Source organism: Podarcis erhardii, assembly GCF_964252035.2.
Source record: "Podarcis erhardii genome assembly, chromosome: 14".
Classification (NCBI taxonomy): domain Eukaryota; kingdom Metazoa; phylum Chordata; class Lepidosauria; order Squamata; family Lacertidae; genus Podarcis; species Podarcis erhardii.
Genome location: NC_138503.1, coordinates 51,836,948 through 51,970,065, shown reverse-complemented (window position 1 = coordinate 51,970,065; position 133,118 = coordinate 51,836,948). Strand labels below are relative to the sequence as shown.

The window sequence follows — 133,118 nt, the reverse complement described above, 5'->3', positions numbered from 1 at the left end:
TCCTCCTCCTCCTCCTCCTCTTCTTCTTCTTCTTTCTTCTTCTTCTTCTTCTTCTTCCCTCCTCCTCCTCCTCCCTCCTCCTCTCCTCCTCTCTTCTTCTTCTTCTTCTTCTTCTTCTTCTTCCTCCTCCTTCCTCCTCTCCTCCTCCTCTTCTTCTTCTTCTTCTTCTTCTTCCTCCTCCTCCTCCTCCTCTTCTTCTTCTTCTCTTCTTCTTCTTCTTCCTCCTCCTCCTCCCTCCTCCTCTTCTTCTTCTTCTTCTTCTTCTTCTTCTTCTTCCTCCTCCTCCTCCTCCTCCTCCTCCTCCTCCTCCTCTTCTTCTTCTTCTTCTTCTTCTTCTTCTTTCCTCCTCCTCCTCCTCCTCTTCTTCTTCTTCTTTCTTCTTCTTCTTCTTCTTCTTCTTCTTCCTCCTCCTCCTCCTCCTCCTCCTCCTCCTCTTCTTCTTCTTCTTCTTCTTCTTTCTTCTTCTTCTTCTTCCTCCTCCTCCTCCTCCTCCTCCTCCTCCTCCTCCTCCTCTTCTTCTTCTTCTTCTTCTTCTTCTTCTTCTTCTTCCTCTTCCTCCTCTCCTCCTCCTCCTCCTCCTCCTCCTCCTCTTCTTCTTCTTCTTCCTCCTCCTCCTCCTCTTCTTCTTCTTCTTCTTCCTCCTCCTCCTCCTCCTCCTCCTCTTCTTCTTTGGTGATCACTTAACAGTGAGTCCGTAAGTGACTGTGGAGGCCAATTCTGGATCCACATGGCCTTCCACAGTGGGGACATAGGTTTCCGGGTGGGAGTTGATCACGGTGAGGGTTTGCCAAGCATGCCTTCCTCTTAGCATGTTTTCTCCCTTTCATCCTGAGTTTGAGCATCTTCAAAGCCCATGACACTTTTGGTAAAGGCTGTTCTCCAATTGGAGCGCTCGCAGGCCAGGGTTTCCCAGTTGTCGGTTCTCACTCGCTGGATCATCACCTCGTCATGATGAGTGGGCTTGCACGTCCCTATGACCCTTGTGAGTGAAGCTGTCGGGAGCCTTGTACTCCCAGCGGGGTCACCCAAGGCAGTAAGGTCAAAGGGAAGGAGCTAGACAAAGAATGACCCAACAGCAGAACAGGCAGAAGATAACAAGCAGTATATTATAACGGGTGTGAAGGCAGATGAAGGCTGCAGCAGATATGGATCTACCAGTCATCATGACCACTCATGCCATCGGAACAGAGACTTACTGCAAAGACTGTGTGTGGGTCAGTGTGCACTGATCTACACACATAAAACCAATTCACGCACAGGCATAGAGCTTTCTTCTCCTACAGTGGCCAACCAGGTCCACCTAGAGTTGAAACCCATTTTAAGCCCTCAGCTGGGGACTGAAAGTGGGATGTTCTGGCCCCAAAGTAGCTCTGCCAGGGAGCGACAGGCTCTCGCCTATACATACCTGAGGGCAAAATGGCAGGGGAGGGCAAAGTCAAGAGGAGCTTGGAAAGATGCTTGTGTTGGCATCCATGGTTTTATTTTGCTTTGGTGCTTGCTACTTGGACATGATTTTTCCCCCTTCCTTTTCTTTTTCCTGCACCTCCTTTTCCAGACGACTTCCAGGACAGGCATTCTCACGGACCTTCCTCGCTGCCTTCCTCTTCGTCTTCCCACCACTCTGAGGGGCTGGATCTTGAGCAAGTCAACTCCATCTTCAGGAAATTCTCTCTGGAGAGGTACTTGGGAGAATGTGGGATTTCTGCACCAGTTCATGCAATCAGCAAAACGAAAGGCTTATCCACATTTCTTCGTGTCTCACTTCTTTCCCCCTGGGGGAAAACTGCTCTTTAGCGCTCAATTGGAGCAGGTAGCAATTCAGGGGGTTTCCAGATTGATGTTTGCTCTGATTTAGAGCTTAAGAGTGGGTTTTCCCTGGGAAAGTGAGGAAAGGGGGGAACTGCTCAGTCCCGTATCTAGCAAGTGTGGCTCAAGAGGAAAACCACACTGGGTTAAAGAGGTAGCATTATTATCAATTTACGATGGGGTGGAAGGTTTGTGGGCTAGGAGGGGCTTGCTCACACATTTACTGACAGCTGCACAAGTTATTATAGCTAGGAAGTGGAAGGGGCAAGCAGATTATAAAATGGAAGAATGGTATAAAGAGGTGTGGGATATAGCTGGTAATGATAAATTAACATGTGCCATTAAGGTAAGACGGTGAATATGGAGGAGAAATGATTTTGAGGAGATATGGAGGGTGTTTGTAGAATTTGTGCTGTTAAAAATGGAAAGGGGGTCAAACGATCGCAAGAGGTGTTGAAATTTTGGGAGGCTGGAATGGTCTCGGTGGTGGGGTCACATTTTTATTCTTATTTATTTATTATTATTACTTTGTCAAAAAAAATGATAGATGATTGATAGATAGAAAGATGATAGATGATAGATAGATAACACAAACTATAAACAAGAGGAAAACCAAACAGACCTGTGCTTGCACAGGATGAGTAGGAGTGTGGGTGAGCCCTGAGTGACGAAACGTCCTCCATGGATAAACCCAGCTGTACAGCCTAACTTGCAGGGTTCAGCCTCGCCTTCTGCCTGTCATGCTAGATCTCTCAATGCAGGGAGAATTCTTTTATGCAGGGAGGGTGTTGCATTTTTGTTCTGCAAGGAAGCATTCAGATATGCAATACCTTTCTGATCCTTCATAATACCACCCCAGATCTGCATTTCTGGATGGCTCTGCTGATCCCGCTCAGTGTGCATTGAAGAGGGAGTATGAATGAGCATTTATGGACAGACACATTTGCAGAAATATTGCAAATGTTTAATCCTGAAATTCAGGCACCACAATTCGCACTATTAAATATATGGGACGCTACTCTAAAACGATTCTCCTCAAAGGAAATGTTAATTTGGTTTCTAGTGGCTGCCAGACTTCCTATTGCACAGAAATGGAAGAACTTAAACGGTCTGTTTCTTGAATTGTGGCATAAGAATTATGGAACCTCGCAATTGCTGAAAGGATAACCCACAAGATTTGTGCAATGAAAGGCAAAGAGCCAGTAGAACAATTTTATGTAATTTTGTGGGACTTTGTCTTACATTTCAAATGATGACCTATGTGACTCCTACAAGACCTGCACCTGAAAAAGAAATATGGTCCTCCTAAATTATATTATTCTATTTAATATACCTAAGCAGAATTGTACTTACCATTGTTGTATAAGCATCTCTCTGATGACTTTCCGCATTCTTGTGTTGAAAAGTTAAAATATATATATATAGCACCTGCCTTTCACCAGCAGGTCCAAGGGTGGGTTGCAATGATTTAAATTTAAGAATTAAAAACAGTTAAAATGTATTAGGTTCTGTGAACTATTTCAATTCCAGCTGGTTCTAATAAGAACTGCAACTTTTAAGAACTGGTGCCTAAGCTTGCATTTTTCCTTCTCCTTCCCCATCCCTTTTTCCTTATGTGACATTTCTTTTGGGGACCGTCTGACTGCAGTTGCATGTGTGATCTTGTGTTTGCATGTATGTATGGGGGGGAGCCTGCCCCCTACTAGCTCAGGGCCTGGTGATGCTTTCATTTTGGACCCCCACGCCTGGCTTTAACCTGATTTCACTGCAAACGAAACCAGCCATCGCCTCCTTGCCCCTTGCCCCTCTGTCACGGGTGCCATGTCCCCACTTTGAAATCCCAGGTGACTAGGGAGAAGTCAAGGAGAGTGTTGCCTGTGTCTCCATTCCTTCCTTAGGCCCTTCCGCCCCTCGGTGACATCTGTCGGACGCCTGCACACCACCTACCATGCCGTCCAGCAATTCATGTTGAACGGAGACAGCCTGAGCTCGGAGATTACTCTGCTGGGGGGCAACGTCAAAGGAAACTTCGTCAACTCTGTCAAGCTGGATTCCCCGGCGGAGAAAGCCGGCCTTCGCGAGGGGCTGCAGCTGCTTCTGGTGAGGGTTTGGCATCAGGGAACAGGCTTGAGCATCTATTTTCTTCCTGACTTCCTTGTTTGTCCATCTAGTCCAGCGTTCTTCCCTCCTAACGCTCCAGGGTGTTGAGCAGAGAAGGGTCTTTCTGGACCCTTTCTTTCAACTGGACTTGGTTATGCTAGTACTAATTACAAATTACCTAAAGGTAAAGGGACCCCTGACCGTTAGGTCCAGTCGTGCCCGACTCTGGGGTTGCGGTGCTCATCTCGCTTTATTGGCCGAGGGAGCCGGCGTACAACTTCCGGGTCATGTGGCCAGCATGACTAAGCTGCTTCTGGCGAACCAGAGCAGCGCATGGAAACGCCATTTACCTTCCCACCGGAGCGGTACCTATTTATCTACTTGCACTTTGACATGCTTTCGAACTGCTAGGTGGGCAGGAGCAGGGACCAAGTAACAGGAGCTCACCCCGTCGCGGGGATTCAAACCGCAACCTTCTGATCAGCAAGCCCTAGGCTCAGTGGTTTAGACCACAGCGCCACCCGTGTCCCTAATTACTAATTATGCTGTACTAATTGCTTCAAATCATTAGATGTCCATAGCGCACTGGGTTACTGCAATGTGCTCTGTGTGCTCTCTGTGGGCTTTTACCCGCTGAGAGTGCAGATTCCTGCAGCGTGAATTGCTGAACAGGACTGAGACCCCATCAGCACATCACACCTGTCCCCAAACACCTGCACAGGTTGCTGACTTGCCAAAGCCCCTAACAACTTGGGGCCAGTATACCCGCAAGTTTGGCTTTCCCCCCATATATGCCCACTCAACCATTTTGATCTGCAGAACTGGCATTGTGGTTGTTAAAAAAAGTTATATTTTATTAAATTTTCAAAATTTTCACATACACATTCCAACGCAGTGGTACCTCGGTTTAAGAACAGTCCTGTTTACGAGCTATTCGGTTTACGAACTCCGCAAAACTGGAAGTAGTGTTCCGGTTTGCGAACTTTACCTCAGTCTACAAATGGAATCCGAACTGTGGAAGGGCACTATTGGTGGGAGGCCTCATTAGGGAAAACGAGCCTCGGTTTAAGAACAGATTAGGTTTAAGAACGGACTTCAGGAACGGATTAAGTTTGTAAACTGAGGTACCACTGTACGTAGATTTTTCTTTTGTTTTGTCATCTTCCCATCTCATTTTCCACGGTGCTTTTTTATTTTTTCCTCTTGCTGCATCCTATCTTTTCTCTCTTGTACCATGACAATAGTACAATAATCTCTATTTCCTTCTGTTGCTCATCGTTCAAATCCTGCTTGCAAATTCAACATACTGTAATATTTCTTTAGATAGTCCAAAAAGAGCTTCAATTTTCCCACAAATCAATCATCATTAGGTTCTCTTATTTTAGCTGTTAGCTTTGCTGATTCGGCATAGTCCATCACTTACCCGTTCTAGAACTGGCATTGTTATGGGTGCTACATAATATTCAATCCGCGCTTGAAAGAAGACTGTGGAGGCAGAGGATAGCCATCGATAGCCGTCTTCTCCATTAATTTGTCCAATCTTTTAAAGCCATCCAAGTTGGTTGCCAGCACTGTATCCAGTGGGAAGGAGTTCCATAGTTTAACTATATGCTGTACTTTATTTTAACTCTCTGGAATCCTTGCCAGAAGCAAAAATGGGAGCATAGGACTTGTCTCATTTCCTTGAAGGTAGGCGTCCCTCACAGCCCTCCAGCTGCATTTATAGAACAGTCACGGATGTCCAAACCGAGTTATCCATCCATCTAGCAATTGCTGCTATTTTATAATCATGGGGTTGCAGGCAGCAGAGGAGGGAGAGAGAGAGAAATGATTATCATGGCAACTGCTGAATAAGACAGGCTGCGTGTTCCAAATTGATGTTGGCTACATAATTTAATAGGTGAAATAATTGCCTCCGAGGAGCGAATAATGCTGTTCGCGTTTTTCCAGGTGGAAGGGTGCATCAAAGGGGAAAACACAAGCGCTCCCTTAGATACCTGCACAAAGGAAGAAGTTCATTGGACGATACAGAGATGTAGTGGGCCAGTTGTGCTGCACTGCAAATCAAACCACGAAGGTAAGAGATGTCATGTTGCTCAATGCAAACTTTCAGACAAGTGAGTATATTTATAGACAGCATACAGGGCCAGTACAATAGGCAGTCAAGGAAAAATCCCCAGCAACTGGGATGGTCTACAATTCTTTCATCCACCCCTGCCAGTTCCCTCAATTGACAGTAAATGCTGGCAAAGCGGGTGTGTTAATGGAGACAAATATATTTTATGTCTTTGCCCTGAGAGCAAGGATTTGTGGCTGAGGGTTTTGAGAAACCAAATTAGGAGTCTCTTTGTTCCCACGGTGCCAGTGAAAATCTAAATTTGGTTTTTGGAGAGCTCAAGGTTTTTGAAGGGTTTGCTTTGCCGGCTGCCTTTGGCCAAGCTGGTGATCGCTAAAACAACAGACAGGGCGACAGACCAGGCTTTGTGAGGGTGGCGTCCTCTCCAACTGTTCCGGGGCTCATTTCACCCCCCTCAATCCTTCCTTCGCTTTGCTCCCAATTGAGTCGAGCTTTGTTTTTCATTTTGTCTGAGATATAAATACATAGAATAGAGCGGTGCTATGACTTCCCTCGATCTGGGCATTATACTTCTGTTGATGCAGCCTAGAATAGCATGAGCTGTTTTTGCTGCTGCAGCACGTGATAGACTCATTGGTTAGAGCGTGGTGCAGATAACACACATGCAGAAGCATTCTGCGCACTTTCACATGTGCAGGAGCACTCTATTGCATCACACTCATACGCAGAAGCGGCACTCTACTTATGGACTTGTCGGGGTGCAAACGGCACCCCGGAACAAATCACGTCCATAAGTAGAGACACCACTGTAGTTACAGAACATAGTGTGAGTACATCCCTTATGGGGATTGAGCCCGTGTGCTGCTGGCTAAGAGCCAGCAGACAGCAAAATGCATTAAGAGAACAGCATCAAGAGAAGAAAATGCCATCAAGAGAAAGATGGCTGCGTGACTTGGCTCTTCTATGGAGTCAGCCAGGGCCACGCCCATCTCTCTGGTCACATGCAGGGGGAGGACGCTCCAGACCAGTGGAACAGGAAGTTATACTGGCTGGAGTAACATCCCCCTGCCTGTGTCCACTCTAGGGAAACAAGGAATGTTGTATTTGACTGCTCCAATGGATTACATCCCACATCCATGGGTCTTGAGCTCCTTGATGCTCATATGCAAAAGCACCTGAGTCTGGATTCTATGCTGTGACCCCACTGAGTCAACAATCATTTGGGCCGGGACTTCAATGGGTGGCTTATACGCACAGACACCACAATTTGTGTGATCACAACCATCCTCTTTTCTTCTTTTCCCCTTTTGACCCACTGCCATTTAAACAAGATATTTTGAAGAGTTACAGAAATACCACACAGCTGTCACCCAAAGAATCGGAACATCGCAGCAGTGGGCATATTGCAGAAAACGCTTTAAAATAGCTCGAAAATCAATTTTTTAAACTCCGCGGAAGATGTACTTGGCCTCTGCCAGTGCAGGGGGTCAGGGGAATTCAGAAAGTGGAATTTCTCCCCGGGAAAGTATCCTCCCTCTTTCTCTCCCCTCCCCTCCCAAACTCTCCCACTCCTCTCCTTTCATGTTTTCAAACATAAAAATGAATGTTAGACTTGGCAGGAGCAAAAAGCAAGAATCAGATTGTGCGAGGTGCCAATTAGAGTTAATTATGAAATGATTGAGCTGCACTTTACACCATGCACGTGCGCACAAAGAAGAAATCACAGCGCACTTTCAAAGATGTAAACCTTCCGTTTTGTTTTATTTTTTACTTCCACTGACAGCACTCACATGAATAGCTACCAGAAAACGGGGTCACGGTACCTGTTCTTTATGAGAGGTTCTCTTTATATAAATGCTGCCTGCCAGCTGGAAAGATTTCTCAGTGCCTTCTAGCTGCTAGGTTCAAAGTGGGCCGCCTAATGAACGAGCCCGGAGCTCATTTGTGGAGTGACTGTTTTGCATGCAGCAGGTCTCGGGTTCAGTTCCCTCATCTCCGGGCGTCAGGTGGCGGGGGGGTTAAGATATTTGTTTGCCTGAGACGCTAGAGAGCTGCTCCACTGTCAGGGACGAGCAGGATGCTTGCGAGTGCGCGCCGGGGGAAGCCGGGCTGGAGTCTGACTGGGAAGAAGGGGCCAGGGAGTGGTGAGGAACTGTGCCAGCCAGGAGGCAAGCAGAGGAAGATTCAGAGCTGGAGGGGGGCACAGGAGGGGTCAAAAAAGAAGAGGAGGAAGAGGCTGGTCAGGCAAATGAAGGGCCAGGGGCTTCCCCACCCTCTCAACCAGAGTAGCTCAGTTGGTTAGAACATGGCGCTGATAACGCCAGGGTTGCAGGTTTAATCTCTATGGGAATGTTGTGGATACTACGAGAGGATATATTGATTAAATATTACCCTTCCTCACGCACGCTCGTGAGTCAGTAGCAGAGTACATTCCCCAGTATATAGCAGGAAGCTAGGTGGTAGGTTCGTTTGAATCTCTTTACTTAAGCAATCCAATCTGGCTTTGTCCAGATTGGGTTATTCCTGGTAATTTCCCCTTCTTTAAAAATAATAAGACGTTTACTCACATTCAGTTCACAGTTGGTTCCTTGAAGGCAGGCTTAAGCTTGGAGTTACAGGACAGAGTTTGAGTTCATCCCATATGGGAATGAGCCCATGTGCTGCTGGCTGAGATTCTCGGGGGAGCCATTTTCTAATTTGCATATATATATATATAGTTTTTCAAATTACACTTTTACAATCACATATCCAACATACAACATAAAAACAAGATTCCAAGGAATCTCCTGGACTTCCCTCCTCCCCTTTGTGGGTCCTATTGTCAGTCATTTCCTCCTGCATCTTTTTTAATAATCCAAATCTTTTACATCTCCATTAAATCCAAAATTCACCGTTAAACTACAAGTGTTATTCTTCCGGTCATTTTTGCCGTTTCGGCATAATCCATCAACTTAATCTGCCATTCTTCTCTGGTCGGGACTTTATCATCTTTCCATCTCTGGGCCAATAAAATCCCAGCAGCCTTGGTCACAAACATAAATAGTCTTTACTGCTCCATTTTCTGATTCGCTTCAGGCGGCAAAATGCCTTGGGCCAGCCTTGCTTGCAAGCGAGACAGTCAGCATCAGGTGTAGCCGAGCCATTTGACTAGGCTGAACCCAACTGGCAACTCCCCGCTGGGCCCACATGGTCAGCTGAGCCCAGATCCTTCCTGCTGCAGGTTACCGGAAGCTGGTGTCCGAAATTGAGGAAGGCCTGGTCACTTCCGGAGACTCCTTCTACATCCGCCTCAACCTCAGCATCACCAGCCAGCTGGACTGCTGCTCCCTGTCTGTGAAATGTGACGAGATCCTGCACGTCCTGGACACCATGTATTATGGCAAGTGCGAGTGGCTTTGTGCCAGAGTTGACCCCTTCACAGACAAGGATTTAGAATCGGGGACCATCCCCAATTACAGCAGGTGAGCACAAATCCCAATTTTTGCACTCGGGGCCAGCTCTGGGTTTGAGGTAGGGATGTGGGCAAAGTGTCCTCTGGTGGGGGTCTGGTTGATCTGGGGCAGAGAAGAGGAGGGGCAGATAGATGACCCCAGGATCTTGTGGGCTGGAAAGGCGTCTGCCTGGACTGGGAGAGCCTGAGGAAAGGGATGCTGGAGAGGGTTCCCTCTCATAAGAAAATAAGAATAGGCTGCTGGATCAGGCCAAGGGCTCATCCAGCATCCTCTTCTCACCGTGGTCAACTAGATAGATGCCTGTGGGAAACCCACAAGTGTCAGGCTTCGGGGAATCAGCTTCCTCCCCCGTGGCAGTAGATAAGCAGAACAATGGAAAAGGAGTCATCTTACCAGTTAGAAACTTTAATAATCACGGCAAGAGAACAAAGAACACATCTCATAGTCATGGGGGTGCTCCCAATTAAGAATTCCATCCCCTTTGGTCCCTATCAATCTATGTCACTTCTGCGTCTCATAATCTGAGTTTGTACTCCCTGTGCTTTCTATTCTACCACTTTCTGAGCCCTTCTCGACTTTGGGGAGGGCAGTGGAAGAAGGGTGTCTAGAGACTGTGAATCTGTTAACCCTCTCCCTTCCAGTGTCTCTTCTCCTAGCTGTCCCCCATCCAGTATTTCCCAGCTTCTGCCTTCTGAACTATGTCCCTCTGTAAACCGCTGTTCCAAATCTATACTGTCCTCCTGCTCCTGGGAAGATTCAGGAGCAGGGGGAGGGGGAGGCTCCCACCATTCCTCCTCAGTGCAGCCCTCCTCAGCACGGCCCTGACACAAGCAGGATTCAAACACAATAACACTTCCCCTTCCTGTGGCTTCCAGCAACTGGCCGTGAAAGCAGAGCAGAGCTGTCATTCCCAGCAGCCACCAATCGCTCTCTCCTCCATTAAATCTGCCCAATCCTCTTTGAAAGCCATCCAGGCCGGTGACCATCACTGCCTCCTGTGGAAGTGAGTTCCATAGTTCAACTATGCACTGTGTGTTCTCTTCCCTCCACCCCTGTTTCATCCCTCCCTGCTGCACAAGCCATGGGCTCCCCTCCCATTCCTGGAGCTCTAGGGGCCCGGTTCCTCCTCAATCACTTTGTCCATTGCCCCACCAACTCCGCCTTGAGTTTTCAAAATCCACATCCAGTCCCACCAATCCAGGGGATGTTGTTGCCCTGCTATGTCTGTCCATGGTGACAACCCCTCTACCACCTGGCTTGCAGAGATGCCAACACAGACGGAGCAGATCCTGCCTTCCTGGAGAACTCTCAGGTGGCTTTGCCAGTCTAAGGACCAGAACTGCTTGCCACGCCAAGTTGTGCCAACCCCATTCGTTGCAAGGGTTGCAAGGGGCGTGTCGTTGCTGGATCAATATATTTGCTTGTGTAGCATCTGCTGGGCCTTTTAACTGCATTCTGGCTGTGTGAGCCAGTATGGTGTAGTGGTTAGGAGCAGTGGACTTGTAATCTGGTGAACTGGGTTCACTTCCCTGCTCCTCCACATGCAGCTGCTGGGAGACCTTGGGCTAGTCACACTCCTCTGAAGTCTCTCAGCCCCACTCACCTCACAAAGTGTTTGCTGTGGGGGAGGAAGGGAAAGAAGATTGTTAGCTACTTTGAGACTCCTTAGGGTGGTGATAAAGCGGGATATCAAATCCAAACAACTACTACTACTACTCATAGGCGCCGACTCCATGGGGCCTGAGGGGGCCCGAGCCCCCTCAAAAATTCGTTTGGGGGGCTCCGCCCCCCCCCAATAATTTAAGAAAATTATTAGTTATATTATGCTTTGTAAAATCACAAAATTATGTTGGTATTTTTTATTTTCCTTGTTTGACGATAGTTACCTTTTAAAATACATTCAGTAATGAGTTAAAACAAAGCCACTCCCGATCTAGAGAGGGGGTGGGGTTGCGGGCTCTCGGCCCATCAACAATCTCGCGGGGCTGGCGTCAGCCCCGCGAGAAGTGGGGATTCCCCCTAGCTCATTAATATTTGCCGCCCACGGCGGCAGCCAATCGGCTGCCGCAAAGGGCGGGCCCTCACAGGTTCACTTAAGGTCGGGGCAGCCCGGGGCTCGCCCTTTTCGTTCCCCCAGCAGCAGCGGTTTGGAGGTCTTGGGCCCCCCCAATATTTTTTATAAGTCGGTATGGGCCCCCGCCCCCCCAATATTTTTTATAAGTCGGCGCCCCTGCTACTACTGCTGCTACTCTTCTTCTTCTTCTTCTTTCTAAACAAGCATTCCCACAGAAGCTACAACTTTGAGTTCTGCACTGAGTGGTTGCTGGGACAGCCCCCGTCTGATGTTGATGGCCCCACCCTGTCTTACCTGTCGGTGCTCACTGCATGCCAAAGGGGGCTGGGAATGGGGCAATTTGATTTCCCACAATGCTCTGGAACACCCAACATGGTGTCACTCTGGGGCACTGGGAGAAGTGAAGTGAAGGGCTTGGGGCAAGTTCCAAAGCTGGTGGGTCATAGGAAGCCAGGTGCTGCTAAGAGGGCTGTCCGCACTAGAGCAAGTGGAAGCAACACAGTGAAAATGGCTTGGCTGCCCCGATGGTGCAGTGGGTTAAGGGAGCTGTTCTGTGCAGTAGCTGCTTCGAAGATTCCTGCAAAATTGCTTCCAGAGACAGCTATACATTGTCATGGTGATGCCCTGATTTAAGGGTGATTTTTATTATTGATTCCTTTGCCTCTGTGCGTGCACGCATTTAAAAAAAAAAATACCTCTGCTTTCATTGCCTGCTTTTTATCCTCGATTCTGGCTTTTATTTACTGTGTTTTATAGACATGGTGTTTTCGGTATTTGTATTTGCAATTGCGGTTTGCTTAATATATCTTCGAGCTCGTTTGAGTTTTGCAAAAGGCTTTGCCTGCGAGCAATAAAAATCTTCTGAGAGGCCGGAGTCGTAGATCGCATTGTTTTCTTGCACAAGGTCCATTGTGCAACCCGTGATCACTCAAGTCTCTGCTGCCAGTCAGAGTGGCCAATGGAATGGGACTTGGAATGAGACAACTCTGTGTGTTTGCATTTGAAAATGCCATAAACAAGGAGTTAGGGATGGGATAAACATTTGACCTGGTTCGCATTTTAATGCAAAACCTACCTAATTCATGCTTCCCAAAGCAATACACAAACAGATACTTAGTTACCCTTTAAAATTTATGCACTTCTCTAAATTTTACAATACGGTTATCCTGCCAGTTAATGAGTACAGTCTGTATATTATGTGAAAGTGAACACAAAAATATATCTATTAGTAAGAATTGACCATCCTGTTTCATTTTTGCCCTGTTTTGTCCATTCCTTCCACCTTTTCATGGATTTTTTGAAATAACGCATGAAAAGTTTGCATTTAGCTTGCATGTGTTATTTTATGCATGCATAATTTTCAATGCACCTTTTCGCAAAATTTGCATTCTGTGCACATTTTAACAGTAAAAGAATGTGTTTTCATGTGCACTTTCTGCTCGGCAAAACAGCATTGTGAAATCTGGGAAAGCACATAATTCCATCAGGAGTTGCTTTCCAACCTGCCAACGAGTTCCAGACTGTCAATTTGGGTAAGCCCACTGCAAAAAGCAGACCGGCCGAATCCCTCCTCAATCCCTCTATGTTAGTGACAATAATCTCAATGGTTTGCAGAGCGCAGCAGCTCCTCCTAGTGAAACTTCAGCGCCTGATGAATAGAGGTAACAAGGATGAGATTGACAGTTCGTACGGTACACTCCGAACCCCTCGGGTGAGTAGCCAATTCCACATCCACTTCAGCTTTAGAGTCTGAGCTGCCCTCTGCCACAGCCTCTTCCAGTTCACTAAACCCTGTTCCCTCTCCTTCTGCTGACACGTCCTCCTCACAATCTGCTCCTTCTCCTCCTGACTGCTCATCGTCACCCAACCACCAGTCCCCTGGCTCAGAGTCTTCTTCCTCTGGGGGTTCCCTAGAGGGGTTCCCCGGCTGCTGCCTCCCACCACTCCTGAACATCCAGCCAGTCAGCAGTTGCCATCCTCGAAATTCTTCAGATCAAGGGGATCTCATCATGATGACAGAAATTTTGAACCCTGGGAGGGAGGGAGGAGAAGACCACTCTAGAACAGGGCCTCCAATCTGCAGCGTTCAATTCAGAACGGTACTATCAGTGCTTTCCCCCCCCCCCTAAAAAATGTTTAGGGGTACTCTCATTTTCCTACTCATATTGAAATACTGCCCCTCAGTGAGGCCAAACGTAGATTCACAAAATGTTTAGGGGTATGCGTACCCCCGTGTCCCCCCATAAAAAAGCACTGGGTACTATGGTCAATGGTATCGAAAACTGATTCCTGGTCCTCAGCTATGCTGGCTTGGACTGATAGGGTTTGGAGTCCAGCAATACCCTGAGGGCCACAAGTTCCCCACACTTGACCTGCATTCCAGGGGGGGTTGGCCTAGATGAGCCTCAGGGTCCCTTCCCACTCTACAGTTCTACTATTCTAGGGCCTAGAACTGCCAACAAAGGTGCATCAAACAGGCTTGATGATTCTTTCTCCAATGTTTTTCTTTTCTACCAGAATACACTGCAGCCGGAAGAGATTATGCCGCCAAGTGACCCCAAAGCCAGCCCTCGCCTCTCTCGGGCCAGTTTCCTTTTGGGTCAAATCTTACAGGTAGAAAAGTAACTCTCCAAAAATCCCTTTTGTGCCTTTTGGCACAAAAACATATTTATGTTTTTAGCTGGCAAATGAAATAATAATAATAATAATAATAATAATAATAATAATAATAATAATAATAATTTTTAAAAAACAGGGCTGCCTTCAGATGTCTTTTAAAAGTAGGATAGTTGCTTATTTCCTTGACATCTGGTGGGAGGGCATTCTACAGGGCAGGCACCACCACCGAGAAGGCCCTCTGCCTGGTTCCCTGTAATCTCACTTCTCACAGGGAGGGAACCGCCAGAAGGCCCTCGGAGCTGGACCTCAGTGTCCGGGCTGAACAAGGGGGGTGGAGACGCTCCTTCAGGTATACAGGACCGAGGCCGTTTAGGGCTTTAAAGGTCAGCACCAACACTTTGAATTGTTCTCGGAAACGTACTGGGAGCCGATGCAGGTCTCTCGGGACCAGTGTTATGTGTCCCGGCGGCCACTCCCAGTCACCAGTCTAGCTGCCGCATTCTGGATTAATTGCAGTTTCCGGGTCAACTTCAAAGGTAGCCCCACGTAGAGGGCATTGCAGTAGTCCAAGCGGGAGATAACCATAGCATGCACCACTCTGGCGAGACAGTCCACAGGCAGGTAGGGTCTCAGCCTGTGTACCAGATGGAGCTGGTAGACAGCTGCCCTGGACACAGAATTGACCTGCACCTCCATGGACAGCTGTGAGTCCAAAATGACTCCCGGGCTGCGCACCTGGTCCTTTAGAGGCACAGTTGCCCTATTCAGGACCAAAGCCTGCCTTTTTCACCGCAGCTCCCTTGGCTTATGGCTCATTTTCTGCAAGTCCCGTTTCCCCATTGTTGCCTACCAGAGAAATTCATGAGGCTGAGTTATGGGTGGGGGGTACCTCTTTTTAAATGGGAACAGAGGGTACTGTGCTCCCAAACCAATGACTCTGTCATGACGATGCAAATGTTTCCACTCCGTGCTTCCATCCTGGTTGTTCGACAAGCAACAAGTGGCCTGCCTTGGTGTCAGGAACAGAAATGCCAACAACCCTTGACAAGGGCCTCTCCTCTGCTCTCAGTTTGTCAGCAGGTCGGAGAACAAATATAAGCGCATGAACAGCAACGAGCGAGTCCGCATCGTCACTTCGAAAGACACGCGGGTCAGGACAGAGGGGCACCCGGTGACAAAGGCCCTGCTGGACAGATTTGAAGGTACCAAGTTATGCAGCAGAGGGGCTGGCATTCAATGGTGTACCTGGGAGCTTGGCAGGAAGAGAACTCTAAGGAGAGCAAAGTTGGTTTGGAGTGGTCAGGACAATGGCAACCAGGAAATCCTTATTGCATCCCTGCTGGCTAGTGAACACAGTGTTGCACCCGCCCCAGTTTCCAGGGGATCCTGTGCTTACCCAGGGTTTGGTTTCCTAGGAATGATGGGTATTGGAGACTGTGGAGCCTTTAGGATATTTGGTTTTATTTGCACATGAATAAGAGGGATGTGGGTGGAGCTGTGGTCTAAACCACAGAGCCTAGGGCTTGCTGATCAGAAGGTTGCGTTTCAAATCCCCGCGACGGGGTGAGCTCCCGTTGCTCGGTCCCTGCTCCTGCCAACCTAGCAATTCAAAAGCATGTCAAAGTGCAAGTAGATAAATAGGTACCACTCCGGCGGGAAGGTAAATGGCGTTTCTGTGCACTACTCTGGTTCTCCAGAAGCGGTTTAGTCATGCTGGCCACATGACCAGGAAGCTGTACGCCGGCTCCCTCAGCCAATAAAGCGAGATGAGCGCCGCAACCCCAGAGTCGGCCACGACTGGACCTAATGGTCAGGGGTCCCTTTACCTTTACCTTTTACCACCTAAGTATAGGATAGCGCAGGGTTTCCTAAACTTGGGTTTCCAGCTGTTTTTGGAGTACAACTCCCATCATCCCTAGCTGGCAGGACCAGCGGTAGGGATGCTGGGAACTGTAATCCTAAAACAGCTGGACACCCAAGTTTGGGAAACCCTGGGATAGAGGGGCTCACAGCATCAACTCTCCAGAAAATCTTGCTCTCCTATTAGGATTCCAGCAAAGCCCAAACTTTGGGTCCAGCACAGAGCAGACATGTCTCTTTCTCTCCAGCTTCCAGCATACCAAGGCAGTGAAATCTAAAAGCACAGAAAACTACAGGGGCATTGGAGAAGTTTTATTATTGAACCCACATTCAAGATTTTCAGTAGCAAGGTGATAAGTGCTCTGTGGTGCACTTATCTGTGGTGCTGAAACTTAGGGGTCTGGCTTTGGTTTCATTAACTGCTTAGAAACTGTGCAGAATATAGGTAATAACCAACACACTTTAATGTAACAAACTGTAATTTGAGCAAGATTTTAATTTTTTGCACCATATTTAACAAGCCGGGACTGTGCAAATCCATTATTTGACCTCTTCTGACACCCTGTTGCACATCTTGCACATTACACACTTCTTTTCTAGCCAGACTGGTAGGTTCTGTTGCACCCGTCACCACCAAGCCTTTTGTCTGGTGGATGCATTTCTCTGTGTTCTGACACCACCCTTCCCACTCTAGGACTTTTCATAGTGGTCCCCTGAGTGCGTTTCTGGAGTTTAAATGCTCCCCTCTCTCCCCAGAATTTGACTCGGTGAGCGAGATCAACAAGAGCTTCAGCCTGATCCCGTACAGCTCGGTGAGACCCATCCATTGTGACCGTCGGCGCCCTGTCCTCTTCACACCCACAATGCTCTCCAAGACCTTCATCCAGAAGCTTCTCAACTCAGGAGGGGCACTGGAGTTCAATCTATGCAAGCCAGGTAATCTCACCAGGGAGAGCATCTGCTGGGTGTGATAAATGCCTACCTGTCAGGTGACAGAGGAAACAACCCCCACGGCAGGTTGCCAGGAATGGATAAGACAAGGAAAGTCCTTACCATCTGCTTTTTATTCAATATTTACAGAGAGGGGCTTGGAATGCAGACTCTTGGAATAATGACATTGTCCCGAGTGACTCTCCACTCCCTTTTTCTCCCACTTCCTCATTCGTCATCTCTTCTATGGGTGGCCCTTTGCTTCTGAGCCTTCTGCTCTACTACTTTCAAGGCTCTCCAGATTCTGGGAGAGGGGGGGTCTGGAAGGCTTTCTAAAGACACGGTGTCCATCAGCTGTTGCCCTCCTGGTGGTTCCTCTTCCTCCTCCTCTTCTCCTATTATTTTCCAGCTTTCCCCCTCATCTGCCTCTGAGCTGTGACCTCCCTCAAACCCCTGTTGTAATTCTGAACTGTCTTCTTCTCTGGAAGGGTCAGGCTGGGGAGGTGGTCTCCACCATTCCTCCTCTGCCCAGTGCCTTGCACTACCTAACCCAGGCATAGGCAAACTCCGCCCTCCAGATGTTTTGGGACTACAACTCCCATCATCCCTGATCACTGGTCCTGTTAGCTAGGGATGATGGGAGCTGTAGTTCCAAAACATCTGGAGGGCCAAGTTTCCCTATGCCTGACCTAACCTGTCAATACAGATCCACAACTTCCTTGCTTCAAACCAAACAAATACAACATATTCTTTAGGCCATACTGAACAGAGTAGGGATTTCTTTCCAAGTAAATGTGCATAGGATCATGCCCTAATCATGATTAAGGGACGCACACTGGCACCAGTGGCCTCGAATAAAGATTGGACAAATTCATGGCGGGCGGCCATTACAGCTAAAGAGGGTACCCCACTCTAAGAAGCAAGACACCTCTAGATCTGTTTTCACCCAACTGGTGCCCTCCAGAGTTTTGGGACCTCAACTCCATCAGCTCTATGGCTGTGCTGCCTGGAGCTGATGGGAGTTGTAGTCCGATACATAGATATCACACAGAAGCTGGGAATATATAGTAGAAGTCAGCCATTGTCTGAAAGCAGTCTTTGTATAATTCCCAGAAGAATTTATTTGGCTGCTGCTGAGTTCTGGATTAGATTCACCTCCTAGGTATGCTCCAACAAGCAACACGATCCTTGGGTTGTCAGACCCTTTCCATGCATATCCATTTGTTATATCTGTTGCAGATATTGCACACATTGTCAAAATACGGCCTTTCAAAGGTGTCTGACACTGCAAGGTGGGCTGGCAATCACACAAGCGCCAGCTATTCTCCTGTCCTGGCAGTCCCTGTGCATTTTCTTGAAACAGATCATGCTCAGGTTCAGCAGATTTAACTAGCTGGTGGATAAACACACAGCCAACTATGTCCTCTGCCAGCTAAAGCCCTGGAGTTGTAAATCTGAGGATAATAACAAGAGCAAATCATTATCCTGTACCTTTTATATGCTGTGTCCTATTCATCTCAGTACTTTAGGGTTTCTCAAGCATTGACTGTGGCTCAGTTTGGATTAAAGTCAAGTTTCAGACATAGGAATGAGGCAAGTTGGATGTCCAAAGCCTCCATCTCATCATAAGGGCTTGTGTGGTGCACCAGATGAAATGGTGGTCTTAGATGTGGGGATCTTTGATCTACATCCCCCCGACTCAGCTGTGAAGTCAACTGATGACTTTTAAAAGCCACTCAACCTAACCTACCTGAAAGGGTTTTTAAGAAGCTGAATTTACTATGAATGGCCTCCTCTTGTGGGGAAACAAACCACAATTCCTGTCCTTGTTATCATTCTCTTCTCTTTCCTACTAAAACAAGTTCTGAAAAAGTGTGGCAAGGGTCTGCCCCTTCTGAGTATTCCCTCCAGTTTATCAAGGAGTAGGGGAAGTGTTTTGAGGTCTTACGAAAGCAAAACGCTCTTTATTTGCCAAGGTGGCATCTGAAAGTGACCTGGTTTTGGTGATGTCTGTCCATTAGCCACCATTGTTTGATGATGGCGCGGATCCTCCAAACCGTGATTGGAGATCTTTCTTCCTTACTACAAAGCTTGTCTTCGTCTGCCTTCTTTTCCAGATATCATAACAAAAGAAGAATTCTGTAGGAGGCAAAAGACAGAAACAATCATCTATTCCCGCGAGAAGAATCCTCACACCCATGAATGCATTTTTACTGCAAATATTGAAGCGGTCGCTGCCAAGGTAATTGGGGTAGTCCTGGGTCACCCTTCCCCAATGTACTTTGGCCTGACCCTGGAGCGAGGAACCCTTTTTTTTTAATGCCAAGGTCCACGTCCCTTGGGGGGGGGCATCCTGTGAAATTGAATGTTGCAAGATTCAACTGAGATTTTAAAAAGTATTTTTCCATGCAGCACAGAGTTAAACTTTGGAACTCCCTGCCACCAACTTGGGTGGCATTAAAAGAGGATTGGACAAATTCATGGAGGAGAGGGCTGTCAATGGCTACTAACCCTGTTGGCTCAAGGCGGACTTGGTGGGGCGATGGACAAAGTGATTGAGCTGGAACTGGGTCCCCAGAGCTCCAGGAATGGAAGGGGGAGCCCATGGCTTGTGCAGCAGGGACGGGTGGAGGGATGAAACATGGGTGGAGGGAAGGGAACATGCAGTGCATAGTCGAACTATGGAACTCACTTCCACAGGAGGCAGTGATGGTCACCAGTCTGGATGGCTTTCAAAGAGGATTGGGCAGATGAATGGAAGAGAGAGCAATTGATGGCTGCTAGGAATGATGGCTCTGCTCTGCTTCCATAGTCAGAGGCAGTGATGTTTCTGAATACCAGTTGCTGGAAACCATGGGAAGGGAGAGTGTTGCTCTTATGTTCGGGTCCTGCTTGTGTGTTTCCCATAATGGGCAAATGGGCATCTGGTTGGCCCCTGTGAGAACAAGATGCTGGGCTGATCTCGCAGGCTCTTCTTTTGTTCTCCCCAGCTGTTTTTTAACTCCCATTAGCATCAGCATAGGAGTTACCATCCAAAACAGCTGGAGGGACCCTACACCGGAGAAGGCAGGCCTACGTTGTTGGGCAATGCAGAGCATATGCCTTTTCTGTAATGCTGAAGGTCTTGTGGTGGGCTCTCCCAAACCGTGAGCCATTCCCAGCGCAGTGCTATTGGGTTCTGTTTCATTTGGGAAAGGAAGGACAGGAGCACTTAAGGTATCTTTGTAAGGGTGTGTGTGTGTGTGTGTGTGTGTGTGTGTGTGTGTGTGTGTGTGTGTTTAGCACAGAATACAAGCAATCCTGCAAAGCAGGAGAACGTTGAGTAGCTTCTCTCTCCAAGCAGCCTCACCCTCCTCCCCAATTTCACCCATCTCTGGTTACAAATGTGCAGGTCTTTATCACATACACAGCCCAACAAGACAGTGACAAAAATCCACCAACAGCAATGCAAATCAATATGGCTGACCTAATCCAAAACACCCACCCACCCCACTCACACATGGAAACAAAGACCACCACAGCCAACCACAAATGAATAACCACACCCTAAGCCAACCCCAACCTCTCTCACCACCAAAGGAACACAAGCGAACAGCAAAGAACCTGCACAAGCAACGCTGACACAAAACCCCACATATAGTAAGTAAAATAGAAACATCGCCACCCGACCCCACCCCCACCCATCTTTCCCTCCTCCACCTCTATCCCACTATTCTTCCTAATGTCTCAACAAATGAAACCAATTTGTAAAAAAAAAAAATGTTACATGGGGAAAAAATACGAGAGAGAGACATTGCACATGCCTTTGTAAATCGAGAAAATCTTTAATAAAAATACATTAGAAAAAGAGAAAGAAATGTGCAGGGGCCCCAGTCTCTCTGCGTTTTCTGAATCTGCCAAACGCCTTTTGCACATACACACACATTTTCCACCCTCCCACCAACTAGAGGTTTTCACCTTTCCCAAACTCTCTAATAGAAGGGTCACCAACTTGTGAGCACATGGAGCATGGCAGTGAGCACATGGAGCTGTGAGCACATGGCCTGTGAGCACATGGAGCATGGCAGGGGCGCTACCCACTCTGATCCCGTCTCACTCCCCCAGATCACCCCTGCCCAAGAAGAAAGTGCGTGCGCACACTCACAGTTCATTTTCCCAAGGGATCTGTGCATAAGCCAGGTCCAATAGAATTCATCTGAGCACTGGGAAGAATACAGAGCTGAAAGAGGAAGGGGGAACTTCCTCCTTTACACTGTATGCCAGGGGTAGGCAACCTAAGGCCCGCGGGCCAGATCTGGCCCAATCACTTTCTGAATCCAGCCCACGGATTCAGCATGTTTTTACACAAGTAGAATGTGTCCTTTTATTTAAAGTGCATCTCTGGGTTATTTGTAGGACATAGGAATTGGTTCATTTCCCCCCCAAAATATAATCTGGCCCACCACATGGTCTCAGGGACAAGGGACCAGCCCACGGCAGAAAAAGGTTGCTGACCCCTGCTATATGCTTTTCAAGGAGGGGAGAGAGTAACCACATCATAACCAAGGAGGGGGACTCAGAGACATTGGGGGCACCAGCGGAAGACCTCAAGGGCACCATGGTGCCCACGGGCACCACATTGGTGAGCCCCCACTGTAATAGGTGTCCCAAGAGAGGGAGAGGGAGAGATAACAGAGGAGCTGTCCAACAGAGAGTAGAGGTGTTGCTTCAGCACTGCTTAGACTTCAAGGGAGCTGCTTATAATAGTTGGTAATGCTGTCTCACCCCTTCCTGGCCTGTCCTCGGGGCCGCGATCCAGAGAACTTGAGGAATCAGGCACCTCCCTTGTGTGTAGGGCTCCGGAGACTTGTCCTCACGCTGCCGGAGGAACATTGTGCCTGCCTACTCTGAGTTTTCATTTGGACACCCCAACACCTCTGCCCCAGGAGGCAACCCTGGTTTACTGGGAGAGAGTCACAAGCAGGGGGAGGAGCCCAGTTAGGGGGTCATGTTTCCTCCAAGCCTTACTCCATCCTCCCTCTGAGGAAGCTGGGTGGAATGGCTACTGAGAATTTTAGGCATATATTTTTCCAGGGCAATACTGGGCATGCTTAGCGGGACTGCTCCCCAACTGGGGTGGGAGTGGAAGAACGCTTACCAGCTGTCACTTTCGTATAAAAGTCAGCTGTCATCGTTTTCTCCCTCAGTTTCAGCTGCTGAACAGGTTGTAACTATTCTCCAGAGACAAAGAAGAGCATCAGGTTTAAAAAAACAAAAACCCAAAAAATAAATAAAAGAGGAATAATTACTGAAAATATGCATGACAGCAGACATTGCCATATGACTAAATAAACCACATGCAGTGCTAATTACAAATCAGGATAAACTCTTAGACCATGAAACAATTTATCAGGCCCTGTGCTCTCTCGCTCCCTTCCCAACCACCTCAAACTCCCACAGAATTTTGGGCACTGTCTCTTTTCAGAATCTCACAGACTAGATAACCCTATTCTTGTTTAAAACTGTTTTTCATATTTTATTTTTTAATTGCCGTAACCCACCTTAAAGTGAAGGGCAGGTAAGAAATAATAATAATAATAATAATAATAATAATAATAATAATAATAATAATAATAATAATAGAAGAATTGGGGCCTGCAACAGAATGTTGCAGCATGGCACTCCTGTGCAACGTTCCAGCCAGTTAGCCACACCACCTTCCAGAATACTCCATTCCACTCCCACCCCAGTTGGGGAGCATGCTCACTAAGCATGCCCAGTTCCTGTTGGATCCTCCCCCTTAGGGGAAGAATGTTGTACTTCTGCCAATCTTGAGTTTCCTCCAAACCTGCTGCTTCTCTCTTCTTTTGCCTTGGTGGTGCCCTTTTGTCCACATAAATACATGCTCATAGTTCACTATTTGCAGATACATATACTAGACTAGAAGCTTCACCCCACCGCATTAACCTCCTAGTGCTTAATATTCTATTGTATGAAGGTACTTGACACAAAACTCGGACATTGTTCCCTGTCAGTTTCCCCCGTCCCTGCTTTACCCAACCTTCTGCAGCTGTTTTAAACCACCACTTTCCGCCAGTCGGTCTCCCTCCCCTCCCACACCCATGCCATCACCAATGGTGTTGTGCAACCTGCCTTCTCTTTTGCTCTTCTACCTCACCCTGATGTTGCTCTAGAAATCTTCCAGTGGGGTTTGCGCTCTGACTTCTTGCACATCTAGGACTGTGATGCATCAATACAAATCTTTCAATGGAGGCTGTGTGATGACAGCCTTACGTTTTTATGTATATAAGAAGATACATAGAATGGTGTGGGATCCTTCTCTTATTCTCCTTTCTGTCACTCTTCCTAGTTTGATAATGTACTTTTCTTCACAATTAATCTTTTCTCTTTCCATTCTTTGTCTTTCCCCCCCATTATCAGCTCTCCCTTCTCTCTTTCACTCTTCCTCCACTTTTTTTTTCAGTCCTTTGTTTCGTGATCCGCCTTGACACAGCCAAGCACCCTTCAGTTCTCAAATTCACTTTTAGGTTTCATTCACTGGGTTCATGCACCAATATGGAAAGGATGGGAACCTGTTAAAGAGAGAGAGGGCTACACACAAACAAACACACACACACACACACACACACACACACACGGAGGGTCTGAGCTGCAGAAAGAGACAATGATGTGTAGAACAAAGATTATAATGTCAAACCCAAACAGATGGCATGAAATGCCGGATGCTTGTTACGCAGCAGGGAACAAACAGCCAGACGAGAGTAGTGGAGGGTTTTTCTCTTTCTTTTGAGAAGTAATTACAGAACATGTTGCAACTGAGCAAACAAAGTTCAATTATGTCGGTACGTTTGGTACATGCTACCTTCATTTTGACATAATCCCCGCCTTCAGATCAGTTAATTCTCTTTTGGAAAGGGGGCCTTTGCAGCAAGTTATCCCGTGGTGAGAGAAAGGATGGGTTTTGTCGATGGACTGCCAAAATCTTTAGTGGTGCAGCATCATCCAAGTTACATGGTGCTTTATGGAGGGTTGGGGCCAGGGGTTGGGGTGAGCCACAGAACTGGCACCAGCCATAGATTGAGAACTTCAGAACAGCCTGCTAGATCAGTCCAGTGGTCCATCTCGTTCTCGGAGTGGCTGAACAGTCAGCTATTGTGAGAAACCAACACACAGGATTTGTGGTTTCCTGGGTCCCCACAATGGCCTTGTAGTAAAGTTGAGTTTGGCAAGATGTGGCTGCGTGAGGGTGGTGGGGGTACCAGGCCTAAGGAGACGCAAAGGAAGATGGGCAGAGTCATTTAAGAGAGCAGAGCTGGAAGAGTGAACGTTGTAGGCAGAAATATCCGGGCTAAAGGACAAGAGGGGCAAGTCCTTGGACAACTGCAAAGGGAAGGTTGACGCACAAAGCCATTTGATCAGAAGGACGATCAGTGGGACATGATTGGCCTGACCAGTTGGAGATTGTGTGCTTACAAGCCCCAAGATGTGCATATCAAAGTCTTTTTCCTGACTTCCTGTTTACAGAACAAACATTGCCTGCTTGAAGCTGGGATCGGCTGCACAAAGGATTTAATCAAAGCCAGGATATATCCTATTGTTCTCTTTATTAAAGTCTCGGAAAAAAATATCAAGAAGTTCAGGTATGGCGCAATTCAATACCACATTCACAACACACATGGCTCCACTTTCACGCCACCTGTTTAAAGCAATATCCTATCACTTGAAACTGTCGTGGGTTCCCCCAGAGGCTTCTGGGAGCACTTTGATAAAGGCGCCGAGAGCTGTTTGGATAACCCACAAGTTCCCTCCCAGAGCTACAAGTCTCAGAGTGGTTTAACAGTCAATCCTTCTTCACAGAGAACTCTGGGAAGTGTGCCCAAAACTGAGTGTAAAAAAAAAAAAATGCATGATACAAACCGCATTGCATTCAGGGAAGTTGGATTGCAGAATTGTGTCATGCAAAATTCACATGAAAGTACTGGCGAATTTTCATGAGGATTTCTTTTTTTAATTGAAACTGTGGGGAACAGAACTTAAACTTGGAAAAATGAGAAGCTAAAAGGAACCAAAACTGACATATTTTCCCACTCTTAAGTGTCATACAGGTGCATTCATGAAAGAATCAGGCCTATACGCATCCTAGTACTTTGCTTTTTTTGTGGGGGAGGGGGTTGGCTCAGGAGTGCGAAAATAAGTTGGGGGATTTGTTCGAATGGAAGGAAAAAGAGGCTGTGTGTGCATAGATACGTATTAAATGGATATCCCCTTTGGTTTCCTTGCATGAAACAGGAAGCTGCTCCCAAACCCATTGGTGGAGGACGAATTATTACGGACATGCCGCCAGAATGAAAAAGAACTGGAGGGTTTGCCGTGCCTTTACTCCTCTTTGGAGGCTGATGCCTGGAGCAGCATTGAGGACCTCCTGCGGATCATCAAGGAGAAGGTTTGGGAAGAACAGCAGAAGACCATCTGGATCGACGAGGATCAGTTGTGAAGCCCAACAGGGGGTGCGGACAACGAGGAACTAGCTGGTCGTTTCAAAGAGCTGTGCTGGAGACTCTGAGATACCTCTGATGTAGAGCCCTGGTTCCATCCATAGCAGTGGCAGGGACTCTCGACAACTGGCAGAAGGTGGAGCATGAGAGAGGAATCAAAGGCTCTGAGCGCACAGCAACGGGCATCCCAGATGCCTCTTTAGGATTTCGACCAGGATTGTGTCACTCAGAGGAGTTGACACTTGCCTCTTCCAGAACAGCCGTGAGTGAAGGATGGAGATCTCAAAGAGAAGCTCAAAGCTTCTTGCTGCAGTTCTCAACATGGGAGACACACTAAGAGGGCTTCCGCAGTTGCTGGGAAGAACTGGCCGCACCCTGCGCCACCTCCCTGCACTGACATAGTCTCTTTGGAGAGACCCCACATGCCGACCACGAATGAATGTATTCCACAGAAGAGGTTTCAGGCTGCTCAGCGCTTCTATTTCACTACAAAATGCATAACCAGTTTCATGCCAGGTTGCCACAACTTCCACCAAAGAACTTAAAATTCTTAGATCCCTAACTTCCTACGCCTTCCCTCCTGCTCCCCATGGCATCACAACGTCCAGAGTTTGCCCAGGTTTGGGAAAGGCTGTTTTGTGCTACTGCGTGGAATACAGTGGTACCTCAGGTTACAGATGCTTCAGGTTACAGACTCCGCTAACCCAGAAATAGTACCTCTGGTTAAAAACTTTGCTTCAGGATGAGAACAGAAATTGTGCGGCGGCAGCGGGAGGCCCCCTTAGCTAAAGTGGTACCTCAGGTTAAAAACAGTTTCGGGTTAAGAACGGACGTCCAGAACGAATTAAGTTCTTAACCCGAGGTACCACTGTACTCTGCATTTTTCAGTTTCCAGATAGAAGAGTCATCAATCTTGGAAAAGCAGAAATATTTCATATACTTCATCTCTGCAAACATTCACATTTTTCCCCCCAACCCTGTTCTGCATCATGGCTCCCCACAGCAGGGGCTATTGCAGCTTTGGCAGAGTTTTCCCGCCCACCCCCCAGCTCCGACGATGACTGCCGCCTCCTCTATAGATTAATAATATGTGTGATGCCACCCAGTGAGCATTCCACCCCCGTGATCCCACCCAGTGAGGGATCACGAAGTCCAAGATGGCTACATCTCGGCATAGCCAATCAGCTGCGACTGTGTGATGACATCGCCAAGGTCCACAGAGAGCAGGGCAACGCAAATGAATAGATGGGTGTATCCCCAAGGAGCGTCGCAAGCTTGCTGCAAAGGGGAAGGCCTTTCTCAGCACTGCCAAAAACGTTGACGTGAATTAGCCGGAGCTCTCCTGTTTAAACCAGCTGAAGTCCATAGTGCAGATATGCCAGGCACAGGCAGACTCGGCCCTCCAGGTGTTTTGGGACTACAACTCCCATCATCCCTGACCACTGGTCCTGGCGTGCCCCAAGGAATTCTGGGAGCTGTAATTCGTGAAGGATGCTGAGAGTTGATGGGAGATCGCCTATTCCCCTAAAAGAACTACATTTCTCAGAGCAGTGTAACAGGAAAGTCTGGGAATTGTGGTTCCGGGAGGAGAAGAGGGGTCTCCTACTAACTCTCAGCACCCGTAGCAAATGACAGCTCCCAGGATTCTTTGGTGGGAGCCATGAATGCTTAAAGTGATATCACAGTGCTTTGGCCTTAGAAACCTTGGCTGTCTGTAGTATAAACAGAACGGTCCGCCAGGCCCTCCAGCCATGTGCTTCTATGTGCCTGTGCACCTCAATGGGCTAAAATAAATTAAGGTTGCACAGCTGCGCCTGGCAGATTGTGCCCTCCGCGTTCAGTCACCGTGCACTCTCCCCGTCCAGTCCTTTGAAGAATACAGATTGCCACGGGCTTTGGAGCTGGCAGCTAGAACAATTCCCCCACTTTAAAAAATCTTAAATTAAGCAGTGAGTTTTTCCACATGCCCATAGCAAGCTGCCTTGTCACTTGACATATTTTCTTCTATATAAACATTTATGAGCACATAAAAATAACAGGCTCTTTCGTTCTTTCTGTCTCTGTCTCTCTCTTTTAATAAATTGCACCATTGGAAATGCTGCAGTTTTTAGTCCTTTCGCTGATTGCAACAGGCTGTGAGCTGAGAGGGAAGGATGCAAGGAACTCCAAAATAACTCAAATGTGGTTTTGGTAAAGTTGGTACCTGCACTGAAGAGGAAGGAAACCTCGAAGGTTATTTATAAATGTATAACTCGTTAGAGCATAGTGCTGGTTAGAGCGTGATAATGCCAAGGTTGCAGGTTTGAGCCCCGTATGGGACAGCTGCGTATTCCTTCATTGCAAGAGGTTGGACTAGATCAGTGTTTCCCAACCTTGGGTCTCCAGCTGCTGTTGGACTACAATTCCCATCATCCCTGACCATTGGTCTTGCTAGCAAGAGATGATGGGAGTTGTAGTCCAAAAACAGCTGGAGACCCAAGGTTGGGAAACACTGGAGTAGATGATCCTCAAGGTGTTTCGCTGCTCACGCATGAACAGACACTCAAAATGATGTCACACGAAAGCGCAGAAACGGCAAATCATGACCCACAGACAAGGGGTTGCGTTCTGCTCATGTTGCGAATGGGGTTGGATCCTGTTCACAACCAGAGGTACCACTGTAGATAGATAGATAGATGATAGGTAGATAGATGATAGATAGATGATAGATAGATAGATATAGATAGATAGATGAGAGAGAGAGAGAGAGAGAGAGAGAGAGAGAGAGATGATAGATAGATAGATAGATAGATGATAGATAGATAGATGATAGATAGATAGATAGATAGATAGATAGATAGATAGATAGATAGAGATAGATGATAGATAGATAGATAGAGGATAGATAGATAGATAGATAGATAGATAGATAGATAGATAGATAGATAGATATGGTCACAAGGTCATCAGTTTGAATCTACACAATGGGGTGAGCTCCCGTTGCTCTGTCCCAGCTCAGTGTTAATAGATAAATAGGTACTGCTGTGGCGGGAAGGTAAACGGCATTTCCGTGCGCTCTGGTTTCCGTCATGGTGTCCCGTTGTGCCAGAAGCGATTTAGTCATGCTGGCCCCATGACCCGGAAAGCTGTCTGTGGACAAACGCCGGCTCCCTTGGCCTGAAAGCGAGATGAGTGCTGCAATCCCATAGTCACCTTTGACTGGACTTTACTGTCCAGGGGTCCTTTACCTTTACACACACACACACACACACACACACACACACACACACACACACACAAAAATAAAAGTGAAAGGTAAATGATGCTTTGTGCTGGCAAAGTGGGATTCAGCATCTGCAGTGATAAAAACAAACAAATTGGACAGCTGATCTTTACCAATCTGCTTTGGCCAGCTAATCAAATGATTTTGTATTATATAAAGCCAGGATTGTGCAGTTCAGCACATAAGGGATTTGTCGCTTGTAAGAATTCCCCACAAACTTTATATTACGGTATTTGATTTTCCTTTGGTGCCAGCATGCTGGCTGGAGGCTAGCCCCTCAATCTTTCTCTTCCTTTCTCTCTCTCCTTCTGTATTTGCTACAGCAGAGAGCATAATTTGGGGAGGAGGAAAGTGAGACTGTTTCTTCTCCCTCCTACCAAGTTAAAATGGAGATTAGCCCCAGCGAATGTAAATGCATCAACAGCCGACTTAGATATTTCTCTGAGCAGATCCTGCTGATCTGTATTCATGGCCTTGGGTTGCCATCGTGGGCCACATGATCAATCTACCTTGCACACATCGAGTAGACTAATCATGGAGCTGCAGGAATGCAGAATGTTTGTATCATGCGGCCCAGCAGACCAGGCCAAGCTGCTGCTGGAAAATAAGGATTCTTAAGCAGCGCAATTTATTATTCCGTTCCGTGGAAGCTCAAGAGAGAGCAGATGAAGCTAACTGTGGGAGTGGAAGCACTGACTTCAGCTGCTGGGGTCTAAAGATCATCTGGGACAAGGTAGCCCAGTATATAGTCCAGTATCCCTGAAGGAGCTTCTCCACCCCCATCGTTCTACCCGGACACTGAGGTCCAGCACCGAGGGCCTTCTGGCGGTTCCCTCCCTGCGAGAAGCCAGATTACAGGGAAGCAGGCAGAGGGCCGTCTCGGTAGTGGTGCCCTCCCTGTGGAACGCCCTCCCACCAGATGTCAAAGAGAAGAACAACTACCAGACTTTCAGAAGACATCTGAAGGCAGCCCTGTTTAGGGAAGCTTTTAATGTTTGATGTATTACAGTATTTTAATGTTTTTTTGGAAGCCGCCCAGAGTGGCTGGGGAAGCCCAGCCAGATGGGCGGGGTATAAATAAATTATTATTATTATTATTATTATTATTATTATTATTATTATTATTATAGCCCACGAAGCAGGAGTAATTTTGCTTGGCTGCACCAAATTTTAAGTGAGATGAAGTTGCCAAAATATTCTCAAAATTCCCCTTGGAGTGACAACTTCGTGGTGCAGCGCATAGTTAAACCACAGGAGACAGTGATGACCACCCACCTGAATAATAATACACCCGGGGTGGGAGTTTATTATGCTTGCTGGTTTCCCATTTGGATGGCCTCTGTGAAAACAAGATGCTGGACTTAATGGGCCACCGGTCTGATCCAGCTAGCTCTTCTCATGTTCTTAATAAAAGCAATAAAACTTCATCAGCTAGCTCATGTGTGTTCTGGGAAAGCAAAGAACTCCTGCCAATTTGCCTCTTGAAAGGATCTGTCATTCCTAAGCCAATTCCAAGGTCAGCATCAAGGCCAGCCCAATATATTTTGCAGCCTGAGGCAAAGGACAAAATGGTTCCTCAGGCAGAAACCAACCACAGTGGCAGCTGAATTTTACCTGGATTTTGATGATGGGCATTGTCCTGCAGTGCACCTGAGGACAGCAAGGTAGGTCACACAGCATGCATAGCTCTGTCCTACACCTCTGCCCAACGGTAGGGCTGGCACTGATTGGCATGGATGGGCAACTCCCATGAGCCTGAACCCCAGTAGGGGATCCACTGCCAAGAGACCCCTGGATTAACTCCACTTCACCACTGTAACTCTGCTTGTTCACCTGCCTCTCACTCTGGCCCAGAAAAAAGTCGTGGTCAGAAGAAAGATCAGTAGATGCCACTGCCTACTTGATCATTGCCTGTCAAGAAAACAAGTGGTGGCAACCAAGAGAAGAAGAAGCAACACCTGGCAGCAATGATGTGGGGATATGGGAGACTGTGGAGCAGGGTTTGTCCAAGGACCCTCTAAAATCTGGAGCCACCACCATTCAGTCCCCTCCTGACCCCTACCTGAATATCTCATCATGCCACAGCACTGTAGATATATCCATGCAACCTCCCAGTCCACCTTAACCATGTATTCCTTTGTTAGTAGCCTTCTTCAAGGGTTACAATACAAAATTAAGTAGCCTTAGAGGTGGATCCAGGCTCCCTTAAGGGTGAGGATATGGTACATGCCTTAACAGAGTGTCCCCAATACTCAGATCTGAGGACTCGTTATCTGGATCCCCAGCAATAGCACTTGGTAATGGCTCCTCTTCAAGTAAAACTCTGTTTCTTTTTATGACTGCAGATTATGACACAATGTACAGAATCACCACATTTGTTAAAACAGGAGAAGCAAAAGCTATCGATTGCACCTGAAGATCACACAGGTTGCAATAAATTTATTGCCCCATTTTAGTGAGGGAATGTGTACAAACAGGTTTTTTTACGATAACGGACTCTGTATGCACTTGTTTTAATGCTTAATTTTCTTTAGTGATGCATGCATTACTATGAGTGTGTGCATTAGGCCTGATTGGCCAGAGAGCAATAAACTAGTCATTCAATCATAAAAAATCAAGGAAAAATACGGTGGAGGGGTGATGTGGATGAGCATGCTTGCTCTGCCCCATTCATGGAGGTCAGCTATTGGCAATAGGGAGCCTTCTGCACTCATGTGCTCTGTGCATATTAGAACTCATCACAAGTACAGAAGACTTATCGTCTTGCATGCGTTGGAATGCAATGGGGACCAGGGATTGAGCTAGCATGCTCATCCCTGCTCTGCTCCCAACATGTTTAATGTAACTTTCATAATGCCTGAAGAGGACTGGTCCTGTCTGCTAGGCGAATCTTCTAGAGCAGGGGTGGCCAGCGATCTAATCACAGAGTTAAAAACTGGCAGTGATCTACCCCATTTTGAGGGGTTCAGGCTGAAGTTGTTGAGCTTTTTTTAGGGGAGCCAAAGAAAGAAGTTCTTTGGGGGGAGCCAGTGATCTACTACAGACATCCAGTGATCTACCTGTTCTAGCATAATTCCCATAATTGCCAGGTCCATTCATTTGGGGGTACAACTTTGAAAATTTTTTAGTTCACATTTGTTCCACCCCTGCCTCACCCATGGGATTCTGGAGACCTGGGACTCAGCTGCATTGGCTAAGAAAAAGCACTTCATATGTGTTGCTATAACACTGTGACACCAGGTGGCACTGTGGAGTTCGGTTTTTGCCAACCCGATTTCTCACACAAAGTTTACAACGTGTTTAACTGAAACGCTTCTTTGATGTGTCTAGATCCAGCCCTGGACTCTTGGGTTACACTTAAAAAAGAAAAAAAAATGTTAGCTAATTGAACATCTATAAAGAAAGTTAGAAAGTAAAGTGTGGGGTGATTTTAAGGCTTATTAGGCAGAGACTGAGGTGCTGCTGTTGCTAAGGACTCTTAAGTTGCTAAGCTATCGGCAAGAAGGAATGTGAGGCATTTCCTGTATCATCCCTGCCGAAGAGATTTCCTGTCTGCCAACAGGAGCAGCTTGCAGTGAGGAGTACAGGTACAAAGCAAATGATTCTTGGTGCCTTCAGCAACTGTGTGCCAGGCACAAATGAAAGAGAACGAGCCTTTTCTAGTAGGGAAATACATTTTCTGACATTCTGTCTGTCGGGTATCTTTTTACTTGTGTGTGGCCCATTTTACACAGCACAACAGCTTGTAACATTCAGAATGCTGAAGTATTATTATTTTGCCAAGGATGAACTTTTTATGAACTAAAAAGTTCACCTGGATGACTTTTAACTAAACTGGTTTGTTCTGTAAAAGGACAGCTTTGGACAGGAAATAGTTCCCCTTTGGAAAAGTTGAATTTGAACTGGTTCCTTTTAAAAAAATATGAAATTTCTCAGCACAGTCTAGCGTCCACAAAGAAACTCTACTGGATCCATTTGACACTGCTGTAGTGACTCGCTACAGAGATAAGTTATGGCTCAGGCCAACCCAAAGGCTGCTTTTTATAGGCTTGATTGTGGGATGAAAGTTTAGTCAATCAGTTGTTAAACTCCAAACACTTAAAAACTAATCAAGACACTAAATCCTTTAATTGGATGGCAATCCTGAGAGAAAATGTTCAGCAGCTTTTGTATCAACAGAGTTTTTTAAAGGTTGTTTCAAATCTCGACTTTTTGGTATTCATATAGCTCAGAACTGAGTGAAATTGATGTGGGTTTTGCACTGTTCCCCCCCCCGCATGCTCCACATGTTAAACACAGGAGATTTGCAGATTTGGAAGCCAGCTACTTCAAAACCCAAGTCCCGTGCAACTTCTATTAAGTGATTATTGACTCTGAAGTAGGTGTCACATCGATCTCACTGCTCTTTGAAACCAAAGAATGAGTTATGCCTTAAGGCTGCGCCATTAAAAAAAAAAACTGTTCCTGATGCAGCTTTTACAGCAGGGTTGCGAAGCCTGGTGCCTTTTAGATGCTGATGTACTACAATTCCCATCATCCCTGACTGTTGATCATGCTGGGCTGGGACTGATGGGGGTGTTTCCAGCCCTGCTTTGCAAAGCAAAAGGTTATAGTGTCTGTTTCTTTATTGCCCACCTTAACAGCACCAACGAAGTATGAGGGTACGATCAGATAATAAATGTGGCTTTCCTCCTATAAGCCCCTAACAATAATCTTTTCCATCTTCTCATATGGGCCAACTTCACTAATAAACTGGACTAGGGCACTTATATGTTGCTCCAGATTTTTCATTCTTCTTAAATTGCCTTCCCCTGTAGAGTATCCCAGGAAGGTAGCTCCATCAATCAAGGTTGATAGATCCATGGCAGATCACATGATTGGCTTGGAGAAGATCCCATGATCAGTCCCTAATAGCTCCAGCTAAAGGATCAGAGGGCTGGTGATGCTGTGGAAAACGAGAACCTGCTTAAGAATAATAGAATCACAGAATTGTAGATTCTGTTGCCGCAGAGACCATATAACACCTCTCTTGAAAGACCTACATTGGCTCCCAGTACGTTACTGACCTTGTGCTGACCTTTGAAGCCCTAAACGGCCTTGGCCCAGTATACCTGAAGGAGCGTCTCCACCCCCATAGTTCTGCCCGGACACCGAGGTCCAGCACCAAGGGCCTTCTAGCGGTTCCCTCACTGAAAGAAGTGAGGTTACAGGGAACCAGACAGAGGGCCTTCTTGGTAGTGGTGCCCGCCCTGTGGAACGCAGATGTCAAGAAAATAAACAACTATCTGACTTTTAGAAGACATCTGAAGGCAGCCCTGTTTAGGGAAGTTTTTAATGTTTAATGCTGTGTCTTGTTTTTAATATTTGATTGGGAGCCGCCCAGAGTGGCTGGGGAAACCCAGCCAGATGGATGGGGTATAAATAATAAGTTGTTGTTATTGTTAGAATGAGGGTTATCTAATCCAACCCCTTGCAATGCAGGAATCGCAGCTAAACCGTCCATAACAGAAGGCCATTCCACCTCCACTTAAAAACCTCTAAGGTAGGAGATTCCACAACCTCCTGAGGGAGACCGCTCCACTGTTGAACAGCTCTTACTGTCTGGCTATCGTATCTCCTCTCAGTCTCCTCCAGGCTAAACATATCCAGCTCCCTCAACCGCTCCTTATAAGGCTTGGATTCCAGAACTTGGTAAACTGCTGACTTTCAAAGCGGACAATATGTCAGACTTCAGGGAATCCGATCCCTCCCACGGTAGGCGGTCAAGTATTAGATAAACAAGGAGAGTTCTTACCAAGTTTTTTATTCAATATTCACAGAGAGAGGCTTCGAAAATGTGCCTCTTGTAGTAATGGCATTGCTCCCAGTGAAAACCCACACCCTCTGTTCTTCCATTATACATCATTCCTACGGGGCTGATCTTTGCCTTCTGCCTCTGAGATCTCTGCTCTCCTACTTTCAATGCCCGTCAGCTTCTGGGAGAGAGTGGGGTCAGGCACGCTTTCTAAAGACACTGAGTCTGTCAGCTGCCTCTCCCCCTGGTTCTTCTTCTTCCTCCTGCTCCTCTCCCAATATTTCCCAGCTTCTCTCCTCCTCTGCCTCTGAGCTATGCCCTCCCGCAAACCACTCTTGTCAATCTATCTGTGTCTTCCTCTTCTCTGGAAAGTTCAAGAGGAGGGGAAGGCGGTCTCCACAATTCCTCCTCCGATGTCCAGTCCCTGACACAATACTGGACTAGATGAAGCCAAGGTCTGGTTCAGTGCAAGGCAGCTTCAGATGTTCTGAGGTTACTTTCTGCATTAACGCCACACCTCTTGATTCAGAAGAATTCTACTGGATCAGGCCAATGGCCCATCTAGCCCAGCATCCTGTTCTGACAGTGGCCAACCAGATGCTGCAATGGGAAACTAGTTAGCAGGATCCAAGCATAAGTGCCCTCTCCCCTCCTGTGGCTTCCAGTGTGATGGCCTGGGACTGGGGCTCGGACTCAGAACCAGAGGAGTCTCAGTCCACACCAGATCCTTTGCCTCAGGTGGTGGCTGAACCAAGTCTGGGGCCTGATTCTGAAGAGCCCCAGCCTGCACAGGTTCCCCTGCAACAAGCACCAGCTGGGCCGAGTCAGGGGGCTGAGCCTGCCCTGGCTCCAGATGCGGGGATGACCTCATTGCCTCCAGCTGGGCCATCACTTACAGCTGCTCCACTACCGGTTGGGTCAGGGGAGGCTGAGGCAGCCTCTGGGTCTAGTAACCCACTGACGTCTCCCGAGCTGCAGAGACTCAGGTCTGAGAGAAGGAGAGACCTGAGTACTTGCAGGAGGAGTGCTTGCCTTCGGGCGAGACAGGGAGGTGAGTCACCGGGGGATCAGGACCAGCCGTTACCCTGACAAAGATAAAAGGCTGTTGGACCCCGCCCCAATTTGTGGGAGCAATGTTGTTGTTTGCCAGAACCTGTCGGAGATCCAGTACCTTACCTTGCCTGGTTTCCTGCCTCGTGTCCTGCCTTGGCCCTGTCGGACTGACTCCTCGCGGACCCCTTGGATTTGGGACTGGACCTGGACCGCGTTACCTGGGTTACCCTCGGGCCCAGCACATCCAGCAACTGGTATTCAGAAGCATTGCTGTCTCTGATTGTGGAGGCAGAGCAGAACCATCATGGCTAGTAGACCTTGATAGCCTTATCATCAATGAATTTGTCAAGTCCTCTTTTAAAGCCACCCAAGCTGGTGGCTGTTACTGCCTCCTATGGGCTCCTGAGTTCCATAGTTTAACTCTTCATCCATTCTGGCGCAATAGGCAAGACGTGTAATTGGGAAAATGAGATAACAGGGTTTATTTTCCCTCCGAAAATGGTAATGCTATACATATTATGATCATAACGTGCACATTATTGACTCACAACATTAGGGGGGAAATACAACCCAGGAACATCTAGTAGTATAATTCCAGAACTCCACAAGCTTATTCCAGTCAGTGATAAAAGATTCCATTTCTACATTATGCTTTCTCGCACCGACTTCCAGTGTCTCCAATTTGGCATCAATTTCTTGCCCAACAAAAGCAACAGGAGTTTACCAAAGGCAGGACCCTGGAAAGAGGAGAGATCCCTGGCAAGTAAGGACAGACAGAATTCAGGCAGTGGCTTTCAGCCCCCTAGTGCCACATCTGCAGTCCGGGAACAATAATACCAGCCTAATTTACAAGCTTGTTTTAAAGATTGCTGCGCCAATGTTTGTGCAGGGCACTGAATGCTCGAAAGCATTTTATAAGTGCCGTACATTATTACTCCAGAGCTTAAAAGTGCTTTTAATGTCACTTCTTAAAACAGCTTCAGAGAATAAACACAGCAACCCTGAGGCATCCTGGTTTGGCTTCAGATTTGAGCTTTTTAAGACCCTGACTCTGAATTCAGTTTGTAACAACTAGGAATACAGGCACAGCCAAGTCTTCTTTTCTAAGTTCACCTTGCCTGTCATGGTTATCTCTCTTTTCCTGCTGCAGAAACCCTCTGATGTTCAGATCACACACAGTCTTTTCAGGGTGGCTTACATCCACCATTAGTTGACACAGAAAAGTTTAAAAAACGAAAGTGAGAGATGATTCAGCCTCATATAACCAGCATGCTTAACTCTAATTAATGCATGAAAGGGTTAAGACCATAGAGTAAGCTGACCTGCCAGTCTTAGCTAGGTCACACCCACTCACCTTGGGACAAAGGAAGGGTTACCAAAGCCTTTTGCTCTTTCTCTTTCCATCATGTGAACTGACCAGTAAGGATGTCTGAGCTGGATTCTCTTTGCATTTCTATACAACGTTTGAAACTAAATTGTACTGCCTGTCTTTTCTTGCTGCTGTATGAGAAAGCACATGAATCTGACCTGTGAAGAGTTAGTAAGTAAACCACGTTTAACTTACCAAACATGTGGTCTTTTTCTATTCTAAGGGGGAATGGCAACTTTGAAGAAACTTAAAGGAGGATATTTTAAAGGTTTAACAGCCTACATTTCCACACTTTACTTTGATGCATATTTTGTGGTTTTAAATCTCTGTTGGGGCTCTCTCACCAAAGAGTACTTGCCCCAAACCTGGATCTTGGCATCGAGGAAATTCTCATTTTGTTTTTAAACCAAAATTACAAGTACTAAATACCAACAGAAAGTTCCCTATAAAACCATATGGTGAAAGAAAAGCCATCTGAGTGCAAATCTCTGTCCCAGAGTGACTGCTCCATCAAGTCATCTGGCAACTTAGAACAAACAGCTGTATTGATATTATTCTAAACAGTGGAAGGTGTGCACAGGTAGGAGAGAGAGAGAAGTCACTCTCTATCAGAGCAAGCCAAGTCAGAGCCAAACCTGAGCAGCCAGAGGGACATTAGGAATTATTGTTATGGTTTTAATAGCAATACATCCAGGGCTTTTTTCTGGAGGTACGCATGCCCCTAAACATTTTGTGAAGTTTGGCCTCATTGAGGGGCAGTATTTCAATATGAGTAGGGAAATGAGAGTACCCCTAAACATTTTTTTATGGAAAAAAGCATTGAACACATCTCATCATTAGGTTTTTCAGGTCAGGAGCATCTCAGACTCTCGGGCCCAGCCCAGTTCTTTTCCCTTCATCTGCACTCCTTCCCACCACTAAGCCCTGGAGACGGAGGTTAATTGGGAGAGGGGAGGTAGGAGGGGAGGAAGGCAGCCTCCCTCCACCTCAAGATTTTATGCAATAATTTGAAGCTGGCTCCTGCCAAGCTGAAGGTTGCAAGCTGCATGTGGTTTTCTTCACACACAAAAAAAATTAAGTTACAGATAGGTAGCCGTGTTGGTCTGCCATGGTCAAAACAAAATAAAAAAATTCCTTCCAGTAGCACCTTAAAGACCAACTGAGTTAGTTCTAGGTATGAGCTTTCGTGTGCATGCACACTTCTTCAGATACACACAAAAAATTAAGGCGCTCATGCCCAACTGGGGATTCAAGGCCTTTCCCTGACACCAGAGGAAGCCAGGCATATCTGGGGACTTCAGCTCCCAGTACGTTTCCAAGCACAATTCAAAGTGTTGGTACTGACCTTTAAAGCCCCAAACGGCATCGGTCCTGTATACCTGATGGAGCGTCTCCACCCCCATCGTTCTGCCCGGACACTGCGGTCCAGCGCCGAGGGCCTTCTGGTGGTTCCCTCACCGTGAGAAGTGAGGTTACAGGGAACCAGGCACAGGGCCTTCTTGGTAGTGGTACCCACCCTGTGGAACACCCTCCCATCAGGTGTCAAAGAAAAAAACAACTACCAGACTTTTAGAAGACATCTGAAGGCTTTTAATGTTTAATAGACTATTGTATCTTAATATTCTGTTGGAAGCCGCCCAGAGTGGCTGGGGAAACCCAGCCAGATGGGCGGGGTATAAATAATAAATTATTATTATTATTAATTATTATTAATTATTATTATTATTCAGGTCAACCCTGGAGTTCTGCCAATGCCATTCATCATGGTGGAAAACATGGAGATCAGTGCACCTACTGCCCAGGTGCAAACTGCAAATGGGTCTCTCCAAGGCTCTCCCTCCTTAGGATTCTTTATCGTCAATCAGAGGACTCTTATTTGTGGCCACCCTAGGCTGTTGACTCAATATTCTAAGCGCCATCCTGGCTGAAAACTAATATGTTGCTAGCCTGGATCAAAGAGGAAGCATGAGACCAAAATGAGTGGAAAGGAAACAGGAAGAGACACAGCCAAGATGACCGGAGAGTGCAAGGAAGCGGCCAGGTGAGGCCAGTCTAGGACCGTCATCCAGGCAATGCCTCTCACCTGACCTGGAAGAATTTATAGCCTAGGTTGATGAAGGAGAACTTTTGACCCATTTCTGTGGTAGTGGAGTTGGGACGGCTTTTCCACACTGATTTGTCTTCTTCTTTAGCATGTTCCATGCTGGCCCCAGAGCTGACTTCATGGTCGTTCCATCTCTAATAACCTTGGGAGACTGAGCCATCATTTCAAAGTCAGCCTCCCTCCAGCTAATGGCAGCTTTTTACCAGCCTGTCTTCCTTCCTTCCTTCCTTTTTGGACGCAGAAGCCAGCCACGCTTCCCTGGCCCCCAGAGCCATTGGGAGGTCCTGCTCATTATCAGATTGCTCGTTATTAATCAAAGCAGCCACAATGAGACAGAGGAAGCTGAAATGCGGCGCGGCTGGTGCTTCGTTTGTTCCCATCGATTTTCCCATCACTGTTTATTACCAGTATTTACTTTGCAAGCCTCCAAAAATAAGCCGCACAGCATGATGGGGCACGTTCCCCGAATTCCTCTGCTAAACGGCCTGTGCGCTGGCTTATTTCCACAGTGATAAGAGCAGCCGGCTGGGATCATGAGCTCTGTGCGTATGAGGCAAAACATCCTGCTGTTTTTGTGTTTTAAAAAAGGGGGCTACTATTAAGCAACAGTTACTCAGAGCTGATAACGCCGAACTTGGCAGCAGCATCAGTAAGCCTCTTGCATGTCTTGATTCTGCAGAAAAGACATTGGATGTGGTATCGGTCACATAATGCGGTTTCCAGAAACCTAAAAAAAAAATTAAAAAACCAAGTTTCTAGTCCTCAGGACTCTGGGGACATGCTTCAGTGTTCTGCATAGCTCACTGTTCCTGCTCATGACTATCAAAAGCAGAATAATGCAAAATAGTGGATACTACTGCAATATGCAAAATGGATAACATGAACATGTGCTTGATTTACATGATTTACTCAAAATTATGAATCATTTCCCTTAACATTTTGCACAAAATACACAAACCCCTGTCTATGTTTCCAAGGTGTTTGGTAACCGATAGGGCTGTTTCTTAATTAAAGACGTCTTAGTAGATCAATAATATGAGTTTCAGTCAATTCATTTGGACTTTCAAATACGTTTCTGTCTTGCCTTCTGTGTTTCAGTAGGAGCATGCTGGAAGTTAATGGTAAATAAAGCTTTATTCCTTTCTTTTTCTTCAGAATTTTTTTATGGGTTTCGGAATATAAAAATACAAAGGTTAGAAAGAATAACAATAGAGAACATTTCAGCAGGAATTACGATCATTGCTTACAATCCCGTTCAATATTATGTATAAATTTCATTAAACAGCTCTGATCTTGTTGCAGGTATTAGCCCAGATTGGTCAACCATGTTTGGCAGGATCTGGTCATAGGATTGCAAATTTTTTTCTTCATAAAAGTATGCCATGGGATGGCTCCGTCTGTAGCGCATGATGCTCTTAACCTCAGGGCCGTGAATTCGAGCCCCACATCGAGTAAAAGTTTCCTGCATCCCAGGGGCTTAAGCTAGGTGACCCTCAATGTCCCTTCCAATTCTACAATTGTATATTGACATTTGTCCCATCCAGATCCCTTTCTCCGTGCTCTTAGTTTAAGCATTGGTGATGGCCAAACTTGGCCCTCCAGCTGTTTGGGGACCACAATTCCCATCATCCCTGACCACTGGTCCTGTTAGCTAGGGGTGATGGGAGTTGTAGTCCAAAAACAGCTGGAGGGCCAAGTTTGGCCATCACTGCTAGCACCATATTCCATGGCATCATTGTTGGAAAAGATTAGTTAAAGGAGATTGCTAGATATTAGCAATCAAAAGACAACAAGAGAAGCCACAAGATTATTGAATAACGCATTTTTTGTCCATCAAAGATAAGCAGCAATGCCAACAAAGGATCAAAAAGTGAAGATTAGGAAGTAATTTTATGAATCTCTTGAAAAACTACCCTACCCCAAATGCAGCAATATCTGGACATAACAACCACATGTGGGAAAAGGTATCTCATTCCCCACAATTGCTCCAACACAATGGTGAAAGCGTATGATTAATTCTATGGAGGATGTTGTGAGAGAGGCACCAACAGTATTTTATGTTTATAGCATTATCTCTTATTCTAGCAGAAACAGATTTCAAATGGGTATTTTACTCCATCTATAATAATAATAATAATATAATAATAATAATAATTTATTATTTGTACCCCGCCCATCTGGCTGGGTTTCCCCAGCCACTCTGGGCGGCTTCCAACAGAGATAAAAAATACACTAAAATGTCACATATTAAAAACTTCCCTGAACAGGGCTGCCTTCAGATGTCTTCTGAATGTCAGGTAGTTGTCCATCGCCTTGACATCCGATGGGAGGGCATTCCACAGGGCGGGCGCCACCACCGAGAAGGCCCTCTGCCTGGTTCCCTGCAACTTGGCCTCTCGCAGTGAGGGAACCGCCAGAAGGCCCTCGGAGCTGGACCTCAGTGTCTGGGCAGAACGATGGGGGAGGAGACGCTCCTTCAGATATACTGGACCGAGGCCATTTAGGGCTTTAAAGGTCAGCACCAACACTTTGAATTGTGCTCGGAAACGTACTGGGAGCCAATGTAGGTCTTTCAAGACCGGTGTTATATGGTCTCGGCAGCCGCTCCCAGTCACCAGTCTAGCTGCCGCATTCTGTATTAGTTGTAGTTTCCGGGTCACCTTCAAAGGTAGCCCCACGTAGAGCGCATTGCAGTAGTCCAAGCGGGAGATAACCAGAGCATGTACCACTCTGGCGAGACAGTCCGCAGGCAGATAGGGTCTCAGCCTACGTACCAGATGGAGCTGGTAAACAGCTGCCCTGGATACAGATTTGACCTGTGCCTCCATGGACAGCTGTGAGTCCAAAATGACTCCCAGGCTGCGCACCTGGTCCTTCAGGGGCACAGTTACCCCATTCAGGACCAGGGAATCCTCCACACCTGCCCGCCTCCTGTCCCCCAAAAACAGTACTTCTGTCTTGTCAGGATTCAACCTCAATCTGTTAGCCGCCATCCATCCTCCAACCGCTTCCAGACACTCACACAGGACCTTTACCGCCTTCACTGGTTCTGATTTAAAAGAGAGGTAGAGCTGGGTATCATCTGCATACTGATGAACACCCAGCCCAAACCTCCTGATGATCCCTCCCAGCGGCTGCATGTAGATGTTGAAAAGCCCCTCCCAGCGGCTGCATGTAGATGTTGATCTAGCATTCGACAAATCATCATTTATCCATAGTAGAAGATCCTGTTCCCAAATAATTTTATTACTTATGAATACATTTGTGCTTAGTCTTTTCACACAACCTGGCTGCTCCTAAAGGTTTTTTCTAACGTGAGGTTTGTTGGTTGGCAAGGAAAAATCGGTTTTAAAAAAGGAGAATTCCTGGGTTCCAAGGTCCAAGTACTTTTTGGAGAGAGAAAACAGATATTTAAAATCACAAAACATGCAGCAAAGTAAAGCATGGAAATTTAGGCCATTAAACCTTTAAAATATGTCCTACTGATTTCCTTCTGAAGTTCCTGTCTTACCTTAGCATAGAGAAAGATCACGTTTGGGAAGCTCAAAATGGTTTGCTTACAAACTCTCCAAAGGTCAGGTTCATGTGCTTTTCCATACAGCAGTCAGAAAACACAGGCAGTAACACTTGGCTTAGTTACAGGGGTGAAAGTTCCTAAATTATTGGTAGAGGAACACAAGAAAGGGTGGTTAGAGCCATGTGGTCTGAGCTTCAGCAACCAGCTCTGAGATCCCCACGAACTGAGTTTCTCAGGTAAACTGAAGGGTGAACAAAGACCTTAAATATCTTCCACCCCATGCATGGAGGAGTGACCTAGCTAAGCCTAGCAGGACAGTTTACTCTTCGGCATTAACCCCTTAGTGCATTAATTAGACTTAAGCATGTTGGTTACCCCACAAGGTTATTCTCCTTATGTAGCTTTTCCTGTATGCCTTGTGAATTTGATCCCATTAAGATTCTGTGCTTTAGCATGCCATCCCCATTGGGGTTAACTCAGGTCAGAGCTGGAGGTCTAGCAACCCTACCATCATCCCCAAACACGGGTGACACTGCCTACAGCTTATGAAAGTTCAACAGCATATGGAGCCCCCCATCCCTGCTGGAGATCATGGGTAGGCAAACTAAGGCCCGGGGGTTGGATCTGGCCCAATCGCCTTCTAAATCCGGCCCGCGGACAGTCCAGGAATCAGCGTGTTTTTGTTAGGATTATGATGTTCCGTTCCACCTAAACAGATGTGTGGAGCTGTTGTATGTCACATGTCTGTTTACATTCCAGCACAGCTTACTGGGAACTTCCGTTTGTGTATTGCTTTTGCTTTGTGCTTCCTCCTTTTGCTTAGACACGAAAGAGAGCAGACATGTTATCTATGTCTATGAACTATGCTGAATAAAATGCTTGTAAATACGCTGTACATATGCCTCTGCCCGCCACTTCCCTTGTGAAGAGTTACTCACTCTGCTGATTAGAGCGTACTCAAGTTTCTGAAGGCTTCTGAAGCCATGAGTCGCTGACTGATGCTGTTCCAAGGGAGACCAAAGTTCGCCCAGCTGCCGGCCGGTGGTCTGGAGTCAGCTGGGGGCCTGCAAATAACCCCCGTCTCCCAGGACGCATCCCAACAGTTTTCACATGAGTAGAATGTGTGCTTTTATTTAAAATGCATCTCTGGGTTATTTGTGGGGCATAGGAATTCGTTCATTATTATTTTTCCAAATTACAGTCTGGTCCCTCACAAGGTCTGAGGGACAGTGGACCGGGCCCCTGCTGAAAAGGTTTGCTGACCCCTGCTGTAGATAAACAACAAGGAAGAGGCAACCTCTGGGAGTCTTCAGAGGCAGAGGGATCCAGAGAGAAATGCTGGAACATTGTCCACATGACCTGTGAAACCGCCATCTCAAGAGGTGATGATGGCGAACAGGACTGCCGAGTTCAGAGGATGATTGAGAACACACAGAAGAGGCAGGAATATCAATAGCTATTAAGCAAGGTGGTCTGGGAATGTGCGTCCATAATGAGTATTTGGCGGCTCGCTGGCGGTCAATAATAGGGAACAGACTATTAAGTGACTCCATCTGGAACTAACTACCATCAGGAACATTAACAGGGGCTGTGCAAACCACTGGCCTGAGCAAATAAGGCTCGCTTTTCCTTCTGAACCAGCTGAAGTCAAATCCAACCAGATTCCTTGGGGTTTGTTTGTTTGTTTTTCCTCCAACTCCCATAACTTTTGTCCTTGGGCTATACCCAATAATAGTTTTTCTTGCTGGTTTTCAGGAGTAGCAGGATGGATAATTGAGCAAATGTACCATAGGGCACCAGGCCAGAAGGGGTTAACTGAAAGCTAAGTTGATCCCATCAGCAGAGCCAATTCTGGGGTCACCATGGGCTGGAAGGAAGGCTGGGAAAGACCTTCATGTTGTAAATGTGTTTTACAAGTGCAAGCTTTGTGACTGATGGGAGGAAAGAATAGAAGGGGGGGTGTACACACACACACACACACACACACCAGCAGTGATGGATGGGACCAGAACCAGGTTTGAAAAGCTGGAGCAGACACAATTCAACGGTATCGATCAGAGACTGGAAGCATTAAATATCTTTGTTAATCTGGCACTGGTTTCATTCATACTTTATTGTTATTATTACTAGGGCCCGTAATTTATTGCAGTTGGCTTGGAACGCTGACAACTGGTTCACTCTCTCTCTCTCTCTCTCTTCCTCAAGATTTTTTGTCCTGTGCTCTTTTCTCTTTCTGCATTTATAGCAACGGGAAAATAAAATAAAAAGACTTGTTGAGGTTTGGGTCTTGGGAGTTTGTGTGGTTTCCTTTGGAAGGATCCTAGCTCCCCCTGCTGCCGAAAGCAGCCCATGCCTTGCATCCCAGATGATACTGAGTCACGGAAATGTAGGAAACACATATGGAGGGCTTAGGTAAAAAAAGCCAGAAGGGATGGTGGATCCTTCTGCGTGGCTTAGTCTGGAAGTGCCAACCTTTATTCGCACAGTTTTAGCAGGCAGAGGTGTAGGAAGGTCAGGTGGTACCCGGTATGGAAAATTTCTTGTCACCCCCCCCCCCAGACACACACACACACACACATTGATTTTTATTTTTATTTTTTGCCTTCAAAAATAGTTTTACGTTATTTCATATTTTCTTACAAAGGAATGTGGGTTATAGGCCTCTGATAACAAGGAGGCGACTGTGGACAGATACTTGAATCTACAGGATGGATTGTGTTTTGGCTCCACTGAATTGAAATTTCAACCTTCACGACATATGAAAACGGCCAAGTAAACAGTTAGTTTCGTGGAGGAGGGTCAAGATATTAACTGATAGGCATGACATTTCAGATATAGCTATATAATCCCAAGTGTAGTAAGATCAGACCTTTGGAGCAGGCATTTTAAAAATAAAAGTTTTTAATGAACCGCCCTAGTAGGGCAGTAATGGTTCCTTTTTGACACCCCCCCCTCCATGATGGAACCCGGGGTGACCCCCCCTTCCTAAGTCCCTGTAGGCAGGGAGCACTTACAAGAGGGGTCTGTAGTGTTCCAGCTAAAAACCTCCATGCATGTTTACTGCCTCATGCTGAGCACATTTCTGGATGGTTTCATTCATGCTTATGCATCATTTGATTCTGTCTGCTTGATGACTGGTAGCTGTGAGCCATCTGACACATTGTGGAGAATGAGGAGACTCTGTTTGCTGCAGCTTGGAGAAGGTCACAATGTTGTGCATTTAGGAATTTTGTCTAGATGCCATCTTGGGGCCCGGGGGTCTAAACCTATGCTTTTATTTTTGTAAGAAGAAGAAGAAGAAGAGTTTGGATTTGATATCCCACCTTTCACTCCCCTTCCGGAGTCTCAAAGCGGCTAACATTCTCCTTTCCCTTCCTCCCCCACAACAAACACTCTGTGACATGAGTGGGGCTGGGAGACTTCAGAGAAGTGCGACTGGCCCAAGGTCACCCAGCAGCTGCAGGTGGAGGAGCAGGGAAGCGAACCCGGTTCACCAGATTACAAGACTATCGCTCTTAACCACTACACCACACTGGCGCTCTGCAGAAAAAGAAGTCCTTCTGCTAAGTTAATGGCTCTATCCAGGTCTGTTAAGTATCAGCTTTGTTATGTTAAGCTTGGAGCAAAGTCAAAACAAAACAAATTCCTTCCAGTAGCACCTTAAAGACCAACTAAGTCAGTTCTTGGTATGAGCTTTCGTGTGCATGCACACTTCAGAGTGTATCTGAAGAAGTGTGCATGCACACGAAAGCTCATACCAAGAACTGACTTAGTTGGTCTTTAAGGTGCTACTGGAAGGAATTTGTTTTGTTTTGACTATGGCAGACCAACACGGCTACCTATCTGTAATTGGAGCAAAGTGTTCCATAGGAACTATTAGCTGAAGATTGTGCTCCTGGCTGGAGGTGACGCCATTAATGAGTGGTCCTAAAAAAGAATCTGAGCAGCACATTGCTAAAAGCATTAAGACCAACCAGACCTCGTTTAAAGACATTAATGGCAGGAGAAGTTTAGGGAGGCGGTTGGGCCCTTGGATGGAAAAGGAGGGTAAGGAGATTGCAGAAAAGCTGAATGAATTATTTGCATCGTTCTTGACAGCAGAAGCCATAGGGCAGATCCATGGCTGTCTAGAATTTCGTGGAGGAAAGATAGGGTGTGAATGTCATGGATAAATAATAAACACATCAGGAAGTGGGTTTTGCTAAACAATGCTCCATGGTGCAATACGGTGGACTCCTAACCATGTCTACTGGGGTACGTCCTATTGAATTCAATGGGTCTTACTCCTAGCCAGGGGCAGATCGTGATAATAAGGCACCCAGAGTGAGGGCAATATTTGGTGCTCCCCCCTAAATATTTCTTATTTTTACAATAATTCATTTCAGTATAATTGCTTTTTAATGAATCTTCTCAGTAGGTACCTGTAGAAATATAGGTGGGTATTATTATTATTATTATTATTATTATTATTATTATTATGCACCCCCTTAGTTCTGCGCCCTGTGCAGGGGAATTGCCCACAGCACCCTAAATCCAGTGCTGTCCTAGGTAAGTGTGGTTTGGATTTCAGCCTTACTTTTTTCTATGTGCAGGGAGCAGTCAGAATCGTGGCTCCTCATCTGTAGTCTGAAGTGGTAGAGTCCAGATTTCTCTGCACCACACACACATCTCATTTTGCCATTGCACTCTGCATAATGTGTAGATCACCCCTGAATGCATGAACCAGCTCAATTGAAAAGCCTTTCTAGGGAGGCAATATGGAAATTCTACCTGCGCTATTAGCTCCATGACGGCCTATCTGGCTGCACAAGTCACCATGGATGCGGCAGTGATAAATGTGTAAATCAGTCCTAGGGAAACCTGCAAAAGCTAGTCTGAAGAGAAAATGGCAAAATGCAAAAAACAAAGCAAAAAACAACAACAACCCCAAACATAATATATAAAGAAATGTTTGCAGCACAATACAGCCTCCATTTCTCTGAAAATCTCCATGCCTGTGCAGACCAGAATGCAAACAATCCCACCCCCTCAATATTGTCTGATACTTAAAAACCCAATTCCTATTGTCTCCCATCTGCTGTTAAGCCCTATTTAAAGGACCTCGAGTTCAGCAGCATCCTTGCTCCCTGCTTAAAGCAGAAGACGTGGCTCCTGCTGTTATTAGTGTGTACAGTGGTGCCCCGCAAGACGAATGCCTCGCAAGACGAAAAACCCGCAAGACGAAAGGGTTTTCCGTTTTTCGATGCGGTTCGCAAGACGAATTTCCCTATGGGCTTGCTTCGCAAGATGAAAACGTCTTGCGATTTTTTTCGCTTTCCCCCCTTTTTTCTAAGCTGCTAAGCCGCTAATAGCCTTTTAGCTGCTAAGCCGCTAAGCCTTTAATAGCCGCTAAGCTGCTAAACCGCTAATAGCGCTAAGCCGCTAAGCCGCTAATAGGGTTGCTTCGCAAGACGAAAAAACCGCTAGATGAAGAGACTCGCAGAACGGATTATTTTCATCTTGCGAGGCACCACTGTACTGTGGCTCAAATGATGCAATGCTTCTCTTCTCTAAATGGCAAGGCACAGGGTCCCGTGCGTCAGGTTGAGCCCTGTTGCCTTCTGGTGGGAAGGAATGAACTGCAATACGTTTGACGGTGGGGGTGGTGAGAGAACCCAGCCGCTGGGGGTCTCCACTTTAGTGACAAGTTGCTCTGACTGCAGCGCAGACTCCGAGGATGAGACTTTATAGAGCATAGGGTAGGTTGGGATTGCCCCTTGCAGCCGGCTGCTGAAATGCTGGTGGCACAGCCCCCTTGAAGCATGTAGGCCAACCTGCCTGGCTTGCAGTGGGAAACAGATCTCTAGTGACGAAGAAGAATTACTTCTGGGAGACTCGGTTTGAGGCAAATACCCTCAGAACCTTACAGCCATCCCAGTTTCTGATTTGATCCCAGAATGTCCCACTTCTCCTCAGGACGTCCTTATTTTCATTGGATAAAATTTGGCGTTATCTGACCCCTGAGCCATCTGAAGGCAGCCCTGTATAGGGAAGTTTTTTAATTTTTAATGTTTTGTTATGTTTTTAATATATGGAGGAAACTGCCAAGAGTGGCTGGGGCAACCCAGTCCGATGGGTGGGGTATAACTAGTAAAATCATTGTTATTGTTATTGTTATTGTTATTGTTATTGTTATTGTTATTGTTATTGTTATTGTTATTGTTATTGTTATTGTTATTGTTATTGTTATTGTTATTGTTATTGTTATTGTTATTAGATGTTGTTGTTTGGCCGTGTCCGACTCTTCATGACCCCATGGACCAGAACACAGCAGGCACTCCTGTCTTCTACTGCCTCCTGCAGTTCGGTCAAACTCATGTTGGTAGCTTCGAGAACACTGTCCAACCATCTCGTCCTCTGTCGTCCCCTTCTCCTTGCACCCTCCATCTTTCCCAACATCAGGGTCTTTTCCAGGGAGTCTTCTCTTCTCATGAGGTGGCCAAAGTGTTGGAGTCTCAGCTTCAGGATCTGTCCTTCCAGGGAGCACTCAGGGCTGATTTCCTTCAGAATGGGGAGGTTTGATCTTCTTGCAGTCCATGGGACTCTCAAGAGTCTCCTCCAGCACCATAATTCAAAAGTATCAATTCTTCGGCAATCAGCCCTATTTTCATTGGAAAAATGTTGGAGGGTATGAAATGAGAGCAAATGCTAGTCCGGTGAAAACTTGAATTGCTGTTTGTTCTGATTGAGCACTAAAGAGCAGGGGAAAGCAGCAAGACAAGTGTCAATAAACCCCCTCTCTCCATAGGAACAGAGGCTGGGAGGCTGTAGCCTGCTGATAGCAAAGCTCTCTCACGTCCTCGTTGTCGGATACTTGAGGATACGGCCTGCAACATCCCTTCACACTTCTTGAGCTCCCCCCTTAATCATTCCATCTGCTTTCCCTCTAGCGGGTAAATATCTATTTCACGTCCAATCTTGAAAGCTCAGTGATAAAATATGAGGCTGCATTCAATGATCTAATCATAATATGTCAGTATTTTTGGTGCATAAAATTGAGTTGATTGGACGCCAGGATGATGGAGTGTGATAGTACTGGAATCCTTTGAGTGCCTCTCCCCCTCCCCCTCTCCCACCCTTTCTGTTTCTTTTGTGGCGCCATGTATTTCTCCAGATCCTGTTTCTTTCTCATCAATGTTGCCAGCATTAAGGTTACAAAGAAGCAGCTGGAGCCCGGGGGGGTGGCAAATCGAGCCACCATCATAGTTCCTGAAGAGCAACATGCCCCCCTACACTATTATTTTAAAGCAGGTGGGCGTCTTCCCTGCCAACAGCACTGTTTCCATGGGAGAGACTGAACTGGGCCCTTCAAGGTCACCATTTAGGCTGAAGGACCAAGCTGCCGGAACAGGTTAAAGAAAGCCTGAGCTGCAGAGCTTGTCCCTCAGTCTAAGAGCAACCCTGTCTTTGCTGTGAGGACACTGCTTGCGTTTGCATTTCTACAACCTTGGCAGTGGCAGAGGCTGCTCTGAACCAGACTGAGTGGCCGTCTCCTCTTGAGAAGATGGGCCGGGGTGGGCTCCAGTGTTTGTAGAGGGGGTGCCAGGATTGGGATCCAGGCGGGCACAACAGTGGGTGCAGAACATCTGGGTGACGTGAGACGGGGCAGGGCAGAGCACCCGTGGGACATGCAGCTGGGATCTTTCGGGGATCGGACTCCTCATCTGTAACTCCCTCCTGAGTTATTGTCAGGAGTGCCTGCAGGAGCCAGGCCCTGCGACCAATAGGACTTTGCCGGACTGGGGCCTTCCTAAGTTTGTTCTGAAGAGGCAAGGCGCAGCCTCACAGGTGAGGCCCATTGGTAACTCACAGCACCTGGTGGCAAGAGCTGGGAAGGGATATAAGGTCAGCATTTCCCTTCGGCTCTTTGCCACAGCAACATGTTCCCTGCCTTGCTGTGTTTGGCTCCTTGACTCCTTGCTTCTTGATCCTCGGACCCCTGATTTCGTGACTCCTTGCTTCTAGATCCTCGGACCCCTGACTTCGTGACTCCTTGCTTCCTGACCCTTGGACCCCTGACTTCGTGACTCCTTGCTTCCTGACCCTTGGACCCCTGACTTCGTGACTCCCTGCTTCTTGATCCTCGGACCCCTGACTTCATGACTCCCTGCTTCTTGATCCTCGGACCCCTGACTTCGTGACTCCTTGCTTCCTGACCCTTGGACCCCTGACTTCGTGACTCCCTGCTTCTTGATCCTCGGACCCCTGACTTCGTGACTCCCTGCTTCTTGATCCTCGGACCCCTGACTTCGTGACTCCTTGCTTCCTGACCCTTGGACCCCTGACTTCGTGACTCTTTGCTTCTAGATCCTTGGACCCCTGACTTCGTGACTCCTTGCTTCTTGACCCTCGGATTCTTGGCTTCCTAACTCCTGGCTTCTGGACTCCCATTCCTGCTCCCACCCCACCATCTTGCCCCCGGTCCCAACGTCCCCAGCTGGGATTTCGATTGCCTGTGAACCGGACCGTGACAGTTATCTGTTCCGTCTCAAAGCTGAATCCTGAAGCTGCCTGTCCCAACTCACTGGGTAACTCTTCCAACTGCTCCCACCCCTCACCCTGGTCTGACCAGCCCCTCCAGTACGACTTTTGGGGACATACAATGCTCACTGGAGCCAGTGGCATAGCGTGGGGGGTGCAGGGGGGCCGGCCGCACCGGGCGCAACATCTGGGGGTTAGGGTTAGGGGGCGCGAATCCACGGGTTAGGGGGCGCAAATTACTTGCCTTGCCCCGGGTGCTGACAACCCACGCTACGCCACTGACTGGAGCAACCTGCTGGAATGACTGCTGCAACAACAACAGTGCACTTCCTCCTGCTCACCTGCCGAGGCCGTAAATTTGCAAGAAAAGGGGAAAGGCCACCAGAAGCTGGCCTCGAGATGACCTTTGCTTGGAGCTTGCTCCGTTTCCCTTCGCCCAACCGCTCTGGCCACGCACCATCTTTCTCAGGTCTCTCCTCCTCCCCCCTCCCCAAGTTATAAATTAAAAGTCAATCTCATTAAAATCACCAGTAATCATTCCCTACGCCAGAGCGCCTAACAACCTGGTTGCGGGGGGATCCCAGCTGCCTTCCGTCGCCGTAATTCAATCAGACTCAGTGGCTCTTGTTCCCAAACTGCTTGAGCTGCACTTTCTGTCCAAATTTATGGTGCCGGTAGCGTCCAAAGGCTGAGTTACAGCTTTTGGGGGGGGGGAGGCGCTGGGTGGAGGGGCTGCATTATTCTGCATCTAATCCCTGCCTTTTGACAGGCGTGGAGGGGGGGAAGGGACCCTCTTGTAACACAGGTGCAGTGTGCATTGTCCCCCCGCTTTTATGCCAGCAGATAGAAAGCCTTAGGGAACCAGGAAGCTGTCAGCACAATGTTACAAGTAAACAACGAGATCGCCGAGGCATGGGGAAATAAATAAAAGCTCTAAATAATGGGAAATCCAATGGGCCGGTGCAGAAATGGGACGAGCACCTCTAGCCAGCAGTCTGCAGTTGCCGCCTCGCTGCCTTGCACACCTCCAAGGCATTTCCCCCCGAGCTTTTTCTGCCACTGTGTGGTGTCACCATTTTCTTTGCCCTCAGGGAGGTGAGGCCAGCGGCGTAGCGTGGGCTGTCAGCACCCGGGGCAAGGCAAGTAATTTGCGCCCCCTAACCCCTAACCTGCCGCCGCTGCCAGCTGCTTCTTGCTGCTGCCTGGGCTGGGGTATTTACGGTAAGGTAGCCACGGCGGCGGCGGCAGGTCCGTGTCAGGTGATCTGAGGCGAGTTGCCGCTGGCGCTGCCGCCCAAAAACGCCGCTTGCCCGGAGGAGGAGGAGGGCAGAGAGGCGAGGAAAATGCAACATGGCCCAGCAGCAGCGGCGGCGGCGGCGGCGGGGCTGTGAGGAGGGGCTGCCTGGCGTGCCCTCCATGGCCCTGACGTGCGGGGACCGCGGCAAGCGCTGAGAGCCGCTGCCTGCCGGACGCCTTCACTCCGGACGAGCGCACAGCTCATCGGTTCCGCAAGACATGGGGCTCTGCTACAGCCCGCGCCCGAGGCTCTTCGGCGACTCCGGAGGCGGCAAGCGCGGCCCCCCCCCAAATGTTGCGCCTGGTGCGGCCGGCCCCCCTGCACCCCCCACGCTACGCCACTGGGTGAGGCCAGCCCAAGACGTTTTGGCTCCTGAGGCAAGCCACAAAATGGTGCCCCCACCCTCACCAGGGAAGAAGGTGAAGGAAGATCTACCTCCGGAACGAGGGGAGGATAAAGAGCTACATCAGGAACAAGGGTGGGAGGAGACAAGCAGCGCCTCCTGTTGGCCAAGAGGCTGCTGTAGAGGCAGCATTTTGGGGGTGAGCTGGGTAGGAGCAGCGGTGGAGCGTATGCCTGCACTGTCCAGGCCTGGCATGCTCCCAAGGGGGGCGGGGCACGGAGGGTGCCCTCTCACGCGCCACAGTCCAGACTTTTAGAAGACATCTGAAGGCAGCCCTGCTTAGAGAAGTGAAATATACTTGAAGTCGAGAGTGGATTTCATGCTCTTTATTCAGCTCATAGTAGTGAGGAATGGAAGTTCCCCCAGAATGTCTGCTTTATATACATTATTTACACAATGGGCCCCACGTGATTGGCTAATTCCGGGATTCACCTGTAGGCCAATCAGGTTGCGGGTTCACTTCCACCTGGAGCTGGATTGGGTGGCTCCTGTGGACCAATCAGACTGCTGCATTCTGGATCCTATTGTTCTAGGACCAATCAGACTGCTGCCTTTTGGATCCTATTCAACTCAGTACATAACAAGAAGCTTTTAATGTTTGATGCATTACTGTATTTTAATATTTTGTTGGAAGCCGCCCAGACTGGCTGGGGAAGCCCAGCCAGATGGGCGGGGGTATAAATAATAAATTATTATTATTATTATTATTATTATTATTATTATTATTATTAGGAGAGGGGCGGGGAAGCTGCTGCTCACTCTCCTCCTGCTCTCCGCAGGGCGCAAGGTGTGCCGCCCACTTGCCTGCCATTTTGTTGCCCCCCTCAGTCATGACACCTGGGGCGGACCCCCTTCCTACGCCTCTGCTGAGGAGCTGGCAGATCTGGCCTCAAAGGAGCACATGGCTGCAGCAGCAGCAGCAGCAGCAGTGGGTAATTCGTTCCTCGGAGGCTGGATCTGCTGCTACTGGGGATTCTGCCACCTGAGGCAGTTGCCTCACTTTGCCTCATGGGTGGGCCGGGCCAGCAGGAAGGACGTAAGGACAGTCACTCCCACGATGCTGCGTCTGCAGCTCCCACCCGGAGCTGTCTCTGGGAGGCTTCTGGGAGTCAGAGCAGCTAAGACAGGGTTGCAGAACATCCGGCCCTCCAGAAGCCCACATCCTCCCTGCCTATGGGGCCACTAGCTGGAGTGGAAGGGAGCTGTTATGAGCCACACCTGGAGATCCAGTCCTTGTCCGAGAGCTTCGATTGTTTCCAGGCCTTTTCTTTCCATAAGCATGTGGACTAGAAACATGCTTATCTTTTTAACAGGTAAAAAGCGGGGTCCTCAAGCTTCCCACACGCACCCTGTTAACTTTGGCGCTTCCTACTTCAAGGGCAAGTAAAGTGCCCAGATCCAGATTCTAGCGATGGGCCCGTGAGGACAGAGCCTTTATATGTATTGAAGCGTAGGTGGGTTCCCACAAGACAAGACACAGTGATAACAGTAAGAACCTTTATTGAACAAACAGAACTGGACAACAGGGGCAAAGCAACTGCTTATATAAATTTCTGAAGGCCTGGGCCACTCCCACTCCCAACGGGATTGGCTGTCTAAACTTCCAAGCTGCAAATCATAAGTCAGAGTTTAAGGGCCAATGGCAGAGGCCCAAATCCTGAAATGTTCTGTGACTGGATATCATGTATCCAATCAGAACACAGGGGCTCAGAATCCTTAGTCCAGACTCAAGCTCAGGCAAACACAGACCACTGAATACATAAAGTGTATTAACCAGTGCTCTCAAAAGACATGTGAATGAATAAATGAAGTTCTCCTGATGGTGTGTGGAATCCTTATCTCTGCGTCAAGTGGTGGGGGCCACTACCGAGAAGGCCTTTTGCCTGATTCCCTGTAGCTGGTTGTCCCATACTAGTCAACAGTACGGCAGCCTTTGTAGAACTGCATACTCCACTAGCTGAAGGGGCTGATGGGAGTTGTAGTCAAAAGCATCTGGATGGTACCAGGTTGTCCAAGGCTGCAGCACACAGTTCAGGCCTTAGCTGTTAAAATACAGCACAGCTAATGTTGTATTTATGAAGATACAAACGAGATACAAAGCACTTTGAAGGGACGCAGGTTGCGCTGTGGGTTAAACCACAGAGCCTAGGACTTGCCGATCAGAAGGTCGGCGATTCGAATCCCCACGACGGGGTGAGCTGCTGTTGCTCAGTCCCTGCTCCTGCCAACCTAGCAGTTCGAAAGCACGTCAAAGTGCAAGTAGATAAATAGGTACCACTCTGGCGGGAAGGTAAACGGCGTTTCCGTGTGCTGCTCTGGTTCGCCAGAAGCGGCTTAGTCATGCTGGCCACATGACCCGGAAGCTGTGCGCCGGCTCCCTCGGCCAATAAAGCGAGATGAGTGCCGCAACCCCAGAGTCAGCCACAACTGGACCTAATGTTCAGGGGTCCCTTTACCTTTACAAAGCACTTCAGGCCGCAATCCTATACGCACTTACCTGGGAGTAAGGTCCACCGCACTCAATTGGGCTTACGTCTGAGTAGACAGGCCTAGTGCTGTGCTGCTTGACACTGCTGCAGACTGCTATACTTCGTAACTAGACTGGCCGTTAAAAATAAGAATAACAATTGTTATTGAAAATGAAACCACCACCCCCACTGTTTGCCAAACCCTGAGCGCCTCCCCCCTCCTGCGGCATTTTGCGAAAATACTTTTCATCTGATTAGACAGAAACAGAGACTGACAGAGAGATCCCCAGGCCAGCAGGAAATTAACAGGGTTTCATAAAACTCGTGCGTGGCTCGCTGTTGCGGCTCTGCATTTGAAGGGGAAACAGATGTTCGCTTGAGCTGGTAGCTTCAGTTCCTGGCAAAAACTCTGCTGGTTCCTCTGGCTTGCTTTTAACTCTCATGCTTTCAAACGTGACGGGAAGGCCAGCTTCTATATTCATAGAGTCATAGAGTTGCAAGGACCACCAAGTTCAACCCCCTGCAATTCCACTATTCCAGCTCTCGCCGTCAGAAAGTTCTTCCTGAAGTTTATTTGGAATCGCCTTCCTTGTCACTTGAAGCCATTGGCCCTCTCTTCCAGAGCAGGGGGTTCTCTCTTTTCTATAGACACTGTTTTGGGGGGACAGGGGGTGGGCTGGTGTGGAGGGCTCCCTGGTCCTGAATGGGGTAACTGTGCCCCAGAAGGACCAGGTGTGCAGCCTGGGAGTCATTCTGGACTCACAGCTGCCCATGGAGGCGCAGGTCAATTCTGTGTCCAGGGCAGCTGCCTACCAGCTCCATCTGGTACGCAGGATAAGACCCTCCCTGCCCGCAGACTGTCTCGCCAGAGTGGTGCATGCTCTAGTTATCTCCCGCTTGGACTACTGCAATGCATTCTTTGTGTGGCTACCTATGAAGGTGACCCGGAAACTACAACTAATCCAGAATGCAGCAGCTATTATGCTGGCTGACTGGGAACAGTTATGGACCACAGGTATGAAGTTTACGGCATGCAGTGGCGTAGCGTGGGGGGTGCAGGGGGTGCCGGCCGCACCGGGCGCAACATCTGGGGTTAGGGCAAATCCACGGGTTAGGGGGCGCAAATCCACGGGTTAGGGGGAGCAAATTACTTGCCTTGCCCCGGGTGCTGACAACCCACGCTACGCCACTGACGGCATGTAATGCCTTAAGAGAGAATATTATGAAAATGATATACAGGTGGTACATGACACCAGTCAAGCTCGCAAAAATATATCATTTGCCCGATAATAAATGTTGGAAATGTAAAGAGACTGAAGGTACATTCTTTCACCTTTGGTGGATGTGCCCAAGGATTAAGGCTTTCTGGGAGATGATCTATAATGAAATGAAAAAGGTATTTAAATATACTTTCCTGAAAAAAACAGATGCCTTTCTCCTGGGCATGGTCGGCCAATTGGTGTTAAAGAAGGATAGAACTTTTTTTATGTATGCCACAACAGCAGCAAGAATACTCATCGCAAAGTATTGGAAGACACAAGAACTACCCACCCGGGAAGAATGGCAGATGAAGGTGATGGAGTACATGGAGCTGGCGGAAATGACTGGCAGAATCCGAGACCAGGGAGAAGAGTCGGTAGAAGAAGATTGGAAGAAATTTAAAGACTATCTACAGAAATATTGTAAAATTAAGGAATGTTAGAAGGATGTTGGAATGAAGTTATGTGGTTTTAGCAGTAAATGTTATAAAGGAGTATTTAAAGATGGATTATTAACAGGTGAGAATGTAAAGTTATAATATATTATGATAAATTACTAAGATAAAAGTAAAAATGGAAAGGATTTGCTGAAATAACTAACTGAACTAGGACACAAAAAAGGGAGGTGTGAGGGGGTCAGGGAAACAAGTAAATGAAAGTCAAGATATGGAAAGGTTGATTTGTTTTTAATTGTTTTTACTTTTTGTATTTTGTAATTTTTTTGTTTCTTTTTCTTTTCTTTTTTTATTCTTGTAACTTTTTTGAAATTTTAATAAATATTATTTAAAAAAAACAACAACAGAATGCAGCAGCTAGACTGGTGACTGGAAGCAGCTGCCGAGACCACATAACACCAGTCTTGAAAGACCTACATTGGCTCCCAGTACATTTCTGAGCACAATTCAAAGTGTTGGGGCTGGCCTTTAAAGCCCTAAACGGCCTCGGTCCAGTATAGCTGAAGGAGCGTCTCAACCTCCATTGTTCTGCCCAGACGCTGAGGTCCTGCGTCGAGGGCCTTCTGGTGGTTCCCTCACTGCGAGAAGCCAAGTTACAGGGAACCAGGCAGAGGGCCTTCTCGGTAGTGGCGCCCTCCCTGTGGAACGCCCTCCAACCAGATGTCAAAGAGAACAACTACTACCAGACTTTTAGAAGACATCTGAAGGCAGCCCTGTTTAGGGAAGCTTTTCATGTATGATGTATTACAGTATTTTAATATTCTGTTGGAAGCCGCCCAGAGTGGCTGGGGAAGCCCAGCCAGATGGGTGGGGTATAGATAATAAATTATTATTATTATTATTATTATTATTATTATTATTATTATTATTATTATACTGGGCCCAAGGGCCAGAAATGCCATGCTCCTTGGCCACCCCAACTTGCTACAAGAGGTGATGGCTAGAAGGAAGACCCTAAATCTCAGGGAGCACACATGTCCAGGCTTCGCAGCATCGTTGCATGCTTCCACACAGCAATGGAGCTAGCCACTTGGGCACCCAGCCATGCACCCAGGGGGTGGTGCGATCAGCATCCAGGGGGGCGATGGGCGTGGGGATGGGTGTTCAGGGGGCGATTGATGCCGAGGGGGGCGGGGCGGCGATCCGCCTAGGGGTATTTTGTCACCTGCCCTCAGGGATGACATCCAGGGCAGCCCGCCTACCTTTCTACACCCTTGCACCCACATATTATACCATGGGTAGGCAAACTAAGGCCCGGGGGCCGGATCCAGCCCAATCACCTTCCCAGTCCGGCCCGTGGACGGTCCAGGAATCAGCATGTTTTTACATTAGAAGGTGTGCTTTTATTTAAAATGCATCTCTGGGTTATTTGTGGGGCATAGGAATTCGTTCATTTCCCCCCAAAAAATATAGTCCGGCCCCCCACAAGGTCTGAGGGACAGTCAACCGGCCCCCTGCTGAAAAAGTTTGGTGACCCCTGTATTATACAGACAAGTGTCGCAGAAAAACCAGGACATCCTATTTCTCCCTGCGAGATCATGGCAGCCGTTTTGCATGTTGTGGTCTTGCGCAATTATGCGCTATCTCAAGCTGAAAAAAATCACCTTTGGGGACCCACAATCTTGCACGGTGCCCCAAAACACACAGTTTTGATCACTGCAACAGCATGGCCTCGAGAAAAGCACGTCTTTTGGGCTCCATGCGGGTCACGTGGTTTTGGTACTCAACATGTTGGAGGGAATGTTCTTTGAGCAGCATGGGTAACCCAGAGCCCACTGAAATCGTTTTAGGGCTGGATTTGGGCACCACACTTGCCCACCCATGCTTTAAAACCATGCTTTGCCTACCAACCTCCAACTGCAACTCCAATTGGTCCAAGCCAACTTAGTGGGAGCTGTGGCCCCAAGCTGTGGAGGGACCAGGCTGGGGAAGGATCCTTGAAAACATTTGTAGAGTAAGAGCATAAGAAAAGCCTGCTGGGTCAGGACCATGACACATCTAGTCCAGCACCTTGTTCTCACAGTGGCCCACAGCGCCAGATTTACGTATAAGCTAAACAAGCTATAGCTTAGGGCCCCACTCTCTTGGGGACCCCAAAAAAATTTAAAGGAATAAACTGGATGTACTTTTCCAAAATATAAGATAAAAAACAAATAAAATCTACATACAGCAATAGTGTTTTGTGTTGTGCAGGCTCCTCTGATGTAAGTCATGAGCCCCGCCTGCTAGCCTGCTCCCTCAAATATCACTGTTTTGCTCCTTTCTATATATAGGCTGCTTACATTCTGCATTGACTGGTTGCGTTTCAGTTCAACAATTACTTTGATACAATACATATTTTGTTATGTGCAAATGGCTTTGGATACCTATTAGGTCCAGAAATTACCATACAGCATATATTCAACACAAAAAACCAGCGACAATTTGTTGTTGACAAAGGACAGCTGGACATCTAAAGGGTTCCATTACCTTCAGCAGCTGAGGGCTGCATCAAACCTAAATCTGGCCAGATGCCTGTGGGAAACCTGCCAGTGGGATGTGAGCAACTCTCTTCTCCTGTGGCTTCAAGAACTTCCATTTCTGCCATGGAGGCAGAGCAAAGCCACCATGGCCAGAAGCCATTGAAGCTGGGCGAAGTACCGTATTTTTCGCTCCATAAGACGCATTTTTTTCTTCCTAAAAAGTGAGGGGAAATGTCTGTGTGTCTTATGGAGCGAATGCATGGTCCCTGGAGCCGAATTGCCCAGGGGCTAAAAGCAGATAACGCTTTTTTTATAATTTAAAAAAAAAGAGGGAAGTGGGTGTGGAAACAAAGCCACTAATCGGCAAGCGATTGGAGAGGGAGGTAAGGGATGCTAGCAATAAAAGAGGCTGCCTGGGAGAGGGGAGGTAAAGACAGCAAACTTGCAAAGGGGGAAGCAGGAAGACTAAATCAATGAGGAAAGAAAATAGAAGAAGAGGAGGAGCAAAAAACTGCTCCAGCTAAGGAAAAGACACTAAGGCAAACAAGAAGGAAGGGAGTGTTGAAAGGAAGCAGCTGATTGGTGGGATCGGGAGAGAGATAAAGGATGCTAGCGGAAGCTGCCTGGGAGGGGGGAGGTAGAAGCCCATGGATCCTCAGGATTTTTACATTGGGTCACCCCAAATTCACCATCAGGTCACATAGCATGTCCATGGCTACAGCCTGCACCCAAAATATTTTTTCTTGTTCTCCTCCTCTAAAAACTAGGTGCGTCTTATGGTCAGGTGCGTCTTATGGAGCGAAAAATACAGTACTTCCTTTCCCCTGCCTTGCATCTTCCAACATTCAGCTTCTCTGGATGTTACAAGAAGGGAGGGGAAAAACTTTTCTTTCTCCATGCCCTGCATAATTTGACAAACTTCCCTAAGGTCGCCTCTTGCTAGCGCTTTCTCTAAACTATGAAGTCCATCTGTTTCCCATCCTTGTGGACCCCGCCATGTTCAAAGGTGCAGAGCCACTGAAGTGCACCACATCCGGCCATCACTCACACCTGCTCCCATCCCCACACCTGTCGAGGTTCTCCAGATCCTTCATTTGCATGGTGGGCCTCAACCTTGGCTATGCAAATCGCCGAGCCCAGCTCCTTACTCATTTCTTCTGTGGAACCCGGCAAGGGCCTTGTTGCAGAACGTCGATGGGAGAGCCATACATCAGGTTCAAAAACATATTCAGCATCTTTCAAGAATTAATAATTTGAAGAGTAGTTGGAGGCGCCGTGTTCCGAAAGTAAACTAACTTGCGTGGCAGCCCTGGCTCGGAATGCTAATGAAGGCGAACAGTCGTTCCTCTAAGAATTATGGAATGGGTGAAGATTAATTGACAAAGGAGCCATGACACACATATTTTAGTATTTATATTTCATCCCCCTTGGGGGGCAAGAAGAAGACTGTGTGAGGAAAATGAAAATTAAATGTGGCACACCTGACCTAAATTAATAATGGAAAGAGACTGACGTTGACCCCGGAAGCCTAGCAGGCGTTTACATAATATGCAGTGCATATGAACCAATGTTAGCAGGGTGCATGATGGGAAATTATGCTGGAGCAGAGGGTTTGCAATGTTTCAACTCTGGCGTAATGTTATGCACAGCGCAGGGCAGCCACTCACTTCGTCAGTGGGGCTAAATGAAAGCTTCAAAGTACTTATTGCAACCAGAATATAAGCATGGATATCTTGTCATGTGCTTTTAATTACATTAAGCAGGACCCAGCCAGAGCTAAGCATTTTAAAGTCCCATTGATGCCACTGGGAAAGTCAAACATATGCTTAACTGTCTCTGCCAGAGAAATTAATAGGATGTTCTGAGCATACACCTATCCTGGCCTGACTGGACCGGCTGCCAATTACATATTGCTTAAGGTTCCTGATTTAAGCAAGACATCCAGGAATCAGAGAAGCCGTTAAAAGCTTCTGATTGGATCCGGGAACATCCCATCTTTGGGTCCGGCACTTTGGCACGAGTCAGCTGCCTTGCACCAGAGCGCTGAACCCAAAAACGAGCACAATCCAGATAAAACCATTTCATGGGCATTCCTTTGGGATGAAGGGAAGGGAAAGGTCAGCAAAGCTTCTCAGGTCCCCTTTCCCTGCATCAAAGAGCTGCTTGAAGCCCTGACCTCTCAGCCACTCAGAGCAAAAACATGCCTCACTTGTTAAGTTGTGGCTGAACATATCAGATGACACAGTGATTCTTCAAACAGCTCTTGTTTATTCACAGGCTAGAACAGAACTGAGCTGAAGGGTTCAGCCAACCTGGTTATATAGAGCTCAACTACAAAGCAACAGTAACAACTTTCTGTAACTATCCAATCACTGAACGCCACTTTCAATTCCTTATTTGCATATGTGGACCTGAGTGAAAACCATCTACAGTATCTCCCTGCTGGCCCAGGGTGAGAACTTCAGTACATAACACTTCCTGTCTCATCAACAACAGCAACAAGAAAAAACTGAGGTTAAATTTCATTCCATGGGGCAAGAGAATGAGGAGGAGAAATGCTACAGGAAAAGGCGGCTTCCCCTTTGTTTTGTATTCCGTGGTCTGTGTTTGCCTGAGCTTGAGTCTGGACTAAGGATTCTGAGCCCCTGTATTCTGATTCGATACATGATATCCAATCACAGAACATTTCAGGATTTGGGCCTCTGCCATTGGCCCTTAAACTCTGACTTACGATTCGCAGCTTGGACGTTTACACAGCCAATCCCGTTGGGAGTGGGAGTGGCCCAGGCTTTCAGAAATGTATATAAGCAGTTGCTTTGCCCCTGTTGTCCAGTTCTGTTTGTTCAATAAAGGTTCTTGCTGTTATCACTGTGCCTTGCCTCATGGGAACCCAACTACACTTCACCCTTAGCCAACCAGCCACCTTCCTGTGAGAGAGGAAACCCCTGGACTGCTGGAGCACAGCTCCCGCATTCTCATATGCCCCCACCTCTTCCACTCACCACGTTGCCAGTCCCCAGTGCATGTGCAAAAGTGCACAGGGTTTTCTTTTCTTCCGTCTTTCTTTTTCCTTTGGAGATGTTCCCCTTTGCTCTAGCCATGTAGAAGGACATGGGGTGATCTTTAAAGTACAGTCCTCGCGAACACCGTGAATTGGATCAGCCAGATGTTGTAATGCAATTAGTTTCTAGGTAAAGGGACCCCTGACCATTAGGTCCAGTCGCGGACGACTCTGGGGTTGCGGCGCTCATCTCGCTTTATTGGCCGAGGGAGCCGGCGTACAGTTTCCGGGTCATGTGGCCAGCATGACTAAGCCGCTTCTGGCGAACCAGAGTAGCACATGGAAACGCCGTTAACCTTCCCGCTGGAGCAGTACCTATTTATCTATTTGCACTTTGACGTGCTTTCGAACTGCTAGGTTGGCAGAAGCTGGGACCGAACAACGGGAGCTCACCCCGTCGTGGGGATTCGAACCACCAACCTTCTGATCGGCAAGTCCTAGGTTCTGTGGTTTAACCCACAGGGCCACCCGCGTCCAATTAGTTTCTAGGCCCAATTCAAAGTCCTGGTTTGGACCTATCAAGTATTTCATGGCTCAAAACTGCAATACCTCAAGGACTGCCTGTCTCCATATGAACCAAACCAGACCCAGCAATCCTCATGCTAGACCCTTCTTTGTGTGCCTCGTCCACAAGAGGTCTGGAGGGTGGCAACATGAAAACAGGCCTTTTCTGCAGTGGCTCCCCATCTGTGGAACGCTCTCCCCAAGTGAAGTTTGTGTGGCATCTTCATTATAACTCTTTAGGTGCCAGATGAAAACATTCCTTTTCAACTAGACCTTGGACTGATTATCATGGACTACATGGAACTGGCGGAAATGACTGGCAGAATTCGAGACCAGGGAGAAGAGTTGGTGGAAGAAGATTGGAGGAAATTCAAAATCTATTTACAGAAACATTGTAAAATTTTTGAACGTTGATGACATTGAAATGAAATGAAGGGGTTCTAGTAATAAGGTAAAAGATTATGTAAGAGTGGATTGAAATTAGATGAAAGTTCGAAGTTAAAATATGTGAGGAAAAATAATTAAGGATAAACTAATAGGATATGAATTTGCTGAACCAATTTTTAAGTGGAATACAAAAAAGGGAGGCGTGAGGAAGTCAGGAAAATAAGTTAACTAAAGAGGAGAAATTAAAAAAAGAGGGATTTTTGTTTTTCTTTTCTCTTTTTCTTTTTTTTCTATGTCAATTGTCTGTATTTTTGTATTTTTGTATTTTTGTATTTTTATGCTTTTGTATTTTTTTTGTGCTTTTCTCATTGATTGTCTTATAACTTCTTTATTGTGAAAACTTAATAAAATATCATTTAAAAAAAAATAGACCTTGGACTGATTAGTAGTCTATGTCCTTTTAGATGTATTTGTGGAAGAGGTGGGATTCATTGGTTTGGTTTGTTCTTGTTTTATTATGTATTTTGTGTTTTTATTTTGCATTTTTGTGATGATGATAATTTGAGAAGCATTTAATTTGGGCTTAATTTCATTTATTAATAGATTTGGAAACCAGGTCTCTTGTGCCTAAAGGCCGCTATACATATAGCATGATCCTATGTATGTTTACTTGCAAGTAAGGAGAGGTGCAGGGATTTTGAAATGGCAAATGCTCCCACCTTGGCTCACCCAGGGCTGCCAAGGTCATGGGCCCAGTCAGCAACCCAGCTGCTGCCTCAGAGGAGAAGGGTGTAAGAGCATATGAACAACTCTGCCAGATCCGACCAAAGCCCTGTCTAGCCCAGTATTCTGAAGCCTGCCAGATGCTTCAGATGATCAAAGCCATTGTGGTTAGTAACCACTGATGAGGTTTATTTTCATCTATAATAAATAGGTGTAATAGAAGGACCAAAAGCATTGGCAACAGAAAGAAATCAGGAAATGCAGAAGAGTCGGAATGTGTACTTTAAAAATTGGAGAGCAGTGCCACCTAGTGGCTTTGGGCTGTCACTACCCACCCGAAGAAGGCATGTTGCAGAAACAATTAGTGGTTATTGATGAAGCCTACAGAAACATTACCATTTCCTGTGCAGGACTGGTCGTGCCATGCTCGTGTGTATGTGAAGAGAGATGAATGCAGGATATCTGATTTTTTTAAAAAAAAAAATGAAGGGAGGCAGCATTTGAGCTGCCCTTTAGGTAGCAAATATATATTGGGCTCACATTCCTCATACAAGATTTATTCTTTATTTTTTATTTTTTGCATGTTGTTACAGCGTAGAGCTGCGCGCCGCGGCTTTGAAATCGAAACTGAACTTCAATAAAGACTTTTGTATATAACCAGAACTGGCGTTGGTCCTTTGTGAGCTGGGACCTAGGGCAGCTCTGACAGGATCCAAATGGTCTGCATCTTCCAGATGTGCCTGAAGTTGTTCAGCGACCACCCACTCAATTACCTTGCTCAAGAATGGGAGATTTGAGACTGGGTGATACAGTGGTACCTCGGGTTAAGCACTTAATTCGTTCTGGAGGTCCGTTCTTAACCTGAAACTGTTCTTAACCTGGTACCTCGGGTTACAGGCGCATCAGGTTACATACGCTTCAGGTTACAGAATCCGCTAACCCAGAAATAAGAACAGGATAAGAACAGAAATCGCGTGGCGGCAGCAGGAGGCCCCATTAGCTAAAGTGGTACCTCAGGTTAAGAACAGTTTCAGGTTAAGAACGGACCTCCAGAATGAATTGGAGACATGAGGGCTGTAGACACCTTCAGCTACCAAAAAGAGGGGTGAAGGAATGGAATAATTATAAGAGAAAAATAGAATGATTCACAGTATTGTAAGACACAGCACCCAGTTTTTCTGGGTATTCCTTTAACCCCCTAGAGCTCCAACTATTCTCTCTTCTCTCTCTCTCTCTCTCTCTTCCCTTGGCTAAACCAAAGTGTAGCATCACACAATGTGTAATCTGCCTATGGAATCCATTGCCACAAGATGCAGAGTGACCATCTCTGTGTCTCGTGGCAATGGATTCCACAGATGAATCACACGCCATGTGAATAATGGCTTTTGTTTGTCTACCCAAATCTACTGTTAGTAAGTTTCACTGGGTGAGCTTCAGTTCTGGAATCACGAGAGGATGAAATATGTCCCTCTGTTTACCGGTATTTCTTGTGTTTATTTCTACCTATCTTAGAAGGGGAAGAAATGGAGGCAGTGAGAGATTTTACTTTCTTGGGCTCCATGATCACTGCAGATGGTGACAGCAGCCATGAAATTAAAAGACGCCTGCTTCTTGGGAGGAAGGCGATGGCAAACCTAGACAGCATCTTAAAAAGCAGAGACATCACCTTGCCAACAAAGGTCCATATAGTTAAACCTATGGTTTTCCCAGTAGTGATGTAGGGAAGTGAGAGCTGGACCATAAAGGAGGCTGATCGCTGAAGAATTGATGCTTTTGAATTCTGGTGCTGGAGGAGACTCTTGAGAGTCCCATGGGCTGCAAGAAGATCCAACCTCTCCATCCTTAAGGAAATCAGCCCTGAGTGCTCACTGGAAGGACAGATCGTGAAGCTGAGGCTCCAATACTCTGGCCACCTCATGAGAAGAGAAGTCTCCCTGGAAAAGACCCTGATGTTGGGAAAGATGGAGGGCACAAGGAGAAGGGGACAACAGAGGACGGGATGGTTGGACAGTGTTCTTGAAGCTACCAGCATGAGCTTGACCAAACTGCGGGAGGCAGTGGAAGACAGGAGTGCCTGGCGTTCTCTGGTCCAGGGGGTCACGAAGAGTCGGACACGACTAAACAACTAAACAACAACAACAACATCTTGTGCCCCATTTGATCTCTTCTTCCCCCCCCCAAAAAAACCCTTAAAAGTCTCAAATGTTTCAGCCTTTATTTTCAGGGAAGATCCTTGAATCCTCTTGTCGCTTGGGCTGCTCTTTTTTGAACAGAGTGATGGCAGACAACTTCAGTATATTTGCTCATTATACAGGTTTACCAGGTTCTCTGTGCAGAGATCTTTCATTACACCAGCACTAGTGCGAAAGAACTTTCCCATATATAAAAGGCTGCTTTCGAGTGCTCTTTGCTCCTGGATATAAGGGTGTATTTTGTTTCCAGAAGTCTTCATCTTTTTTTCCCTACAGAAATTGTGGCACCTGACAGATGAGATGGTAGATTTCTAGAGATACTGAAGGAGGCAGCATGCATTGTACATGACCACAAAGGGAGACTGCACTGAAAGAGTTTATTGTGTGTTAAAGAGACAGAGAGGTTTCTGCATGCCATTTGTGGAGCACATTTCTCTTCCTGCATGGAGATTCCCTGTTCGGGGGGGGGGGGGGACTTACATAGAAAGCAACACACGGTGGTTGGCAAAATACTGCCTGCTCTTCAAGCAGGCATCAAAATATCACGCTCCATTATTCTGGATTAGCTAATCAGGGGTGAATATGTTCCTTAGCCCCATATTCATAACCACTAACATGGATTAGAACATATTTATTGTTTGTTGAATTTCTATGCCAAACCCAGATGAAGACAAAAGGGTGTGATTAACTTGGCTGGGAAACAGGGAACTGAAAATATCTCTTTTGTTACACTTGATGGGTGTTTGGTGGAGGGCAAGGGGAGGAATGTGGCAGGGTCCAGGATGCTCAGATTACTACCACCAGACCTCTCCTTTCATGATGTAATCATGATGTATTAGTGATGTAGTTGGGGGGGTGTAACATGGGGATTAGCAGCTAATGAAATTTTGGGTTCTCTTTTGTTTGGGGCTTCCATCTTGTTCCACCTGGTGGCAGGTGGGAGTCCTTGGTCTTCAATAAAGACCAAGCCTACTGGCTGCTGTTTTGCTCTGGTACTCCTGGCTGGCGTCCTTCTTTCTTGTCCAAGGGAGCCCTCAGATTTCTCCATTAACAAAGCAGAGATTTGAACCCAGGACTTCCAGCTCATAGCACAGCACTCTAACCATTACACCACACTGGCTCTCTTGGACTACAGCTCACAGGAACCCTAGTTGTAGCCCGAAACATCTGGAAGGGCAGCAGGTGTTGAAGGGCAACCCTGTAGATTTGGAGGCTTCCTATATCATTGCTGTGTTCATTTATAATCTGTCTTTTTCCCTAAAAGGGATTCAAGGCATCTTACAGCTAAAATAGAAACAGATATAATAAAACATCTGGGGGCTGGGGGGGCGTGGCAGTCATCACACCTGTCAGGGATGCTTTAGTAGTCATTCCAGGGGGTTGGACTAGATGACCTGTTATGTACCCGGAATTAGCCAATCATGTGCAGCCCATTGTGTAAATAATGTATATAAAGCAGATACTTTGAGGGGATATTCATTCATTCCTCCTCACCACTATGAGCTGAATAAAGAGCATGAAATCACTTTGCGACTCTGAGTATATTTCATGACCCTTGGTATGCCTCTACAATTCTAGGATTAAAAAGCAAGGAAACATTCGTAGAATGTGTGTGTGTGATTTATTATTATTTATTAAATTTGTATGTCGCCCTTTTATCCATAGATCTCAAGGCAGTTCACATCTTAAAAACACAATATAAAAAAACACGTGCTTATATAGGCATGAGATTTATTAAAACATACAGATCATTACAACATCATGCCCTATATTCCAGAAGACGCCGGACAGACATCTCTAGAGGCTGCTCTTGCTCTGCATTTCCGGTCTCTTAGCAGGGGGTTGCTATCCCCGCCCCCTCGAACGCATCTCTCTACGAGCACCGCCCTCTTCCTCTTTTCCCATTCATGATTTCCCCGACTGACGTCACTCCAACGCCCCATCCAATGAGCGAAGCCGTCAGCCTCCCTGCCATTCTCAGCATGGGAAAACTCCTCCCACTACCTCTCCCTTGAAGGGGAGGAGCTCCTCCTCCTGTCTCCTCTTTTTTTTTTTTTAACCCCTCCTGGACTAATCCCCTTCCCCCTCCCTTCCCTCCCCACGGTTGTTATTGGTCGGCGGGGGCGTCTAACCCCGCCTCTTCCCCCCTCACATAAATCTCTCGGGGTTTTTCTTTACAAAGTCCCCGCCCCTCAATCCACAGCGAGCTCACTCGACAGGGGTAAAAAAAGAAAAAAAAAAAGAAAACCAATGACCGGCTTGGAGCGACATAGGTCTCTCCCAATGAGAGGCTACTTTGCGAGAGATGCTTCTCTCCCATTGAGCGGAGAGAGGGCGTCCGCCCGCCCTCGCCCCGCCCCTCCGCCTGGTGGGCGTGAGGAAGAAAGTGGGCGGGGCGGGCGAGAGTCGGCGGCGGCGGCAGTGGGAGCGAAGGCAGAGCGAGTCGCCCCGCTGTTTGCCCCCCCCCGCCCCTCCCTCCCTCCCTCCTGAGGGAAGACCAACGGCCGGAAAGTGACGGTTGAGGGTTCAGGGGCGCGCGAGGGGCTCCTTTTCCCGCCCTTTTCTGACGGGTGGGTGGGGGAGGGGAAAGAAGCCTTTTTCTGAGGGGAATCGCGGAGGCGGCGGCGGCGGCCGGTTCCTCCCTCCGCCAACCGCGGCGGGCCGCGCCCTCAGCTCCGCCGGCGGGTGAGGAGGGGCGATGGGCGGGCGGGTGGTCTCCTAGCTCCGAGGCCCGAGAGCGGCTCCCCTGCCTGACGCCTCCTCAGCCCGCCGCCCTCTGTCGTCGTCGTCGTCCTCTCCTCTCCGCGGCCTGCCATGTCCGGGGTGGTGCGGACCCTGAGCCGCTGCCTCCTGTCGGCCGACGCGGCGTCGGGCCGGAGGGGCGAGAGGCCTACGCCGCCACCGCCGCCGGCGTCGGGCGAAGCGGGGAAGGAAGGCGGCCGGGAGGCGGAGCGCGAGGCCCGGCGCCGCAGCCGCGAGATCGACGCGATGCTGGCCCGCGAGCGGCGCTCGGTGCGGCGCCTGGTCAAGATCCTGCTGCTGGGCGCCGGCGAGAGCGGCAAGTCCACCTTCCTCAAGCAGATGCGCATCATCCACGGCCGCGAGTTCGACCAGAAGGCGCTGCTGGAGTTCAGGGCCACCATCTACGAGAACGCCCTCAAGGTGAGCAGGGAAGGAGGAGAAAGGTTTTCAAAGCTTCCATAAGTGGCCTATGCTTAGGAGGGAGTGGCTTTGCTTTTCCTCATCCCTCCTCGCCCCGTTTTTCCTTTCGTGACGTGTCTTAAGCCTTCAGGGCAGGGCAGTGGCGTAGCGTGGGTTGTCAGCACCCGGGGCAAGGCAAGTAATTTGCACCCCCTAACCCGTGGATTTGCGCCCCCTAACCCGTAGATTTGCGCCCCCTAACCCGTGGATTTGTGCCCCCTAACCCGTGGATTTGCGCCCCCTAACCCGTGGATTTGCGCCCCCTAACCCGTGGATTTGCGCCCCCTAACCCGTGGATTTGCGCCCCCTAACCCGTGGATTTGCGCCCCCTAACCCGTGGATTTGCGCCCCCTAACCCGTGGATTTGCGCCCCCTAACCCGTGGATTTGCGCCCCCTAACCCGTGGATTTGCGCCCCCTAACCCGTGGATTTGCGCCCCCTAACCCTAACCCCCAGATAGTGCGGCCGGGCCCCCCTGCACCCCCCACGCTATGCCACTGGGGCAGGGGGGTCCCTTTCGAAACCGCTGGGCTGGTTTGCTTGCTGGCTTGCCTGTCCCCTCTGTATCCCAGCTTCCCTCTCAATGGGGTGTGCAGGGTCCCCTCACAAGAACCCCATTAAGTAGATTTAGATTGACAGGAAGACGATGACAGGGCCGAGATCACCCAGCGTGCTTCACGGCCGAGTCAGGATTTGAACCCTGGCCTCCCACGTCCTGGTTGTTACACTGCCGGACGTTGGGAGAATCGGGTCAAATTCTTCATGCGACGCATTGGCAGCCTACAGAACTCACTCCCACTGCAGCCAGAGATGGCCACCAATTTGCCTGGCTTTAAAAGTGGATTAGACAAATCTGTGGAGGAGGAAAGGGCTGTCAGTGGCTCCTGGCCATAATGGCTATGCTTTGGCTGCACAGTCCTTGAGGGAGCAGAGCTTATGAATACCAGTTTCTGGAAAACACAGGAGGGGTGTGGGCTCTTATGTTCAGGTTCTGCTTGCATGTTTGCCATTGGGGCATCTGGTTGGCCACTGGGAGAAGAGGATGCTGGACTAGCTGGGCCCTTGGCCTGATGATGATTCAATTTTCAGAAAGGCTTTTCTAATGCCAGCATGGGCAATAGGTATGGATGATAAGAGTTGGAGTCCAGCAACATCTGGAGGTCCAAAGGTTTGCATTGACTTAGGAATGCTGTTTTGAGTGGTGTACAGATTGCCCTGAATAAGTAGGTTGAAATAAAATGGGAGTGTAAGGCATACTGAAACAGATGACTGGGGGAAACAGTGGCAGCACTTCTCATACAATTGTATAAACCCTACTGCAGCCCTGTGAGATGGAACCAGACGATGGGTGGAATGAGTGTGGTGAGGCTGTTATGCGTTCTGTTTAGTGTGCATTGATTCTGAGGGAAAGTAGTGTGTTTTGTATTCCCTCAGTAAGGTAGGAGATGAGAAACACGCAGCTGGTGGTGGACTGGTGTGTTGCTTTGAATGGTTTGATTAATAACTTGAAAGCTGTGCTGTAATTATATTTAATAAAATAAACTGGAGGGATATATGGAAGGCAGCCTGTCAAGTCATAATAATAAAATGATTATTACAGTAGTACCTCGGGTTACAGACGCTTTAGGTTACGTACGCTTCAGGTCACAGACTCCACTAACCCAGAAATAGTGCTTCAGGTTAAGAACTTTGCTTCAGGATGAGAACAGAAATCGTGCTCCGGCGGCACAGCAGCAGCAGGAGGCCCCATTAGCTAAAGTGGTGCTTCAGGTTAAGAACGGACCTCCGGAACAAATTAAGTACTTAACACAAGGTACCACTGTATGCTACTTTCCCTCACACGTCAATATCCAGTTCAACTTTACAATGATCCTGTAAGGTAGGAGAGCTAGGCGACGGGTGGAGTTGTGTAAGGGGGAGGTGATACCAGTGTGGGTACAAAGAGATGGGCTGTCAGTGTTATGCTAGGTGGCATTATATTGCTTTTCCTAAGTAGTCTGTTTTCTGTAATTTATTTGAATTATTCTTGGAACAGTATTCTTGGTACCACTGTACTTGGAATCATAGAACTGTAGAGTTAGAAGGGACCCAAAAAGTAATCTAGTCCATCCCCTGCAATGCTTCATACAACTTCGTATCCATTGGATTGGTTGACACAAAAGGATAAGCCAAACCATGTCTTACCAGGACTGCATAAACATATGGACTCCCAGAGAGAAGCTCACAGCTGCTTTACTCCTGTACCTCACAGAGCTAAGCATTTCATCCAAACGGGGACTTATAGTTAAGCTCTCTCACTGCTAGCCATGGTTTATTGTTGGCTGCAGATTATGGTTAGTGAGAAAGAGAGCATAACCATAAGTCCCGCTTTGGATAACATGGTAAACCAAACCATTACTTAGTTCAGAGTAGGATCAAAAAAGGACTGGGGAAGGAGCAAAGAAACTGCAAGGTCTCTGGAATGCCATGTATTTGTGCAGTCCCAGTGAGCCACAGTTTAGCTTACTGTGTTGTGCAAACCTTTCTTGAAATAGTCCTGTAAGACCAATATTTGGAAGCCAACTTCTCTCAGTGTTCCTGTTCTTATTTTTCCCCTCTTTCTCCTATGCATCCTGAATAGCCCTGTCCCACACCTCCTGGATTATAGCTGTGTTTCAATGTTTTGATTATCTGTTGTTCAAATGGAATTATGTGGGAGGTGCAGATTAAATGATTTCTCTTTGTGGTATGTCCAGGTGTGAGGAGTAATGGTGTTCTCCATTACCTCTTGGTGTAACCTTCCTGCCTAAATTCCAAAGACTGACATGGAGGAGAGAAGGGCCCAGTTCCAGGTTTCTGGAATTGGAGGATGGGATGATAGAAACTTATGCCATCACCAAGTATATAGACTCCCTGGAAAGGAGTTTACGCACCCTTCATCACACAGTTCCAGTGTAGCTTACAACCATATAAGCAAAACATATTCAAATTCAATAAAACAATTTAAAAGAGTTGTGACAGTCAGTGTCCTCTTCCAGCATCCGTGTTTCCAAGAGTGACAGAATGTGGAATATTGGCTGCTTTCTTATTCTTTGCTTTGCCATTGACATGGATCAAAATCCACAGGTCACCATTAATGTATGTGTTGAAATGAAATAGATGAAAATTGCCCATCTCTGTTTAGAGTTGAATGAAAATGCACGTGTGTGGCTAAAGTGAGCTAAGGAGTTATTAATCTGGGCAGAGTTACACCTGTGCCAGTCCAGTTTTTAACCATGGAAAAGTAAGCTTATTTCTCTCTCCTCTTATGTGAGAACTCCCTCTCCCTTCTATTTTTTGAGTTTAGCTCTGCTTAGAATTATATATGTACCAGACTTCTTGCTGGTTGTGCAGTGCTCTAAATTACAGTTTGCAAACCTGGTTAGAAGGGTCACTGAAGCTGACCTTGCTAATTGCAATGTATTAAAATGACATTTAGAATAACAGGTGTTGAACCTATGGTATGTGGACTCAGTATGTCCACACAGGCAACCTCAGAACCAATTCAGCTCAACTCAGACCTAGCCATTTGCACATATTGCTGTCTTAGAATATACATACTAGTAAGTAAAGAGGGGAGGTGTAGAGTTGGAGGAACAAGGAACTCAGCAAGATATGCACACCCTGCCAACTGCACAGACTTGTTTTTAGATATTGTTCCCCAGCCTTCAGGGTTAAAAACTTTCCTTTAAAAATACCAGGAATCCACATTTTCTGTTGTAAAGACAATATAAACCTGAATATTGCAAGCAGGTTCTAGGCTATTGGTTTTGACAACTATACTGTAATGCTTCTGAAGAGATGCATTATTCATTAGGTTCATTTAAAAAAGCTCTGCTGCTGTACACAACCAATACTTTATAGCATGAGCTTTCATTGCCAAGAACCTCCTTTATCAGATGTTCTTCTCTACAAACTAATACAATAATAAACATGTTAGTTTTTATGGTGTTACAGAAGTTGGTTTTCTTCTTCTTTGCCACAATATTACTAGTATGTTTGTAGTAATGCTCACAGTGTTCTGGAATGTTACACAGCCCTTGAAAAACAAGCCCCTACTTGGAAATAAGGATATAAATTTGCTCTGAAAAATGTGTTCATAATCATATTGTGGGCAAATTGTGTCTGAAACCAAGCAATCACAATAAGCATCAAGATGGTTGGTTGATTCGCTGCTGTGCTAAAGGAGGTTATAAATAGGAAGAAGACATTATGAAGGACTGGCATAAACTAGAAATAATACTGAGCTTTTTAAAACCCAGCAACATAGTTTAGGTGTAAGAAATAAGGGGATGAGGACTGAACAGTTGAAGAGGAAACAGGGAAAAGGTAAAATGAAAGAAAGTGCATTCATGCTCAGATACAGCAGTGGACTGAAGGGTAGCTTTAAATGAGTGGATTTAGAAACCCTTCAGTAGGACAAGGAGGGAGAAGTTGTCATCCTGGAGTTAATGAAGGCGGTACCCTTTGGTACAGGCACATCTTGATCTTCTCACATCACCTTTTATTATTGTCTGCTTGTGACTTAGGCACAGAAATGTGAGGAGCTGTGGATGTGGCACTGAATTTCTGCTGGTAACATGCAAGTGGATAGGAGTATAGTATCGTTCTACAAGGCAATTTGTGTTATAGAAGTCATGTGCAAGAGCATTATCAGGTTGTGAGCTATTGTATTGGTATTATAAAAGCAAAAATTGTGTATTCGGACTTGGTGTGATGTAGTGTTTGCCTTTTAAGACTGTGCTTATGACTATGAACATTGGAGTTCTGTAGTTTCATTTGATTTTTATTATCAGAATTGTTATTTTTTATAAGACCACTGGCTCAAGTGGCAAGTGTGATGCATTTTTCAGTTGCTCTTAAAACATACAAGTATATGCTGACTAATGGGAATTGGATGTGTTCACTGTCCTAAGCGAACATTTAACTGAGCATTTATTGTTATTTTTTAATGGCTCTTTTTAAAAGAAAAGAAAAAACCTATGTGGTTCTGTTGTTGACACTCTGCATTTTTATCCCCACTCACTGAACTATTAATCAATATTGTCCCTAACATTAAACCCTAGAAGAGAACCTGTGAAGTATTTCACTTTAGCAAGCAGTACAGTAACATTTAGGCCTTCTAGGGAAATTTCATTTTCATTTACCTCATTAAGATTAATTACACAATTATTTATTGTGATATTTTAATGACTATTTGTGTAAAGAAGATAGGTGTTTGTATTATGCTCTTCAGGGTTTGAAAATAGTTGCTGTTTCTGTTATGAAAATGCAGCCTTTTTGAATTGAATGGCCATCTGTCATTGTCAAAGAAAATATTGATGTTCTAGTACTTTCACAGATTTTATATGTGCTTCCATTTGACAGCACAGAAGAGGGTTTGTAATCTTGAGGTTAGGAAAAGTGATGAAATGTGTATCCATATAGAGAAAACATAACTTAAAAGTGAGTGGATGGATTGATTTAAATCACTAAGAAGAAAAAAACCAGTTTAAATCCAGTTGCCCACTTATAAATTCACACTTCCCTAACAAGCATATGTTTTGCCTGGTTACTGTAACAATTAGACTGTATTAGTTTTTAGCCAAATAGAGCCATTATGTAACCCTTCAGCAAAATTCTTATGTACTATAGAATTATGTTTGCTTACAGATAAGGTGTATGCACATGAAAGAATTGTAAGCAAGAATGCTTACTTGAAAGCTAAGCTTTGAATCCTTTGCATCCTTATTAGGCAACCAGTCCCACCAAACAAACTGGAACTCCCTTCCAGGGAAATATGCATAAAATAGGGCTGTAACATGTCTTAGGTGTTAAATACAGGTTATAGGAATGCATTCATACACCAAGGTAATACTTGTTATAGAAGGGAGTGGTGATGGATATGGAACAAAACAGTGTCATTCCACTTTATGGTAAATTAATGTCCATACTACATATAGTTTCAGAATTGAACACAACACAGAGCTCAGGTAACTGGGCACAAAACAGAAATGCAAGATAATCTGCATGAGCTCAATGGATGATCCTGGTGAGATATAAGATAGCGTCACCTGAATTCTAGTGTTTAAAATGACTTTCTAATTGATGCACAGTATCAAACCATAATATATGAACTCTTGTACTGTACTTTTACCCTTGTAATGACTAGTAGCACCTTAGAGACCAACTAAGTTTGTTCTTGGTATAAGCTTTCGTGTGCAATTTTTTATTTTTTATTTTTTTAATATATTTTGACTGTGTCAGGCCAACACAGCTACCTACCTAAATCTTGTAATGACTGATGAAGATGTTTTCTTCCTCATTCTTTCTCTTCAAAGAAAATTCAGTTTCATGACATTATAAATTTGCATTTAAGTTCATATTAAACCAGGTTTCTTTTTAGAAGAGAAACATATTAAGCTAAGCTTAAAAATTAAATCAAATTCAATTTTTTATGTTGCCATTTTAGAACATCATTTTTTATAATTAGTTACCAATTATTGAAACCTTCCCTATTTCTTAGGTGTTAAATACAGATTATAGAAATGCATTCATACGTCAAGGTAATACTTGCAATTGGTAAACAATGGCAATACTAGATTATTTTTGTTTTTGATACTCTTCTGGTATCATCCTGTTTTTTTAAAATCTTTCTATTACAGAGAAGACACACAGTTAACAAAATGCTGAATGTAAGCCCCTAATCCAAAATTTACTTTTCCATTTAGCGCAGGCAATGGTTTAGGAGTTGTAGCTTTTCCTAGCACTTTATGGGGCAGGCTTTCCAAACATCAGTTTTGCTTTGGCTTAAGTAAATAGTCATTGGTTAATGATGGTTTTGCTTGTTAACCAAGGCTAAGCTTCAGGGCAGTTTTTTATGAGAAGCGCTAGTGTTGGGAATACACAGACTCTATTAGTTCAGTATATCCACCTGGAATAGAAAAGTATATAAAACACCTAAATTAGCACATCTGACAATCACATGACTCATGCAGTACTATTGTATAAATGGTTAGTTGGAAGTAAATCCCTCTATGTTCAATGGACCTTACTCTCCAGTGCAGTTTTAAAGTTGACTTTAATTTAACTTGCTAGATCAAAGTCATCAGCAAATGCAGCCTTTGGACTAACAAAAGTCAGCTGCTGTTGCTTTGGTGGTCAGCTGGCCGTGTGTAACCTTAGGAGCTGAAATCTGGTTTATTTCCATATGGGTTTACCATCATGTGTGTAGTGTTCTTGGTAAGGACTGCACTGTTCCTCTGAAATGCCTGAACTTGTAGAGCCATAAATTTCAACAAGAATTGCCAAAGTCTAAAGAATTCCTCAACTACTTCAGCATACCCAAGAGCCAAGACAATCCTTCTCTATTTTCCTTAGTAGCCGCTTCCTTTCCACCACCACCCTATCCTGCATAATAGTTAGCTTTGTATAATTTCAGTAATTTCCAAAGTGGTTTGTCATGAAACACGAGGAACTTCCCTTTTGAAGAGGAAACAGTCAAACCTCACTGTGTGAACATGAGTCATTATTATTATTATTATTATTATTATTAAAACACAAAATGCATTATGACATATGCTAATGAATACAATCACCATTTAGTAGTAAATAATTCTTTCTTCATAGTAAAATAGTGATTTGTATAAAACATAGTTCTTAGTATTTTGTATAAAACATAGTTCTTAGCATTCATAGTACTGTAAGAGTTAACTATTGTTACAAAACACTCCTTGAAGATACACAATGGGTCTTGATGTCTTCCAGATGAACTCTTGCTTTTAAAGAATTGGCTCTTTCCTTTGTAGAGCAATGGTTGTGAGGTGATGCTTAATAATGCTTTCCTCTGATGTTCTGGGATAGAGGCTAGGCTGGAAAACCTGTAAGATCCTGACTTGTTCCTTGCATCCTATCTTTTAAAAAGATGCTACCTTGGCAGGTACAGTCTTCTCGTAATCTGGTAATGAGGTTGATGTTTTGGTTTGCAGGTTACAGCTCTCTTAGTTAACTAGAATTTATTTTTTAATTGCAAATTTATTAAAGAAAGGGGGGGGCAAAAGAAGAAAAAACTGCTCACATTCACAATACAACAAACATCAATACATCCATCTTAATCTATACTTGCAGGTTGATATATGTCCAAATAGGTATCCTAATGTTAATGTTTGTAGAAAAGTTTCCCACCCCTGCTGCCAGGTGTTTGAGAGTAAGAAGTGTAACTCTAACCTGGGAAAGTTTAATATGCTTTGGAAGCTAAATATTCAGTGTTTTCTCTCTCTTAAACTAAGGCATTTCTAAGGTCTTTTCTAGTCCTGCAATTTCAGTCTGAACACTTTAACAACTATTGCACAAATTCTGTGTTGGATCTATTCAGTTGTAATACAATGTAATATTGATTATAATCCTGATCATGGATGTTTGGGGCACTCCCAATAAGTAGCTCTAATCAGTTTGCATCTCCCAGAGTCCAACCATCATTTTTTTGTTTGCATTAAGACAACTCTCAAAATCCCTTCTCCCTTTCATTGGATTTACTTGGAGACAGAGAGTCGTATTATAGTTTACAGACATAACTGCAGTTACAAATACAAAGATTGGGTTGTTAAGTTCCTGTAGGCTAAGTAAAGGGCATTGTATTTTGTTCATGTGTTTAGTCTTTTAACTCTGTATACAAATCTTGATGTTTACAGTACTCACCTGGGAGATAGCAACATTTGAATGAATGATGAAATATATGGAAATATTTAAGATTCTTTGCCTTGATTTTGTGTTTGCAAGACTCATAAAGGCCAGAAGACATATGTTTGAAGTGTGTTTGACAGGTTTCCTCAGGCAGCAAAATGGAACCATTTTAGTTACTTTTCTCCCATGCCAATAAGGTGAAGAATTCTACTGGCCTCCTAAAAATCATAGTAGAACATGCATCCTGGATGCTGCGACATGACAATCTTTTCATTAACGGTATTAATGCATCCAGGTTGCTGCCCAGCACTAAATATAGGGTTTGTAATGTATAAACACTATATTCTCCAGTGTTCCAAATCTCTAGGCTCTTCTTCCGATAATCTTGTCAAATGTGATGCAAATGCTTAGGAGAAACTGTTAGCATATTTTAAAAGGTCTGTATTTTTTAAAATATTCATGTTATTTACTTAATAATTAGTGCTGAAGTTGGTGGTGCCTTTGGAGCTCAAGAGTAGCACATGAAACAATCTGCCATGAGAGTATTATGCTGATAAAATGCATGTTTTTAGAGAAGCAGTTGGGTGGGTTTTTTCTATAATACCTGCAGTTAGTATCTGTCTTGAGAGATAATGGAAGAGTGTGCCATCAGGGGTAAAGTCAAACCACTGAAGAGTTACAGCACCTGCTGCAGCTGTAGAGACCAATATAGATGAGACATGTTTTATTGCAGCTGGGGCAGATGAAGGTACAGTAGATCCTCTACTTACAACCGCCTCAGGTTACAAACGCTTCAGGTTACTCTGCTAACCTGGAAGAGTTACTTCGAGTTGAGAACTTTGCCCCAGGATGAGAACAAAAATCGTGTGCTGGTGGCGTAGCAGCAGCAAGAGGCCCCATTAGCGAAAGCACGCCTCTAGTTAAGAACAGTTTCAGGTTAAGAATGGACCTCCAGAACGAATTACGTTCATATCCAGTTTCATTGGTGCAGATTCACCATGGGATTCCTTCACTCCTCCCAGTGGTCATTTCTCCACTGGTCATTGCTGTGGATACACAACTTGGCTGACTTGTCTCCAGGCACTGTGGTTGTCTGCAATGGACTCCCACATGGCGGGATTAATGTTGCCAGCCTTCATGTCAAGTCTGCAGACATCTTCTTAATACAAAGTTTGCAGATATTTTCTTAATACCTAGTTACTAGTTCTTTTTTTCTGCCTATTCCAAAGGTCAGATTGAGTTATGGAATCTTACCCTATTTTTAATCCCCATAATGGCTCTGAAGCATGAGAGTCAGAGAAAGTGGTTTGCTTTTAAATGAGCCGAAATTCTAACTAAAATTGGTCACTGTACACATATAACAGTTTACTGTATTTATTATTATTTACTAAAAAAAATTTGCTGCTGTTCAATCAAGGATCACATCCAAGGATATTTACAATATAAAAACACAAAAATGTATACACAACATAGTAACAAACACACACCCTAGTTTAAAATATTGTTGATTGTTTAATTAGCCAAAGGCCTGAGACAGAAGGAATGTTTGCCTGGAGCCTAAAGATATGTAACAAAGGCATCAGGCAAGCATTCCAAAAATGGGGAGCCACGACAGAAAAGGCCCATTCTCGTGTTGTCACTCTCCAGACATTTTGTGGAGGTTCAGGGCAGCCAAAGTTGTTGAGCTTCCTTGAGGGGAGCCAGTGATCTACCATTCACCTTAAACTGGATTTGCTTGTCATTCACTTTTTGGTACATGACCATAAACACTACAGAGTATGCATCAACAGAAGAACAACTTATTATATATATTTCTATATCCTGCCTCTCTGTCTGATAGCAGACCGACCCCAAGACAACTTACAGTAAGGGAAAAATAAATAAATAATATTTTTTTAAAAAGACACTGATGACTTACAAATGTTATGGGCAGCAGAATGAGAAACGTTAGCCACTGTCCAGTCCTTATGTCTATGTGAATGTGATTGTTAATCTACTCTATATTTGGATAGTGGTTTGTATGTCTGTCTGTTCTATACATTTGGACACCTCAGAAGATACCTTTGCTAAACACAGCATTAGGGTTTTTTAGGTGGGGGCAGCAGTCTTCAGTGATGTTTGGATGCCAGGTGCCATTTTGAATCAAGTTGGCAGACCAAAACATAACACTAGATTGTCTTTCCCCAGTTTTTGGCATAACAGGTCCAAAGTCACAGATTCCACTTTTTAAAATTTTAATACAAAAGCTTTATTTTTGTTTCTATAAATACCTAGACAGCGCTGGGCACTCCCCACTAGTACTATATCAAACTTTTAAATCTGCCAGTACATATTTGTGTAGGCAAGTTGTGAACAAGTTGCTAGAATACTAGCAGTGGTTACTCAGCAAAGCTTTGATTTAGGGACTAGGATTAGTTTTGTGTGAAATGCAAGGCAACAGGTAGGTGTTGAATGAACGTCATCCTCTTGTTCTGTGTACACATTCATAAAATTTAGGAATTGCTGATTGATGGACACTGGATTTAAATCCCCAAAGTAATATTGTAACTCTTAGAAGCACTATTTATAGCATTGTACTTAAATAAGTCAAAATACCATTATTCCCTATTGATCGTAAAATGACTACCTGGGAGTTATACTTCTCTTTACCACTTATTGGAAATAATTTTGAAGAGGGGTGAAATAAAAAAGAGCAGCCACTCCACGAGAACAAGCACCACAGAAGAAGAGAACGAGTATGGTTCTGATAGGAAACTATTACAATCTCATTCCCCAGTGTAGGAAATATTTCAGGCAAGGGCTGCAGCTGTGCAATGGTAACCATTTGAAAGCTGCTGGAGTGAAACAAGACTGCATCTAGATGAGTTTAAAGAACCTTAGAACACTGGAGCCTTAGCAGGTGAAAGGTCAGAGCTAGCTTGTATGGGCAGGGATGACGCATACATATTTGCAACCCAATTTAAGAGGCGAGTGGAAGATAATAGGCTGTAGCAAGCACAATATGGCTACAATATTAATAGCTTTCTTGCAATTGTTCTATTGTTTTACATACCATTCTACAAACTGGATACAAATGTACGTAATGCAAAATATCTTCAGATACTCATTTGTACTGTTCATTAACGTTGTAGCAAAGAATGCTCTAGATAGAAGAGTAAAATGGGAGTTTCATAGCTTGATTAGCCTTTCAACATTTGTTTTAAATCTCTTTCATTCTGGTAATGCATCTAACCCATAATAGAAACTTCTATGCGGTGGGCATTGGGATAAGGCTTACCGTAACTCCTTAAAATGACCTCACAATTTAAAATTGCTTTTTGTCTGTATCATTTCACCTTTGATTTATTCTTAAATGGAAAACCCCAGCTAAAGCAGTAAACATTGTTGTTGGCAAACCAAATACTTGAGAATGGGAGCAGGTTTTTAAAACTCTTAGTTGCAGTTCAGTGAAAAAGAATGTTAACTGCATTCCTTGAGTTCATAGCTTCCTTTTTACAGGCTTTTAATAATTGTACTATGCTTTGTGTTGAATGCATGCTCTTTGAACAGTTTATCTGAAGGATTAAATTGTATGGAGATGAAGTAATAGTCATTCAGGGTGGCTCAGTGTTTACATTAGAGAAACTGCATTAGAAAGAGTCCAACCTGATAATGGATAGTTGAAAAATTTTAATTAGCTGCCCTTTTGCTGGAATACTGGAGAAGCTGCAACTCTCCTACATTGCTAAATCTAGCAGCCTTGAACCTGCTTCTTCATGATGTTTTACTGCTAAATCTTGCACTGAAGCTTGTTTCTTATCCTTGATCTTCAGCATTAAAGTTCTTGGGTGTACTCCTTAACTGTAGGAATGAATCCTGAGGTTGATGCTTGGCGGGTGGGATAAAAGAGCTCTTGAATAAGTATCATCATGTAAAATTTTAAAAAGTAAATATGGGTAGGGCAATGCTTACTGTTATAATCCTTGTGTGGTTACAGCAGACAAGCCTACATTTTAGAAAATGACATTAGTCATAATGAACAGAATTTGCAACTAAGATTTCTATAGTTGGGCTTCCTTTGTCTCCCTGCTTTCCAAAAGCAAAGAAATTGGGAGAAAATTAATACCTGTGAAGCTTGGATAAAAAGAAAATATTTAGTTAAAGCTTTCTAATCAGCCCCCTTATTCAATCTTCTTTAGAAGATTGAAGTCTGGTATGGATGTATGAAATCTGAGGTTAAATGTGCTTAATGCAAGTCTTCTATAGATAGAAGGCAACAAAACAAATTTTGATGTTAACTGATCATATCAACTCAGATCTGTGATAAGTACTGTGCTCTTTGACTAAGGGTCCATAATGAAAGTATTTTTAAGGAATTGCACAGTATGAAAGAATTGCATTGTTTCTAGAGGATACTAAATGAGGATGCTTTGCCTCTGTATACAAAATCGTTCATTGCATGTTCTAGCAAGTTGACAGTGTTTCTCATGGTTTTTATTTTCATGGCTTGATCTATTACAAGGAGAAATAGATTGGTTTCGGGACTTGTGAACTCTTACTGCTTGGAATGCTATTACTGTATGTGATCCAAATACATTTTATTGGGGGTTGCTAGTAAAGAAGAAAAACTTATTGAAGTGACTGGTCAGAAATCACATAACTGCACACTGCTAGAAGATTCCATAATTCAGACCTTTCCTGAAGCTTGCCAGAACACCACAGAGGCCTCTTCCCACTATCCTCAGCAAAAGCTAAGGTCTTGGTTAGAGTCCTGACTCAAGAGTTTGTATAACCTATGTAAGGGGCCGTTTATTTTTCACAAAATTCTGGCACCTAATTTGAGTATGCACAGAGTTTTTCCTTTTCAGGGATGCCAATAGTTGAAAAATGGCTAGTAGGACAGGCTAGGGTGTGTAGATAATCTGGAAAAGAGGGTAGAAGCTGAAGGTGAAGCAGATAGAGATGCTTCTAAATGTTCCTGACTCCTCCTGCAAGATGAGCAGGTAAGGAGCCCTCACTTCTGCCATTACTATTAACTAATGCCATGATACAGCACAAAGACAGACTGCCACTTACATAAAGGTGTTTTAACTTCATCTCATATTTTATCACAGCCAGATATATATATTAAAAAATTGATTGGTTTTAAGTGTCATTTCAGTTCTTCATTTTATATAGTTCTTTCCTTCAATGTAATAGTTTTTTCTTTGGTCACTAAGTGTATTTATCTGTTCCTCTAGGGCTGCAGGGTTCTAGTCGATGCACGGGACAAACTAGGGATCCCTTGGCAGTATACAGAGAATGAGAAGCATGGAATGTTTCTAATGGCCTTTGAAAATAAAGCTGGGGTGCCCATTGAGCCTTCTACGTTCCAGTTGTATGTACCTGCCCTGACTTGCCTATGGAAGGATGCTGGTATCAAGGAGGCGTTTAGCCGTCGAAGTGAATATCAGCTGGTGAGTATGCCAAACAGAACTTTGTTACCAGTTCATGGTGAAAGTGGGCTAGAGTATTATTGCCACCATCCGTTTTCAACTCTCAGCTCCACCCAACATGACAATTGATATGGATTCATTTCTATCATTTAGCATGAGCATAATTTGGCCATAAAGCAGTGGTAGTAGCCTAGTGAGTATCTTTAGTTTTAGAGGGCTTTCTAGAATTTTATGTAGCAAATATTCAGTAGAATGGTAGGTCTGACTCAGAGCAAGTTTTGTTTATCCAGAGCAGTGGTTTTCAAACTTTTTTCTCTGCACCACACTTTCAGAATAAAAATTTGCTCACACCACACCATTTTTTAAATAAGAAATACATTGGAAAACAAAAAGAAACAACACCTAACAGTGGTTGATTTAGAACATAGAACACAACTACTTCATATTATTATCATGGTACACCCAGAAACTATAAAACTATGTAGCCACGTAAGAACAGGAATCATTCTCAAAATATAATATTGTCTGTCACTGAATCTTCCCACCACACATGCCCTCCTCTCCTGCCACAGGAGTTTTAGTTACTCTGCCAAAGATGACACAGACCTGACAATGTAGCTGATATACACAATGAAGCTTTTGTCACCCTTTTAAGAACCACTGGTCTAAAGGTAAGAATTGAAGCACAGGTTATTTAACCAAAGGCATAGTTCACACATCCCAGTAAGCTCTAGTTAATAGTTTACTGTGGTCACAGCTTTATGGTCTGTTTCACTGTTCTCCCCTAGCAGGAGGATGAGACAAATGCAATCTCTGGCTTTGTGTTGTGTCTCATCCATGAATTCTGGTTTGTTTGGCTCACAACAAACTACAGTTTGTAGCCAAGGTTTGCTCTTGGCTTACTGGTTGGGGCTTTTTGAAGTGAAGCAAATTGCAATCCCTTGTTCTAATATAATGCTAAATTGGGGGTTGTGAACTTGTGTGTGCTAATGATAGGGAAACAAACAGCTCAGGAGGCACATCATGGCAGCCATGAATTATGGTTTACTGTGACTTGTGAATTGAGGCAAAGTGCAAAGTTTCATTAACAGCATCAAGTTTATGGTGACAGTCCATTGCTCTCTCAGAACCTCCTCCTAATCCAAATTGGGAAGTATCCTGGCAATAATATGAATTAGTATGACTTTATTGAATTGAATTAATGGTTTTGATGAATTTGTAGTTTTCCTTATATGCTATTGTGTTTGATATAGTGATTGCAATATTTGTTGTTTTTTAATGCTACTGTGATTATTGTGAGCTACTTTGAGCTCAACGTTTTTGTTGTTGGAAAAGCGGGATGCAAATATTAAACAAATCAAATTGCCTAATGGAAAGAGTCTAGGACCACAGGAGCGCTGTCTAAGCACTTGAGGCACTCTACTTTTATAGACAGTGCATCAAGTTTCTGGCTGTGAATCGTTGCCTGGGACCTTGAGCCTTTAGCACTGTGTGGGTGGATTGTACAATAGCGGTATTTTCTCTGCTTCCCTCTTTCTCCCTTAAAGCACACTAAGTAGCTTCCTCCCATCTGTGTCTCATGGTAAGTCCCACTGTCTGTATTATGGAAGCAAGTCTTTGGGTGACAAAAGCTTCATTGTGTATATCAGCTACATTGTCAGGTCTGTGTCATCTTTGGCAGAGTAACTACAGAATAAGAATTCTTTGATAATTGGTATGTGGCTCCCCCCCCCCCCTTTGGATATGAAAGGAATATATTGCTTTCTCTTGAGATCCTGTAATTTCTGCTTTCTTTGGCATTTTTTGTCTCAACCCAAATGGTAGAGGCTTAGGAGTAGAGGGTTTGTAAGAAGTTGGGACCAAATTTCATGTTTGTTAGTACTGCTAATAGTTACTGGTATTTCCATTCTAAGCAATCAAAAGCTTTGAGGATGTCTAGGGACGTAATTGTCAGTGGGAGTTTAGTTGCCTTGCTGTGTTCAATCAGATTCAGTAGTTCCTGATGGGATCTGTTATATTGCGACCAGGGATGAAGCCAGTCTGGTCTGGGGCTAATAATTTGTGTAGGAAAAAATTTAGGTGGTTAGTCAAGATTGATGTGAATATCTTGTAGTCTTGGTTTATTAATGAGATTGGGTGGTATGATTCTACTTTGAGGCTGTCTTTGAGTGGTTTTGGGATAGAGACTATCTTGGAGGAGGTCCAGGTTTTAGGAATGGGGCCCACTTTTATGATGTCATTGAATAGGCGGGTGATGTAGGGCATTAGGGGTTCTTTGAATTTCTTGTAGAATTCTGCTGTAAAACCGTCTGGGCCTGGGGCTTTGTGTGGTTTCAGGTTTTTGAGGGCCGTATCTATGTCTTCCAGGGTGATAGGACTGTCCATTAATTCCTGTTCCGCATCTTGTAGGTGTTTTCTGGTATAGTAGGTCATTTCCCTATTGTGCAGATAAATGAGAGCATTAGTGCATGAACACAACTCTGCTTCCCTAAAACGTAGTATTGTTCAGGCTGGCAAGAAAGCAGTTTATAAACCACCTCAGTAATATTTTCTGGGACAAGTGTGACGTTTATTCAAGGGGGGGGTCATAGTTAGTTGTTGAAGTGTAGCGGTGGGGGGAGAGATGAAGGGGTTGGGGGAGAGAGACCCAAGCCTTAAAAAACGCTTCGACATCAGCATCAGCTGTTCAGCTCCCCAGGCAGTCAAAATCTACAAATTTTTCACTCTGTTGAGTCCCAAACCTCTAACTCCAGTAACCAAACCAGGGAAACCTCCTTATCTAAACTCTGAAGAGCCACTGTTCTGTTGAAGGTGACAGAAGATGGACCACTGATGTGAATCGGTGCATGTGAAACTTCAGTCTTTTTCAGTTAAAGGGAAAGAAGGCTTTATGTGAAAATGTCTGTAGTCACAAGTTTCACAACTAAAAAATCTACAGCTATGAATCCATTTTTTCACCTAGACTGTGTATTATAAAAGGAAGATAATTTCTTTTTTCTAGTTGGCAGTTATGTTTAAAGAAAAGAGGCTGTGTGAAGTAGCTGACTTGACTATTTGTTTTAATGTGTCTCTCTCCTCCTTCCATAAAAAAAAGTTTCCGGAAACAATCTTCAAGGTGTTCTTTTTGAGAATATGGAAAGTGTTGCTTTGAGTAGTAATTTACTGACACCTTTCAAATGTTTTCTCTGTGTCAAACATTGACTTCTGCAGTTCAGACTATGGCAGACTTGTGCTTCATTTGGCTTGACTCCTGAACAAACTTCAGGCATGTGTCCTGAGAGGGTAACTTGCCCTACCACATCACTAAAAGAAGCTGCTTAACTGAGCTCTATTTATTCATTTAAGTCAGGCAAAAAAGCTTAGAAAACGTCTACCAGGAAGAAATGGTTTTTAATAGATTGCCATTGCTTTACGTAACATGTTTTGTGCTGGAATGCTAATGATTTGCATCCCTCTTCAGTAATTCTAACAGTAGCATCCCAGTCCAAGGAATGCTGCAGCTTGGGTACTGATGTTTTGCCAGTCTTCAGTGCCATTTTTTAAAGGGACATCTTGCATTGCATTGTCTGGACAGCTGTACTATTTTGATAGACGAGTATTTTCCTGCTGCAAGTCTCTATGCTGCAAAACAGTGTAGCCTTCAAGCCTGTGAGTCTTCAAGCTTGTCTAGCTCCCAGTATTCCAGCTGAGGTGGCCTCTCACTTCCACCGTGGAGGACTGTCTTGCTCATAGGGGAAAGGGGAAGGCAGAGCAGCCTGAAGAGCTGCCAATCTCTCATTCATATATATATGGGGGGAATCCCCTTTGTGTGGCTTATTCTAGTTTTTTCATGGTGCAGTTTTACCTGATGCTTATTATTTTAAAAACTATTTGTATGTGAAACATTCTGGGAGGTTCACCTGAAAACAATATGTTAGTTAATGAATAAACAATAAGCAAACAAACAGACATTGGAACTGTCTTCACATCATGACCCTCATTATTTTTCTTGGTAGGTCATCCTCAGTTCATACTCCATTAGTGTACATGCGATTAAGGTTTTCCTCCTGATGTGCATCACTTCACACATTCTTACATTGCATAGTCTTTGCCATTTTAATGCTCTTTCATCCGGTTTGAAGGATATTTTTGGAGCTCCTTGCCATCGCTTTGTGTTTTCACTGCTCTGAACAATCTGATGTCATCAGCTAACTTGCTGATCACACTGATCACTTGCAAATTCAGGTCATTTATGAATAAATTTAAAAGCATCAGGCCCAATATCATTCATTGGAAGATCCCATTTCCTACAACTTTATGTTGTGAGAATTGTCCCAATCTCTTTTTCCTGTTCTTTAACCATATCCTGTTTTAATAAATAACAAGATTATATATATAGATATAGATAGTCAAAAAGAACTCCCTTAAGAGAATCAAGTCTTTTTGTCTTAAGACAGTCTTTAAAAGAATCTTTTTTTAAAAAATCCAATAGCACCTTAAAGACCAACTAAGTATAAACTTTCTAGGTATGAGCTTTCGTGTGTATACACACTTCTTAAGAATACTGTTTCTTCATATACTGTTTCGTTAACTTGATTGTGGTGTTTTTAGTTGTCACCTAGAGACATTTGCCTAGAGTGGCAAATGGAATAATAGGATATATTTCTTGTCCCATGACTAGCTCTGATATATTGTGATTATTGAATCACTATAGTCCAGTGCAGTACCATATTTCTGATGTCCGTTGTATCTCTTGTTGAACAATCTCTTCTGAGACATTCCAGTTACCTGTATATCTGTGAGACAGGCAAATGAGCTTTGAACTTAGTAGATATATATGTGTGTGTTTTCTGTGTAGCTAAGATGTGGTCTGTTCAGCTCCTGCCACTGGTCATGGAAAAGGATTAGTTTACTGGTTTTAACACTTCTACTGAAACAGCAACCTCTCAGCAACCTTTTAAATCTCTGATATAGATCCATTGGAGAACCTGCAAGAAGAGTCTTTTGTTAGATGCTTTACTTTTAGTTCAACTGAGAGAAATGGGTTCATGGGTTTATCAGCCAAAATGTTCCCTTCTTTATTTTGAAAATATCTCAACTGAATAAAAATGTTAAAATGCTGAGAAATACAGTGGTGCCTCGCAAGACGAAATTAATTCGTTCCGCGAGTTTTTTTCGTCTTGCGATTTTTTCATCTTGCGAAGCACGGACTTTGGAAAAGCTTCAAAAATCACCAAAGTCTTCAAAAACCTCAAAAAAGGCTACCACACCGCGTGCTATGAGTTGCTCCTCGAAGTGAATGCACGGTTTTAAGAAAAAGGAAACAAACTTGCAAGACAAAGGAAACAAACTTGCAAGACGTTTCCGTCTTGCGAAGCAAGCCCATAGGGAAATCCGTCTTGCGAAGCAACTCAAAAAACGAAAAACTCTTTCGTTTTGCGAGTTTTTCGTCTTACGAGGCATTCGTCTTGCGAGTTACCACTGTAACTAATTCCAGAGGATTATCTCTTTTCCCACAAGAACAGCAATTATCAAGCTTATTTTTACCTTTGATTTCTAGGCACACCTTATGCATCAAGGTTGGCTACACTATGTGTTAACATTGTGACAGCTTATCTTACTTATGGCTTGGCTGCTCAAAATACTACGTCAGAGCTATAAGTAGTAGAAGTCTAAAATGAATTTTACAGCATTATTATTATTATTATTATTATTATTATTATTATTAATTCAAATTATATACCATGCTTTACATCAATGATAAAAACAAAAATATAGCAAAAAACATACTGACAGACAATACCAATAGCATGCAATTTTTTGAGTACTCCAGAACTCTTAATCAGATTTGATGAAGACATTAGATGAACACTTGGCTGGTGGTAATGCCATGAAACTGCATATAGTCTGCCAGATCTAAGAATGTACTATGAGGCGGCCTGTCTCACCTGGTTAAAGGAGTGGTGCACACTCAAAAATCCAGAATTGTTGGACCTGGAGGGGTACAACAACAGATTCGGCTGACATGCATACCTGGGCTATGGAAAGGTTAAAGTTCATAAGAATTTTTTTGAATCATGTCATCAGGAATTCCCTTTACGTTGTTTAGGGAAAATATAAGGACCTTCTCGAGCCTAAGGTGCCATGGTGGATCTCACCAACTGGAGCTCCTGCCGTTAAAAGGAAAAACACAAATGGAAATTGGCCTGTCTATAAATCATTATTAATAGAGGAAGAGAACCAATTAATTTTTTTAAAAAATCGAAGAAATAAGAGATCAAGTCTCAATCTGGTTCCAATATTATCAATTATTTGAAACCTTCAATGTGATTTTAAAAAGAGGATTTTCAATGGAGATTTCCAGATTTGAATCAGATCTAATAAATTCTAAAACTAAAACCCTCTCCAAAACATACTGACTCCTCCTTGACTGGGAAGTCAAGGAGGAGGAGGTTAAGTCCTCAATGATCACATGGGCCTAAGACTTGGCTTACAACATAAAGATGAGCCAATGGGAACACCTATGGAAAGTAAATTGGAACTTTACGGCATGCTGGGAGAACCTTCAAAAGATGTTATTCTGCTGGTATTTAACCCCTTCTAAACTCTCCAATATGTACAAAAGTGTCCCTAATATATGTTGGAGATGCGGAGAATCAAGTGGAGCCATGCTCCATATGTGGTGGGTTTGTAAAAAGATCAAAACTTTCTGGAATGGCATACATACTGAGCTTCAAATAATGTTAAATGCATCCTTCCCCCAAAAAAACCAGAATCATTTTTATTGGGTATTACAGCAAAACATTGGAAGAGTGACCAAATACCCATCAGATCAGAATGGTTACTAAAATTGATAGAATATGCTGAACTAGATAGTCTCTTGGAAAAGATTAAAGATAAGCAAAAACAGGAGTTCATTGATAACTGGAAACCTCTAAAGAGTTACTTTAAAAATAAATGTTGCAATCTGAATTCGGTAGCAGCTTTTGAATAAGCTCTGTAAATAAAGGTTAAATGGGTTAAAATAGAGATAGATAGATAGATAGATAGATAGATAGATAGATAGATAGATAGATAGATAGACAGATAGACATAGATGCATATCAATATTTTATTATGACTGCTGATAAATTTAGGCAATAGGTTTATTAGAGTGAAAAGTGCTGAGAAGGACAGGTAGTCAAATTTATGAAGATATATACTTCTTTGTTGGAATTTTTATTTTGATGAGTTTGATCTACAGACTATAAAATATCTTTGATGTGTGGATGTAAGTATGGTTAATAAAGCATAAAAGAAGAAGAAGAAAGAAACTGCATATAGTCTTAAGGTAGAATATGGAAGGAGGTGGACATTCACATGGAACTCTACTAGGTATCATGCAGACATCAGGTTGCACAAGAGCCTTCAGGGGAAAGAAGTATAACAATAGCTAACAGAGGCAAGATCTGAAGCTATGTACAGTGGTGCCCCGCAAGACGAATGCCTCGCAAGACGGAAAACTCGCTAGACGAAAGAGTTTTCCGTTTTGGAGGTGCTTCGCAAAACAAATTTCCTATGGGCTTGCTTCGCAAGACAAAGATGTCTTGCGAGTTCCTGCGGGGTTTTTTCCTTTCCCCCCCCCTTTTTTCTAAGCCGCTAAAAGCCGCTAAACCGCTAATAGCGCTAATCCGCTAAGCCGTCAATGGGCTTGCTTCGCAAGATGAAAAAACCGCTAGACGAAGAGACTCGCGAAACGGATTCTTTTCGTCTTGCGAGGCACCACTGTACAGTTAAGGTATTCCAAGGTTTGGTTGTTACCTTAGTGGTACAAATTCTTCAGTATACAGTACTCCTGACTTTTAGGGAAAGCTCTAGGTGAAAGCTTTTAGCCTTCTGAGAACAGGGCTATTGTTCTCAGTCCTAGAGACTATAACTGCAGTCCTAGACTAATCCATATGTGATTGTGCAGTTCAGTATCTAAGTCATAGAGTAATAGCTGTATTATGTGGCTTAGTCGCATGCTAGGGCTTTATTTTGAAGGCAGACCTTTTATCTCAGTTAATGATGGTAGGGGCCCCAGAGCAAGTTGTTTACTATTCTATTAACTTCAACTTGTCCTAGCCTGTTTCCATTACTCTTCTGTTTCCATTCCATTGGCTCTTTCAGTACCTGTACATGGATGTAGTCATCAAAATTTAGCAACATATCATTGAAGTGAATTAAACAAGTTCATACACCTAAACCATTATGTATGACCACTTGTGAATTTATCTTACGTTTTTGGTAGAGTATTTGAAGAGAAAAATGCACTACTTCACTGAACTGCATTGATGCTACTAGGATTGTCATTCTAGCAAAATGATGTTTGCCTTATTCTCCTTTTTTAAAGATGTCATTGCTACATTAATAAAATTCTAGCTCCTTTTACAAATGTGCTATCAGTTATAAACTGTTATAAAGTTTCCTGGCCTTCTGTTCATCTGTATACAGTAATCCCGACTACTTTTCAGAGGCATTGAGACAGTTTAAAGTTTGTATTTCCATTATTGTGCAGAGGTTTCTAGATTAGTACTTCCACTAAAATATCACTTAACACATATGAAGCATACTGTGTTAACTACTTGGTTTTTAATGTGAGTGTTAATACTGTGAATCTTATGAGACAACAGTGTGAAACTGATGTTATATCTTCTTAACTCTACACTTACAAATTTGTAAGAATCGGCTCAATTATCTGATGCAACCCAAACTTAAAACATTGCAGGTCAATGTCTCCTTTGGGGGGAAATGAACTGAACGTAGGATTTATACTCTTGCCCAACTTGCGGAAATGGATGGGGAATATTTGCTTTTATCTGAGTTACAAATATTGCCAGTGGACTGTAATTCACAGGCTGTATCTGTAACAGGGGTTGGGAATCTGTGCCCCACCCCTGATGCTCCTGGGCTACTGGAAATTGGAGTCCAACAGTTCTAGAGAATCACAGGTTCCATGCCCCTGGTTTTACAATTATAAAACTTTAATATAAATCTATGCCTGTCACTACAGTGGTACCTTGGGTTAAGAATTTAATTCGTTCCAGAGGTCTGTTCTTAACCTGAAATGGTTCTTAACCTGAGGCGTGCTTTCGCTAATGGGGCCTCCTGCTGCTGCTGCATCGCTGGCGCGCGATTTCCGTTCTCATCCTGGGGCAAACTTCTTAACCTGGAGCAACCACTTCCTGGTTAGCGGAGTTTGTAACCTGAAGCATTTGTAACCCAAGGTACCACTGTACTTAGTGTTTCAAAACACCCTAAATCTTGAAATACTTGCTCACCTTAGGACATGTTGTTATATCCACACTCTGTTTATATAATAAATGATTGCTTGGCAACATTAAACTTATTAGAGATAACTTGAAATTGGAGCACCTCGTATATAAACAGTGGAGTTCACTCATACATTGTTTCACTTGACTAGAAATTAATTCAACAATAGTTATTGCTTTGAAGATATTGGACACTCATCTCTCACTTGTCCTAGGGGCTAGTGCTGTGGTATTGATTTTGTGTCACTGTCATTTATATTACGGGCATATCATTTGTGTCAGGAGTGAGGAATCTCCAGCCTTGGGCCACATTTGGCCCATCAGGCCTCCCCATTTGTAAGGGAGGAGGTTTTCCAAAATCCACATCCACTTGTTGGCATATGTGGCATCAGGTGTGCAGCAGATAGAGTTGCAGCTGGTTGTACAGCAGATCACTGCAGAAAGCAGGATTAAACTCCCCAGGTGATATGTGGGGAGTGGAGTTCTGATCTGGCCCGTTGGATCAAAAAGGTTCCCCATCTCTGCTTTAGGTAGAGGTCTGCCTGCATATTAAATTTGATTTAGCAGCATTGGTGTTGAGAGTCCCACATACATGGTACCTTGTGTTACATACTGCCCCCCTTACGAATGCTGTGGGTTACGCATTCCGCTAACCCAGAAGTAGATGCAACTTGTTGCGAACTTTGCCCCAGGGTGCGATCAGAAGACGTGCTCCGGAGGGACAGCAGCAGCGGGAGGCGCCATTAGCAAAAGTGTGCCTCATGTTACGAGCGGTTTCCGGTTGCAAACAGACCTCCAGAACAGATTTAGTATGTAACACAAGGTACCACTGTACTCATAAGCCAGTGGCTCTGAAAGGATGGCACTTGAAGATAGCAAGTATGGCAGAAATATTCAAGAAACATTTAAAAATTTCAGTGTAGTATAATGTAGTATAGCTTACTAGCAAAATAATATTTTAATTTGCAGAATATGGAAAAATATCAATCAATGTTAGGTGTTGTTTCTTTTTGTTTTCCAGTGTTTTTCTTATCAACAAAAAAATGGGGTGTGGTGCAAGCAAATTTTTATTCTGAAAGTGTGGTGCAGAGAAAAAGACAGTTGAGGACCACTGTCATAAACTATATTTCTGTACTTTGGGAACTGTGAGGCAGCCAGTGAAAATGAAGCTCTTGTTCCTGCAAGATTAGAAAGAAAATATCCCACTGTCACAGCTAACACAGCGGTTTGACTTCACCCCTGGAGGCACTTCAGACAGAAGGATGCTTTAAAAATTGTTGGTTTTAGCTTATATTTTTGTACTAATGGATATTATTTATATATTGTATATATATTGTAGACTACTTAGAGATTTTTTAAAAAGATGGAGTGGTTAGAAATGCTTTTTTAAATAAAATACATGTATCTGGAACTTTTACAGATGCTCTTTTTTGTAACTCCTGGTCTGGATTTAACCTTAAACTGTGAACTAAATTTAGGAACTGGGCTTCATAGAACCATAATCAGGAAGACTAAATTAATCCTTTGTCCTGGGAAAAGCAAAAGGTTAATGGGCTAGCAAATGTAGACCAAATGATCTAATTTCTTATTTCTAGAATAAATTAACTAGAGGGAAGCTTTTAGATTACTTGTAGAAAAATATCAGAACTGTTAACACTTTTTTAAAAAAAAGAAGGTTGCTGAACACCTAGCTAAAGCTTCAAGTGTGAAATTTCAGCAGTTTGTGCCTGTGCTTCATCTGACAACAACAAATTAAGTTGGCTTTGTCCCTGGGAGACTTCATTTGGAGTTCATATCTCATGAGTGCTAAATCCATGAAGAAATGAAGTCCTACTGATGCCAATTTCTTTATACACAACTAAAAATTGTGTATACATTACATCAGAGCTTTCCAAACTTTTCATGTTGGTGACGCATTACACAGTAATTCAATTTTACTATCAAATTAAGGAGCATTTGTGCAACACACATACACACTGCAGCCGACTCACAAATGTGTCATGACACACAGTTTGGTAAGCCCTGCATCGTATCATGTCTTAACATCAAATGTCTTAACACCAAACAAGTTGTTGTCTAGGTGCTTTTGCATGCAGACTCTTTCCAAAGCGGCTGCTCCAAATGTCAATGCACTAAGCAAGGCCCTCTGTTTCTTGTTAACTTGTTAAGTGTCACAAATGAAAATGACACAAGAGTCCCCACAGTCCTTCCTTTTAAGACCAAAGCAGGAAGAAGCTCTACAATATTTGCCAGAAATATCCAAAGAACAAGATACGAAGCTCAAAGTAATGTTGAAATGTGGGACCTGGCCTATTTCAGGCCCTGCTGCTCATACTTTTGGATTTTCCAATTCCCAGTTGTGCAGTGACTCATGGCTGCTGCTCAACAATGGGAACAGCACCTCCTATGTGGTTCCAGTTGGCAAGATTGAGTCAAAGGATATACAGCATAGGATATACAGCAGTGCAAAAATTAATCACCCAACCTTTTGTGTTTAACTCTTTGGGTAGGAGGAGCAGGAATATTAATAGGAATGTAATATTGTGTACCACAAAGCAAACACTATTGATAATTGAGCAGCTTAATTCTTTAAAATAGAATAATAAAAATTAAGTTTTGGGGACTTTAAAAAAAAAAGACTGCTGAACTAGGGCTTCCTTTCTCTCTAGCATTCATTGCTGCTACTAGCTTAGAATCAGAAACATTTTGTATCTCAAGGGTGAAAGGAAACTTGCTAGATTGCCCAAGTCCCAGTTGCTCTGAAGCAGCAGGTTTTGACATGCCATCCCTGTTCTTACTCTTCCTGTATGGTTGCTTCAGAGTAATCTGGAAGGTGTTTCCTGGAGGACCTGCTTCTGGACATGAAGGAAGTACAGTAGATCAGGATTTTCAGATGCATGTGATGGCCTTAACTGGAAACCATGTAAAGGCTGTATACTCTTTTCAGATTGAAAATGATTGGACTGAGCTATATTTTGTTGGAAGGCTACGCTACTTGGCATTATGTGTTTCCACATGCTAGTCTTTTCAAACTTGTTTTCAAAGGTTATCAAGGATAATACAATATATTGCTTTTGTACAGTGAAGGTTTTCCCCCCCTCTTTAAACATGGTTTTGGCTTTGTAAACCCCAGTTCCAGAAATTAGCTGCAAATGTCCTCTTCTCTCAACAGGGTGAATCGGTGAAATATTTTCTGGATAATTTGGACCGGATTGGCCAATTGGTGAGATTTACTTTTTCTTTGTACGAGTCCGCTGTTTTATTTGATTTGTTTTGTTGTGTTTCATGATGGGCGTAAAGCCGAATAAACATTTTGATTTGATTTGCCCCATTCTGTCCTCCAGTACTTAATGCATTGTGTCTTTTTATGTTCTTTGTCTGATATGCTCAAACCATATGGCCTTGAAGAAAACCAAAAACTATACAATTGCACAGTGTAGAAAATGCAGAACTAAATGGAGAATCACCGAGCAGAACTAAACTCTGCTTACTGTCTTCCTCAACCACCCTTTAACTCAGTGGTTCCCAAATTTCCCCCACCCCAGGACGATTTGAAAATTGCACTACCGGTGAACTACCGGTACTTAATTATTTTTCTGCCTGTGGTAGCAAATTAATTCCATGGAATTCAAATAGTAATACAGTAAAATAAATAAAAATGCAATTAAAAATAATATGAATATTCAGCGCAATTGATGTGCCATCTCCCATTTCAACCACAAATCTAGATAACTGAATGAAGCTCACCTAACACTGGTAAATTCACTGACCACAGTTTGGGAACAGTCACTGTTTCCAGTTCTATCTACTCTGTGGTGAAAGGCAACCATTCCTAAAGTTTACACCCCCCCCAAAAAAAAAAAAAATATTGTACATAAAGTAGTTAGTACAATTCATATCCCATTTGGGAATTATGCAATTGCTTATATTCATATACTGTCACACAAACAACCTTTTTTTCTTAATACTTTCAATATGAAGTATTAAGACAAAAAGGTTGTTTGTGTGACAGTATGTGAATATAAGCAACTGAATAATTCCCAAATGGGATATGAATTGTATGGAACTGTCAGCAAGTCAGACTTACATTAAAGTACACACAGCACTCTTAATGCACATAGGCACAAGGTGGATCCTTTGTCTGGCAAAATGTGACTCTTAACAATTTCTTAGATAATAATGACCTCTGCAGTATCATTTCTTTTTCAGGGAAGAGGGATGCTTCCCTCTACCCACTGTTCATATCAGAGGTGCCACCTTGAATAAAATGTTTGGGGCAGGTAAGCCCCGCCCTCCCTGATCAGTCACATGGTGCAGTGCAGGGGGGCCAACATGACCTTGGCCCCTAGGAATTGGCTCTATGTTTGAGACAGAAAGAGGTGGAACAAAGATAGGTCTGCATTGTTGCTCGATTCGTTGCAAAATTGTTAAACATACCACATCATTTTACTTTGGATGTAGTGGCAGTGAGACTTGGCCAGGGCCAGCAACAGTGAAACTTGCATGTTGCAGGCTGTCAGAAGCCCCAGTTTTTATTGCATGTGTTGTAAGGATGGTACACAGAATTTCAAAGGATACGTTCATGATACTGAGGAGTCTTGTAAACTATTCAGTTTGTTACTTCACATTGAATTGGTTTACAGCCAGTTCATACAACCAACTAGACATAATGAAAATAGCTTAAGTGAAGGTGAGCTGTTCATGTAGCAGAGTGGCCTTGTGATTCACTTACAGAACTTGACTCAACTCACATTTTCAGCTGAGCAGGTTGTTTAAGATTGATCATTACTTTCTTCTCTCCTTCCTTTACCCCTCTGGTCACTACCCTGACTCAGTGTATCTGTACCCTCTTTCAATGGAAGCAGCTGTTGATCCATTTTGATATTTTCCCTGCCTCCGTGTCTCTTTCTGCAGAACTATTTTCCCAGTAAGCAAGACATCTTGCTGGCTAGAAAAGCTACCAAGGGGATTGTGGAGCATGACTTTATCATCAAGAAGATTCCTTTCAAAATGGTCGATGTGGGTGGACAGCGGTCTCAACGCCAAAAATGGTTTCAGTGTTTTGATGGGATAACATCTATACTATTCATGGTCTCCTCAAGTGAATATGATCAGGTCCTTATGGAAGATAGACGCACAAATAGACTAGTTGAATCTATGAACATCTTTGAAACCATTGTCAACAACAAGCTCTTTTTTAATGTCTCCATCATTCTCTTCCTTAACAAAATGGACCTACTTGTGGAGAAAGTGAAGAATGTCAGCATTAAGAAGTACTTCTCAGACTTCAGGGGTGATCCTCACCGGCTGGAAGATGTTCAGCGTTACCTGGTACAGTGTTTTGACAGAAAGCGGCGGAATCGCAGTAAACCCCTCTTCCATCATTTCACCACAGCCATAGACACTGAAAACATCCGCTTTGTGTTCCATGCTGTGAAGGATACAATCCTTCAGGAAAACCTTAAGGATATTATGTTGCAGTGAAGGAAAACTGAAGGAACTGTCTATTCAAACCTAGCCTAGTTGAAGGCCCAACCTTTATAGCCTATACGATGGATTTTTTAAAAAAAGATCCATGCTGTTACTTGGCTCAAGGAAGCTGCAAAATAGCCAGTCCCAATGGAGGAGTAACCTGTAGTGCAAGCAGAAGGATTGTGAGAGCTCAAGCTAGCTACTGTATCACTTAACTAAACAAACAAGCAAACAAAAAAACTACTGAAAGTAGTAAATTGCAAGTGCAGTGCCTTCTTTTGAACTCTGAATAGCATTATTGCCTTCTGCCTTTTGAAAAGATATTTCTAAGATGGAAAAATGACGTAAAGACATTTTGTGTTTTTTAATCCACTGTCATTGTGCAAGAGAGTTTGTTGGTTGCAAAGCCTGTCTGCCTCACTTTTTGGGTGCTGAATTAACAAATCCAGTAAGTTCATTGATACTTCTATTTGGAGAATACATTGCAATATGTCAATATCTAGGTTTGGTGTACGCAAAATTGTTTGCCACTAACCAGACTGTGCTTGCCAAAATGATTATCCAGCTCTTCTTTGAGACTCTCTACCGTTTCCCTCTTGTTGAAGTTTACAACTGTAAATTGAACTTGGCTGGCCACACTAGTGAATTTCATTTTAGCAATTGGCCTGAAGGGGGGCAGAAATCCAAGACCTGGGTTGGTGCAACACAGGGCTGTACTTTGCACTACACGTTACAGTGTTTATTGCATCATGGAAAATAAGACTTTTATTTTCTTTTTATTTTACTTTTCATATAGCATGAGGCTGGAGCTCACACAGATGCTCTGCTGAGACATTAACTCTGTTCTCAAACCTATAGTTGGAACTATATGAAAACTTTCTCTTGACAGAATATTATGTATGAGACATATTATGGGCGTTCTCATAAAAGGGAAGCTAATGCTATTCCTTAGCCAAATGTTTGGTAAGCAGAGGCTGCTCACAGCACTAAAGCCAAATGCTCTTGAGGTTTCCACTTTACAGCTGCACTGAGTTTGGAAAGAAGAGCTCTGCTTTGAACTAATCCTTAATTGTTGCTGTATGAATTTACTAGGTTATATAATATACACTTAAAATATTGTAAACTGTCAAGTTTAAAGTTGCCCCTTTAAGGCTACTACAGAGTACATGTGAATTTGCAGGAGGCTGTGAATAATGTTGATGTGAACTTCCTTTTTAATTCTAAAGTGTTGAATTTAACTATGGGTGCCTATTTTGTGTGTACTGATGTTTCACACTCTATCTGATATGAGATATGTATTAACTACACTAAACCCTACATTTTCAGTGCTATAGACTTTATTCAGGGATCTTCTTAAACATAAGAAATGTTTACCATACTTTTGGTACCATACTTGTCATATCAAATTATAAAGGGCTTATTCTTTCCTGTATCATGATATCAGAATGCTGTAGCTTATGCCCCTCTGGGACAATCATGTCTTGCACAGTAGGCAAAACTCCAGGTATAAATGCCACCAATAACAGCAAACTAAAACAAATCTCTCATGACTTCTGCTTGGACAAATTCCAGGATTTTTTTTTTCCCTGTGGGGATTACTCACATTTATATAAGCATGTTTTTGTGTGGTGTACCCGACTTTGAACTAGAAATTTTCCACTCTTATAGTGATGTTTGTGCAAAATCAAGCTAAGTTTTGGAAATTAAGAAAGAGTTTGTCTCCTACTTTTTATCTAAAACTAAAATTTCAATAAGACAACAACCACATAGTGACTGCAAACATTTCAACCTTTTGAGATGAAATTACATTTGGAGACTTTCTAGTGGCACTTGTCTTACTTTCTAGGACCAATTATTTTACTATTTTCATATCTGCTTCTAGAAAAGAAAACAATATTGCAATTTTGCCATGAGTACGCTAAAGTGTTGAATAATTTTGCAGGCTATGAATGGCTATTCAAGGGTTAAGGGGAATGCATCTTAGCTACGATTGCCAATTTCTATTCATTGGGTTTCTTCATTGATGTGTCTTTTGAAACTTTAAATTCCACATGCCTAAAAAGATGTTTGATTTGTGTTTCTCAAATAGCTATCTTGACATGAGAAGTTTCAAGAGCAGTTTGTGATGTGGAATATGCACCTGCTTTTAAAGGAGAAAATTCCCATTAGACATGTTCACAACCCATGGCATTCATAAGTAGCTCTTATGTATTCTGGTCACAGTATTTTAATTTGCTTCCTCAGCAGTAATATACAATCTAGAAGGAGCCTTGACTATTCAATTAAAAAATTGAACTTTATGTATTTTCTACCCAAAAGTGCCTCGGTTTTACCTATTAACTTTTCTTTGCCCTTAAGTGGCAGGGAGTAGCACAAACCCATTTATAACAATCTGAACTATGCCACCACTTGCGTTTTAAAATAAAAACTTAGAAATAATATGCTGCAGTTCTCAAATTGTTCTTTTTCTTACAACTCTGCCTAGTCGTGTACTGTATTTCTTTTTCTGTATGGTTACCGTAGTATTTGCATGTAAAATGTATTATATTACTGTGTTCCTTTGGTATCAGATAGTTATCTTTTGGTATGATGGAAGCCCCTTGCTGGGGCAAACTTACCGTAAAGATTTTAGTAGCCAGATTAAGGCTGTAATCCTAAACTATGTCTACCTAGCAGTAAACCAAATTGAATTCAGTGGGACTTGCTTCCCGGTAAATGGAGATTAGGATTGCAGTCAAAATCAAGTTCAACCTAATCCATTTTTCAGCCAATTTTATTTTGCCATTTAAGATGCTGTTAGCTCTAGTTCTCCAGCTTCTCATCCCTTCAGCTGCTCGCCTTGGTCATGATCACACACTGATATAATTCTTGTGATTAACATTGTAGTAGAAGCTTAACATCTAACAGGCAGGATGTTTTAACAATTTCAGAATTACAGTGCAGTCTGGTTTAAATAACTAGTTGGAATCCTAAAAGTATCTTTTAACAGTATAGCTTCACACAGATAAGGGAAACCTCTTTTCTAATCATAGCACTGCTCATATACTGTGTTTCAATAGTTTGCTTTGAATTCAAAATCTTTTTTTGCAATCCAGTACAGTAGTATTGGGTGCTCTGCAACCATTGAATTACCCGCTCTTTCTTCCTCTTGCCAAAGCCACAAGACATTTGCCTTTAATTGTAACCCTTGAGAACATTTTGTCCTAAGTACAATTAGCAGGGAGAGGAAAGATTTGTTGCTGGAATACTTGATGTAATGATACTTTTAAGCTGGGAAATGGATTACACATCAGACAGTCTATTACAGGCCTTGAACTTATGCTTTGGCATATTACATACCAAACAGGCTTCAGCTTCAGCTTCTCATTTGTCAGATGAAGTTTTGCTGTAAATAATGTATATTGTGCATTTGGTGTTTTTAGCCATGGACAAAGAGGATCACCCCCTCATGTCTTTTAACAGGGTGTGTGTGCATATATATGTATTTACATGCATGTGCACACATAGGTGGAAGTAGACTTTCCACTGAAAATCTGCTTGTTTTTATATAAACTCTCCAGGAGCAAGTACTTGCCGGGGTGGGGGGGGGGGGAGAATCATTTTTCATGAAATGGAAGCTGCAAGTTGGCATGAGTTCACAGTTCCTATGTTATGCTATGCGCACACTGCATATTCAAGTGGACTGTGCACATGAGCAGAATTTACCATGTTAGCATAACAGAATATTGTTGAAACTGACTCTTGAGTTTATCAACTTAGCAGCTGTGTTATCCAAAATAAAGAGTAGCATTCTGCCATCCACAAAAATTTATAAGGGATGAACAGAGATTACCATAGTTGGCAAGTTTGAGGCCCATTAAAAAAGACTTTCTGTGGCCTCTGGGATAGTGACTAAAATACCGCCACTGCTGTGGATATGGTAGATGTTTCTACTTCTGCCACCAATTCATTTCACTGATTTAAAGAACCCTTATCAATGAGCCAGCAAGTTGCCTAGGATTTAGCAAACCTCCCATAGTTTTATACCGACTCTCGAGGGTTGGGGTTTTTTTAGATGAGCTCTTTCTTGATGGGTTTTTTTGTTGGGAGGGAGAGATTTGGAGAGGGATCTAGTTTCTAGACTTTCAAACAGTGCTGCTTAAGCATTAACGGTGTGCGTATTGAAACAAAATGCATTGAAACAAAAGCCACCAATGAAGAGCCTGTATGCTTTCCCCCAGAGTAAGGATTTGGCAGCATATTAAAACAACCTATTGGCACTACTGTAGCTATTGGCGCACACATAAATCTTTTTTTACCCCTAGCCTGCCTGTTTGTTTATAACTGGGACATGCAAATTCAGGTTTCTTGCAGTGTGCTCTTGAGAGGCTTTGGCTATGCAGAAGGTCTGATAAATGTTCTAAAAGGCAAGCAAGTATCCTCTTCAAAACCAACAAAATCAAGCCTTTAGCATCTGGGGCCCTCATACCTTAAAAGACTGTTCCTTATTTTACTCCATTGTGTACTTTGAGATCAACCAAGACTGTTCTCATGATTTATGTGCCAAATTCAAACTGCAAAGACACACAGAATGGTATTTTCAGTGGTTGTTCCACAATGGTAAAATTCCATTCCCTTGTCAAAATACAACCTGAATACTTTCTTGGAAGCATTCAAAAATATAGGTAGCTGTGTTCGTACACTAGGTTAAGAAACAACAACACAGAAGCAACAGTATGACAAAACCCTTATTAGGACCAACCTAAACATTACAAAATCTACTTTCTAGAAGCACTGTAAGAGCTGAAACAGATGCATAGTTTGTACTACTGGGGAATGTGGGTAATCAAATGTTTGAATGATTTCCACATAAAAGTCTACCTGCACACACAAACCTAACATGCTGGAGAGGGATCTCTCATGTGGGCCCAAACATCTGTTCTACCAACCCGGATGATTTAGCCCAGCAACAACTACATCACAAGGGAGTTCTTCCCCAGACTCCCTCAAGAGTTCTCCAAAGATTTTCCTTAGCACACCTGGCCCATAGCATGTTATTGGGTTCTTATTGGTAGAGATTATACATAAGAGCAATACAGAGTGGCCATGCTGCAACTGATCTGCTTGGGGACAATTTCATCTGGTTCCTTTCCCTGGTTGGTGGCTGAAGAAAGCAGCATAAATCCAAGTTTGTGTTTGTTTTCTGTTCACTATCTTGGGGGCTTTAGGTCAAAAGTTGGGAGCAGAATAATTGAAAAAATTAAATAGGGAACTGACAAAAATGCTGCCTAGTGTTGACATTATACTGAAAAGTGGTTTCAGAAATGTCTTCCTTTTCAAGTGGTGCTTCATCTATATTCCACATATTTGCACGAGTAGGCTAGTTTTATACCCATATTGCAGACATAGTAGTGGTTTGCCTACAGCTACTAGTGAAGCACAACTGACATGATTAATGCTTGGTTTCTTGCTCACAATTGGCCACTGCACCATACCAGCTCTAGGGCAGTATTCCATGCTCGGTGGCGCATATAGAATATTGCCCTAGAGCTTGTATAGTGTAGTGAACCATCAGAAAATTGAGCATTGTGGACAGAAAAGGCCTGTGCTTGCCTTAATCTTTAACTTGAGCAAAAAAAGCTTAATTATTGTTGAAAGGTGACAAATTTTAAAATAAGTTGTGATGAAAGTGCCATAATTCATACTGGTAATATTTTTTAATTGTGTGCTTAAAAACAACCCTGGTCTTTTGTAAGCACTAAAAGAGTATAATTCTTTGTGACCTATTTTGCTGTGATAGCATCAGCTTATGAAAGCTGTGTATTAGATTTTTAAAATGTGGTGTAAAAATGTGTATTATAGCTTTGAATTAGCTTACTGTTTTGTATATATGAATTTTGTAAATCTATTAAAATGTGACTTGTTACTGTACTTTCTAGTGAAGTGTCTGTAAAATAATTTAAGTTCTGTTAGAGAACAGCGGTGGTCATGTACGCTATAATACGGGGTCAGCAACCAGCTGTCCCTGAGCCGCATCTTACTTCCACAGAAAGTGGCAGGCAGCACTGCGTCTAAGACACCTCCTTTTGCCAGAAGCAAATGTGTGAGGCAGCCAAAAAATGAAGTGGGTTCAGGGGGAAAGAGGAAGGATGAGGCCATTTAGGCAATGGTTAAAGGAGGTTTGGCTTAGCTGGTTATTTTTGAGGAAGTGGAAGAGCTGGCCTGTTGCTACGGCTGTGTTACTGTTGGCTCCTTCATAAATCTAGTTGCTGCTTTAAAGAATTCCAGAAGAGCAACAGTTCATTACAGCAGTAACTTTCTGTATATGGCATCTCAAAGTTTAATATGTTGTGGTATGAGATTTTGTAGCAATAGTCTACTTCATCAGATGCAATAAATAGGCAGTGAGTTCTTGGAATTATATACAGACAACTCTCAACGCTGGGGTTACTAGCGCATAAGGCCAAACTTATGTATAACCAAACATACTATGATCAGTGGTGGGTGGGATTGGTTGGCATCCATCTGTCTTGGGAGACAATGGAAGTGTGCGCCTTCAGGAGGAAGTCAAAAAAATTGGAGCGTTACAGTGCCTGCTGTGGCTGTAGAGAAAGATACGGGAGAGATGTATCTGGGGCAGATGAAGGCATCCAATTGTGCTTCTGCGGGTGTACCATGGTGTTTCTTCTTACTGCATTCTTCCCAGTGGTCATTCCCAGAGGGTGGAATTACCAAAGTCTTCTTTCCTAGATGTCCACCCCCTTTTCACCACCTTTAATAAAATTTAATGTTTGTTGCTAAGTGCATAAAGCTGAGGTTGATGGACTTCCATTTCATGCGGCTCAATGTGGTGCCTTCCATAGTTCCAGTTACAGATAGGTAGCCGTGTTGGTCTGCCATAGTCAAAACAAAACAAATTCCTTCCAGTAGCACCTTAAAGACCAACTAAGTCAGTTCTTGGTATGAGCTTTCGTGTGCATGCACACTTCTTCAGATACGTATCTGAAGAAGTGTGCATGCACACGAAAGCTCATACCAAGAACTGACTTAGTTGGTCTTTAAGGTGCTACTGGAAGGAATTTGTTTTGTTTTGCATAAAGCTGAATACACACAAGTTAAATGAGTGCAAGTTGTGAGTTACCTGTACACTTATTCATCTTTCGAAGGCAAAATGTTGTTTTCAAAGCGCATATTTTAAAAATAAAATGCAGAGATACTGTTGTATGTCACTGGTATTCAACAGGGGTTCCAGGAGCTCATTGAAGATGTGCTACAGCCATGACACTTTCTCTTAAAAATAGAGAAGGTAAAAGACTTTGACACGTGCAGTACATTGGGACTCCCTTTTGGGCTTGGTTTGGGGAGGCACATTTAGAAATCTAAAATGGTTGTGGGTACCACAAAATATCCATTACATGTGTAAAGAAGTTGTTGGTACTCGTGGCCTCCGCAAAAGACAAAGCACCACCCAAATACACAGAACCAGACAAAACACTCCCTAAAACAACAGCAACAACAAAGTTTAAGCACTTTTAAAAAATAGTGAGTGGACAGGGAACCTCAGCAGATGCAAGGAGGGTAGCCAGAAGCCCTTCCTCTTTAGAGGCATTTCATGCTGCGCCATGGATTTAAGGCTGCAGTTGCACTTAGTTGATGGCACCTGTTAAGTCATTTCTCTTCTGTTGCACAGCATCCAATAATAGCAACATGACTTACATCTGCCTCCCTTTCCTTGATGTCAGTCATGGCTTTTCACTGTACACTGTACGGTTCTTCATACATTACTCCTTGCTCTGTTCATGACACTTTTGTGGAGGAAAATGTACGGAAATTGTAGAATCTTAAAGTTGGAAGGGACCCAAGAAAACTCAGCTAAAGCAGCTAAAAACGTCTTCCAAATGAGTAGCTAGAATTTTCACAAGTTACCTGTTGCACATCTTGGGGGGAGGAGGGGGAATCACTTGATGGTGACATGAACACAGTAGTGCAGATTCCACCTTATTCTACCGCCTGAGTTTTCCCCACCGTGAACAAGCTGTACCATCCAATTGCAGGGTGAGTAGGTTCCTCATGTACAGCTGAATGTATTCACTGGGGTCCTAAAGGACTGGGAGACTTGAGAAACTTTCTACCTTGCCATCTCACTTTCTTTTTCAGTGTTAGCTCTGTGAGTAACCAGAACAAAGTTTGGCTAGGACTGATGCTGCCACATAGAGGATGTAGCATAACCTACTTAACCAAAGTAATGGGAGAGAAAGGGTGAGGAAGCCAGTCAGTCCAGACCAGCAACATTGGAACAAGATTTCCACGGTGCTTTAGGCCTCTACTCAGCAACAAGCATTAAAACAAGGGTGGCTCTCCAAATGTTACTGGGTTACAACTCTTCTTATCCCTGGCTATTGGGCATGCTGAGGAGAGTCTATTCTTTTGGGGGGATATTCTGCCTTTATGATTCCAAAATATCAAGAAATAGGAAAATCAGATAATCCAGCAGCAATATATCTCTTACCAGGCAGAGGGTCTTCTCAGTGGTGGCGCCCACCCTGTCGAACGCCCTCCCATCAGATGTCAAAGAAATAAACAACTATCTGACGTTTAGAAGACATCTGAAGGCAGCCCTGTTTAGGGAAGTTTTTTTATGACTGATGTTTTAATGTATTTTTAATCTTTTGTTGGAAGCCGCCCAGAGTGGCTGGGGAAACCCAACCAGATGGGCAGGGTATACATTATTATTATTATTATTATTATTATTATTATTATTATTATTATGCATAAGCCAGGGGAAATGAATAGGTCTAACATGATGCCTAAGAACAGACAGTGTGGGAATCAGCTGGATCTTTAAGGACAGGGACTTACAGATCCAATGTGCCACAAAAGAGAAGCCCTGTTGTGCATTGTGGCACCATGAGTTGCAAATGTTGATAAAGCTGTGACCAGAGCCTCTCCTGCAGATCTTAAGGTGTGCAGGGTGGCAGGTAATGGGAGAGGGGAACCTTCAGATACTTGAGACCTAGGCCAGGTTTTGGCTAGGAGAGCCAAAACTAGGAGACCCTGTATTAAGAGCAGGCCACTAAACTTTACTGCTGCAGCCATTACGCCTCTTCTCAACTTTCACTTGGCCCTTGTGTGCCAGCTGGTGGCACTTGGGTCAGATGTGGCTTCTAGTTGTTGTTCCATTTTAGACAATGACCTGAAAAGCAGGAGCAGAGCGGTTTCTGCAACCCACTTGCTGAACGCTTCCTGTCAGCATTCACACTCTCCATGTAGCTGTTTTGAGAGCCTACAAATGGTTACACAGAGTGGATTATTGTGAAGCACCTCATTTCCCAATGCTTGAAATTGTCAAAAGCCATCTGCAGCAGGGATGCCAGCAGAATGAGCTTTGCCTGGCAAGGACTGGATTGCTGCCACTGATGTACAGTATAACTCTTAGTTCTCTGGTTCTTGGATTCAAGGCTGCTGAGGGGCAAGTGGACCTTTTTCACTTTGAAGTCATTTACAAAGTGCCCCCCCCCCCCCCCGTGAGTAGGCTGTGACAGAATTGCCATAATTCAGCAGGCAGGCTCCCAATTCAGGATGGAGGGCCTCTTCCCTATTATGCTGAATAACAATAGACCCCTGTGTGTGCACAGCTTGTAATTCTAAGTGGCCCAACCAGTTAAACAACAGGAACTCTTTCCTGCTCCCAGCATGCAATGTAGCCTAGCATTTAGTATTCACCTCATGCTTCCTTGCAGATGGACTCAGCTGTTTGACTCAGGAACCTGAACTCTAAATAAATAAAAGAAAACTAAAGCCAGAAAACCTTACCATGTAATGCAGAGGGTTTGTTTCCCAAACACACACACACACACACACACACACACACACACCCCTTCAGATTCATGAGGTTAAAAGTTGTGACGTGCAGAGACTGCAGCCATATAGTTATCAGAGTGAAGTGGCTGCAATGTTTGCACTTCACAGATGACTCTGGGGTCCTCCTCGACTTACTTTGTAGTGCAAGGTCCCAAGTTCGATTCCCAGGTAGGGCTGGGAGGGAATATTCCGTGACTGAAAGCCTGGTGAGAGGCAGCCACTCCTCACAGATAAGGCCACAGCTGTCTGAACATCTTGCCCTCTGTCTAACCTTTTGCTGTCTCAGTAGTCTGCGGTGTCCTGTCTGAGACCTTTGTCTCTGAGACCTTTGTCTCCTTCATCATACACTGTGCAACGGGAAAATGACGCGGTGGAAACAGGTGCCAAAATAGCTTTGTACCACCCCACCTCGGGACTGGAAGATGTGTAAAGGTCACAGCCCAAAATGTATCTGTCTGGGTTTGCATTTTGTGTCAATAAAAGGAGCCTCCACAGAGCAGGCTGGCAGCTTCCTTGCAGCTCACCTGCATTATCAACTCCTGCCTCATGTCCTTCACTTCAGACAATACTGAGTTGGGTTAGGCCAATATCTAAGTGTCAGGCCTCTTCCTATCAGTGGCGTAGCGTGGGGGGTGCAGGGGGGGCCGGCCGCACCGGGCGCAACATCTGGGGGTTAGGGTTAGGGGGCGCAAATCCATGGGTTAGGGGGTGCAAATTACTTGCCTTGCCCCGGGTGCTGACAACCCACGCTACGCCACTGCTTCCTATGTTCATAAACAAAAGTCACTGAGAACCTGAGACATCCGCTCTAACCAAGGGGACTGTCCCTGCCCCTTTACAACCCTCTGTTGTCTTGTAAAGACCCTTATTGTCGCTTCTTCCTAATTGCCATCCTAGTCTTCCTTCTGTGTTGCCCCTTTGACCTGATGGTGGGCTTTAGGCAAATTCATGGGGAATAAGGCTCTCAGTGGCTACATACTTATGGCTATGTACACACACCCAGTGTTGGAGGCAGTAGGCCTCTAAATGCTAATTGCTGGGAATCAGAAGTGGGGAACGCTGTCCCACTCCAGTCCTACTTGTGGCATCTGGTAGACCTCTGTGAGATGCTGGATGAGACGGGCCTCTGGTCTGAACTATCAGCCACTCTCTTCTTATGTCCTTATGGCTACAACAGGGTCATGTTCAATGACACTTCTCCTATCCATTAGAAAGCTAACTGCTGTCTATTAGAAAGCCAACACCTAAGGGAGACAAGGCCTTGTCCCGTCTGCTCACAAGTGATACAGGTCCCAACAAAGTCACATCATGCGGGGTTGTTAACCCTGTGTGTTTTGCTTCACTCTTCAGAGCTGACCTGCAGTGGGTATAGGAAAAACACATTGGCTCTTAATACGCAATAGGCTCTTGATACAGACAGCACCGGCCCTACCATTATGTGGAGTGAGGCATCTGCTTCAGGCAGGAGATGCTGAGGGGCAGGGAGCACGTGGCCTGCCCTGTGCCCAAACTAGCCTTGTAGTGCAGTGGAGGAACTGTCCTGTTGAAGTAAGATTCAACTGCCAACCCGGACATCTCCTGTATATGAAAGGAGTGGAGGAACCACCTTGCCCTTGACACAGCAAAATGTCCTGCGCTTGCCTGGGATACAAACTCTCCTGTTCTTCCTTCATTTGTATTGAATCCACAGATTGCTTGAGCAATGGGGAAAATTTCCAATGTGCCAAGTTAAGCCCTGGGATAACATGGTGTGAAATTATGTCTGCACCTATTCAGCCTAAGTTTTACTCAAGATTAGACCCAGTGAAATTAAAGAATGTGGCTAAGTTACATCAACTCTGTGTGAAACTCAGTTGAATACCACCCATACACACAGAGAGATCACACACACACACACACACACACAATATTGCACGCTCTCCAACACTTCTTGCTTAAAGAGGTGCTAGATAGATTCTCTCAGCCTGGTGAAGCAGTTGTCATAGCAACAGCAAGAGCGCTGCAAACACTTTTGCTGGCTGACGGAGAAGATGCAGACACATCTTTGCTTTTGCTTCTCGTTTATCACTTGCTGATAAAAATGAAAGAATCTAATCTAAATGTTTACTTTGAAACATTCCCTGCCTCCCTCCCTCCCTCTCCCTGTCTTTCTCCCCCCGCCCCCGCACCTCCCTTAGTGACATTCCCATTTTTTACATATAGCTGCTGTTTTATTTTTAAGTGCCAAAAAGGAATATATAATGTTTATGTTTTGAGTGGCTGTTTTCCACAAACCAGAACGGATGTTTCCACAGCATTGAAACAGCAATATTTAAGCAACCAGCAGGTGGCAGCAACTTGGTTTACTCTCAATGCACCATTTTCAGATGTGAATGTTTTTTTGGTGGGAAGGGTGGGAAGGGATTGTTTTCACCCAGTAATCAACAGCACTCGCCTTCCTGTGTTCACACACCACTGGATTCCATATTTTCCTTTTGAGCAATTCATTTTTCTTTTAACGTCTACTATGATTACACAATCTGAATGTAGAAAACACTATTACTCAGCCCTTGGTTTTGTCTTGGTCTAATGTGCTAAGATGCACATTATTACAGCAGTGGCTTTTCGACCGTGTTCCAGCAAACGCTCCACTTATTTGGACAATTCACAGCAGTCCTAAGAACATCAGAAAGGGTCCTGCTGGATGAGACCCAAGGCCCATTGAGTCTAGCATCCCATTCTCACAGTGGCTGGCCAGATAGCTGTAGGGAGCCCCTAAGCAGAGCCTGAACACAACAGCACTCTCCCAATTTGTAATTCCCTGAAGCTACAGAAAAGGCCAATAAAAATGGCCGAATAGCTACCTCAAAAGAGAGCTTGCCTACCCCCACTGATCTTAAGGTCCTACGGGACCGCCTCTCCTGGTATGTCGCACAGAGGACCTTAAGGTCCACAAATGTCAACACTTTGGAGGTCCCAAGTTGCAAGGGGGTTAGATTGGTCTCAGCTAGGGCCAGGGCCTTTTCAGTACTGGCCCCGACTTGGTGGAACGCTCTGTCCCAAGAGATTAGGGCCCTGCGGGACTTGACATCTTTCCGCAGGGCCTGCAAAACAGAGCTGTTCCACCTGGCCTTTGGTTTGGACTCAGTCTGACCCTTATGTTTCCCTCCCCTTATGGTTTTGATCTATGGGCTACTATTAAAATGAGGCTGCATTTTAAATTGTATTTTTAACCTGTATTTTAAATTGGCTCCCCCCCCCATTATGTTTTTATTGTACTTTTACTGGTGTTAGCCGCCCTGACCCCGGCTCTGGCCGGGGTATAAATAAATTATTATTATTATTACTATTACTATTACTATTACTATTACTATTACTATTACTATTACTATTATTATTATTATTATTATCTTACACTGCAATGTGTGGAGAGGTTGTCAGAGAGTGCTGGCTGTGCTCAAAGTCATGTTCTCTCAGTTCCGCCAGCCTGTGTCTTGCATGTCCTGAAGATCATAACAACATCTTCCAGAATCATCTGCATGTGCTGGGACCATGGTGCAAGAAGTTAGCACAACAGCTGAGATTTAGCATGGTTGCAAGAAGTTCTTTTTTTCTGGTATAACAACTTCATGGTGAGTACCAGAACTTTTTCTTAATTTTTTTTTAAAAAGCAGTGCTTGCAAGATTATGGTTTTAAAAATTTTAAATTGCATTTGTTTGGAAGAACTACATCCTGGCTTCCTGTTTCTAAAGGAACACTTGCAGATGCTTTTCAAACTTTGTGTACGTTGGAGGGACAATTTCCACACCGACTCCTCTTCTCCTTGGTTGAAAAGGCCCAAGTGTCTCTAGAGATTGCCTGGAAAGCATGCATTCCTCTCAATTGCTTTATTATGCAGCAAAGGAGCTCAAGTTATTTATAGCTGGATCCTTAAAAAGGTGACATTATTTGGGGGGTGGCTGTCAATGGTTTAGCCTTGGAATTTGAGTGCAGCTATATAGAACAAAGTTCATGACTTGATGGGAGGTGGGAGAGAGGAGAGTGTGCTTGTCTTAAAATACATTTAACTCTCAAAACCCTAAAAGAAAAATGCTAAGTTTGGAACAAATAGTCTACCTGGGTTGATTTTCAGGCCCAATTTAAAGTACTGGTTAAAACTTTTAAAGCCCTATATGACTTACAACGGTTACCTGAAAGACTCTTCTGATCATATTTGCACATTTGGATACAACAAACCAAAGACTTGCTTCAGTAGAAGATTTTTTTTAATTGCACTAGGAGAGTTCTTGATTCTTTCTCTGATAAATCAACGAGAACTTGCAGTGGAAAGGACGAGAGGCATAACAAGAAGAAAGGGAACTAACAAAACCCACAATTAATGAATATGAGAAACAGGCAGTGTGTCTCCGTGGGGCTAGCTGTCCTCCCATCTCCAGCGACAAGGGGAAGATTCACCCCTGGCTGTTTTCCTGGAGCTCAGTTTCCTTCTCAAGGAGGAGAATTTGTCTCCAAGGACCTTCCGCAGCCCCACAGTGTCACTGGCAAAAGGCAGGTCTCTCCGGACGCTGGGCAGCTCCCCTGTGAACATTTCCCAGCGGGCCAGGGCATCCACCGCCTTGTCTACTTGCAAGAGATCCTCCTCGGATACGTCCTTTTCGAGAGCGGCGATGCACATCTCCAGCCACAGGGTGTACTCCTTAATTATGTCCGAGGGCTTGGGAGCAGCGCCCAGTCGCTCCTGGCTGGGAGCATCGGCCAGAGAACAGGACGGCTCGTCGAGGTCAAGATCCTGCAACGTGGAAACCGCCTGGCTGCAAGTATCTGGGGTCAGGGGCTCCGAGAGGGACGTCACCGCTTCGGAATCGTTCTCTCCACCCATCCCAGAGTCAGCACTGTATGGCAAAACGTCTTCCGATACGGACAAGTCTGCCGGGTCTTGGCTGGGCCAGGTAGACAAAAGAGTTTGCATCCAGGCATAGAGTTTCTGCACCAGAGAACATAAAACGGAGTGACTGCTTCTTGTTGCCATTTCAGATCAGGGCACTGATAATCAGGGAGCACAGAAACAGAGGGCACTGCCTTGTTCCAAGTGAGACCCGTTGGCCTACCTAGCTCGGGGTTGTCTACATGGACTGCCAGCAGCTTCCCAGGCAGAAGTCCCTACCTAGAGATGCCTACCTAGGACCTTCTCTTAGGGCTGGGCACTCCTGATTTGGGCAGGATGGAGGATGGATGGCGGCTGACAGTTTGAGGTTGAATCCTGAGAAGGCAGAAGTACTGTCTCTGAGGGACAGGGGGCAGGTGGTTGTGGAGGACTCCCTGTTCCTGAATGGGGTAACTGTGCCCCTGAAGGACCAGGTCCACAGCCTGGGAGTCATTTTGGACTCACAGCTGTCCATGGAGGCACAGGTCAGTTCTGTGTCTGTCTACCAGCTCCATCTGGTACACAGGCTGAGACCCTACCTGCCTGCGGACTGTCTCGCCAGAATGGTGCATGCTCTGGTTATCTCCCGCTTGGACTACTGCAATGCGCTCTACGTGGGGCTACCTTTGAAGTTGACCCGGAAGCTGCAATTAATCCAGAATGCGGCAGCTAGACTGGTGACTGGGAGCGGCCGCCGAGACCATATAACACCAGTCCTGAGAGACCTGCATTGGCTCCCATTACGTTTCCAAGCACAATTCAAAGTGTTGGTGCTGGCCTTTAAAGCCCTAAACGGCCTTGGTCCAGTATACCTGAAGGAGCATCTCCACCCCCATCATCCAGCCCGGACACTGAGGTCCAGCACCAAGGGCCTTCTGGCAGTTCCCTCACTGCAAGAAGTGAGGTTACATAGAACCTGGCAGAGGGCCTTCTCAGTAGTGGCGCCTGCCCTGTGGAACACCCTCCTTTCAGACGTTAAGGAAATAAGCGACTATCCTACTTTTAAAAGACATCTGAAGGCAGCCCTCTTTAGGGAAGTTTTTAATGTTTAATGCTGTATTGTGTTTTTAATATTTGATTGGGAGCCGCCCGGAGTGGCTGGGGAAACCCAGCCAGATGGGCGGGGTATAAATAATATATTATTATTATAGGTCTAATTTGCTATTGAAGCATTTGCTTCAGCTCAGATTAAAGCAGCCTTTGTCAACTAGATCTTTTGGATTACAACTCCTATTGGCCCCATCAAGCACAAGCTGAGGCTGACGGGAACAGCAGTCCAAAGTCTATGGAGAGCTGAACTAAAGCATCAAGCATTTCCCTTGAGTGTGGTCACAGATCCGGCAGAGCCCCTGCACAGCCTCTGGAACCAGCACCTGCTCCATGGCCAGTCCTCTCTCAGCCTTATCTTGTGCCTTAAGGGTGCATAACCTGGCCAGAATGAGGGCCTGTATGAGGAGAGCCACACAGGGACACAAACAGGCTGATCCCTTGCATTTCCTACACGGCAAATGGCCTGAGACTCTCTTGAGCCGCCTGTAGGTTTCTGCTCTCCAGACAACTTCTCTGCTTCCATCTCCCTGTGATGGGGAATGTAAGATGAGCAGCCTGGAGCAGGTGACCAGACGAACCCCCGCCTTGCAGAAAGGAGAGGAAGGAGCCATCTTGCTCTCTGATTCTCTTACCTTGTAGCGCTCGATGAGTTTGAAACCCACCACGTACTGCAGCTTCCGGAGGCATATTGGGCAGGGCTCCAGCGGCCGCAGCAGAACTTCATCCAAACTCAGAGCCCCCTGCATGATGCACTGGAGCCAACGGCAATTCCCCAAGCCAATCAGGTGGCAGATTTCATGGCATGTGACCTTTCATTGGGGGAGAAAAAGCAGATTAAGCTGAACTTTCACTATTGAGTTTGTCTTTCCTGCATTGAACTGGTTCCCCTTTCCTCCACCATCACCAGGGCTGGATTTAGGTCTGATGAGGCCCTCAGCTACTGAAGGTAATGGGGCCCTTTAGATGTCCAGCTGTCCTTTGTCAACAACAAATTGCCACTGTTTTTTGTGTTCAATATACTGTATTTTTCGCACCATAGGACGCACTTTTCCCCTCCTAAATAGCAAGGGAAAATGTGTGTGCGTCCTATGGAGCGAATGCAGGGGGGGAGGCAGGCAGGAAAAGCCCCCAAGAGCCACACACAAGCTTTGTGCGCTCTTGCGGGCTTTTCCCCAGGAGGGAGAAGGGACTGACTGGCCGCATCAGTCCCTTCTCCCTCCTCGGGGAAAAGCCCCCAAGAGCGGCACCCCCTTTAAAGGCTGCGCGGCTCCTGCGGACTTTTCTACGAGGTCGGGGAATCCCCCCACCTCCCAGAAAAGCCAGGAGAAGCCGTGCAGCCCCTTTAAAGAGCGTGCGGCTTCTGCGGGAGGTGGGGGAAGCTGCAGCCGATTCCCTCCTCCGTGATTGCTTTGAAGCAGGAAAGTGGGAGGGGAGCAGCTTACACTTGTGTAAGCAGCTCCTCTCCTACTTTCCTGCTTCAAAGCAATCACGGAGGAGGGAAGGAAAGGGACCATGGATCCTCCACTGCTTGCAGCTGCAGCAGATTCCCTCCTCCTGGGCTCCCTTTGAAGCAGCAAAGTAGGAGGGGAGCAGCTTACACTCGTGTAAGCAGCTCCTCTCCCACTTTCCTGCTTCAAAGTGGAGGGAATCCACTGCAGTTGCGAGCAGAGGATCCATGGCTCCGCTTCCTTCCCTCGAAGCAGGGTGCGGGGGTGCAGGGGGGAAAGAGGGCAGGAAATAGATGCCGGGCAGGAAGACACAACCACACTTTGACCACTGAAAGTCCACCCCAGCCTCCCCAGATTTCCACTGAGACGGCCAGGCTAATCTCGATGGCCATAAGTCTGGCTCAGCATTATTAACTGGGCTTCGATAAGCCATGGTTCCCCTTCCTACCCTCCTCTGAGGCTCGATTTAAAGCAGCAAAGTGGACAGGAGCTGCCCGCTTTGCTGCTTTAAATAGTTTAGTGCAACATTTGATTCAGAATATTTTTTCCCGTATTTTCCTTCTCTAAAAACTAGGTGCGCCCTATGGTCAGGTGCGCCCTATGGAGCGAAAAATACGGTATGCTATATGGTAATTTATGGACCTAATAGGTATCTAAAGCCATTTGCACATAACAGATAGGAGCCTACACAACACAAAACATTGTTGCTGTATGTAGATTTTATTTTATTTGTTTTTTATCTTATATTTTGGAAATGTACACCCAGTTTCTCTTTTCCTTTACATTTTTTGGGGGTTCCCAAGAGAGTGGGCCATAAGCTATAGCTTGTTTAGTCAACAACAAATTGTCACTGTTTTTTTGTGTTGAATATATGCTTATACCCTTAGTCTACACTGCCTGATCATCATTCTACAAGCACTCTTTAATATTAGATAACAGGTACAACAGCTTGACCTACATTCAACTGTTCTGCACTGCAGTTTGCAGCTGCATGCTACATGTTGCCCTGCAACCAGTCCATGCAGAATGTAGGCACCCTATATATAGAAATGAGCAAACCAGTGATATTTGAGGGAACAGGCTAGCAGGCGGGCCCCATTACTAGGAACAAAACACTGTTGTTGTATGTAGGTTTTATTTTATTTGTTTTTTATCTTATATTTTGGAAATGTACAACCAGTTTTTTTCCTTTAATTTTTTTTGGGGGGGGGCCAAGAGAGTGGGGCCCTAAGCTATAGCTTCTTTAGCTTATATGTAAATCCGGCAGTGTACCAGATCCTTTTGTCTGTGTTTTTAATTGCTGGGCACTTAACCTGGGCCCTTCTGCATGCAACGCAGGTGCTCCACTTTTGGGGAAATATTGCACGCCTCACCTTGCAACACTGGAGCATCTCCAGCCTGTTGAACAGCAACGCCTGATGTCTGGCGTGCTCCATAACTCCGTCATGAACCTCTTGTCTCCATGGCGCTGGGTTTAATGTGGTGCAACCCATCTGGGGGAAGTCGCCCGTGAACCTGGCAAAGCTGCAGACCCCCACCTCTGCGGAGGCAGGAAACCAGAGGGGAGAGAGAGATCAGCCTCGTTTCCTCAAACGCCCAGACAACCCACCCAGATAGGAAAACCACCGTTACACATCTGGGTATAGAGATATCTGTCATATAATGAAGTCTGTTGAAATATATAGAGAAGATGGACAGATGTCAGTCTGATCCCAGCATTGTTTTATCTTCTAAAAATTAAGCATTAAGCAAGAGAGAGATGGAGCTGAGGATGACTGCGGCTTGGTTTATGCCTATATAGAATAGTGAGGGGTTAAGTACCAATTTATAGGAGGTTTTGTTGCTGGAGAGTGTGTGGTAAACGTGTACTCAAGGAGCCTTGCTGCCTCAGAATGCATTAAGCAAATTGTGCAGAACTTTGCAGGCAGAATAATGCTCAGTAGTATATCTTATTGACTTCTTTTTTAAAAAAAATAGTTCATTAAATTTATAAAAGACTGACAAGCAGAAAAATAAAAGTTCATAATTACTCAATTTTTAATACGCTGCTGCATGCAACTTTAATATTCAAATAAGTCCATTATAGCAGGAGTTGGGCATCTCTGGCCTCTGGGCCAGTCTTGGCCTGCCAGGGTGTCCAGTTTTGCCCACAAGGCCATTTCTCCAAAACCAGGCCCGGCTGTCAATCAACTGACATAACAGCTGACATAAGCTGATGGGTGCGGGAACAGAGTTCAATTCTGCACTGGCTGTGCCCACCAGTTCCCCATAGGGAACTTGCACATTCAGCCAAAGTAGTAGCATTTAACTGATGAACAGAGAATTCAGCCCTGCTAGTGATGTATGGAAGTGAGAGCTGAACCACCAAGAAGGCTGATTGCCAAAGAATTGATGCTTTTGAATTATGGTGCTGGAGGAGACTTTTGAGAGTCCCATGGACTGCAAGAAGATCAAACCTATCATTTCTTAAGGAAATCAGCCCTGAGTGCTCACTGGAAGGACAGATCCTGAAGCTGAGGCTCCAATACTTTGGCCACCTCATGAGAAGAGAAGACTCCCTGAAAAAGACCCTGATGTTGGGAAAGATGGAGGGCACAAGGAGAAGGGGACGACAGAGGACGAGATGGTTGGACAGTGTTCTCGAAGCTACAAACAGGAGTCTGACCAAACTGCGGGAGGCAGTAGAAGACAGGAGTGCCTGAGCGTGTTCTGGTCCAGGGGGTCATGAAGAGTTGGACACGACTAAAGGACTAAACAACAAGAAGATGCTGCTTTGCCACTGTGTTCCCTATGGGGCATAAGAGCCAACTCCGGCATGCTGTGGGTGCTTGGGCACCCACAATAATATTATTGTGGGGGCTGGGCACCCACAAAGTCAATGAGAAAAGCTGCTGTTAGGCTGTGGTGCTGCCACTGAGAGAGAAACAGTTCAGTTCCACCCTCCACAGCCAACCAGCAACGCACCCTTTTCGGGGGGGGGAGCTTGGACACAGAGCCCCTCCATCATGGAAAAGGGTGTGTCACTGGCTGAGGAAGAAGAGGAGCTGCCGGCCACCACAACTTCCATGTTCCGGCAGCGGGCATCCACAATCCAGAGGGCATGATGGAATCCCTGCTATGGGAAACATGCTGGTGGAAAAACCCCTCCCTGACCCCCGTGGGTCAACTTTGATGTCATTATAACACCAGATGATTGACAAGTGGGTGGACTCACCTACCTGCCCACGGAGGGACCGAAAGATCTGGCCTACTGAGCCGCAGAGTTTATACAGCACCACCCAGGCACCTGGCACTTGACTGCACAAGACAAGAAGATGCTCTGCCACAGGTAGCTTTGCCTAGTGTACCCTCACAGGCATTTCGTTAGTAATTATTTTATTATTTCAGATCAATTCCCAGGCAGCTTAAAATATAGAATTCCAGATTACTAAACTGCAATAAAACCCGATTTTAAAAGCAAAATAACAAGCAGTTGGAAAAGCAGCACGGTTGATAACTGTGCTGCAAAAAAAAAAAAAGCGCTGGTAGAGCTAAATGAATTAAATTACAATTAATCTGGTAGGATCCTTTGTTTGTTTGTTTTATTTTTGAAGCAAACTGCCTAATGTCCATCTGGTTGGTTTACCAGGGTTCCTCTATATCAGAAAGCGGGGTGGAGGCTGTCCAACTAATTAACCACCCAAAGAACCTCATTGATATCCTTGCCACATTAAACGCTTGGCAACTATTAATGAAACCGGAACAACAAGTTATAGAAAACTGCAGAATAGCGGAAGAACTGGCGGGATTTCAGGAGGAGAAGACCACAATCGATCATTGTTTCGCTCTTAAATTAATCCAGTCAAAAATATACAGGGAGGGGCAAACACATTAAGAACTTAAGAAGAACCTGCTGCACCAGACCAGTGGCTCTGCTGGCCCAGCATCCTCTTCTCCCAGCTGCCTGTGAGAAACCAACAGGCAGGATCCGAGCACAAGAGCGGTTTCTAGCAACCAGTATTCAGAAGCACAGAAGAGGGCCAGTGTGGTGTAGTGGTTAAGAGCGGTGGACTCGTAATCTGGTGAACTGGGTTCGCTTCCCAGCTCCTCCACATGCAGCTGCTGGGTGACCTTGGGCTAGTCTCCATAGACAAGGAGAAGGGGACGACAAAGGACGAGATGGTTGGACAGTGTTCTCGAAGCTACTAACATGAGTCTGACCAAACTGTGGGAGGCAGTGGAAGAGAGGAGGGCCTGGCATGCTCTGGTCCATGGGGTCACAAAGAGTCGGACACAACTAAATGACTAAACAACAACAAAAAGGGGAGTGAAAGGCGGGATATCAAGTCCAAACTCTTCTTCTGCTGCTGCTGCTGCCTCCCAACTGTAGAGGCAGAGCAGAGCCATTGTGCCTAGTAGCCACTTATAGCCATGAATTCCCCACCTGTGTGCATCTGGCTTCAGCATCACACCCCGCACTCCAAGGAGCTCACAGTCCCAAATGGGAGTGGTCAACCTGCGACTGCAACTCCTGCCATCCCTGGGATTGCAAACGGAGGTGAGAGCCAAGGGCAACAGGTGATAGATGTGAGCAGATGCAGCCAGAGGTGCTTATTCTGGGAATGAAGACTGGAGTGTGGATGTTAAGGAAGTGCTTCGTGGAAAAGGTGGGCTTGGGTGTGGCAAGTTGAAAGAAGAGCACAGGAACATAGGCAACAAAATCAGACCATTGGTTGGTCCATCTAAATCAGTACTGTCAACACAGATTGGCAGCTCTGCAGGGTTTTAGAGAGGTGTCTCTCTCAGCCCTGTCAGGAGATGTTGGGGGTTGAATCTGGGACCTTTAGCTTGCAAGTCAGATGCCGTGCCACTGAACTACGGTCCTTTCCTGTAGAGAGGGAGATGATACTACATCTGTGCTGTTAGACTGGTGGGTTCCAGGGACAGAGCCTTTTTACTGGTGGCTCCGCATCTTTGGAGCTCCCTCCCCAGAGGGCATACAGTAGGGTTACCAGACATCCCCGGTTCCCAGGGACAGTCCCCGGTTTTTCAAATCTGTCCCCAGACAAATTCCGTCCCTGGAATGTCCCCAGATTTGCAAATCTGTCCCTGGGAAACGTGGCAGTGGCAGTCTCAGCAGCCTGGAGCTAGCTTGGTAGCGCAGTTGGCTCTGGCTGGCTTCAGGAGCTGCTCTCTGCCACCTTCACTGCTGAAGGGGAACCAGGAATGTCCGGTGGTACAGATCTCCTGCCCCCTTCCCCCTTTGTTTTGACAGATTGGGGGAGGCTCGGGAGTCACGGGCGGGCAGGCGTTGCCCAGGAGGAGTGCAAGGCACGTGGTTTCTTTGCCAGGCAAGGTGCAAAGCCCTTCTTTTGCACCCTGTGAAACATAAATGTGCAGAGGTTTTTTTAAAAAAACTGGGAAACAGCCACCCACCTGTGACTCCCGAGCCTGCCCCAATCAGTCAAAACAAAGGAGGAAGGAGGCAGGAGATTGGGGAAGGCTTGGGAGTCACAGGCGTGTGGCATGCTGTTGCCCAGTTTTTAAAAACTGTGCATTTATGTTTCACAGGGTGCGAAAGAAGGGCTTTGCACCTTTATACAATATGCATATGTTCTTTTGCCTCACCATCCCCACTACTGACTCCCTGTTGCTTCTCAGCTTCAAAAAAAAAAGTGTCCCTGGATTATTTGAAAAAAATCTGGTAACCATAGCATACGGCCTCGGCACTACTAGAAGAAGAAGAAGAGTTTGGATTTGATATCCCACCTTTCACTCCTCTTCCGGAGTCTCAAAGCAGCTCACATTCTCCTTTCCCTTCCTCCCCCACAACAAACACTCTGTGAGGTGAGTGGGGCTGAGAGACTTCAGAGAAGTGTGACTGGCCCAAGGTCACCCAGCAGCTGCATGTGGAGGAGCAGAGACGCGAACCCGGTTCCCCAGATTACGAGACTACCGCTCTTAACCACTACACCACACTGCTTCTCTTTTTAAGAGGTCTATGGAGGTGTTTTCCTCCCCATCCCTGGACAAACCTTGGCCAGGCAAGAACTTGCTGAAGGTGAAGCTCCACGTTTCACAGGGGTAGAGGTCGGCAAGGGTGAGACCCAAGACGCAGAGGGCATCCATGGGCTTGTTGTTCTTCAGAAAGGTCAGGATCCCATCTACGGGGGGAAGGAAGATGCCAAAACAAAAGACACAATCCAGTGAAACTTGTCAATCTTGTCAATCGTTCAATTCCCTTGGAAGAGAATTTAGAAGTAGCAAGTAGAGCCTGCCCTGTTTCAGGCTTTTGTTTGTCTGTTTGTGTACTGTATTTATATCCTGCCTTTCTCCCAAGATGGGATTCAAGGCAGCTTACAGCATTTAAAAACACCATTCGAAAATACAAAGCAATAAAACTAGCTAATGGAAAAACATAGTTAAAATACATAAAATACATGGAACCAGCATTAAAGTATTTTTTAAAAAAATAAAATATTAAATTTATATACTACCCTTCACCTGAAGATCTCAAGGAGGTTCACAAGACAAAGTAAAGGGAGCCAGTCTGACCTCTCTTGGGAAGGAATCCCACAGTATGGGAGCAGCCACAGAAAAGGCCCTGTCTCTCCCATGTCACCCCCAACTGTGCCTCTTATATTGATGGTGCCAGGAGAAGATGCTCATTTGAGGATCTTAATACCTGGATGGGTTTGTATAGGGAGATAGGAGCTTTCAGGTAGCTTAGACCAAAGCCATTATATTCTGTAATGACTTGTTATTCCAATGAGATTTTTAGCATTTATTTTCAAGCCTTAGTTTAAATATATGGCAACCTTTCCTGGGTAGCTGGGGTGGAACAGGATGAACAGAACACATCCACAGGGTATCAGTCTAATCAGGAATCCACACCCAATTTGGGTTAGCACCTTTTTCCATGAAAACAAAGGGATGGAAATATGTTTGTGTGGTGAGGAGGGGCATGTTCCAAAAGGAAAATGTGGTTGCAATCCTCCACCTGGTTGCTTACTGTTGCAGCTGCTAGTCATGGAATGATTTTCCATGGAAAGATTATTCTCCCACCCCCCTGCCTCACACCTTTCCTCCTCTACTGTCCAGGCAAAAGGGAAACATTGCCTAAATCAGGGTGGGAAAGCTGTGCGGACCTCCAGAGGCTGCTGGACTCCAATTCTCATCAGCTCCACCAGCACAGCCAGTGGCCAAGGATGATGGGAACTGGAGTCCAACAACCTCTGGAGGGCCACACTGCTTCTCTATCCCTGGCCTAAGAGGGTTGAGGGGACTCAAGGACGTACTCAAGGGAGAAGGGAAGAGGGCAAGGATGATCTCAAGTTCCTGGTAACTGTCAAAGGCACTTCCCAGCCAAAGAAATGCACATGGGAAGTAAAGGTAAAGGGACCCCTGACCATTAGGTCCAGTCGTGGCCGACTCTGGGATTGCAGTGCTCATCTCGCTTTATTGGCCGAGGGAGCCAGCGTACAGCTTCCGGGGCATGTGGCCAGCATGACTAAGCCACTTCTGGTGAACCAGAGCAGCGCACGGAAATCCTGTTTACCTTCCCGCCGGAGTGGTACCTATTTATCTACTTGCACTTTGACGTGCTTTCGAACTACTAGGTTGGCAGGAGCAGGGACCAAGCAACGGGAGCTCACCCTGTCGCGGGGATTCGAACCGCCAGACTTCTGATCTGCAAGTCCTAGGCTCTGTGGTTTAACCCGCAGCACCACCCGTGTCCCTTACATGGGTGGTAGCTAGCTCTTAATTGTCAAAGATCACACTTAAAGTCACCTCTACAGCTCTGAATACCCACACACAGCAGTCTCGTATCTACTATGCTCTTCCCAGGTCTGCCCTCTATGGAGCAATTGCAGAAACAGGGGACCACTTCCCCTCCACCAGTTTATGTATTTTCTGCCGTCAGGATTTGGGCATGCAGCCAGAGACTGCGCCTGCGTGGAAACTTCCTCTGCTCCTCCCTTTTCACTCCGCTTCTGGTTCTGGGAGACAGTGGTGCAGGGGAGGGTGAGGAAGGACCTGGCCCTTCATTTGCCTGCCCTGCCTCCTCCTCTTCCAACCCATCCTGTGCTCCACCCTCCAGCCGTGAAGGATCCCCTGCCTCTGACTCTCGCCTCTGGGCTGGCAAAATTCCCCACTTACCCCCTTCTCCCAAGTCAGACTTGAGCCCCATTTCCTAGTAACATGCCTCACCATCCCCCAACTTGCTCTCCTGTCGGCTTACCTGTATGAAGCTGCACTCTGTCCGAATCCTGGCTGTGACGGTAACAGCAGTGGATGGAAGAGACTGGGACGGAAGGAAGGCACTTGACTCGGAGACCCCAAAAGAAAGACTCAACGCAGCCACAGAGGGAGTCCAGCAGCGAGATCCCAGCAGGGCCGTCGCTTAGATCTAAGAGCAAAAGCATCAAGTCAGTTCCTTTGGGGCTCTTTCTGAGGGGGGTGGGGACTATGCCCTACAGCAATGCAAGAAAGGAGAAAAATCCCAAGGAAGGAAAAGAATCCCCAGAGCACGAACCTCCAATGTTATTATTTGTATATGTTTTGTAAGAGCCTGGCATTTGCACTTTTTGAGCAGTCATTGCCTTCCTCGGAGAAGAATAGCACTAATAAGGGAGAGGGCACTCTGTATCTGAAGATTTACTGCAAGCGAAAACAATTTGCTTGTCTACCAAGGAAAATCCAGCACCTTCGGAATGCGTTGAAGACACATCCAGGGTCTTCAACTACATCCAAAGCCACATGCGAGACTGGCTCTAGGGGATTTTGGACAGGGTCCATTGTAAAACTAGAGATGGGTACTGGCTCTGGTGAAGTCCCTATGGGGACTTGAAGCAGGACTCCAAAGACAAGAGTGGCCTCTCAATCTGTTTCCTAAGGGATTTCAGGTGAAGATTCGGTCACCACCAAGCCCTGGTCAAAGAAAGGAACTACAGGGAAATCAGTCAGACTATCATGTACTGTTGTGGTCAGAGCCACTACTGTTGCTGCAATAATAATAATAATAATAATAATAATAATAATAATAATAATATATTATTATTTGTACCCCACCCATCTGGCTGGGTTTCTCCAGCCACTCTGGGTGGCTTCCAAAGATTAAAAATACATTAAAATGTCACACATTAAAAACTTCCCTGAACAGGGTTGCCTTCAGATGTCTTCTAAATGTCAGGTAGTTGTTTATCTCTTTGACATCTGATGGGAGGGCTGGCACCCTTCTAAAGAACATAGGAAGCTGCCTTATACAGAGGATCAGACCATTGGTCCATCTAACTCAGCATTGGTTACACTGACTGGCAGCAGCTGACCAGGGTTTCAGGCAGGGCTCTCCCCCAGCCCTACCTTGATACCTTCTGCATGCAAAGCAGGTGTCCTGACCAAGAGGAAAGGCACTAAAGCCACAGATCCCTCTTTCCCTGCCTCCTTTGCATAGCTCTCCCATCACAACCTCAATTCCACACATGGCATCCCTGTCCTCTTTGTTAGTTGGTGCCAAAGACCCAGCAGGTGCATTACCTATAGGCTGCAGGTAGATGTGCTTGCGGTAGACTCTCTGCTTCCTCCTCAGCAGGGAGTAGTAGAAGGTTTCAAAGTCCTCAGGGGCATCAGGGTGGCTGAGGAGCCAGTCGAAAGCCGTCCGGATGAACAAGCTGCAGAAAAGTGTCCTGTGCGGGTTGTACGCTTCGGAGAGGAAGAGCTTTTCAGCGCTGGAGAAGGCCTTGGCGTAGAGCTCCTGCAGCACAGGGTTTGTGGAGATCAGGGCGTCCTTTAGCGCTCGGGGCCCAAAGCTGAACTCTTGGGCATGTCTGCACTGCAACATCGCTGACGGCAGACCCCGCTTCAGTGGTGCCGCCCTCTGCCAGGAGAAGAGACCATGGTCAGCATCTAACTAGACTCTGCTCTCAGGGGAGCTTGCCAGGGGAGCCAGCCAGCCCTGAGGATCACCTGAAACATCTCAAGGTGTTGTAGGATGGTGGTTCAGAAGAGATCAAAGCTGGGAGCCCAGATGGGTCAGTGCATCTGGCTGTTAACCAGAAGGTTGGTGGTTCGAGCCCAACCAGGGACAAGTGTTGGCAGGATTCCTGCATAGCAAAGGGTTGGACTTGCCAGCCATTTCCCCCTGCTCTCCCGCCTACTTTTTCTCTGTCTTATTTTAGTTGTTTGTTTGTTTGTTTGTTTATTGGCAGTGATCCACACAAGTCTGCCATCGCGTAAGTGAAATTGGTGCAAGACGCTATCTACCTGCCTATTTTAAAAAATAGCGATTATTTCTCCATCCCCTGGGAAAACCCAATCCCAATCTGCTGTTGCAGAATGGTTTGGTTTAGCGTTTCCATCCAAAATGATGCTCCGTTCAACTTCCTTCCTGTAATACAATGCATTGCTTACGGCTGCCATCATGCCAGGCACCCCTAAATTACACCACGTGCAATTTTCAATGATCTCTTCATAAATGATTCCCTTTGTAAGTCAGCTACTAACAAGCGACTCCCCAACAAGCACCCATGAATTATTCTCTTTGAAGGTTCAGCTCCATCCTTCTCGTTCTCTGCTTTGCTCTGCCACCCCCCTCCTTGGATAAGACGTATTCTGGAGCAACGGCAGCAAACACGAGCAGCATAATAAAATAGGGCACAACTGTGTGGCAGAACGAGAGTTTAACCGTGGGACGTCAAAAGGTTCTGCACCCTACTGCTTTAAACCAGGAGTGTCTGCAAGGAAGACTGGGGTCTACTGGTGAATCTCCAGGTGATTTGCAAAGCTGTCTGGCTTCCAGTGGTTTAACAGTAGTACAAGTCCCTGTACAACTCAGGATCAGGTTTCCTGCGAGTTCCCCTTATCTCTTATATACTCAGTAGCCCCGTGTGGTCTGTGGGAAAGTTTCTCCTGCAAGTTCCAAAGATCTCAGAAGCCTCCTCCGGAGTAACTCAGAACAGGGCTTTTAGTGTGGCTGTCCCTGTTCTGTGGAATAGCATCCCTGCAGGAGCCCACAGTCTGGAAGCAACTGAAGGCATTTTTGTTCTGACTGCTTCCCAGCGGGATAAATGGCCCTTCACCATAAATGTCTGCTTTGTATGGCTTAAGGTTCGTTTTAAAAGTTTTTGCTTTTTTTGTCTTTTTAATTATCTCTAGCATACATCAGCTTGAGACGGTTGCTTAGAAAGCAATTAAGAAATACAGTGGTACCTCGGGTTAAGTACTTAATTCATTCCGGAGGTCTGTACTTAACCTGAAACTGTTCTTAACCTGAGGTACCACTTTAGCTAATGGGGCCTCCCGCTGCCGCTGCACTGCCACCACACGATTTCTGTTCTCATCCTGAAGCAAAGTTCTTAACCTGAGGTACTATTTCTGGGTTAGCCGAGTCTGTAACCTGAAGCATCTGTAACCTGAAGCATATGTAACCTGAGGTACCACTGTAAATGATAATAAAATATCCCATTTCTTTTATTGCTGTAGTTTTGCATTTATATCCTACCTTTCACCCAAAGAGCTCAAGGGCATCATCCCCTTCCCCCCTTTTATCCTCACAGCTAACCTGTGAGGTAGGCTATGCTGAGAGACTCTCACCCAATGAGCTTCATGGCTGAGGGGGGTGGTTTAAACCCAGGACCCCTAAGCCCCAGTCCAACACTCTGGGCTGCTACACTCGGAGCAGGGGGAGTTGGCAACCTATTCCATAGGAAAAGGCAGCAGCAAGTGAATGGCTCAAGGGAGTGAGAAAGAGGCTGTGGATTCTGGGACTCTGCCTTAGCAGCTTCTTGCCAGTGGCCCATCTATCCAGCATTGTGTTCTCACAGTGGCTTAATTAATAAGAATAAGCATAAGAATATTTATACCCCACCCATCTGGCTGGTTTCCCCAGCCACTCTGGGCAGCTCCCAATGGAATATTTTAAAAAATTGAACATTAAAAACTTCCCTAAAGAGGGTTGCCTTTGGTTGTCTTCTAAATGTCAGACAGGGCAGGTGCCAAGAAGGCCCTCTGCCTGATTCCCTGATAACCTCAATTCTCACAGTGAGGAAACTGCCAAAAGGCCCTCGGAGCTGGACCTCAGCATCTGGGCTGGATGATGGGGGTGGAGACGCTCCTTCAGGTATACAGGACTGAGGCCGTTTAGGGCTTTCAAGGTCAGCACCAACACTTTGAATTGTGCTCGGAAACGTACTGGTAGACAACGCAGATCTCTCAGGACCGGTGTTATGTGGTCCCGCTCCCAGTCACCAGTCTAGCTGCCGCATTCTACTGTGTTCTGGCTGAACCCCTTGAAAACGAGGAGCACTAAATCCAGTTTAGCATCGCTTGTCGCTAAAGGCGTTGGGCAAAGCCACCCACTCAGTCTTCATTTTCCATTTGTAAATCAGAGAGTGCAATGAGTGGGACATTATGAACTGAAGTTCATAATGATGCTCTGCTAAAGCAAGCCGTATTTGGCTCACAGGTTCAGGTGGCTTTTGCAACTCTGCCAGGGGCTTCTTTCCCCACCCTCCCCCCGCTATGTCACTCTGTTTCAAAGCTGCATATTCCACTTGGCTGTTCATTTTAGTGATCTCTCTGTTCTGTTTGTCCCCCCCAGCCCTGGCAGACATTCAGGAGTCTCCTTCTCCTGCCATTTCCCATGTGCCCAGAACAGAGGACAAGGACATGCACACAGACCGTCACCATGCAGAGCTTCTCAGAATAAAAACCATTCTGAATAAAAACCCACGGGCGAACGGCAGCTTTTCCACACTGCTCAGGGGCACCTTGTTCACACTTCTCCGGCGAGACCCGATACTTTGCATAAACGGGCCTTGTTTTTAATGCAAGACAAGATTTAAAAAAGCAAAACAGGAGCCTGTGTGGCACCAGGGGCCCGTGTTCACACGACAGGCAACTAAAAAGAGGCATAGGGAAATTGGAGCACTGTGACATAGCTGAACATGGATCTACTCTAAGGTTTTACCAGATTTTTTTTCAATGAATCCGGGGACACTTTTCAATTTCAATGGATTTTATATGGGTAAAGGTAAAGGGACCCCTGACCATTAGGTCCAGTTGTGACCGACTCTGGGGTTATGGCACTCATCTCACTTTACTGGCCGAGGGAGCCTGCATGCAGCTTCCGGGTCATGTGGCCAGCATGACTAAGCCGCTTTTGGTGAACCAGAGCAGTGCACAGAAATGCTGTTTATCTTCCCACTGCAGCGATACCTATTTATCTACTTGCACTTTGACGTGCTTTCGAACTGCTAGGTTGGCAGGAGCAGGGACCGAGTGACGGGAGCTCACCCCGTCGTGGGGATTTGAACCGCCGATCTTCTGATCGGCAAGTCCTAGGCTCTGTGGTTTAAGCCACAGCGCCACCCGCATCCCTTAATCCCTCTCTATGGGTACTGATTTGTAAATCCGGGGACTGTCCCTGGGAAACGGGAACGTCTGGTAACCTTAATCTACCCGCGAAGCTGCAGGTTTGCGACGTGATTGCTCAGCCCTTTGTAACTCACAGTTGGATGTGTGTGGCTCCTAGGAATTGTGCTGTGATGAGAAGCAGTAAGAGTCTACCTACACACAGTCTGCAGAGGCTCCTTCCTGTTTCCTGGGGAAGCAACCCAAACTGTCTCCCCTCCCAGCGCCAGCATCACAGGAGAAGAGCTGGAGAAGAGTACCAGTAAGGCAGCTACGGCCACAGCTTGCCTCTCCAAAAGCCAGCGTGGTGTAGTGGTTAAGAGCGGTAGTCTCGTAATCTGGGGAACCGGGTTCGCGTCTCCGCTCCTCCACATGCAGCTGCTGGGTGACCTTGGGCTAGTCACACTTCTCTGAAGTCTCTCAGCCCCACTCACCTCACAGAGTGTTTGTTGTGGGCGAGGAAGGGAAAGGAGAATGTTAGCCGCTTTGAGACTCCTTAAAGGGAGTGAAAGGCGGGATATCAAATCCAAACTCTTCTTCTTCTCCAAAAGGCTTTGGGGAAAGGTGATGCTAAAATCCAGTAGCAAGACGAAGGTCTACCAGGCTTGCCTGTTGAGCATGCCTCAACACTTTTCATATGCGCTGCATCAGGAAGATTTGGGGTTTTACATGGCAGGGCAGAGTCTCAAACCAAAATGTGTTCTCCCAAGTCCACATTCCCAGTGTGTTCACACTCCTATCCTGGCTCGGCCATGTCCACAGAATGGAAGATGGCAGGATCCCCAGGGGCATGCTCTACAGCAGGGGTCAGCAAACTTTTTCAGCAGGGGGCCAGTCCACTGTCCCTCAGACCTTGTGGGGGCTGGACTATATTTTGAAGAAGAAAAAAATATGAACAAATTCCTATGCCCCACAAATAACCCAGAGATGCATTTTAAATAAAAGCACACATTCTACTCGTGTAAAAACACGCTGATTCCCAGACCGTCCATGGGCCGGATTTAGAAGGCAATTGGGCCGGATCCAGCCCCCAGGCCTTAGTTTGCCAACCCATGCTCTATGGGGAGCTGGATTTGGGCACCAAGCCCAACGGCAGACCAACTCTGTGTTACAAAGATGTCTGCAAACGCGACATGAAGTCTGGCAACATTAACACTGCCGTATGGGAATGCTTTGCAGACAGTCACAGTGCCTGGTGGTCATTCTGGCCGTCCATGCAAAGCAGTGACCACAGAAGGAATGACTGCTGGGAGTGTGCTGCAGCAACAAAAAGTACAAATGCTATTCTAGGCTGCATCAACAGAAGCATCGTGCCCCAATCAAGGGAAGTCATAGTATTGCTCTATTCTGCCTTGGTCAGACCACAACTGGAGTACTGTGTCCAGTTCTTGGTGTCGCAGTTTAAGGAGGATGTTGACAAGCTGGAAGGTGTGCAGAGGAGGGCAACCAAGATGATCAAGGGTCCAGAAACCAAACCTCATGAGGAACGGTTGAAGGAGCAGGGTATGTTTAGCCTGGAAAAGAGGAGGATTTGATGGCTATCCTAAAGGGCTGCCACATGGAAGATGGAGCAAGCTTGTTTTTTTCCTGCTCTGGAGGGTAGGACCCAAACCAGTGGATTCAAGTTAGAAGAAAGCGGCTCCAGATTAAACATCTGGAAGAGCTAGAACTGCTCAGCCGTGGAACAGACTTCCTCAGAAGATGGCAGACTTCCTTTCCTTGGAGGTTTTTAAGCAGACCTTGGATGGCCACCTGTCATAAATGCTTTAGTTGTGATTCCTGCACTGCAGGAGGTTAGACACTAGACTACCTGTGGGGTCGCTTCCACCACTACTATTCTGATTCTATATCACTTTTTGGGAGGGACAGTATTTTTGTTTAATGATACCCTACAAAACGGCTGTAGATTACCGCTAAAGAACCTGCTTTGCATGCAACAGGTCCCAGCATTTCCGTCTAGGGCTAGCAATGCCTCCTCTGAACCCCTGGAGTGCTGCTGCCGGCCAGTGCTGGCATCACTGATCTAGATCGGCAACGCAGCTTCCTAGGCTCCTAAACCACGCTGCCTGCTTCAGAAGCGCTCACTCCATCTATTAAAAAGGCGGGGCGGGATTTACATGAATGTAAAGGTTAACGGAAGGGCCTCCAGAGGACCAGGGCGGGCGGAGGTATTATTTTGCAGAACACCGGCCACTCTTGGCGCATCCTGCGAGTTTAGAGATAACCCTGGCGCCGATCGCACCCCCTCCCCTTGGGACCCCTTTCCCCTTTTCGGCCTGGCACTGTGGACACGGGGTGCCCGCCCGTCACGCTCTCCCGACCCGCGTGCGCGCCGGTCCCCGGAACGCGACTCCCTCCCGGGCTCATTCTCACGTTCACTCACACCCCGCTGCAGCACCTCCCGATCTGCAACGCCTCTGCCCCCGAGCCTGTCGCAAGTTGCTCGACGCTTGTCCTTCTTCCCGTCCGATGACAGGCGAAGGGCAACGGGAGCCCCAGGCAACTGAATTCTCCCGGTCGAGCGGCGGCGGCGAAGCCGGGAAGCGGATCTCCCGCGTCGACGCGGAGATGAGCGAAGCCCCTTCCTAAGACTCGGGCACTTGGCGGAGCCTGAGCAACGACGTGGCTCGCCAGCATTTCCTGCAGTTGTGCGCGACGCACCTGCCCTTTTCTCCCCAGGGAGTGGGGAGTCCCCAAACTCCTCCCGCCACCTCCCCGGATCTGGAGAAGCCACTTTGCAAAGAATGCCGAGCAGCGTTTCCTCCTCCTCCTCCTCCGCGATTTGCAACGGGGGTCCTCCTCGCTCGCTCGCTCGCCCGCCTCTCTTGCAAATCTGCAGCGCTTGGCGGCGGCGAAGCGGCCGTCACTTACCTCGCTCTCCCTCCAAACGCAGCTGGGATTGCGCGGGGATCTCCCTTCCTGCAGACGGAGAGGGAGGGAGGGAGGCCGGCTGGGGCGAGCGGGAGACGGAGCGGGGGCAGCTGGCGAAGCCGTGACGCGCCGGGCGGATGGGGTTTGCGCGCCGCCGGCTGGAGAGGCGGGGTGGGGACTGGGGAGAGATCAGGCGAGGCAGGAGGAGGGGTGGGGGGCTCCGATGAGAAAGAGGGGGGCAATGTTGGGGAAAGTGGGGGCGTGATAGGAAAACAAACCGCAGGAAAAACAAACCACCCCGGTTGCAATTTGACTGGCCCTTCCTCAGAACATATTGGCAAGTCTTGCGCGTTCCAGCCTTTGCATCCCTGGCATCCGGAAAATGCTTTTAACAAGCCTTTTCCTCCCAAGAGCGTTCAAGGTTAGGAGCCAAGTATGTTATCCCTGCAGCCGGGAAGGACGTTAGGAGAGCCCTGGGGCCGGATCAGGCCAGGGCCCCCCCTAGTCCAGCATCCTCACAGTGGCCAAGGAGATGGAGAGAAGCCCGTGAGCAAGACCAGAACACCCTCCGCTCCGGGGTTTCCAGCAACTGGTACCCAAATGCACTGAAAACGTACGAGGATCCTGGCTGCTGGATCAGGCCCATGGCTCACCTAGTCCAGCAGCCTGTTCTCACAGTGGCCAACCAGATACCTGTAGGGCAGTGGTTCTTGTAGTCTGGACGCTCAGATTTAATTCATTATGTATCTATTAAGATACAGGTAAACCACCCTTCCATCAAAGTTACTGGAGTGAACAATAAATGGAACCAATCAGGGTCATGCAGCCACAAAATTCACCCGTTAAAAGACAGTGAGGATGGAGTACGAGAAAGTGACCAGCTGAAAATGCCCAGAGTAGGGTTACCAGACGTCCCCAGTTCCCGGGGACAGTCCCCGGTTCTGCAAATCTGTCCCCGGACAAATTCCGTCCCCAGAATGTCCCCAGATTTGCAAATCTGTCCGCGGGAAACATGGCGGCAACAGCCTCAGCAGCCCGAAGCCAGCCTTGGAGCACAGTTGGCTCTAGCTGGTTTCAGGAGCTGCTTGCTACCCGCTTCCGCCACCACTGCCGAAGGTGCACCGGGGTCTTCCGGTGGTACAGATTCCCCCTTTGTTTTGACAGATCGGGGGAGGCTCAGGAGTTGAGGGTGGGCAGTCGTTGCCCAGGAGGGGCGTAAGGCACCTGTGATCGGGGGGGTGTGGCTTGTTCCTCCCTGTTAGCAAAAGCTAAATAAAGATAGAAGATAAGCAAACATGAATATTTGCTTAGTGGGCTTACTGTACAGACTGCAGAATT

General features: G+C 45.5%; 3 protein-coding genes and 1 long non-coding RNA gene across 7 annotated transcripts in view; 2 read left to right on the top strand and 2 right to left on the bottom strand.

The window, feature by feature from the left end:
* The window catches only part of CARD11 (caspase recruitment domain family member 11), a 93,801-nt gene extending 66,943 nt beyond the window's left edge, over positions 1 to 26,858 (top strand). Inside the window, exons 13-23 of the mRNA XM_081840167.1 lie at positions 1,518 to 1,679; positions 3,705 to 3,906; positions 5,857 to 5,983; positions 9,204 to 9,444; positions 13,124 to 13,220; positions 14,027 to 14,122; positions 15,198 to 15,330; positions 16,745 to 16,924; positions 19,036 to 19,160; positions 24,443 to 24,558; positions 25,208 to 26,858. Coding sequence (XP_081696293.1) covers positions 1,518 to 1,679; positions 3,705 to 3,906; positions 5,857 to 5,983; positions 9,204 to 9,444; positions 13,124 to 13,220; positions 14,027 to 14,122; positions 15,198 to 15,330; positions 16,745 to 16,924; positions 19,036 to 19,160; positions 24,443 to 24,558; positions 25,208 to 25,412 — 1,684 coding nt within the window. The 3' untranslated portion in view covers positions 25,413 to 26,858. The remainder of the gene's footprint in view (positions 1 to 1,517; positions 1,680 to 3,704; positions 3,907 to 5,856; positions 5,984 to 9,203; positions 9,445 to 13,123; positions 13,221 to 14,026; positions 14,123 to 15,197; positions 15,331 to 16,744; positions 16,925 to 19,035; positions 19,161 to 24,442; positions 24,559 to 25,207) is intronic.
* On the bottom strand, positions 18,005 to 24,091 carry LOC309329385. The gene is made up of 3 exons (XR_014151109.1): positions 22,056 to 24,091; positions 21,063 to 21,137; positions 18,005 to 19,057 (listed from the first exon to the last, which is right to left on the bottom strand). It is a non-coding gene; the product is annotated as an uncharacterized lncRNA (long non-coding RNA).
* Positions 26,859 to 68,997: 42,139 nt separating the features above from the next.
* Positions 68,998 to 104,188, top strand: GNA12 (G protein subunit alpha 12). Its single transcript, XM_081839959.1, has 4 exons — positions 68,998 to 69,405; positions 83,343 to 83,558; positions 95,979 to 96,029; positions 97,721 to 104,188. The coding sequence occupies exons 1-4, from the start codon at positions 69,058 to 69,060 to the stop codon at positions 98,288 to 98,290; spliced, it is 1,185 nt and encodes a 394-aa protein (XP_081696085.1). The 5' UTR covers positions 68,998 to 69,057; the 3' UTR covers positions 98,291 to 104,188.
* An 8,157-nt stretch (positions 104,189 to 112,345) lies between these two features.
* On the bottom strand, positions 112,346 to 131,919 carry AMZ1 (archaelysin family metallopeptidase 1). 4 transcript variants are annotated; one of them, XM_081839868.1, is made up of 7 exons: positions 131,781 to 131,919; positions 125,037 to 125,376; positions 123,742 to 123,909; positions 121,535 to 121,663; positions 116,894 to 117,060; positions 114,705 to 114,881; positions 112,346 to 113,082 (listed from the first exon to the last, which is right to left on the bottom strand). In XM_081839868.1, the coding sequence occupies exons 2-7, from the start codon at positions 125,338 to 125,340 to the stop codon at positions 112,513 to 112,515; spliced, it is 1,515 nt and encodes a 504-aa protein (XP_081695994.1). In that variant the 5' UTR covers positions 125,341 to 125,376; positions 131,781 to 131,919; the 3' UTR covers positions 112,346 to 112,512. The 4 variants fall into 4 exon arrangements, with proteins under 4 accessions (XP_081695994.1, XP_081695992.1, XP_081695993.1 ...); XM_081839866.1 differs by lacking the exon at positions 131,781 to 131,919 and adding an exon at positions 131,571 to 131,646; XM_081839867.1 differs by lacking the exon at positions 131,781 to 131,919 and adding an exon at positions 131,293 to 131,530.
* Between the last annotated feature and the right edge of the window lie 1,199 nt (positions 131,920 to 133,118).

Bases quoted from the DNA above. Each gene is read 5' to 3' on its own strand.
- GNA12 (XM_081839959.1), top strand. From the start codon at position 69,058: ATGTCCGGGGTGGTGCGGACCCTGAGCCGCTGCCTCCTGTCGGCCGAC. The intron at 69,406-83,342 runs GTGAGCAGGGAA...CTGTTCCTCTAG, and splicing joins TCTACGAGAACGCCCTCAAG to GGCTGCAGGGTTCTAGTCGA. The intron at 96,030-97,720 runs GTGAGATTTACT...CTCTTTCTGCAG, and splicing joins TGGACCGGATTGGCCAATTG to AACTATTTTCCCAGTAAGCA.
- AMZ1 (XM_081839868.1), bottom strand. From the start codon at position 125,340: ATGTTGCAGTGCAGACATGCCCAAGAGTTCAGCTTTGGGCCCCGAGCG. The intron at 114,882-116,893 runs GTGAGGCGTGCA...CCCCAATGAAAG, and splicing joins AGATGCTCCAGTGTTGCAAG to GTCACATGCCATGAAATCTG. The intron at 113,083-114,704 runs GTAAGAGAATCA...TCTCTGGTGCAG, and splicing joins AACTCATCGAGCGCTACAAG to AAACTCTATGCCTGGATGCA.